Raw genomic sequence first — 125,271 nt, 5'->3', positions numbered from 1 at the left:
ATGAGGAAATACTTTTGTCTTAAGGGGTGAAGAAGATTCCCAACAGTCTCGAACCGAGCAGCCCAAGCAACCTTTTGACTTCAATTTGACGTGGGAATGTGTGAGACAGTGTGCAAGTACGGTGCCATTGTGTGTGTGTGTTGGTGGATCAGACATAAACAACTTAGATGTGAGATTTAAATAACACAAGTCCTCTATTGTCTGGCAGCAATCGCCTCCCTTGCGTCTCGCCATCACACGCTCGGACACACGTCTGATGTCTAAAGAAAAAATGATTTTCACACACTACTTTTTGTTCTGAAGGCAGACAAAGACAATAATTGGATGCCGAACTGACTCCTAAAGCCATCTGATCTGTTCTGATTCCTTGTCATGTCAAATGCTTGAGCAGCATTTTTACAAGGCAACATTGATGGAGCGCAATCATTGCAAACAACAAATGCCTGCAGAAACGAGAAAAAAAAAAGATATTCAAAAAAATATTGATTGCGCGGTTCAATAGTTCATTTTTGAAATCTGCTGGATCTGGTGGGCCACTGCACTGACTTGACATCACCACTGACACCGATAATCTCTTTATGCTACTAACCGTAGCACATATAAATGTTCAGTTGCTTTCTTATCTCTGTACGTGGTGGCCATTTCCATTTGTTGTATTTGCACACAAAATTGACAAGTAAATGCTGTTGAAGTTTGGAAGTTGTTCATGTCATAAGTCATCAACTTTTGATAATGTTCCTGCATAGAAGGTCAATTCTAACAATGTTTGCGTGTGCTGTGTCTTTCAGTGTGACAGTGTTGACAGCACATTTCAGTGTTGCACACGCCAAAGTGTCTTTCAGGAAATAACACAACCCAAAAGAGCAACATTTAAAGTTACTTGGGCGACATTTTACATCACTTAAACCACATAAGCTCCAGATTCAGACAGAACATTAGAAACTTAGTCTAGCTTTGCAGACTTACACTTTCTTCTTTTTTCCCCCATTTGTGACTCACACATCAATAATGATCAGCTCTGTCAAAAAAAAAAAAAAGTGCTACTTTTTGCCATCTTTGGACTATTCATGACAAAAATGTAGGCTTTAATTTATTGTGTCTTTCTCAGTTGTTTTGTTTGGGGGGAAATCAGCTGGATGGTTTTGATAAATAAAGCATTTGCCGCATCAGTGAGTCTTGTAGTCTTTGCTGTGTGTTTGATCATGTGTAGAGTGTAACGCATTTGTGGCAGATGGAGTGATCTTCGAGACGAGGAGGAGATGAAGGAAGGGTAAGAGAGCATAAGAAGAAGAAACCGCGGGGAGAAGGGCTCGATGATGTTGTCTTGTACATGAGTCGCCATGGAAACCACATATGCGCTTTTCAGGCCGACGTATCTGCAGTAAGGTCGGCGGAGTCAGCGCCACAGAAGTCAGATGGAAATTAATGGCTGCTTGGGCCTGAAGGGATGATTTAATTGTTGATTTTGTATTCAGTGATTGAGTGTGACAGCAGGCTGTGATTAACCATTTCCTGTCTGTGTAGAAGGTGCTTTGATAAGAGTTCATATTTGAGGTGACATGCACTCAGATGTGTATACTCACTTTGCTTACCGTGGAACCTCTGAGGTCATGCATAATCTGCCCTGGGGGACAAAAAAAAGTTTTTTTCCTATGGGAAATAATGAAGAAAGCATTAAACTAACAATCGCCATCACAAAACCTCTGTTATTGCCTTATTCGGAACCTCAAAGCAGTTTTAATCTGAAGATGGTTATAAAATGATGCGGTGTTGATTTCACAATCAAAATTATGAAATGTGTTTTATCACAGTTACCTGTGTGGTCAAATAATAAAAAAAAAGATGTGCAGAATGGTTTGATAGTTTCCAAAGCAATCCTTACAGCCATTTTGGCACACTGTGAATTGCGCAAAGATTTTTACATCCTGCAGGTTGCTGTACGAACCATTTCAGTCTTTTCGTTGCTGGAATTTGACGTAACTGAAAATCAACCAGTACGAAATGCTCTGATACCAGATCATTGAGCTCTAAAATTGATTCTCAAAGCAAAATTTTATACTTTTGTTTAGACCAATACAAGTATGAGTACTCAACTCCCGAGCAGTCACCAATACCGATATCAAGTACCGATACCACGAGTGCTTTTGGTGCATCAAATTTTCCTCAAAAAAACAATGACAGAACGGCTACAAGACAGCCAATATCTATACTGATGCTAGTATTGGTCGTCATAGCAAGTACCAATACTTAGAAATAAGGCCAGACCGATACCTGGTAACGGTACTCGCGAATCCCTACTTTTGAGACTTCCATTATGTAGATCATTAACAGGAACAAGGTGGAAATTAACAAGAATTATTGAGATCTTGTTTAAACGATATGAGATTGTTGGGAGCTACTTTTTCATCCGCCTCATTTTGTGTAATGCGCAGTGGCATGCTATGCTGCTCAATAAGTCACTTATGTAATCAAATATGTCCTAAATATTTCAATTTGAGTCACCCGCTATTATAAAGCAGCAAGTGTCAGACTGCAATGTCAGTAAGATTATTAATAATAATAAATACATCTGCATTGTATATTTATGAAGCTGTGATTTGAAACGCAATACTTTTAAGATTCACTAGCCACCTTATTTGCACAAAGTATCAGATTGGTATCGGTGATACCAATTGGAATTGTACTCACTTTTCTAAATACAGTTGGGTCAATATTTTCAAAAGGGATTTCTGGGTTGTTTTGTACAAAACACAAAACACAATTTTGACCCAACTGCTAATAGGGTGCAGTATCAGATTGGAAAGGAAATCTGTGATTAAACTGACCGTCTCATCTCGAGCACTTCCTTCTTCATCTATCGCTCCTTCCTTGTCATTCTGATTTTGCCTCCTCTTCAATCATTTCACACCTGTTGACTTCTTCCTGTCATCCTCTCGATTGCGTGATGCCTTCAATGTCTGTTTTATCAGGCCAAATCTCTCTGGTGCGGCACCGGGGGAACCAGGAAATGAAAGCCTGAAAGAATGAAGGAAGCAGCTGAATACTTTTATTCAACTTTTGTCTCAATAGCTCCTCCTTCCTCTATATTGTAAATTTTTTTACAATCCACTTTGTTGTTCTTTTCTGATGGCGTTGCTGTTGTGATGTAAAAATCGAGTTAGGCTGATACAGTATTAAACTGTACTGTGGATCAGTAATTTAAGTGAATTTGGTTTTGATAGATAGATAGATAGATAGATAGATAGATAGATAGATAGATAGATAGATAGATAGATAGATAGATAGATAGATAGATAGATAGATAGATAGATAGATAGATAGATAGATAGATAGATAGATAGATAGATAGATAGGTCTTCATCTCTCACACACATCTTTAAATGGAATAGGAGAACATTCTCACGTTACATATAATTATTTTTGGGCTGCCAATATCCACTGAAAAACATAAATCACCTTAGAGTTGGTAGTTGGCTCAAAATCCGACAGGCCTTCTATTCTCAGTGGGTGATGTGTGGAGGTGGATTTCATTTTGCAATGTCCATTTCCTTTAATCATATATGAAAATCTGAAAAGTTCATATTCCCACAGGCAGACACACACAGACACACACACACACTGCATCCTTTCTGTCCCTCCTTATCTCCAGGCCCATCCTTGCCACGTCCACAAGCACTTCCACCCACCACCTCTTTCACTCTACATTATAGAACAGCTTTCATTTAGGTATGAATATTAGATATTTCTTCTGAATTATGTAAAAAGACCATATGTGAGAAATCTGCAGACATCGGGGAAGGACAATTGTGGGTTTCCGCATTTAAAGAATCAAATAAAACTGACTTCTTCGATTCAAACTGTTCCATTAAATAAATGATTCTACTTCAAGTGTATTGGAAGCACTTATGCCTCTCTGAGCTCTCAACGGTTAGAAAGACTAATTTTATCCGTATTATGCTACTTTGAGCAAAATACAAAAAAAGAAAATCTGAGCAGAATGCAGCCGGCTGAAGATATGCTGCAAGTGTGTGAAACACTCTGAGGATGATGAAAGCTTGACATATGACTTCCAAAAGGCACACAAGAAGCAGGATTTTTCCCTTCCAAGTTCCTAAAAAGTAAAGTTTGCTCAAATTCCTTTCAGCTGTGTCATAGGCTACATTACAGGATCATTTTTGAATTAGCACTCCATTGTTAGAATGCCAGTGTTATCTACTGATTTTACTCCGACAAAATCTATCCTGGTGTGTTCATGAATTTTCAAAGGGATCTACAAATTCATACATTTTGTAGACGCAATAGTTGCACATTGACGCCATAATGGAGCCACGTCGGGGATTACAAATGAGAGTTGTGTTGAATAAACGGGGCCAGCAGGTTCACTCCAAAGGAGTACAAGTTCCTGAGTGATTTTTGTCAAAAGATAAAATAGTTACAAATGCCAAGAATTGCACCGCTGCCGCCAGCATGTAGGCCGTTTACAAACACTTTGATGGACAAAGTCTTGTACTCTTTTGAAGCAAAACAGTTTTTTTTTTTATATTCAACACAATTTATGGTAAATACTCCCTCCTGACATCCGTCGTGACTCCATCAAAGTGAGGGGGGAACGTTGTGGTTTATAGTCCAGATATTACGGTATTTTGCAAGCATTGGACCAGCTCTAGCAAAGAAAACCAGAAAAGCAGATACAATCACTAACACCTGTAAAACAACTAATTCATCCATTCATTATCTAAACCGCATCTCCTCACGAGGGTCTCAATGTCTTTATTAGCATTTTGGCTATTTTCGTTTTATGTTTTCTCCACTTTTATATGGCAGCGCAGGCCTGTCTCTCTAATGCTTCAATTCTCCAAAACTCTGGCAGATTATGCAAGTTCCTTGATATAGTCTGCTCCACGAAGAAATGATTTAATTTCAGACAAAAGAAAATCTGCTCTTGGGGTTTTTATCGAGTTTAAAGGAAGTACAGTGTCATTGGGACAGGAATTCATTAAAGACCCTGTTTTGTGAATTCAAAGATTTGTTTCTAAATAAAATTAAGAAGAAGATAATTGGGAAAACATGCAAAGACTAAAAACTCAGTTTAGTACTGAATTGTGGAGATACATTATACTTGTTAAACTGTTTTTCACCATCAGTGTTCCAGATTTTTGGGGTGTGGCTGAAATTGACAGAACATCACAGTTTTATGATTTTAATTCCCAAATATGAAAAAAATAATAAAAATATTTTCTTTCATTTTGTGATGCAAAGCATTGTTAGTATAATAACTAGCATGAATCATGCGCTCACATGTCTGTCATGTAGTGTCATGTGTTAATAAACTGTTGACTTTCCCTGCAGTGTATGTTTTATGTGGACCTACTCACCAACACAACATCTCGTGAGGTGATGCACCATATCAGACCGCGCCGTCTGCAACATCAGCTCCAACGTGCTTCCGGGAGCCTGTTAGCTTGTAAGCTACCTAGTGGCTAGCATCTCTTGTGTGGAAAGCCCCGCAACGATCCGGTGGGATATATTCCAGCCACCGGAGGCTTTAAACGGATATTTTTTTGCGGCTCAAATTGATGATTGACATCTGAGAGTTGAGTGGAGCGCAGTTTCAGTGCATTCAGTAGATACACAGTGTTCCAGAGTGGAGAGAATGGCCTGATTTTATGTACTTGGAACTACTTATTTATATTAGAAATAAGTGTGAGCTACCAAAGAATGCTGAAAAAACGTTTGATAACCTTCACTTATAAGTAATCTTGACTTGAAGACACTTTCCCAGATTTGTCTGAAAAACATGTTTGTGATTACTTTTACTGGAAACTCTTGCCCCAGGGTGTGTCTTTTTTGTCATGAACGTGTGTGTGTGTGTGTTTTTGTACAATATGAAAGGAAATCTACTCCCTGACTCTTGAGTCTGACTCTATCATCAGTCATGGAAGATACACTTTTCCGAATACACATGAAGAGAGAATGCTTCACTAATGTTTTTTGTGGTGTGGTCACACAACCCACCTACTTAAATACTGTACATGTGGTGTACACTCAATGGCCACAATATTAAGTAAACTACAAGGGCTGTATTAAAAAGCTACCCTTACAGAAAATTGCCACTGGCAGAGGAGAATTTTAGTTAACATTGTTTCTTGTTACTTCCTCTATTTCCTGTTGGGAAAACAACAACAAGCTCTCTGTTTGTAGCAGTTTGGTAGTGGGCATACAGAAGGTCTGTCAATCTGTCAATGACGGATGCCCATTTTGTTGAAGATTAACGACTGACGGGAAACCTGACGGACTAAGCATTGCCGGAAGTGCCTTTTCGTACGTCAATATAATCATCAATGACAGATTTTACGTTTCTTTGAGGCTCATTGAACATTCAAAGCAGTTTTGATCGTTGATCATCGCAGTCAGAGGCATCACTGCTGCTAGTACAGTACAAGCGTTGAGTTCTGGATGGAGTTGAGATGATTAATGAATGCAATAGTCTGTTGTGATTGAACTCCTGAGTTGTCATAATGCTCTTTTCCAAGAATTGATAGAAAGCATATAAAAAAAAGCACAATTGATCTTCCAGAAAACTTCTCAACAGCAAATTTAAATCTCAGATGAGTTTTGGATGCAGAATTGAAAAATGTTTTTTTGTTGAGTTTGTGCAATATGAATAAAAGAAAGAAAAGAAGCTATTATGTTTCAAAACAACTTACACCTTAATTCATAAATATTACTATTAGTATTAGAATAATGAGGGCCTGATGTGCTCGAGAGAAAACTACGGCCGTTTTGGAATGAGCATCAAAAGTCCAAATTTGCTTCCATCTTGCGGTAGCCAATTCCTGCCACGATTAAGATTTTAACATTTGTTGAGATTCTCCAACTGCTTCCATCTGCCCATCCTGCAAAGTGAACCCAACTTGCCCTCCAAGCAAGCTCATGACGAATATTTGGTGTCTTATAAACCTGGCTTAGTAGTAGAGTGGTCATCTAATATTCCAACCTCAGCCCTTGTGATGACCTTGAAGTGTCATTGAGCACGCCACTGAACCCCAACTCGCTCCAAGTGGACCTGGCAGCGGCCTGCACGGCAATAGCCAATCACTGGCGTATGAATATGTGTGTGAATGGGTGAATGAGGCTTTGAAAAGCGCTTTCGGCACCATATAGTGTAGATGAAGCGCTATATAAAAAGCAGTCCGTTTACCATTTGTGTCTTTGATCAGCAACTGCATTGGACTGCTGTGAGGGCAATGATGAGCCGGCCTGCCAGACTTGTCTCGGCAATCTCCAAACCTGCAAACAAACCTGTCCACCCGGGAGTGATAATCAATGCTCCATTACAAAGAGTAAGTTCGGCTTGACCCGATACAAGTGCCTGACGTAGATCACAGATCACATGACGCTCATTTTTGCTGATGCCTTGCAGATGCCGAAGGGAAGGTTAAAAAGTTGGGCTGTGAAGCCGCAACATGTCAAACGTCAGCCGTATGTTGCCCCACGGATTCATGTAACAAACCCTTGAAATGCTATCACTGCACTGGATCAACCTTTAGGAATTGTGATGGAGATTTCAAATCATGTAAGGACGAATTCTGTAATGCCGGCCAAGACCAATGTTTTGCGACAACGGGTAAGTTTAGCCTGAACAGGTACGAGTACTTGATGTAGATCATGTGATGTGCCCGCTCCTTACAGCGCTTGCTTTTGCTGATGTCTTGCAGACACCAGCAACGACAAGATTACTGCATTGGGCTTTAAAGCGCTGTCAGAATGTACAGGACAATCTGCTTCTTCCTCTGGACGTTGAACCGGTGGAGGCTGGTGTCTGTGGATCTCACTGTCCTTTGTCTGTCCTTCCTTCCTTTCCTCAGTCTCTCCTTTGGTCTCTTGAGGTCTCCCTGATTTGTTGGAATTTAGATGTCTCTGGGGTTGGTGAAGGACTCTGGTTGGTGGCCTGGTGGGTGGTGTCTGGTCGGTGCTGGATTTCACTTTCCTTTCTTTTCTTTGGTCCTTCCTCGGGTCTCATGACGGTCTTACGGCTCTGGCTGGATTCTGAAGTATTCGGTTTAGGTGAACGGTATGGGATTTTTTAATAGGTTTTAGGTGAACTGATGAATACACACACGCACACACGCACATACACATTCTCACCCACATACAAAATAAATTTAAAAAAAAAAATTTAAAAAAGGAAAAAAAAGGAGAGAGCAATGATGATGACATGATGAATGATGAATGAACAATACTGAGCTCTCCAGTAAAAAAAAAAAAAAAGAATGTACAGGATCAGAATGCTATGTCGGTGACCTGTGTAACAAACGCTTGAAATGCTACCAATGCGATGATGGCAATTTCGAAAACTGCCCAAAAAAGCTCCGATGTGGGACAGCAATTTTCCATTACAAAGGGTAAGTATAACCTCAAGTACCTGATGGCGATCACATGACGCGAAACTGCACCCAAAGTGTTCTGTGATCTTGGAAAGAAGTGTTCCATCACACAGGGTAAGTTCGGGTCGACCTGATTCAAGTGTTTGACGGAGATCACGTGAACTGGACCGTTCATTAAAGTACTAGTTCTTTCCGATGCAGTTGGCGACAAGATTTCTAGCTTGGGCTGTAGTTTGACTGCAGATTGGGCGTCCTCTGGCACAGTCTGCTGTGACACAGATTTATACAACACCGGCAGCAACAATACCGCCACCTCCACCGCCACCACCAAAAAGGCAGGCGATACCATCCCCACGGCCGCTGCCTCCTCTGCCCGTGGCGGTCTGGTGATGTTGTTGCTCCTGCTGCCATTGGCCGCCACCTGTCTGGCACCATTCACGTAAGAGGCCGTCGTAGCCGACGCGTGGTCGTCCTTCAGTTGCCGTCCTGGTCTTCTTCACATCCTTCTGTGTGCTCATGCTAACCTGGCAACTGTGTACAGCATTTTCATGTGCTGGCTGAAGGGCATACATCTGATAGTTTTCCATACCAACTTTCTTTGCTGTGCTATAAAATATTAAAAGGCTTTTGCCACCTCCGTTCAGACATCTTGGCCGTTGAGTGGCAGTCTTGCCTATGTCATTCTTGTTGGTCATAATGGACAGGAAGGAGTTAACTTCATGTTGTCTGAAACTCTGGGAAATCTTGATTAAAGATATTGTGCGATGGCAAATACAAGGAATGTCAGATACCTTTTTTTCACAAAGGATCAGACCACCTCGCTCCACACAATGAATGTTGCCTAATGCTTATACACTGAGTAGGGTCCTCGCTTTCATGTAGAAAGTATCTCAATATAAGTCATCACATGAATGTTTCAACGCTTCACAACTCAAAACACCGATTATTGCGTTGTATATGCAGTGCTAATTCCACAGCAACAATGCGTACAAAAAGTACTCACTGGCATATGTACTCTCTACTCTGTGGGAATAGAGAATATAGTAGCTGCTTATTATGGGACTTTGTGACAAAATGCATTGTCCCTCCAAAATAAAGCCAGGAATTTTACAAGGCATTGGGTGACAGCTAGTCAGAATATTGACATTGTCATCAAGACTTGTTGTCATCTGAAAGGAAGGACGGACGTCTTCGTCTTAAGACAGGTCACAGTGAACTTGACAGTAGCCCAATGTAATCCAGAATCCTCTAAACCTTCTAGGTCCTCACTTGCTTTATTTTAAGAACAGTTTATATCAAGGGATGGTTTTAAATCATACAGATGCATCCTTTGCTACAGTACTGCCTGAAAGTCAACTTTAAAATACACTAAGGCATTGAATTATTAGATGACTAATAGAATAAGATGCTATGCCTAGATGCCTAGAATATAAATCCCCTCACTGAGGTGCCATTTTAAGGCCGCTGCACCACTCCACTCAACACTCTCGAGTGGCCATGTTTTGTGGCGATTCAAAATTTGAATAGTAGTTGCACGGTGTGACAACGTCACAAATTATAGACAATCAAAATGCACGGATCCTTTCACACAGGTGAAAAATCTATTTTTGGGTTATAAGCAAGCGGGGACCTCATCTGTTAAAGGTGAGGTTCTATTCCACTTATGCAGTTCTACCACCCCCTGGTGGTTAGTTTATTAGTGTAGTTTAATTTTAATAAGGAATGTTTTGGCCACTGTGAAAGTTACCATTCTTACAAATCAGTCATACCAGACAATATTTTTCAAAATCTCCATCAAAACTTACTACTACCTTTAGCCCGGCAAACACAAGATTGTGAATTACATAGACCAAGATACTTTGCGCCGCAGGGCACATGACAATGACAATGGCTAAGCCTATTTCTTCATCACTGCTGTTATGTACAAAAACACAATATTGCGCTCAACCAATATTTAATTAAATTAAATGTATTCATGTTTTTGCAATATTGTGAGTTTTTACCCTGTTTCGTGAGCTTTTTTATATCGCCAACCTCCCCACAATACCGTGATAATTATCGTACTGTAAGGTTCATACTGTGGTATTTGTTGTATCGTTTGGATATCATTACATCCTTATTGATTAACTAAATGGTATACACAAATGTTGATATACGGTACAATACAAAATGGAAAACCACTCTTGTGTATTTAAAAATAAAGTTATATAATAGGACTATTACACACTCCACAAATGCAAAAAGCATTAAACCCTTGGATCTACGTGTTCGTATGTATTTTTGTACGATGTTGTCACGCTCTAGCGATTGTCTTTGCTGAATAAAGAGTGTGTTCTGCTTGATCTATTTTATCGTTTGATTACATCGTTCTCTTATTTCATACTTGAATGAACGTTTATCATTTCCTTTGATTTATTCAACTGCTCTATGAGCTGACACAATACCCTTCAAAGTGATTTTTAAACACTTCTAATTGGTTTTCCCCAGAGGACAACAATCGGTGCTGCAAGAACAAAACTGCTTCAGTGCTGTAGGAGTCCGAGTGTATGACGGTTAGGCTGGACAGAGTCAATAACAGCTTTGATTATAGTGATTGATTTTGTTTTCGCACCATCCAAAATATTCAAAGGGGACTACATTTTGGAGCACTCAACACATGGCGAAGAAGGCATGAGTGAGGTTTGTGTGGGCAGAGTGTTAAAAGCATTTCCTTTCTCTTCACAGCCTTTTAAAAGCAATTCAGTGCGACGCTATGTTTGTTGCAAGACAGGCTGCTTTGACTGGCAGTCTCTGGAAAGAAAAAGTAAAACCGTGTTGGATGCAGATGAGTCAACCTTGTGTTTCCCCCCCGGTGAAGTTGTCACTGTTCTGGGTCAGTCTGCTGTGGCCCTTTTTCTCCCCGCCGCCTCCCACCTCTCATCTTCCTTTGCCAAAAGCACACATGGACATCCTGCTTGTTTCTCAAGCCCCTTCAGAAAAGGAAGTTTGTATCAGAAATTGTCTCGCTTACTTTATTTCTGAGTTACATTTTCTTGTATAAGCTTTCAAAACAATACAGTCATAAGTGTATTTTTCTCATGGTGAATTCAAAGCCACCCAATTATGAAAATATTTGCTCTATAAAACAAAGTCTTGGCATCGCTGCTACTATTTGGCTATCGTCATATCCTCAGACCCTTTTCATTCTGGCAACAATATCTGATGCCTTCCTTTGAAAACATCAGCCGCAATTTATAAAATGACATCCACATTGGACAAAAAATGGCTCAATTTGCTGTATTTGTATTAACCGATCCATTCTGTTGCAAAAGTGAGGGAAATGTCTAGAGTATATTAGTTTGAAAGAAAGAAAGGGGCAGACACTATGTGGTATACCAAGAAGTGATTTTGCTTGAGTGTCGCATCTTTTTTTTTCAATGTTATGTGAAGCACTTTGTGTTGCTTTTAAAGTATGGAAGGCGCTATACAAATAAAGATTTTATTGATTTTACTGCTTAACTCATTCCACAAATGCAATATTAATCAGATTGTGGTGTATAGTGCGGCCGCATACAACATGATATTCTTTACCATATTTTCTTTTTGTATTGTTTTTTGGGATGGGGGCGGGGTCTTCTCCTTTAAGGTGAGCTATTGGAAACATACAAGAGTAAAACTCACTGTGGACAGGGACAATATTTTAGCTTGTGCAAATACTTCACATTAGTTACACTCTAAAAAGAGAATTGTTTAACCAACAAAAATAAATAAAAATAATTGTTGACCATCTTAATTGAATTACTTCAATTGGTAACACACAATTGAATTAAGTTAATCCAAAGCTAATATATTAAATATAATTAATTGTGAGTTTTATTAACTCATTCACTGCCATTGACGGCTATAGACGTCAAAAATTCATTTGAACTATTTCTATTAGGTTTTTTTTCACTTTTGTTAACAACAGTATGAAAACCTAGACGAAAATGATTGTACATTTAGAACAGATATAACATTTTTGATTAATTGTGAGTTAACTATTGAAGTCATGTGATTAATTACGATTAATTACAATTACAAATTTTAATCGCCTGACGCCCCTAATTTTTAATAATCTTTTCTTTAAAAATAAAATAAAAGATTATTTAAAAAAAAGAAATCTAGGTTTTCATACTCTTGTTAACAAAAGTGGGGGAAAAGGTTTAACTAATAGAAATAGTTCAAATGAATTTTTGACGTTTATGGCCGTCAATGGCAGTGAATGAGTTATTTGAGTTGAAATAGCCTGGTCAGAACCATCAAAAAGCCCAAAACGGGTCACATTACCACCGAGGGGTTAAGACTGCAACTGGCTTGAGTTCATCTTGACTAATGACAGATGCTAATAGAAAACAATGAGCTAATCCTGCCCAATGAACTTGCTGAAACACACACATTGGATCAAACATAACACAACTAAAAAGTATTTTTTTTTAGAAAGTGTATTGCGAGGCTCCATCTCACCTGCAACTCGAACGAGCACAAGCGGTATGGATGGCTGGATAATAATTGACTTTTCATAATGATGTCCTCCAAAGAACAACAGAAAGTTTCCTCTCGACTACAGGCCTTCTTTGAGAATGCAATTTGATATTATTTTGATTCATTTAAATTTGAAACATCTCAAAACACATGGAAATTGTTTTGTTTTTTTCTTTCCCAAGACTCAGCTTCACTCTACTGCTAAGCTGATGCAACACTGACGATACACCCGCAAGTCAAAGATTTCACACACATGCACACACAAGTGGATTATATGTTTGCTAATGAGCCTACTTGTAGAACAATTTGACTTGTATGTGGCCTCTTAAATATACTTTAACGGGAATTGAAGTGACAGCAAGGACTGTTCACCTCTTCGTGCGAACACACCTACACAGTACACACACAAACATCGGTGAGTCATAAATAACACGACGCAGTACGGGTGTGAAGAAAGCACTTTTTTCCTCACATTTTTTGCACCGACCAATGTGAAACGTCTTTCGAGTGGTGGGAGCCATCGATACGCAAGATGGGGCGTGGGTGGAATCGCCGCGGGGTTAAAAGGGCTTCCTGTCAGTAGGTGTGGAAGCCTTGTCAATTAATCCTCATCAGTCAGTCAGTGAACATTTCCCCTCCCCCTCCCCCTCCTAAAAGAAATAAATAGTGTGAATCCAGAGACAGTCCTCTTTCCTTGAAACTGATGAAATATTCTGTTGTGTGGGAGGTAGGGAGTGATAACACTTAAGGATAAACCTGTGAGAGCACCAAGTCAGTGTTCTGATCATTTTAAAAAAGAACGTAGCGTCCGTAGCATTAGAAAACTGAAGGACGGAGGCATCAAATGCCCTATACTTACTAATTATTTTTTTGTAAAAACAAAATGACTCACAGTCTAGACTCATTATGTGTCATGTTACTGCACAATGTGTGCAGAACAACACAGATGCAGGCTTGTAAAATGACCATATTGTTGTTTGGTATAAGCCAGTGTCACACATGACCTGAATCAAAATTTATTTTTGGATACTTGACAGCATCTGTGGTTCTTCTCGCGCGTCCTGCTGGTGCAGACAAGGTCACGATGAGTCAAACAAAAACCTCATCAACAGCATGATCCGATCGCAATTGCTCATAAAGTCCTGTCTTATCCCCGCAAATCAACAACTGGATTGAAACGCTACAAAAATTGGAAATAATACGAACACTTAAAAATGTGCGGTATGACTGTTTGAAATGTGATGACAAAGTCAGAAATGGTTCTTGGAGCCAGTATGGCGGCCTCGTGATTAGAGATAGACCGACAGGGTTTTTTTAGGGCCGATACCGATGTTGATTATTAGTAGTCAGTGAGGCCGATAATCGACATTTGAAGCCGATATTCATTTTCCATAAAAATGGGGGAAAAAACATTGTTGTTAAAAAAATTTAAAATATAAATACCAATCTTGTGTTGTAAATTTATAGACTTTTCTCTTTTTTTTATCCTAGACAATTTGCACCCTTTTAAAGTTCTAACAAATTAAAAAGTTAAATGCAAGCTTAAGCAACTTATCCAGTGCTGTCGCCAATCGCCGGTCAAACTACGCAAGCTAGTGGGATATTTCCAATGTTGTAAAGCGTGACCGGCGCAAGGTTAACGGCAAATCCAGCTTCCAATAGCTGAGATAGCATTTAGCGATTGGCAGGCTTGGAGAGTAACGGAATACATGTACCGCCGTTACGTAATCAGATTGCAATTTTTTTTTAACTGTATTCCATTACAGTTACAGGAAAAAACATGTAATCAGATTACAGGTACATTTATTAAAAATGGGGATTACTTCGAAGGATTACAATTTCTACGATGAGAGAGAGTGTGAAAGAGGGTAAAAGAGAGAGAGAGAGAAGGACAGAGCGAGAGAGAGCACGTGCACGCCCCTGCGCGAGTGGGACCGTTGCTACATGTCGGGGAGGTGGGAACGAACGAACTGACTAGTCGTGTCCTCAACACACGGGCAGTTTGAAAAAGCTTCACGGAGGGGAGGAGGAAATGGCGACCTCGTATTCATTGGAATTTACTCGGAGCGAAAGTTTGAGCTGAGAGTCCAGCGGCATGCTACGCGCTGTAGCTTCTTGCTAGCTAGCCTGCTAGCCTACAACCATAATGTGAGTTACACCTTCCAAACAAATCTTCCTCCCACCAATTCACTATTTAAACATCATACAAAACATATTACTAAGTGGTGCAATATATATCTATATATAGGAGTGTGTGTGTATTATTTATTTTAATTATCTCTCTCTATTCTGTTGTTTTTCTTATTGTAAACTACTGCTGCACTTCTTATTTAATTTTGATTTTATCTCTTTCTATTCTGTTGTTTTTTCCTTACTGTAAACTGCAGCTGGATGGAGTCCAGGAAAAAGTTCCCCACGGGGAAAATAAAAGTATATCGTATCGTATCGTATCGTAACATATACGGTTAAACTTGTGACGGGGATTCAAGTTAATTTTGCAGTTGATGTCACACATCCCTTTCACCCACAAATAGCAGGGGCACATTGTATAGAATATATATTGTGGTGATATTTATTTTTATTTTGTCTTCATGAGCATACTCAATATTGGAGTAATCCAAAAATAATCCAGTTACATTACTTTAATATTATGTTACTTGGATTACATTAATAACTAAATTTTTTAGCAGGTAACTTGTAACTGTAATGGATTACATTTTAAAAGTAACCTTCCCAAACCTGGTGATTGGCCCTCGCACATCCAGGTCGGCTGTCTTTTTCATTCACCATTTTTTGTATCGTTTTTAATTTTGAAAATCTGGTCACCCTAACTAAGTAGCTAAACAAACACTATGATAATTTGACTTGACAAGGACTTGGATGGAGAGACCAAACAAACGGCAACAAGGAAGTGACATGGACTTAAAAAAGGGAAGTAAATCCAATTAAATTGACACAACGAGTGCCACCTGGAGAAGACACATGTGGCTGATTGGATGACACAAGCATCGGTTGATAAGCACAGCTGGACACAATAAAACGTAACAAGAAAGACGGCAATTAAAATCTGCTCAAAACCAAAATCCATAAAACACAGAACATGAGATGAAAGGAAAGAAAATAAACAGATCAATAAAATCCAAGACCTACAGTTTTTCTTAAATGCGGTGGGAGCACCACTTCCTAATCAACAACTAAAAAGTATCAGACAGCTGTAACCGTGTGTGGCCCTTTTTATTTGAAAAGCTGTTCATACAGTATGATTCATTTCAGATGTTGGGATTGGAAGTGATACCGATACGGTTGAACCTGACACATCGGATGACTATTCATCCCACCGTGAGTTATAAAGCGCAACCACAAAAAACCTTTATGCTGCGTGAGCATGTGTATCATCCGCAGTACACGCTGCATATTGCATGTGTGTGCCAGTAGGACGCTGATCCATAGTTTGTGTAAAGGGCTGCTGGATGGGGCCACGCTCATAAATCGGGCCGGCCATAACGGCGGTGATTTGCAGCTTCAGGGGAGCCATAAACACGGGCGCTGAGCGGCCCGCCGCCCTCACTGGAGGAGGAATTAAGCGGTGAGTGCGTAGCGCCGTGCCTTGTACATTGTGTGCGCGTATGCTCAAGGACATACAGTACCTCGCTTGGGATGACAGCCAAGCTCAGCCATCGGCTGAAGGTTTGAGCCAGGGAAATTCATCGACGCTGCTCTATTGACCGTGACAGCGGCGAGGAGGGGCTAGTGCAGCTGCTCAGTTAGCTGCTGTCACCTTTCTAATCGGCAACATTCTTCAACATTAGATGGAGAGCGCAAAAAATTACGGTGGTCAAAGGGAATTCACTAATACACAATTTCTCCCATTGCTCTCTTTCACTTCCTCTAGATGTTGGATAGTCGCTTCCTTGTTTAAATGCTATTAAAAGCACCTGTTGTTTGTTATTTAATAATGCTATGTTGATGTTTTATTGTTAAACAAAATGTGTTACATCAGTTTTAGTGTTGTTAAAGTAACAGGACACCGTGAGTGAAAGTGGTAGTGCGTCAGCTGCCTGACAATAACAACAGGGAGAGAATTCCCTCCGTAAGGTATTACATTTTTGGTTATTACAGTATCAACCAGCATTTTTATTACATTGTTGGTGAAATTATTACATTATTGGGTTTTATTACAATATTGGGTTTTGTTACATTTTTGATCGAGTTAAGAGCAAATTTTATAAAATTTTCAGGAAAATCTTCCATTAAACTCCCTTATAACATGGGAATACTGATTAATAGAAAATATAGGATTGTATTCATTAGGGCTGGGTTTAAAAAAAAAAAATCGAATAATCGATATCGGATTGATTTTCCTTTTTGAGCCAGATGTCAATTAATAAAATCATGAATCGATTGTTTATTTTAATATCTCTTTTTCCCATGAATTCATAAGAAAATATAATTTTAAAGACCAATTTTTGGTATCTTTTTTTAGAGCTGTCAAAAGAAAAAAAATTTTAATCAGATTAATCACATCTTAGAATTTTGATTAATCACTTCATAAAAAAAAAGGCTTTTTTATCAAAAAAATTGTCCCCGCCAAATTTGAAGAGCACTAATTATGTGTTCATTTTTTTGACATTTAATGTTATGAAGACATCTTGTGTCCCACTGCACACGCCTCTTTTTCTAATCAATTAATTACTTGCATAATTTAAAATGGGGAAAAAAATTACCCCGATATTTTGACATGAACAAATATTCTAAATGTCATACGCAAACATTTATTCAATGTTTTACTTTAATGCGTGTAATTATGTTTATTGCTCAAACAACTTATGCTACCTTAAACGTAGCCATCCGGTCTCACGCTAAAGGATAATATATGGTCAAAATGAATGGTGCTATTAATTTTCGTTCATTCATGATTAATGCGATATTTTTTTGTGATTAATTCAATTAAAATCAGTTAATGCTTTAACTTTAACAGCACTAATCATTTTTCTTGAAATTTACTGTTTACATGAATTTAAAGTGTTTTCTTATTTTTATGAAAGACCTGACTTATTGAACTTTAAGATAATTCAGAATCATTTTAATTTATATTTACAATTATTGAATTTGAATTGTGAAACTATTTTCATCTCATCCATGCTGATGCCAACGTTTAACACGTAAGTGATGATAACACGTTACTTTTATTAATAAACTAAATCATTTAACCAGTTACTGCCTGTGCCTCAAAATTTTATTTGGAATTGAATGTTTGTGGAGTTTTTATCGTATAAGAAGAATTGATGTTCGTTAATTAATCAATATTGGATTGAAGTGAATTGAATCAAATTGGGAAAAAAATCCTAATCAAACTGAACTCTTGTGAATTGAAATCAAATCAATTGAGGAAATTAATATAATAATAATAAAAAATACGCAGCCCTGGTGTTCATCGTAATACCTATGGAAAGTATAATGTGTTGTATTTGTTGGTGATGGGCAGATGCTCGGAAACATTTGAGGGCATAAAAGTAAAGCCTGCACATACTGTATTGTATTCCAGTGTAAAATATCATTTGTGACACAGGATTGCAGTCTGATTGATTCAGACCTCATGTAAAATCAATGGAGAAAGCGACTGTCAGTTGGTGTGTGTGGCCAGTGATGTGACATTGATCCAGCATGAGAAAAGTACTTCAAATGGAATTTAGATGGAATTCTGAGCAGCAAAGGATTTCAAATTGAAGCGGGGTAGCGCCAGTAGGAAGCAGAGATTTGGTTCACTTACAATATTCCTCTCGTTGTTTTGAATATGTTGTTGCAAACGCTTTAAGCACAGGTTTCTGCGATTGGCTCACTTGAACGCGTCATTGTGACTATAACAAATCCCAACAACACCAGATCTATGTTCATCTTTTTCAAACAAAGAATTTGTAGTAAGCAGTCATTAAACGGAGCAAGATTGAATCCCGACATCCTTCTGTGTTTGTTCTCTTTAAACAAGTGAGCTACTTTAATGCTGAGCGATCCTCGCAGTGTTCTAGCCCATCTGTTGAGCATCTGGATTGTGTGCAAATGGTTTTGCAAAGAGAGTATTACCAGCGGTTGTGACGACAAAAAAAAAATAATCGCTAATGCTTGCTTTTAGAAGGATGTTGAGCAAAGTGTAGGAACCGTAAAGCAAATGATTTCAAGCTGCTGCGTGAGGCAGTGACAATGTTTTTATTCCCAAGTGGTTGCGACGGATGTGCTCTGAACGCTGTTTGGGGTTCTGAAAAACTCATGTCACATAAGTCTGTGATCCTGTCAGTTCGCGGTCATCCAGCTGTGGAACATCCCAGCCAAATGTTATACACTGATATATAAAAAGCATGCAGTTCTTTCTCTAAATCAAATAATTTGTCCTCTAGCCAAATAATCTGTCCGTGTAAGGGTGCGTTGGAGCCTGGCATTTGTGTTAGGGTTAGGTCTAATCCCTGGACATTTTTTTTCTATCCTTTTCTCGTATTTTCTTTTTTGTTTTCCTCAGAAACTCGGGGCGCTTATTAGTGAACCGTCAGGCTTCCTGTTTTGTCTCCCCCTGTTGGCTATTATTATTTTCATATTTCTCGGACCGGGTGTGACCGTGAAGACACATTTCTTAACTTAAGTAAAGAAGTTGAAACAATACTTCTACTTCTCCCGCTGCTTTTACTTTACACAGTAAATCCTGTAGAATAAATTTGACTATTTTTAGTGGGACCAAATAGACTCAGTTTTAGAGGAATGTTTACACTTGGAAGAGAGTAAAATAAAGAATTGGAGAAAAAAAGTCACTCAAGGGTTGAGGAACAAACTGACAACCTTTAGTTTGGGAGACTGCCACACTACCACCTGAGCTAAGCCGCTGCTACTGTTTGCTCATCTCCAAGAGGAGACCAAAAAAACATTGTTTTTGGTCTCTTGGAATTAGGAAGATTCCAGCTGACACGAGCGATATACAAGCACACAGCAGGAGCTGCGTGGCTCAGGGAGTAGATCGGCTGTCTCCCAAGATGAAGGTCGTGAGTTCCTTCCTCAACCCTTGAGTGACTTTAATTTTGTATTCAATACTTTATTTTACTCTTTTCCAAGTGTAAATATTACTCTAAAACTGGGTCTATTTGGTCCTACTCTAAATACAGTCAAATTTACTTTACAGAATTCATTGTGTCGTTTTTTTTTTTTTTTTTTTTTTTTTAAATACTGGAAGCAGAGTGTGAGTACTTTGATCACCTCTGCACGGTAATAAAATGTATAATGTCAGACGTTGCTAACTGGAGCAGCTGAACTCTAGACCAGTTTGAGTTTATGATTTTGTGTATTTTTGACGAGACTACAAATACAGTGCGATGGTGATTGTGAATGTGGGAGGAAGCTGGAGAGAGCCAACCGTTACACCATCCTGATGATTCGGACAATTAAGACACTTGAGGACTGTTTTTCACTGTTAATCTCCTGTTTCTGCTATTCCTGAGGAAATTATTTTAAGGTCTATGAATGATGCACTGATGCTTTAGTCTGCGGAGACATCAGACAATAGCATAGGTGTCAAACTCCGGTCCTCGAGGGTCTTAGTCCTGCAGGCTTTGGAGGTTTCCCTCTTCCAACACAAGCTGATTCCAATCAACAGGATCGTTATCAGGCTTAGGCAGAGCTTGCTGATGAGCTGATCATACATCAGCTGTGTTGGAGAACGGAAACATCCAAAACCTGCAGGACTAAGGCACTCCAGGACCGGAGTTTGACACCTATGCAGGAAAAAAGAGAGAGAGACACAACGTAAAGTGATGATTGTGGAATAGAGACGAAAGCGAGATCATGGGAGGGTAAAAGGTGCAGATGACAGATAGTAGAGCAGACGGGCTCTCAGGAAGTAGAAGTGAGGCGGATCCGCAAGAGCACCTAAAAAGCCCCTTAAGTATTGTAAGTCTCAAGAGGGGATCTCAGTACAGAGTGACGAGTGACATTGTGGTCATCTGTCAGCCCCGCTTCAGAATCACTGAGACACACGCACACACACGTGTATACACTCACAATATTAAATACAAGAGCTGTATCAAGAATTCCCCTTACTTGTGAACTAGACCCCAAGATACTTGAACTCCTCCACTTGGGACAAGATCTTATCCTCGACCTGCAGAGCGCATCAGGGGAGAGTGGGGTAATTTGTGCCAAGGGGCAAGTAGTTCCACCCCTGTTAGAAAACCAAAGAAGAAGTTGGTCATGTGACCACGTGTTTTTGAGGACATCCATTTCACTCATCGGGTAAAAAAGGGAGGTAAGCACATATCAAAAGACTTTTTTTTTTTTGCCCTCAAAATTAAAATTTCTATGTTTAAGTTTTTTTATGGCTGTGTTTGACCAATTCTAGACAACTTTGAAAACAGTTCACATGTTTTAGTAAGCTACATTTTGAGTCAATGTGGTTAGTATTATACTGGCTCAAAACAGCTGGGGGATGCTTTTTTTTCTCTCTCTCTCTCAAAATGGTGTGCTTGGGGTAATTAGTGCCAAAAGACCTGGGTTAAGTTGGTACAACTTCTTTTAAATTATTGTAACGTTTTGTAAGAACGCCACCAGTAAATGTTGATCTCAACAAAACGCCACTGTTGGCCGTTGCCGATGCCGGAAAACATACAACTGACGAGGCTAGCAGAAAAAAACAACACACGCAACTAAACCGCACGTCTCGTCCCTAACCTCCCGCGAGACCTGTGTTGCGTTCACAAACAGTCAGACATAACAGCGCTAAACAGAAACGGAAACCCTAGAACACACACAACAAACTTAGTTCGTTACATTATGATTGTTTACTCTATTACATTACTTTATTGTATTTTGTTGTTTATTGAAGCTCCAACTTCATTGCTTCCAGGGATGCACAACATGCTAAAGTATATAATAATAATAATGAACATATTTTAGTTGGAGGCATTGCTGTAATCCCCTTGCATAAAAGACACTTGAAGTAAAAATTGGCACTACTTACCCCGCTTTCACCTGCACCTTTTTTTTTCCAGCTGAGGACCACATCCTCAGATTTGGATGTGCTTCAAACTCAACTGCAAATTGCTCAACCAACAGTCGCAGCTTGATGAAACTAAATGCATGGCAAATTTGGACAAACAACTATTAGCACTCTGGACATTTACTGAGTAACCAGAGAAAACTACAAACATACAGCACCAGATCTAAATGATGCAATTCCTCCTAGTTTTTAAACATTCAATAATAAAAACGAGCAAAGCAAGCCTGCTTTCTAACTGAATTAGACGTACACAGTCCATTAAAGAATGACTAAAAATGAAGATAAACATTTTGACAAATGAACAGGGACAGATATTTTGTTGCAACAAAACAGATGACAGTGTCCTTGCGGCAAATCACAACTTTGTCAATTATGTGCCAAACGAGTGCAAAATTGCTGCACTGAAAACAGGGAATACAAAGCACATTGTAATTTAAGAGTGCCATTCCTATCATGCAGTATGAAGGAACTCACTGACTGATGTGAGCAATCGTCATATTTTAATTTCCAGGAGTCAGCGAGGCCTTTCCCGGAAATAAACACGTTCAGGGGGCTTGTAATGCAAACGTGACACATGATGTGAAATCATTTTAATGTTAGCTGAACATCATGTGGTCAATTGTTAGCGGCTGATGCAGCACTCACAGCAGCAATTAAAGTTGTTTTTTTCAGATGACATAGGTAGCCTGATTACAGCATTAAAGTGTTCAATGTCATAGACATAATATGGGATACCTCGTGATATGCAATGTGCTAAAATGGGGGTCTGGAGGAAGAACCAACATAATTACATTACAGTACAGTCTGGCCAGTGTGGGACTCATTTTCAGATATGGACTTTCTTGGCTCACATCAGCCTACTTTAATTCACATTTTATGAAGATGTACATTTTTTCACTGATTAGAGTGTCAATTTAAAATTGCTTACCATTCCCCAACATTGAAATTCACATTTGTACAAAAATTATAACTGATTGTGCTTACAAGACCCGATCAGTGTTTATTTAGAAATAAATATATATATATTTGAACACAAATAGGTAACATGTACACATAACAATGATGGACTTCCCTGAGTCTCGACCGAATCTACTAATTGGCTGTTGAAGAAAGAGAGCGAGAGACTCATAACGGCCATCACACAGCAACAGGTCTGTTAACGATAAGTCATATATAAAACAAATGTAACAAAATATTGTGTTGAAATCAGACTGCAGTATATCTAATCCAACCAATGTGAATTACAATGATACTACTTAGTGGGAAACAATGTTATGCAAATGCATGCAAATGAGTCAATTGTTAAGGAATTTAGATAATAAAGATGAACTCATTTCTCTTAATAATGAATAAATCACTTTGTGGCCTTTCTACAGGAATAGTAGTTTTTGTGTTTAGAGAATTTTTCCAGCACGCTTTGTTGAAGTAACAATTAAGACTTGACTGCGTTATTATGCTTCTTTGCTGTGTGTAATACAGTTATAGTTATGTTGTTTCTACTTGTGTATTCAATTATTGGTACTTTTGGTAAAACGACCAAAAACGTATAAATCCATTTTTTAATACTTTGTCCTTTTCTCCCCAAAAACGTATTTATATGTTTGTTTGTTTTTATGCTAGAGCAGGGGTGGTCAAGTTCGGTCCTCAAGAGCCACTATCCCGCTTGTTTTCCATGTTTCTCTCCACTAACACACCTGACTCATAATCAGGATCGTCATCAGGCTTCTGCAAAGCTTGCTGATGAGCTGATCATTAGATTCAGCTGCGCTGTAGGTGGGTGACATGGAAAACAGGCTGGATAGTGGCTCTCGAGGACCGAACTTGGCCACCTCTGTGCTATTGCATACAGAAGGCTTTGATACAGCTTATGGCGTGAAAAGGTCGCTTAAAGCAGAGGTGGGCATCGAGGGCCGCAGTCCTGCAGGTTTTGCGTGTTGCCCTTCTCCAACACAGCTGATATATGATCAGCTCATCAGCAAGCTCTGCATAAGCCTGATAACGATCTTGTTGATTGGAATCAGCTTGTGTTGGAAGTGAGAAACCTACAAAACCTGCAGGACTCCGGCCCTCGAGGACCGAGATTGCCCACCTCTGGCTTAAAGCAATGATAGTTAATACAAAAAACGGCCAGCAGGTGGCAGCAGAGTATAAGAGATCAACCAGTGCCATGTTGCAAAAAGCTCTTTCCCCCAGTGTTTTCAACAGGTTTGTGAATATTGATGAAACTTAGCTATATTCTAATACACTTTAATATGATATACTTTTATACTCCTTTTTTTTAATTTTTATTTTTTTACCAAAAACAAGCAGCAACATTTAATGCATCATTGAAAAGGAAATGAGTATAAATAAAAATGATTGACCATAGGCAAGTCTTGTAAATAAGTGCAAAGTAAATAAAAAATGAATATAACGATAAAAGGTTCTCGGACCACAGCCAGAGAAACTTTTTCATCTGTTCTTACTACTGGTTCTCTACATTAGCATGTTATATTTTCTTTTTATTAAAAAAAAATATTTTTGGGGCATTAGTTTATCAGTTAGTTGAATTCATCTTGCAGAAGTTTGGAAGGGAACTATTAAAAAGTGATTTCCCGTCATTTCTTCGGCCTCTCCAAGATGTTCAGGAACTTCCCTCTGGTCATTTCTCTGGATTCTTCTAAACCAAGTTGATAACCGAGGTTCTGACGGCCTTTGACCTTCTTCATGAGATTGGCTGTCGTCAAACTACCCAACTCTTTCAACATCTCAATGTCCTCGCTCTCAAGCTCAACCATCCACTTGGGTGGTGAATTTGTGATGGGATTTTTACAAGATGCAGCAAATTCAACAACTCCAGGCAGCTGCTCAGGCCAAAGGTCAGGCGACGCTCTGTCCAGTTTCTCATAACTGAGCAACGAGGTTTCAAAATCTTCACCTCCATTTGGAGACGCCATCTTCGAAATGAACACGTGACTACTTTTATACTCCTGATGAAAGAAGAGATAATAATCTTTATTTTGTTAGGTTCTATGTTTTTATAGCAATAAAACAGAATATTCTGTGGAGCTCACAAAATCAGTCAAAATCCAGTAAAACAGCTGGGAGCGAAGGGGGTTGCCTTAGTGACTGGGAGTGAATGAGTTTTAATAACAAATGTAGCGAGAGCCAATTGAGCTTATTTAATGTGTAAGTGTAGTTGTAAGGTGATAAAACAATTAGAGGCAGCTACTTTATTTGTTGATGCCAGCTATACGTGCAAGGCCGCAATGGCCTTAGCAGCGCCCATAAAGCAGTCCGGCCAACCGGGAATTTGCGGTGCTCCAAATTAGCCACTCGGGGGCCTGATTACAGTAATATGATGACGCAACAGCCACCTCAACACAAGCATATTTGAATATTTGCCATTGAATTTCACACTGAGATGCTAAAAGCTATCAGCATGCATTTAATAGCAATTCGATCGAAACGAAACAGTCTGTGACTTATACTTATGCTAATTTGCCATACGGATAAAATAACAAATTGTGTATTGTGTGCATTTACTGTCCTAGATTCACAAGCCAAATAGAGGTCAGTGGCGGTGCACCTCAATTAAACCTGCGGGGCAGCTGGTCGACGCAAAGTTCTGTTTTAACAGTTTGCCCTCCTGCCACCAGTGGAACCCATTATGTTCTCTTGTGTTTTATGCCCCACAGTCGAAGTTTATACTCACACCAGCCTCCCCTGAAATGACCTCTTTTGTAATCCGCAGCGGTAATTGGGAGAATGACACGTCAGCAGCAGGAACAGGCCACAAATGTCGGAACCTTAAAGATGCCCAGAATGCATACCGGAAGAAAGCTGCGGCACAAGCGTGCAGCAACGAATGAGTCACCATGACGGAAACGCAAATTTATAAGAAAATCTTGAGATTTTAAATCATGTCAATTATGAGCATGAACTGACAAGATCAGTCATTGTCAGAAAATTGTTGGTCAATTTTTGCATGAAATGATCCTGACAAGTCAAGAGAGTGGTTTAAAGTGTGACAGAATATTGCCCTGTGTTAAATATAATCTTGACGGCCACAGTTTCATGACAGTGACCATGGCAGAAGTCATTTTTAAATGATCATGCTCTCTCTCTCTCTCTCTCTCTCACACACACACACACAGATGGTACAATTACTCTCTCTCACTCTTTCTCACACATACACACACGGTACAATTTCTCTCTCTCTCTCACTCACTCACTCACTCACTCACTCACTCACTCACTCACGCACTCACACGGTACAATTTCTCTCTCTCCCTCTCTCTCACAAACACGGTACAATTTCTCTCTCTCCCTCTCTCACACGGTACAATTTCTCTCTCTCACTCACTCACTCACTCACTCACACATGGTACAATTTCTCTCTCTCTCACACACACACGGTACAATTTCTCTCTCTCTCTCACACACACGGTACAATTTCTCTCTCTCTCTCACTCACACACAGTACAATTTCTCTCTCTCTCTCTCACACACACGGTACAATTTCTCTCTCTCACTCACTCACTCCTCACACATGGTACAAATTCTCTCTCTCTCTCACACACACAGTACAATTTCTCTCTCTCTCACTCACTCGCACGCACGCACACACACACACACACACACACACACACACACACACACACGCACACACACACACACACACAGACGGTACAATTACTGCCGACAAGTGTTGCAAATCAGCGACTGAAGATTCTCAGACTAACGAACTGTGTGTTCCTGTTTAAGGAAATTACCGTACGTTGAAAGAACACTGTGTGCATCTGTGACAGGAAGTCATTACCGTTTTAATAAAGGTGTGTGTGTGTGTGGTGGGGGGAGAGTGGACTTTTTCTTTAACATTTTTTTTAGGCTGGCTGTTTGGCTTGACCAAAAAAAACTGTCAATAAGATGCCTCGTGTTTAAGGTATGCTATATTGGTAAAAATCTGCTTGGGTAATATTAATTAGTACTATATTCAAATATTCATCTAATTACAAAATATCTTTAAGAGGGGGGGCCTGGTGAGGATGGTGCGGTTCGAGGTGTGAGCTGTGGCCTACAGCAGCGAATGCTTGGAATGGAAACAGATATGGCTCGACACACCTTTTTGGTTTGGCTTTCAACTTGAGATTTCTTAATTTAATCATCTTAATGTTTTTTTTTTGTTTTTAGCTACTTATTATCCTTTAGCTTTGCATTTACCTTTTACATTTGATTGTACTATAGATGCTTTAATTACATAGCAATTTGAGTTGCATTTTCATGTGTGAAAAAACGCTTGCTTCCCTCTGCTCTCCTGCTACTTGCCATCAGAAGTTGCTTGTTTCTCACCCTGACCTTCTCTATCCATCTTGTCGCTCCTCCCATTTTCAGTTATCTCTTTCCTTCCTATTTCACTACTTCCCTGTGATTTTCCATACTTTCTGTCTCCTCACTCCGTCTGTCTCGCTGCCTCTTCCTCGCTTGCTCTGTGACCCAACGCGGGTTTTGTGCCAACATTCTCAATTCTCTCCCTTTTTCTAACCTGAGGTTCCATAACATTCCCATTTTGTTACAGTGCAGTGCACACATAATACTCACTTCTTGCTTACACTGTACCAACAATGTAAAGCAGATGATTACAGAAAAAAATATACAATTAACTCATTCACTGCCATTGACGGCTATAAACGTCAAAAATTTAAACTATTTCTATTAGTTTAATTACCCCCCCCCCCACACACACACTTTTAACAATTGTATAAAACCTATAAAAAAATATTGTACATTTAGAACAGATATGAAATTTGTGATTAATCGCGAGTTAACTAGTGAAGTCAGGCGATTAATTGCTATTAAAAACTTTAATCGCCTGACGCCCTGAATTTTTAATAATCTTTTCTTTTTCTTTTATTCATTCACTGCCATTGACGGCTATAGACGTCAAAAACTCATTTTAACTATATTAGTTTAACATTTTTTCCCACTTTTGTTAACAATAGTATGAAAACCTAGAATCGTGAGTTAACTAGTGAAGTCATGCGATTAATTACAATTAAAAATTGTAATCGCCTCTTGCCTTTCATTTCTAATAATCTTTAAAAAAATAAATTATGAATTCATGGCAGTAAATGAGTTAAGCACCTGTCAAAATGTGATGCTCATGACACTCCACTCAGCCTCAACTCACGGCCAGTTGCACATGTTTAGGAACTAGCATAGTGGCCATGCGAGTGTGTGTACATGCGTGCCACCGCGAGCGCTTCGGCCTTTACTTTGTGAACAGTGAAGCGTTTCAGGCATGGAAAGCTCGTCTCAGCACAAATGAAAGCAGTGGAATGAGCAAAGGCAAACGTGATGGGCACTGTTTAATGCTGAGCTCTGATTGGACACTTCATCAGCCGGTGCACAAACACCTTGCAACATACACTCAAACAAATGTGCACTTACTGTATATAAGTAGTGCGGTGTGATTGCGTAATAAATAACACTTTTTTTTGGGAGCGTCATAATAAGCACATATGATAATGAATTATCAATTGTCGTGTCTTAAAAATGTCTCTTCAAATGCACAAAAAGCCGCAATCAATTTAACAAGCGGCTAATAATAGCATGAAAATACACGCTACAAGATGTGTTGATGATGTCATCCATCATCGTTGTTTAAGGAAGAGGGCAGCGCCGGTCTGTATCCACTGGCTGGGGTTGCTTCTGCAGGGCACGCTGATGTGCGTGACCACCTTCACCCTCTCGGAGCTGCTGTACAGAGGCAGCCAGATGCTCTCCTCGGAAGCAGCGTGGTCAGCAGTACAATTCTGCGAGTGAGCATAAAACACAGGTGACATCATCCCATCTCGGGAAAAAAAACAAAAAACACTGAGAGCACAGACTTCCTCCAAGGTTTAAACAAATTTGTCACCTTTCAATTCAGTGAGAGAAAAGCTGAAATTCCGAACAAATTAGCAAAAGGGAGGTTAAGGTCCATCTAAATTAACTCATTCACTGCCATTGACGGCTATAGACGTCAAAAATTAATTTGAACTATTTCTATTTAACATTTTTTCCACTTTTGTTAACGAGTATGAAAACCTATTGAAAAAAATTACTGTACATTTAGAACAGATATAAAAATTTGTGATTATTCGTGAGTTAACTATTGGAGTCATGCAGTTAATTACAATAAAACATTTTAATCGCCTGACATGATTTAAAAAAAGAAAAGATTATTAAAAATTAGGGGTGTCAGGCGATTACATTTTTTAATCGTAATTAATCACACGACTTCACTAGTTAATTCATGATTAATCACTAATTTTATATCTGCTCTAAACGTACAATTAAAAAAATTCTAGGTTTTCATACTCTTGAGTGAAAACAAAAGTTAAACTAATAGAAATAGTTAAAATTAATTTTTGACGTCTACAACCGTCAATGGCAGTGAATGAGTTAAGATGTTTGGGGATCCAAGTGAAAATGCCAATGATATTTGACAACCTTAACTTTGGAAGAAAGCCTGCCCATCTTGAAAAAAAATATTCATGTTGCTACTGAATGGAATTAATGTGACAATTGTGCAGCACTTTGGAAGCCATACCTGAGGAACCCACGCCATGTAGCAGAGCGGCACTGCAGATACACTGGGGGAGTCATGCTGGTTTTCACAAAGATGGACACCGTCAAAACTACAACCCTCCAGCTGGAGACCTCCCACCTATGAAAAAATTAAAAAAAGATTGGCGGACAGAAGTGAGGTGTAAAGAAAGGAAAACAACATATACTAGAATGCGACCTCCGCCTAACAATGAATTAGTAACGCCTTCATTTTCTAGCGCCAACAATATGGGTTGATTAGCCGAATACTTCCTGGTTCGTGGAGGATGATGCATAATGTAACTAACAAGCAGGTGATACCATTTTTCATTCTGAACTGTCATTTTGTCGATGACATAATGGCTCAAAACATAATAATAAATTCTTGGACCTGCCCCTATACCCAGACCCTGACCAAATTCAGTCCGCTAACTGTTTAATGGTAGCTGGGCGACATGAATACGCAGACTGGACTAAGCAATTGTAATTCTGGGGGCAAAATCCAATAGTGACTTCAAATGGTAAAAAAAAAAAAAAGTGAAAGTATGCATACCTTGATCCATCTTCTTATCACATGATCAGTTTCAGGAAAATTCCATTCAACACTTTTTAATTCCATTTGAAATTAAATTTAAGGCCAATGTTGCCAAAGTCCCACGTTGTCCTACGTTGCTACAAGACTTAAATCTTTTCTTGGTTCTGCTATCGTTATTGAGGTTTTCTCATTTGGAACATTATTAAGAATGTGAGATTTGACTCATCATGTGTTAAGATTTTTTCAAGACTTATGAAAGATTTTTATGATATTTTTAACGCCTTTTGAGGATCAGCGGGAACTCTGTATAATGTATATATTATGGATATTCGATACCACTTTTTCAGACCGATACCAGTACAATTACGCAACTCTTGTGTAGTTGCTGATTCCACTAGTACTTTTGATACATAAATTGTCCAAATAAATTTAAAGTCCTCTATACACCAATATAGCGTCTTTCTTTAACTTGCATGAAATGAACGGCAATTTTCTTTTCTTTGCATTTCTAATTTCTAGTTTGTTACCGTAAAACAACCACAAGAGGGCAACTGATCGTCACGAGTATTGAAACCTTGAAATAAGGCCAGGTATCAGCTCGATATATATAATGTATATAAAGAACTCTATTTACATTTTCATGCAACTGTTTTTAATGCTACAAGTGAAATCAAAATAACACTTTTCACATGACAAAGAAAGGAAAAGGAAGAAAGGCGGTGATACATAAAAAACAACACATCAATGCCAAAAAGCATGATAGCGAGGACAGACGTATGCCCTGAATAATGATACAAAGAGAATGCACAGGCGAGCCAATATGATTCCCGATTGAGGAGAGAAAAAAAACCACAACCACGTGAACTTGTATGTCCTACTCGTTTGTGAGTGCTTTCACTCGGGTGACTCAGAGATTTTCCAGTGCAGCTCAGACAATAAAAGGAACTCTGGCGTCGAGCCAGACATACAAAGACAACTACTAAATCACCATAATCTGGGCAAGGAAAAAAGGGCACGGGAGACATATCCAGACAAAGCTGCACTGCGTGCGTGTGTGTGTGTTTGTCGCGAAAAGAGCACATCGCTTCACAACAATTATTCCCTCACTATCTTCAGCTGTCAGATTTTCCTTTCCGTGCAGCCGCGGCTTCTTTTTCGGAGTTTCTTTTCCCCGTTCCTCCTATCTCCTGCTATACACACTGTAAAAATTTGCTCTAATAATACGGGTAATTTCCAACAGTAATACACCGTTTTTCTATGATACAGTTGAATACTGTAAATTCTGACGTCATGGAGGAACAAATATTTACAGCAAGCTTCTGTAAAATAATACGGTACAAAGCAGTTTCTTTTCTTTTTTCTTTTTTTTTTTACAGGAAGGCACTGCAGTTGTACGGTATAGTATTTATTTTCTTTTTCATTCAACTTGGACCCTTGCAATTTGCTACTCCTCTGGGCAAAATTCAAAATGAAGTGATATTAAGGAAAGGCCTTCACATCAGTATTTCATTTAAGATTGTGGACACCATAACAAGAAAAGGAAGCATCATCCCGACTGAAGCACCAAATTGGACGGAGCACTTGACGAGGGAGCCCTCCGTCATTCTCACAACATCACAGCCAGTGCCATCCTGCCCTCGTGGCTTGTTAAGAAGGTAAATATTACCTCGCAAAAGTCAATATAACGCTTTAATGTGGTTTTGTGTTGGATTAACATTTTATTGACTGTTTTATGTAAAACATGCAAGAATCCAGCCCCTAAATACTAGATTTGGAGACCCTTGGTGTACAGCAGGGTTGATGAATTCTGGTCCTCGAGGTCCGGAGTCCTGCAGGTTTTAGATGTTTCCGCCTACCAACACACCTGATACTATAGATCAGGATCGTTATGAGGCATGCTGATGAGCTGATGATATGAATCAGGTGTGCTGGTGAAACATCTAAAACCTGCAGGACTCTGGACCTCGAGGACCGGAATTGGTAAACCCTGGTGTACAGCATTGTGCGGTTGTCGTTCATAACGCTGCTCTGACTGATAGGGTTCCATTTTAAATGCAAATTATATTTACTTACTGCTCCTAGACATTCTTTCTCTATTATTTCATTTTAGATGCCTGATCCTAAGAGGGGAAGCAAGACCAGCCAGGGGAAGGTGGTGTCAAAGAAGACAGGGAAGCAGGTCCGCAAAAAGGCAGCAACAGTGAATCCACATTGGCCACGTACTTTAAAATTCTACTGGACTTTAAGTGGGACTTTTTTTAAACCACTATCCTCCAGTTCTGTTGTCTCAGATGTCCACATTCATTTTTTTGACTCACCGCTGCTGACAACAATATGAACGCGCGTGAAACCAGCCCACCAATTAGGAGAGCGTATTCACACAGCGAAATTTGCATATACCACTTAGCTTGCCCTCCTGTGTTACAGCCCACGACGGTTCGTAGCCGTTTGGTTTTGTGTGTGTCCTGGGTGTCAGGCTGTGAGAGCTCGCCTCCGTGATTGGTGGCCTACGTCGCCGGCTTGACGGGCCAATCGGAAGAGCCCATGATTGCCACATTGGTTTCAGATGTGCGTGCCATTGCCACGTCAGTTAAAACAACTCAGTACATTCATTCGGGGTCTGGCTGTTTGTGTTTACATTTTGTTGGTTTGTTTAGTTAGCCAACCCCAGTACCTCTTGTGTGTGTTTGTTCGTTCTGCAGTCCGTTATGTGCCTCGTACCTTCGCCATAAATTCAACCGGTCATTTTTAGCTCACTACTCATTCGACGTTGCACTTTGACAGTTTGAAAGTGGCCCAACATTCGGGAGCGTGTTGAGGTATCACATCGTCGTCTGTGAGTGTGTGATTCGTTGCGTCGTACCCTGCCCCGTCTCACGTCCACCCTTTTGCTCAAGTGTACCATTTTGTATATCTTCCCGGCGAGCACTCCATGTGCGCTACCCGCTCAACTAACATCAATTACCGGCAAGTAACATCCTGGCTTGAGGAAGCAGCCAATCAGGAATGAGCGTTTATTTCATTGGCAATGGTTTTGAGATAATGTGCATGCATATTCAGCATCATTTCGGTATGATTTTCTTTTATGCCAACATATGCATTTTGTGACCACTGTTGATTTGTTGTTGTGTTTGAAGTAAAAGCAATGTAACACAAAAAAAGTTGTGAAACATGAGTAGCTCACTGTTGTGCTTTTCTAAAAATAAATTGCGGTGGAAACAAGGTTGGAGACCCCTGGGTTACAGTATATTACTGTAATCTTGACTTTTGTACAACACAGTACTGTATTATTTTTATGCTAATCCACTGTAGAATAAAAGTATGATACTGCCGATTCTAGCTGCCAGTAGTTTACCGTAAATTAACAGTAATTTCGTTAGTGTGTATAAAAAAACAGTGAATAGCAAACAAATGGTTGATAGAAAAATACTGTAATTTTAATTTTTGGAACAGCACTGTACTGTATTATTTTATACAGTAATCAACTGTTGTTTTAGATCACAGTAGTTCACTGTAAAATAACAGCATGCTTCTAGCTGCCAGTAGTTTTACTGTAAATTGACGCCAATTTTTTTTTTTTACAGTGCACTTAAAACTAGTCAGGTCATAGAAGATGCCTGAAGCAGCAAGATGATAGACCTTTTCAACAATGATCTAAGCAAATGGAATGTCTAATGTTATTTGAGGTAAGAAGGTGCCATTTAGTCACTTGACAAGTTACATTGCATTGAGCCACCATGGATGCATTATCGGAACAACTTATTAACTTGTCAGCTGACATAAATCAAGACCACTAAAATGGGCAAAGTGACTTACATCAGACTACAGGCAGAGAGTAAATGCACATTTGAATACGGCCATGATATTAGCTTCAATAGCGGGCATAGCTTTCACTCTACCTTCACTTGAAGTTTGGCTCCAACAATAGGACTCCTCCATGACGATGCAAACACCAAACTGTCCATGGAGCAACCTAAAGATCTAAAAGCCACATTTTTTATTTATTTTTATCTTGTAGTTTCTTTTGAAAAACAAGGTCAAACAAATCCTACCTGGCAGTCTCCTGCCTCAGAGCATTGAGGAAGGTGTCGGGGTGGAAGAGCTCAGACAGATCCAAGGTGTCCGAAAGAAGAGCTTGGTTGCCGGCACGACCGACCCAACTCTGTGAAAAATAGAAACAAAGACTAAGCAAACATAGGGATGCTAAAGATTAAGTGTATTTCAGGTATAAAACACTCTTTACTCAAATGTTGAGCAATAATTAATATAGTTATTTGGTAATCATTCATAAGTTTGGTAATTTGTGCATCCTAAATTAGCATACACTCACTTACTGTATCAGAATTTTGCTAATTGTTTGCTTAAAAATATGTTTGTTTATTGTTGTCCTTGTATATAGCCGTGGTGTGATCTTGTTACGTATTTAGCGAAATGAGAAATATATTCAGAATTAAAGCAAATACCCCACCCAAACCACCAAATGATATTTTCAGGAATCCCTGTTAAAGGGATACTTGACTCATTTAGCCATTTCAGCAAGGAAAAGTTAATATTTTGTCTTCAATTAATTTGATAACTTTATTATATGTCACGTTTTGCCACTTGCTGTCCACTGAAAATGATGTCACAGGTGCTCAGAGTTCAGGTACCGACTAAAGACGGCTCACCTGTTTTCTGGGTTTGGTCATGTGACGTTTGTAAACTGAGCCATGATTGGTCGTTACCTGAGCCCTGAGCACACTTGCTGTCATTCGAGTCAGTCGACAGCAAGCGTTAAAAAAATTGCTTTTGAAGGTTTTTTGAAGGAAAAAAATTCATTTTAACTATTTCTATTAGATTAACATTTTTCCCCACTTTTGTTAACAAGAGTATGAAAACCTAGATTTTTTTATTGTACATTTAGAACAGATATAAAATGTGTGATTAATCGTGAGTTAACTAGTGAAGTCATGCGATTAATTACGATAAAAAAATTTAATCGCCTGACGCCCCTACTTTTTAGTAATCTTTTCTTTTCTTTTATAAATCGCGTCAGCTGATTAATTATTTTTAATTGTAATTAATTGTATGACTTATAGTAATAGTTAACTCACGATTAGTATATTTTTTTTATATCTGTTCTTAATGTACAATACGTATTTTCTAGGTTATCATACTTTTGTTAACAGAAGTGGAGAAAAAAAAGTTAAACTAGTAGAAATAGTGCAAATGAATTTTTGACGTCTATAGTCGTCAATGGCAGTGAATGAGTGAATGGCTTGTTACTGCTGAAAATGGCTAAATGAGTCAAGTATGCCTGTAACGGCGAATGAAAAATTGCATTTAAGTATAAAGCCATCCTCCACCCATATTAGGACGTGAGCCTTTGTAATTTAGTGAATAAGCAAACATTTGATTTGAGTGCTTATTATTATGATTGTAGAAGGGTCATTTCCAGCACAGAATCAGTCAGGACTGGCTTGAAAGATGAATGAAGATGAGCACTTTTGAGTAATATACACCAATGCAAGCTCACACAGCACCCATGCCAACACAGGTGCAGATGTTTGCACTCTGACAAAATCCACCGCGAGGCAGTATCCCATTAAAGCATCGGCCAGCATGATTCACCTTTATTCGATTAGTTGAGCAGGCTGACATTAAGTAGGGTCACAAATAGATATTTAGAGACCGTTACCTCAAGACAGAGACACAAGGACAGATGGAGTGCAAGGAGGTTAGCAGATAGAAAGAAACAACGATACCACGCACGCACACACAAAATTGGGCACGCAGGCAGACGAGATAGCAGACCGACAGACGTAGACAGAAGGTTCAGCCTCACACGGATAATGAAATGCATCGGATTCTCATGGACATAAATATTTCGGAACACGCAAGGGTGTGTGTGTGTGTGTGTGTGTGTGTGTGTGTGTGTGTGTGTCTACTCTCGGCTGCCAGAACATATTGAGGTAGGCGTGTATTCTGACACAGTTGAGAGTAGACAGAGCCAAAGCCTTTACTTCCTGGCACCAACATTGTGCGGATACTTCTGAATTGCAAGCATTTAAGATATGAAAGCAACAATGGAAAATGGATGTCATTGTTTTAGTCTAAATATTAACTCCATTAACCATTACAGGGTGTCTGCAGGCATCAGAAAATCAAATTTGATGCTTTTTATTGTCATTTTTAATGCAATTTAAAACAAATCGAATGCCCTACACACCTAATCTTAATGAATCACATGATTTTCAGCGTAAACTCACGATTAATCGCAAATTAATCACACATTTTATATGTGTTGTAAATGTACAACAAAATATTTTTCAAGTTTTCCACTCTTGTTAATGAACAAAAGTGGACTCTTATGATTACCTAACACAAATCAACTCAACTATGTGGTTGTATTTTTTAGTTCATTGATGCAGTAATTTTCTAGCATGTCTTAAGTCATTTGAAGTTAAAAAGATATGCTATACTATACAGTTGAAGGAGTTTGAAACATTGAGTCATAGATTTGTGATGAGGTATTTTTTTCTGCCACTAGGTGGCATTAGAGTTTCATGTTGGATGTTGGTAACAGGAAAAGTACATTGTTCTTTTCAAATTCATTTGAACATTAAGATACTCGTGGACTCCGGCCCATTCCTGAAATAAAACACATAATATTTCACTAGCTACCTTCTGGAGTTGCTGAATAAAATATGCCCAAGTTCTAACGAGCAAGTGACTTACTTCAAGTGACAAGCCGGGAATACACTCACCTCAAAAAGAGTCTGGTAGTACTTTGAGATCTGTAGCAAACTCGCTTGGTGCTAACTGCTAACTCGCAGTCTACCAACGGTGTTTTCATTTAATTTATGCTTCTAGGCATCATATTAAATGCATTTAAATGCAATTACATTTTCAAAAAATCTATTTAATGACTTTAATGCTTTTGAATGACCTGTGAAAACCCTGCATTAAAGAATGGTTGCCTGACTTGCTGGCACATGTAACATTCAAGAGGTATAGCTAAATCTTGTGAGAACAAATGACAACCAGGTTGCCTAATATTAAGATAACATACAGCTCTTGTATGGGATTCAAACTGATTGGTATGTGGGTATATTAGCTATATTACCTGTAAGGCAAGTGCGCGCATTACAATAGCGCTCAAGTACTGCATTGGCTCCTCAGGTCCCTCCCACATATTCTGCCATGTCAAAGGACACTAAAAAGAAGACAGCAAAAATAAACAAGCAAATTATTTCAACATTGTTTTCAACAAATCAGCAGTCGGTCCGAAAGGTACTGCACATGCTTCAGCTGGTCAAATGAGTGCACATCTCTCACTCCCTTTTGTTGTCAATGCAGAAAACTACATGGCGCAGCATGAAATCAAATTCATTGAGCTGCATTAAAGCCAGCCCTCGGGGGAAAGAAGCCCATGCCTGCCTTAAAAGTTGCTTGGATTAGTCCCTTGGCTGTGTTTTACATAAAAAGTGAAACAGTTTGAAAAAGTCACTACATTGCGGTGTGTGCACTTTCCAGCATGTATAGTGTTCAATAGGAAGAGGAGAAAATTGGATAATGGAGGATTGGAAGGGTGGGTGGTCGTACTAAAGTAGCAACAAAGAATCTGACCTTTACTGGGCTTTGGAGAAAGTGTCCACATTTGATCTCTGTCAGAGTTGTCTCCCTTTATGCATTACCTCATCCGAAATAAACAAAACCTAAATTAAATCTTATCAAGCAATATGGCAATATTCGATGACAGGGATGTATTGGGATAAAGACTAAAGCTGAACTGACCCTCAGTCAAAAACAGAGCTATTTTTACACTTGAGGCAGTTAAAAAAATAAATAAATGCAGCATAGCTTAATAGTGAGTTCACTCATAAATGGGTTCCACTTACCTCTTGATTGAGCAAAGCAGTTGCCAGTTTTTGGACCTTAGGAGTTAGAAGCTCAGTCCCTCTAATCACCTTGCTCAAGGCAGCGAGTGATTGGTGGATACTCTGAGACAACAATTACAGTTAATGAATGTAACACTAGTCATTTATATTTACTGTATATGGTTGTGATATCTTGTTTTATTTGCTACATATACCATATCTATATAATGTATGAATTTCAAGATATATGTTTGAGTGCAGCATCTTTCTTAATACTGGTTGTCTTACACACCTGAACCAAGCGAATGGCGTTAAACTGCTCCAGAACAATGAATGACAGCACTGGGGACCCGTGTTGATCTGTAGGTGGTGTGACCTTTTGTTGGATCAGTGCAGAACCCTGAGCATAGATGGAAGCCAGACAAAACAATGAAATAAAATGGGAAATGGAACAGATGTGTTGTTTTCAAGCAAGATTTTATGTAAAGACAATATGCAGCAGCAAAATGAAGACTTGCTCTATACATATTCCATATTGCTTTATATTCAGGGTCACAGAGAAGCTGGAGCCTATCTTGTCAGATTTAAAGTTAAAGGCGGGTCAGACCTTGTACTAATCACCTGTCAATCACGGGGCAATTGTGGATGCAGCAGTGTGTGGGAAATGATCCCATGTTTTGTGATTTGCTGCATACTTTTCACACATTTGACAGACAGAAGAGTAGACACTCACCAATGTTAATTGAAGAGATCTGCCAGTTTTTTTAAATTAATTTTTTTACAAATACTGTTGACTTATATAATACAAACATGCTCTGTTAGGTATACCCTAGTTGTAATTGGTATGGAAAAAAAATACTGAATGGAACACATTGTAATTGGTCATTTACATAACCCCTCCCTACAACCCGCCCACCAAGACATCAACCCTTCCATCCATTTCCCAGCACTTATCAAGTTAGGTGGAATTTACTCCAGCTGACTTGGTTACACCCTGGACAGGTTGCCACTCAATCACAGGGCACATGCACAAGCATCCATGGGCAATTTAAAGTCTTTAATCAACCTAACATACATGTTTTTAGAATGTGAACCTGGAGAAAACACATACAATGCCAATCGAATGTTCCACCATGCTTGTGTTTGTCTTCAAGGACATCATTGTGGAGCATTTTCATATTTTAGATCTGTCAAATATTTGTGCCCTCATTATCATTCACTGGCATGAGGGAGCGTGTCCAACCTTTTGGAATTCTAAAAACAGTGAAAGCTATCCTAAACTGTGATTGCACTTCTCATGAAATGAACAAATAGTAAAGAAATTAACCTTGTTGAGTTTCTTCCACAAGTTGAGAATTGGTGACAGTCCATTCGACCAGAGCTCCCTGTCAAACTTTGACCCTGTTGCGACTGAGCGGCTCATGACACGAAGTTGGGAAATCACCTGTGAACCAATCACAAACATGTTATTGGTTGTTATACTTAATGTCTGTAGTTTGCTAATTTCCTCATATAAAGACTCTTATACAGCACACACCCACTATTTGAAAATGGGCAAGTTTTCACCCATTTATTTGGTTAAAACAATTACTAGAAAATACAAGGAAATAAAAAGACAGTCTTAGGTTCAGAGGAAGAAAATGGCCAAACTCCAAACACAACTCATAAGAGATCCTTCCACAGCCCATCAAACACGCTTCGCTTTAGGCCTAGAGAGGACGGTATTGTGCTTTCACATAGAATCAAGACGTGTGTTAATGCGAAGGTGTATGTGAGGAAGACAAGTGTTGGTGATGAATGGCTTCCATTAGGTCCAGGCAAACTCCTTAAACCACCTGCTTTATCTTCTTTGCTCGGGTGATTAAGTGTGTGTCTGTGTGCGTTTCATACTGATTGTGTATGCACGCATACGTGTTTGTACTGAGTCCTTCATTTGTCCCCAAAATGTTGAATCTCCTTCCTGCCACAAATCGTAAAAGCACCTCACATAATAACCCAAACACTGAAATCCCTCTCAAATGTCTAGTTCCACTATTGACAAACTAACCACGGTAACTGCCATCAAATTTGCATGCTATCTTGTCGTTCCGCCATATCCAAAACCAATAGATTAGTCCGTGACATTCTTGACAACGCTATGTTAACACTAAGACCCAGTGGCCACGGCAGTCCAATTCTAAATGGAGTGTGCCATAAGAAACGTGGACATTGGGCAGATTTGTAGTTGTAGAAGTTTGTGGCCCAGCAAAGATGAACCGAACTCTGCCTCCCTGGCCTGGCTCCATGTATATTGCCGTTGCCGCCCAATAATTGTTTTCATATCTATTTTCTGTCAACAGCTAATTCACTAATCCATCACATCGTTATTCATATTCACACTCGTGTGTAACAGATAGCACTCGCTCATTCAATTTAAGGCATCATGTCCTGTCACGTTTGCCCATCCCGCCTCCTTGTGTTATGTCACAACAACACTGTGTCGTCCATGAAGATTTAAAACGGGGCTGCCGCAAAGTGTAAACATAGCATAGCCAATTTTTAGCTTGTGTTATATTTTTTAGAAAGCAAAGATAAACACAGATTTTTCAAGCTTAAGCCTTTGATCCACGTTACTGGTGAACGTTACATTTGTCACAGTTGCATTAAAGTGACTGTGGAGACTTTTTATTATCAATCATGGTTACAGATATAAACCAACACAGTGACAACTTAACTCATTAACTGCCATTGACGGCTATAGACGTCAAAAATTCATTTGAACATTTTTCCCACTTTTGTTAACAAGAGTATGAAAACCTAGAAAAAAATGTATTGTACATTTAGAACAGATAGAAAATTTGTGATTAATCGTGAGTTAAGTATTGAAGTCATGCGATTAATTACAATTAAAAAAAATTAATCACCTGATGGCCCTAATTTTTAATAATCTTTTCTTTTTTTTTCAACACCAAAAATGATTATTAATTTTTTTTTAGGTTTTCATACTCTTGTTAACAAAAGTGGGAAAAAATGTTCAACTAATAGAAATAGTTCACATGAATTTTTGACGTCTACAGCCGTCAATGGCAGTGAATGAGTTAAGATTGACTGATGCTGACACAACACACATTTTGAAAGATTGAATTACTCCTGTAAAAGTTTTGTGCCAGTGCAAGAGGGCTTTCAGCTCCCAAAAAAGATAAATACAACAGATGGCTGTTTGATAGGATTGTTTTGAAAATGCTGAAAGCTTTGTTGCTGTTTTGCTGTATTACTGCACTGCATCACTCCAAAAGGGACTATGTGTGGCCATGTGGGTGTTTGTTATGCACCTGGGAGCTGATAATTCTCTGGGAGGTTCTTTCTATGTTAGCAGGCAGACCAAAGAATGCAGGCTTGTCATCCTCTGGGAGATTCTCCACGACCCCACGGTAGTCCTGAGAGCACAAACACACACACTCACTTGTGTGTACAAGATTACAACAATAACCGTTCATATATACACACACACAATACAATAATACAACATGTTCACATTTCGCAAACAGAATAACTTGCTCTGTTATGTGGGAGAACAAACCACTTAATTAGAATTATCCTTAATTACAAGTATTGATTTCATAACTCTATTTATACGAATAATCTTGTACAAGGTTTGCAGAGCACGAGCTGGTATAGTCACAAATTGCAAGAATGTAGCATTTTTGAGCAAGCAAGATGTGAATTCAATAGTTTGTTATGTTGTTATGTAAGAGAGCAGATAGCAAACTATCTGTTTCTAAACTGTTCTTGGCCTAACTTACCATAAAATCCACTAACAATATGTAAAAAACAAGTTTAGCTCTCACATAAGCAGCTGTTACTTTCTTTGCAAAATGAAAATTCACAGCACAGATTTCCAAATTGACTTTCTTTTCTTACCATATGCCTATCCAATTTTTAAGTGTCTAAAACAAAATGCACTTTCAAAGACACCAAGAAGTGTGAGTCAGTGATATGCTTGGGTGGCCTCTAGCAGCAATCTCAATTTTTTTCTCTTTAAATATTTCTTACTTTGCCAATGCAGCAGATTTCATTGAGGATACAGATACACTTAATTGTAGGCATTTGCTTACAGAAGCAAAGATGGAAGTGCACCTTTTTATTCATCTCTTTTGCCAGATTTAATTTTGGACTGCTTCAAGGGATGTTACATAACAGGACCTCCAACTGTAAATTCAAAATGTATTCATTTGTTGTGTAATCCCCGCTACCTACCAAAATGGAGCAAGAATTTGGGAGGCTAATCTGAGATGGAAGAAAGCGTGCTCCTTTGCTCTTTCCCTGTCCGGCTGAGAGGGAGGAGAAGAGTCGTGCAGAGAAGAACTGCTCCAGGTACGAGCGCAAGATGCGGAGGTCAGATGGGTTGTCAATGCGTCCGCCATAGATGGCACTTTCCAACAGGCCATGGACAAACTCCCACTGAAAAGGTTTACCACCTGAACGAAAACAGAACACATAGAAAAACACCTGAAGTGCAGACAGAATGAAAGAGTACAAGAATTTACAGTGACCCTCATTCGATCAGAGGTTTAAGAGGGCCTCGTACCTTCAAAAAGCCTGTCGATTATTTCAAAGCCAGCACGCAGGTCTGATAACGAAAACTCATAGAACTTAGTCCATCCCTAAAAAAATAGGAGGTTCAATATTACATACAGTTTCAAATGACATATTAATGTGTAAAATTGCTTCCTTTTGTTTATTCCAGGGCTGTTTTTCATAAAATAAAATGGTTAAATGTGAAAATCTTTATTAGCTAGGAAGAGACTTTTGTATGTCATCTGGGTGTCGCTGGGGAAGATCTTCTGGCATGTGGACATGCATGGTCGACATAGGATTACGCAATTTTTGTCTGACATGACCGAGTGCGAACACAACATGAGTTTTCCAAGCTGATCCACCACAGACAGCTCAAGACAAAGACAGTCCTTATTTTGAAATAAAATTACAACATATTGTTCTTAACTTTCTATGGGCACTTCGACTTCCTCCCTCATTCTAAAAATATGCATGCTAGGTAAACAAAGACTCTAAATTGTCCATAAGTGTGAGGGTGGATGATAGTTTCTCGATATCATATGTGTCCTGCCCTGTAGAATGACTGGCAAGATAAGCTCCAGCTGACCCATGACCCCAAACAGGATTGGTGGGAGAAAACAGATTGATTGATGGTGCTTTATAGAATTACCTTGCAAGTAAACTTAACTTAACATTAGCAGTTAAGTCACCATTTTTCCCCCACACTTAGTCAACAGTGACTCAACTCATAGAAGGTCAAGGCAATAACAAAGAATACTCAGCAAGGGAAAAGTCTCGCAGTGAGCGTCCAAATAGCTGCACATGCACCAAATACGCCAGGCAATCTAATGTAAAACAATTGTTGTAGAAATACTTGTATAAATACAACCTACATCATCCCATCGCATTTAGACGACAATATAAAGAGAGGAATTAAATCAGGAATGACCAAACATGTATCGACAGTCCCCTGCAAGATCAATAGGAAGACCTAATTACCATTTTGTGTCCAAGTAAAGAACCCAGCTTTGTTTTAACGCTACTATAATTTTGTTTTACTATGTCAGTCAATATTGTACACAGTGTGCTTGCGCACATGCGCACGTGTGTGTGTACGTGTAGGAGTGTGCGTAGGTGTATGTAAGTGTGTATGTGTGACCTGAGGTATGTAGTTACGTCTCTCTTGGCAGACAGCATGGAACCAGGCTAGACAGAAGAGGGACTGGGCCCGGGCCAGTATCCCACCTAAATAAAACAATTAACATCAGCATAAATGTCATATTAAAGTGGAAGTCAACCTAAATATTTTCTTTACAATAATATGTTCTATACATTCGTCTAAACAATGTGGAATGTGAGTTAAGCAACAAAATCCACCCGTTTTTATCCATCTCAGGAGGAGACCATTTTGCCACTTGCCTGTCGACTTAAAATGACATCACAGTTGCTAGGTCTCAGGTAACAACCAATCACGGCTCACCTTAGATGGCACCCTGAGATGGATACAAACGGTATAATTTTGCTGTTGATCTCATATTCCACGGACACAATATTAATCAAAATCCCGTGTTTAGACTTGAAGGAGAACATACAACATATTCTTGTAAAAAACATTTTTGGGTTGACTTTCCCTTTAACTCATTCACTCCCAGCCATTTTCACTGAAGCAACCTCCTTTGCTCCCTTTGATTTACTGGATATTGACTGATCCTGCAAGGTCCACAGAATAATCAGTTGCTATAAAAACACCAAACCTACTACAAGAATTTTCATCAGGAAAAAAGCATGTTAGTGTCTATTAGAATATATATATATATATATATATATATATATATATATATATATATATATATATATATATATATATATATATATATATACTGGCAAAGAGTTTGTTGCAACATGGCTGATCTCTTATACTCTGCTGCCACCCGCTGGCCGTTTTTTTAGTAATAACTAGTATTGCTTTAAGCAACCTCTTCATGTCAGAAACTGTATCAAAGTCTTCTGCATGCTCTTGCATAAAAAACAAAAAAACAAAAATATATAAACAAATTTTTGGGAGTGAAGGACAAAGTATTAAAAAAACATTTATGTTTTGGAGGTTTGAATGAGTTAATAACCTATTAATTGAGTTCATCGTAATTATAAAATACCCTAGCAGATTTAAACAAGAAATGTTATAAAAAGAGAAGAGGGAAGACCTTTACTGATCTGTTCCGGTGTCCAGGATTCATAGGTCCTCAACAAGTTCCTCTTCAACCCAGGAGGATCCTAGACACAGGTATCGGTAAGGAATTCAGACCACAAGATTGTGAGAACATGTTTACTGAGGTCAAGCAAAATTGCATGTGTTTAAAACCTGTGTGCATCTATGCAAATATGAAGGCAATACATGTTTGTTTTTTATGTATATATCAAGTCCAATTAATACAAAGAGGAATAAAAAAGAAATCAGAAATACATGGTAGTAGACTAGATTACGACGATGTATCCCACTGGCCATCTACATTTTCAAACGCCAAATACACAAAGTTAGACTGCAGTTGTGTCGGTAAGTTACACTTTCATTAATACTTTCAAACTTGTGTCATAAATGTGCCGACAACTTAAGGAGAAAGCATCTTTGGGCTATGTTGAGAAATCTAGTGCTACTTTAAATACAACATGAACAAGTTCTAAATAAAACAAAAAAATGTGAACAAAATAAAATAAAACACCCGGCAGCGCACACATTTAGCTGATCCCATTAAAGCTGAAATAAACAATTGGGTGTCTTGCTGAAGCACCAAAACAATTTATTCTCATAAAAACACACTTGCGCTTTTGAGTTGATGAGGTATTTAAAGTGTGTTTCCTCCTGTCAGTCTGTGGACTAAGCGAGAAAGAAGGAGAGGCAACAACAGAGGAATAGGTCGGTTATGCTGCATGCATGGTTGCGAAAGCAGCTTTCCCCTTGAGTAGCACTCTCATCAGAAATGCACCATGTGATAAAGTATGCCTCTGCATCTCGGGCCAACATGCTGCATATTCAGCTAACGTGCTATATGTACAGCATGACCTTTTAAAAAATATGGTTTCACAATCATCAAATTATAACCCTTGATTTACACAAGGAATCAACCAGACATTAAGTTAAACATATTCAACATCCAATTGAACCCAAAAGTAATACAGGCATTATATAGAATGTGCTTATGTGTACCTCATAAGTGATCTTGAGGCTGGATTGCAGCAGTATGGGAGGAAATCTGGGATGAACCTCTGATGTCAACCAGAGACGGAAGCCTTCTTTGGGACGAAGCACATTTAGCTCCTATGAAATGAGGGTGATACCCATTTAGAAATATCGTGCGTATGCTTGTTTTCTTTGACTATGAATTTCCTATCCAGTACGGTGGCATAACCCCTGTGTGAAGTCATATGGCACATATAAACAAACATCAGTCACACTCCCATTCACACCATATTGCACATATTCTTCGGACCTTTTTCTTTTTTGTTTGACATAATATGAAGCAACGACCACCTGCAGCCAATTATGGCAAACTGGGGCGTATCATAACGAAACATTTCAGTCGGGTATGTGTCTTGACCTCCACCAAAACCCTGAGACTGATTCACAAAACCCCTGGGGGTTCACACAAACCCAGGTATAGAACAACCGTCAATGAAAAAAAAATAAATAAATAATAGTAATGAATATTCAACATGAGTCCGGGCTTCGGCCTTCCTGGGTGGAGTTTGCATGTTCTCCCCGTGCTTGCGTGGGTTTTCACCGGGTACTCCGGTTTCCTCCCACATTCCAAAAACATGCATGGCAGGTTAATTGAACACTCCAAATTGTCCCTAGGTGTGAATGTGAGTGTGGTTGTTCGTCTCTGTGTGCCCTGCGATTGGCTGGCAACCAGTTCAGGGTGTACCCCGCCTACTGCCCGAAGCCAGCTGGGATAGGCTCCAGCACCCCCGCGACCCTAGTGAGGAAAAAGCGGCCAAGAAAATGGATGGATGGATGGATGGAATATTCAACATGTTCTCATCAATTCTCATCCAGTTATCATGGTCGATATTTCTCTTTCATGCACAGAATTCGTTTCAATCAATATGTTTCTGTCTCATTTGTAATTCCTAATTCGTTCACATTAAATCACAGCAAACAGGGGAACTGACATCCCTTTAAGAAAGTGTCTATGTATATGAGAGACAGCTACATGGATTAATAGATAGAATTAATTGGTTAGATGGAATTTCCTTTTTGTCTTTGCACCTCGCTCGCGCTTTGGAGGCTCTGTTCATCTGTGTCCATTTTCTTCCTTTCACAACCACCATTTTGTTCATTCATCATTCTTTCATCTTAACTTCCCTTTTCACACTGCCCCAGTCATTCCCTCGTCACGGCACTTTTTCATTTCAAGCTTGACTGCCAAGACCTCATCAGTTGATGGGTACGAGTGAAACAAAGAAAGAAAGCGATGAAGAGGAACAGAGGGAGGGGTTAAGGTTCACAGGCTATGTGTTACTGTTAGAAAATAGCTTCAGATGATATCCAGGATGTAAAACACAAGTGAGGGAAATACAAGAAAAAAGCCTTATTTCGTACTGTGAGCGCCACCGTCGGACTGAGGGACACACACACATACACACACACACACATTGCTGTCCCAATAGCTGTGCCTCCTAGTGAGTGTTGACCTGCCACACACATTACCAAACATAACCCAAGGAAAGGTACAATGACATAAATAAAACAAAAAACAAACCTACATACAAAAAAGTAAACAGTGGTAAATAAATGTGGTATAACAACAGGTGACTCAGAGGTTGACAAAAACAGAGTTCTTACTTTTTCTAGGAGAGGTAACCATGCTGTGACGAGATGAAGGTTTTTCAAGCAAAGCCACTCTCCGTTCCGGGAACATTCTCTGAGTGTGGCCAAGGCCACGTCAGCCTGTCCCTGACCCATCGAGATCTGGGCAGACAGAGAGCCACACTCAGGCAAGGCACCAAACAAAGGAAATGGAATGGAAAATCCAATTCTGTCTTGGCATTCGAGGTTAGTGGATACATAATGTGATTGCACCATTGAATTTTTCTCTTCAAATTGTGAAAGCATGTAATTGTGAAAGTAGATTACATTGCAAATTTCAATCCAATCAAATATGTAGATAGCTGTCATGAGTAGAAGTTCTACAAATGAACTCATTTGCATATAAAGTTGCTTGCAATTACAGTTTTGTCAAAACTCCAGCTAGGTCCCACCAGAACTCAATATTAACTTCCAGAGTAAATGCGCAATCTGAATTTTAATTTCTATTGTTTACCTCATGATACTGGTCCCGACCCACAGTGTCTGTGGCAAGTTCGACAAGCTCCTGGGAGGGGTCGGCCCCCGGCGAGGTGATGATCAGTACTGGTTCCCACTCCAATGTCTCAGCATAAAGACGTCGCAAGTTGAGAGGAGGAGGCGAAAGCTCCTTCATACCTGGAGACAAAATGAGAAACAGCAAAAAAAAAACAAGTGTGAGTTTTGTGTGGATTTTTTTTTAAGTGATACAAGGGTACTGTTGTGTTATGGGGTTCACTGAGATGCAATAAAAGAATGTACGAAAAACAAACAAAGCATAACAATTCATGATACAAACATAACTAAGGAGCAGTGCCTGCAGAATAATGTGAACTTCTGATTCAGTGGCGGTTAACTTCCCAGAAGGTGGAGGTGTGTCATCAATGAGAAGGGAAGGGAGGGTGGTCCACATTGAAATTGAAGAAGAGGTGAGAGGGGAGATCAGGGGTGACACAATGATGGAGAATGGGAAAAAAAGGTAGAAGAAAAATTGGCCGGTGAGAGATATTGAGGGAGATAAGGAGGCTGATTCATTATCCAAACCACGAGAAATGTAGCAAGTCGAGAAGCAAATCTTGTACATACTGCATAATACCTTGTCAGCCACCAGTTGTTGAGGCCCTTTTTCAGTGTCTACGTGTGTGTGTGTGGTCTTGTTTTTGTTACATAGTGCGGCCAACATTCCGGGATTTCACAGAGTTGTGGGGCCCATCCATCCATGTGGGGCCATTTTGCTTGGCCCCACAAGTTTAGAGCTCTTTTTGAGGGTCAAGACTTGGTTTTAGAGTTTAGGTTTGAATTGGGTTATGGTTGAGGTTAGGGTAAGGAATAGGGGTAGGCAATCATTTTTGATGGTTGGGGTTAGGGGAAGGGGCTAGGAAATGCATTATGTCATTGAGATGGCCCCACAAAGATAGTAAAACAAACTTGTGTGTGTGTGCATGTGAGAGTTGTTTGACACTGAGCATGAGTCTCTAATCCTGCTGTAATTTATTGAAACATCAGATATTAGCTAATAGACGCACACATGCTGTGATACTGGAACATTTTCAAAATCTCGGCCAAATACTCACACACACATACACTGCACACACACGCATGCACAGCACACATTCAATCAAACAATGGCTTTAGAAAACGCCAGCGGATACCTTTTGGTGGCTGCTGCCAAATGCGATCTGCTCCACCCTCCCAAACACACACAGACACTCAAGGTCCTGGTAGAAAACATCTAAACCCACCTTAAGCTGATTCGCCTTGGCAACTTAATGAAAAACATCATCTGACCACATGACTTGGTGGTGTGTGTATTTACAGTGCATGCGTGTGCACACACATGCATATCACCACCTATGTTACCGGCAGTTAATCTGTATTCTTGTTGCAAACAAGCATCCAGGCGATGAATTACAACATCGACCTTGATTTTGGGAACATGCAGTAAGGCCAAAGAGGAACCTAGAGAAAGACTCATTGTTTCAAATACTAAAAAAAAATATGAATATGCATGAACAACCTAACATTAGGAGCATTAGGAGTTGCTTTTCCACATATCTTGACATCAATCCATCCCTTATTTATACTGCTTATCGCCATTAGGGTAGCAGGGGAAAGGAGCCTATCCCATGACTTTTGGCAAGAGGCGGGGTACACCTTAGATTGGTCGCCAGCCAATCGCAGGGCAAACATGGGACAAACAATTCACGCCAACTAATCTAGCATGCATGTTTTTGGAATGCGGGAAGAAAGTGGAGTGGCTAGAGAAAACCCGCACAATCACTAGAAGAACATGCTAAATCCACACAAGAAAGATGGAGCAGGAATCGCCAACCTCAGATCTGTGCTAAGCACATTAAAAGTAACTGTAATAGAATAGATTATTTGTACTGTATATGATCGCTGTCTAGTCTCATGAAAATTCAGGCTCAGAAATAAGATGACTCAGAGACATTTTTTAAAAATGATTTCCATATAAGTTTAGCGAGGCATGACTGTGTGCGAGCAGTGGCCAGCCCTAGACTGAAAGGATTGGGTGAGATTAGTTGTAAGAGGATTACAGACCATGCCTCATTAGCATACTGATTTACTGCCAAAGACACAAATACGCACACTGTTTCTCTGCCCTGCTCCTGTTTTGTTATCAGTGTATTTGCCTGCAACTTTAATGGTGAACTCACTTGATGTTCAACAAGTTTGGGGACTCGTTTCTGCAGCTGCAGCATTATGTACAGTTGCACACCTAATAAGATGCAATACAAGAGCTGAAGCAAACATTCGGCCTTCCATAGATACTTTTGATTGACACTGTCAAAGAGGTACTGATGCTTTTTCTTCTTCTTTTTTTTTATTGTGGTCTTGAGGTTTGCCCCTCTTATGTAAAAAATATTTTCTTTTTTCTTCAACCACAATAACACATTTATGTTGTCACTGGGTCTGACAATAAACATAAAATACCATTTTAAATAAGAACAAAAGAGACTTTGTCACACTCTCAAAATCAATGAACGTGTCAGCAGAATACGTTGAACAAACTTTCACAAATGGCATTAAGCATATTTATTATGAGAGAACATATAGTGAGTATGGGCTGTCAAACAAAAGGATGTACAAAAACTACGGATGGGCGAACACCCTTATCAGGTATCAGTATCGGGCCAATGCCTAGCCTTATGTCAGGGTATTGGTACTCCGATTCTGACCGCCCTCTTGTGGCCATTTTACAATCAGGAACTAGTAATTAGAAATAGGGGTGTCCCGATACTTCTGCTACGATACCGATATTGCAGCCTAGAGTACTGTCCAATAACGCAGTGTTTCTCAACCCTGGTCCAACACAGGTGATTCCAATGATCAGCTCATTAGCAAGCTCTGGAGAAGCCTGATAACAATCCTCACTTGTGTTGTTAAAGGGAGACATAGAAAACAGGCTGGATAGTGTTCCCAGAGGACCAGGGTTGGGTAACACTGCGATATCGATATTTATCCAATATCAGCAGGAATGATACATGCTTTTATTTATTTTTAGCAAGAAATGTTAGAGGAGACTTGATCAAGTGATCCTAAGAACAATTGTCAGCAACAGTAGGTATGAGAAAATATGACCCATTCATAACATAATTACATAAATTCAATCTCAAGAAGAGAACCAAAATATCTAAATATCAGAGATTTTGGATGTAGACCGATATAATGCAATACTTTTTTTGGGCTGATATCAGACCAATATCTGATATCAATATTGGACCAGGACACCTTTAGAAATTAGAATAGAAAATTGCCAGTTATTTCATGAAATTTTATGGAAAAATGCTATATTGGGATACACAGGTCTTTCTTTAAAATTAGCTGTCACTGTTTTTGTTGGGAAATGTTATGTATCAAACGTACTAATGCTATCGGTACTTGGTATCGGCATATGTGACTACTCAAGAGTTGAATACAGTACTTGTACTGGCATCAGTCTGTATTGATCATCACTAACAAAAACCCAAATGATTGATACATATACCAATAAATGACCACATAGACGATGGTGAGATTGACTCATAGAAGCACACAAATACAATAAAGAGAATCTGAAGTCATCTCCATTTTTTCAGGATTTGTTTCTGCAGAAGAGGAACCCCATTTAAAGCACATCTACATGTCTATTGGAAGCAACGTAGTCCTTATAGTCTATTTTTTCTTATTCTGTCTGTCTTTGTTGTCTCTTTTTTTTCTGGCGGCAAGGGTTTCTTTTATTATAGCAATACATTAGCTATGTATTTTATCACTGCAGGGATATTGATATTAAGAATACACTTCTTGACTTCATGAATGTTAACTGACAAACTTGCTATTGTGGTTGTTTAACTCCCCTTCATTTTTGCGATAGCTGTGAGACTGGTACGAAATTGTTTGTTTTTTGTAACGTCTTATCCTAATTCCTTGGAGACTTTTCTTGTGTGACTTTGCTATATTTGTGATAATACCAACACTGGTATAACTAAGATAAAGTACAGGAACCAAAAAATAGTCTGAAATTAAAACACTTACCCAATGCCTGTGAGGCAAATGCTATCATGGCACTCTGAAGTCGATCTGGTCTGACTGCCTGAACCAATAACAGCTACAGGGAAGATGAAAGAAGGGTAAAAAGATGAGAAGATATGAAAACAGTTTGGTTGTCAGGCTGTTAAAAAGTTTTTAGTTTTTTTTTTAGTTTAAAAAAAGTCATGTTTTACCATTGATGCCTCTGAATGGTTTTATCAGAGTATGGACTTCATTTACTTAGTGCTGAACTGTATGTTTACGGTTACAGATTGGCAATAGGTGTAAAAGTGGTGGAGGTCACCCACACAATAAAGTATTTATAAGTACTTTTTTGCACTTCAGAACAGCTTTGATGGATTTCACCGTCAGAACATTGCAAAGTAAATATGACGTTTGAAGTGATAGAATTTGATGTATTAATGGAAGAGGCAAACAAACATATTACTGAAATATCGGAATACTGATTGCTCTGATAATTTTGGGAGAAACCAGCAACCATATAAAAGCCATGTTTTGTTTGATTTAACCACAGTGCACAACTCGAATGTGTGGCAATTGGATGCATCTGCCCAGCCTGTACAACATTATGTTTAAAACAGTACACCAGGAAAACTGTTCTGAAACAAGTACAGTTTGTTACAGAGCACTAAAGTTATCCAGCTAGTGTGCCATTAATACTGTCTGGTGTGCCGTGTGGGAAATGGTCCAATTCTACCTAAATGGTAACAACAAATTAATTATTATCCGCAAATAGTGTGTTGCTGTCAAGTAAAGCCTGGTTTATACTTCTGCGTTTGCTCTTGTGTTAATGACCGGTATACATCACGCGTGCGCCCTAGCTCGTGGCTGGGTACGACTCCAATTCTTGTACGCCGTAGATGGCGGGTTGTAACATCGCTCTTGATTGGTCCGGTTGATGGCGTACTTAAGCTTTTTTTCCCACTCTGCCCCGCCCCAAACCCAAAAACTGGCCATAAAATGTACAGGAATCTCCACTCTGTGGCAAATCACACTTAGGAGGCGATGGAGTCTAGGTCTGTCAGTAGCACCGAACGAATTAAGGTGAGAATTGGTGCTCAGTTTCCTGACGTAAATCAATCGTTAAACATGTCTATAGAATTATAAACTGAAGATATATCTCCATACACTCTCAATTGAAAGTGTACAAAAGTATGTTTTTTAGAGAGATCAAGTGGAAGAGGATAATTTTGAGTAGTAGTTATATAGCAATGACGTTGGCCACGATAGAATTAAGCACTGTATGTTTCTTAGCATTGGCAAGTTATTTATAAAGTTTGATTATAATGTACATAATGCACATGTAAGAATATTTGCACTTGTGATTTTAAGAAATTATTTGTGCTTTTCAAAGTTATGTGAACTTGTTGTTCAATGATATACAATAGATGAAAATTAAACGCTATAGCCATTTTAGTTTATTTTTAATTTTTTTACATTTTCTATGGATGGTGTGCCTCGAGATTTTTTCAAGGAAAAAAAGTGTGCCGTGGCTCGAAAATGTTTGAGAAACACTGGATTAGATGATACTGTAAATCGCAGGTCACGGGTGACCTGGAGCCTATCACAGCTGACTTTGGATGACAGGAAGGTACACCCTAGATTGGTTGCTAGTCAATCACACAGCATTTATGATTGACAACCATTTATAGTCAAAGTGATGGACAATTAATTTCATGCAATTTTAAGGAAAAATCCTCTATTGGAACAGAGATAAAACGGTAGAAGGCCATGCACAAAAATGTGTATAGACTTCTGGTTTCTATTGTTACATTAGTAATATGGATTTAAAACATTTTATCAGAGTGAAATTTGACCTGCTGGAAGGGAGTAATTTTCTTGGCAATGCTGGATGGAATTTCTTGTTCGCAGCGTGAGCTCCGTGCGAAGGACAGCCAAAGGTCTGAGTCACTCAAACACAAGGACTGATAGAGGGCTGTGAATGTAGCCTGAGAAGCAAGGACAGCAGATGTTAACTAAGACCAAAGAAAAATTACTGTGAAATTGAGAATTGCATTGTAGTACAATACTTGGAAGAAAGATGACAAATACAGTTTAAATTATTACAATCTTTCACATATTTGCAGATATATACTACTGTATATTACAATATTAGTGATTTGTTCCATTAATAAGAAGTATGAAAGATAGTCTTGAAGTTGTCTAGTAAATCTGTTTCAGTGTTTACCTTGTAAACTGCCACTGATCTGTGTCTCTCCTGATCGATCCAAGATGGGAACTCCTGACACAGTGGAGGGGGAGTGATGGAGGGAAGGGTGATTTTAAAGCAAAAGACTGCAGTATGTTCTACTTAAAGAGAGAAAAAAATTACCTCTTGTTTGAACATTTCCCCGACAATGGAGCCAATGAAGACGTTCCATTCCTATAAGAAAATTATTATTGCAACTGACATTTGGTAAATAAGTTGTGTTCAAATAGGCCAGAAGCTCTTATAGTGAGGGTTTCTGAAATTATATGCTTCATAAAATACACTGATAAGCATACTCACGTTTTCCTGGAATAATTCGGGGTATATGCCCTTGGTAAAGTGAATCGCAAACATTAACTGGTCAGCCTGTAGGATACAAGAGAATGCAAGGAGAATACAAAACAATAAACACAATGTGTTATATGCCATACTGGATTAAAAAACAGTTGTTTGTGAGGTAAAAACATTTTTAAATGTAAAGAAACCAGTTGCTTGGGCATTATAGTAATAACAGCCATATTTGTACAATAATGCTCATTTAGTGTTTATAGTAAATAGTATTTTAACATAATATTCAACAAACATGAGTTCTATAGTTTCGTACTATACTCAAATGCAAAAGCATACCATCTAACTATAACTGCACTATTTGATATACAGTATCTTGAAGCTCAGCGAACTGAATCATTTGCGTTCATGGTTAAGTTCAACAAAGAAGGGGAAATTAACCATCTTGAAAATAGGAAGTCTCTCTGCTGTTTTTAAACACACTGTGTTGTACCACTGTTTGGAAACATGCGAGACTTTAGTCAACAGATGTGCTCAGCAAGCAAAAGCTTGACTGTTGATATTCTATAAAGTCACATAACCGCGTAGCACTCAAACAGAAATTACATTATTCTCTATATGAGCTTTGAAATATAAAAAGCCTTAGTCAAATTTGGACATTTGACTGCTGTGTTGATTGGAAAACTTAATTAAATAACTGTACAAAAGCATGCATTTATTGGATTGTTGGATTGCTTCAGCATCTGTTTGACATGCATTATGCCTTTCCTCTATGTTTATGAATTACTCACTGCGGAGTTCAGCACTGTTCCGCCTCTCAACATTACACATTCTCAGATTTTTGTGAAAGCAGGCTGATTATATTTGTGTTGAATCAAAATAAGACATTTGCAAGTTACGGGCCAAACCGGCAATTGAATCATAATCACTTTGTTTGCATATCTCATTATCAAATTGAAATCATGTCCGTTTTTTTAATGAAGGGATGTAAATTAAGAAAGGTGATTTTTTTTTTTAAATTCATTGATTACCTTGAAAAGTGAGCGACAGACATACTCATACACCATATTCTTCAAGCTTGCTTCCAATGCAGTGATCCTGGCTTCAGTATCTGCAGCTTCCTACAGCATATAGAAATACATGTGAATATGACGACACATAAAAAGAAGACTCGGGGCTTTAAATCCGTACACAGCACTGGTGCACTCGAGCATACAAACTAGCGCATCTTGATTTTAGTGCTGGTGCAAGCCTTGTTTAGTATGTGGGAATTTGACAGATGACTCTGCGCCATGCTGGGCATTTCGTCATTCTGAGGGCGGAGATACACCCCAGGCTCATCTGACAATTTGGTGGCTGAAAGTAGACTACGCTTTACGTCTGCTGGAAAGAGGAAGGAAGTGTAACACGATTTTGGTGAATGTGATTGAGGTGCAGACAAATTCTGCAATCCGTTGACACGTGTGGTGGATGTCATTGTATTTTGTTGACAAATATGACAATGGTGTGCATCAAAACCTCTGGTTCATTCAAATTAAGTCATTGATTGCATTTTTATTATCATCATGTTTATCATGTTTTTTAAAAGAGAATTAAGGCAGTGCTGTAAAATAATGGTGGCCACACAAAAGATTGACACACATTGGGCATTTTCACTAAAGGGTGTACTCACTTTTATTGCTAGGGCTGTATTTTGAGTTATATTTTGAAGGAACAATAAATTTACACTGTTAGATAAGCTGTACGCTGACTACTTTACATTGTGTCAAAGTGTCATTTCATCAGTGTTTCCTATGAAAAGATATAATTCGACATCTGCAGAATTGTGAGGGGTGGACTCGCTTTTGTGAGATACTGTACGTGTGTGTGCGTGTATGCGTGCCTGTGTTTGAATAACCAACCACAAGTGCTTGATTTAAGAAAAAAAATGATATTTTGAAGGGAAGTGATGTGAACGACTGGGTCACCTTCTTGGCCTGAAGAGCTCTTTGGAAGAGGCGTAGAAATGCAGCAAGGCTGAAGCGGTACATGTTGTCGATCTTGGAAAGGTCTGTGATGACAAAATACATCTTGCTTGCACTCTCCGCAAGAGGCAAGTAGGCATCCCGTTCCTGAAATTCAAACAAAAATACATGTGAATGAAAAGGTGAATTTTTAAAGTAGTCAAACTGAATTTAGATGCAGAAATGGTATAGTGGCACACAGGAAGGAAAACCAGAAGCATTTCTTGTTGTGATGACTTTCTAAGTCAATTTACTAGTACGGTAAAAAAAACTATATATATTATATATATATCAATTGTGATCAGTGTTACATACATTATTTATAAAATAATTAAAAAAAAAACATTCTACATATAGTTTATACTATATCTCATGTTCTATCAAATATGCTACTATAGCACAGAGAAATTCTTATATCGACCCATTACACAATTGGATTGTGGCTACGAAACAGCATGAGCCCCAGAGACATGACATCCAACTTGAGAAAATGTGCAGGTGATGGTAGGATAGAGATGCTCCCCAAGAACAGCTAAAGATTGCTCCTCTATTCCCACCGTAGCCCAAAGGCCAGACATAATGAGCAAAGATGAATAGTGTTTAATAATCAGAGAGCACTTGCACGCATGAAAAGGAGTCCAGGGAGCAAACAATTGGCCCCATTTCTCAGAGACATTTTAGAGTAACACTTGCAACTACCAATCTTCTGCATACGTAGCTGCCTGAGGGTTGCCTGAAAATCGTCAAAGTCTACTTTTGAACAAGGTTCCAGCTAAGCACTTAGACACAGGGAGGCCTGGCCTTGATGGTGGGGGCTGATAAGAATGTTGCCCATGAGACAAATTTTTCACTACATGTGAATACCTGGTCCAGCGATGCTTGCAGACGGTGTGATTCCAGTAGTGACTCTTGGATGAGAGCACTGCTTGCTTTGGCCTGGTTCAGACTGTCTATCAGCTCCCGATTCTCCAAAATATTCCCCTGTGATGTAGCCAGGGTCTGATACGGGAGGGGTGGACAGAGCAACAAGATCTGTTATAGTAAGTGCTGACGTCTTGTAAGAGTCTCATAACAGATTTATCAAACCATTCGCAAAACATATTTTCTAAATCTGACAGAAAATAAAATGCATTCACAAAAACAGTCAGATAAAACAAATGGGAAAGCAGTGAAGCATGGAAATGTTAAACTAACCTTAATAAATCTCAAGACTGATTTCTTGTATCATTGATGGCCTGTGTGTGTTTCTCTTACACAGAAAGTATCCCAGCATCTTTGTATGCAAATGTTTTTGACTGAGAAAGTATTGACGTAAGCCTAATTTAGACAACCGCTACCTGTTTGTCATAGCATCTTTATATAATTATTACCGCATTTGCAGGGAGTCAATTAACCTTTTGTTTTTACACTAGATACTGCCAATCTGTCAAAAAAAATATTTTAAAAATTGTATATAATGAAAATATAAAGACTAGGCTATTTCCTCTGATGGCTATTGATTGATTGATTGACCTAGTTGTGGACGTCAACAGGACCAGTCAACCTATTATCATCACGGGTGATGAGAGTGACGTGCATCATTATAAGTACTTGGGAGCACACTTGAAAAGTGGACTGGATTGGTGCACAAACATGGATTGTTTACAAGAAAGGAAAGAACGGCAAAATCTTGGACAATCATTCACATAGACAGACACTCTGTAGCAAAGGAGCTCTGTCTCAAAGAGACATATTCAGCTACGCTGTCAGGAACAACACTTCAGATCCTTCTTAATACCGTTCAGTATTCACTTCAAGAGAAGACATGGAAGATGAAGAAGTAGTCGTCATAGCAACTAATGTGTGAAGCAAGTTTGCTAGCACCACTACCATGCGGCCAAAACAAAAGAATGTACTATTTACAGCAGCAAATGGCTGACCGACCAGGATTCTACCTTTTGCCACAATGTAACGCAGGATTTTTTTTAAACTAAAAAGAAAAAAAATCCGTAAACAGTGGTGGAAGTTCTGTCCATGTTCGCTGCCGTCAACACGGAATGTGTTGGGAAATTCACACTGAGAGAGTGTGCTTCTTTAGAGAGGCAGAACACGCTCTCTACCCATTAATTTCGGAACACAACCTATTTTATAAAGCGATCGTCAGCTCCTGCTTGAACTGTTTCCTGTCTTTGTACTGCCTGATGAATAAGGCTCCGGCACTCCTTTTTTGGGACACTCTGAATAACCGAACGGTACATTTGAACATTGTTCAGTCAATGTACTGTGCCAGGACTCCTGCTCGAGTTTCCCAATGGTCAGATAAAAGCAATGCATGCTCGGAGTGTATTGCCAAACACACCCACGGTTTGGGAACGGGAATTTGGAGGGTGAGTCCGAAGCTCTGCTGTTCTTAGTCTTGGTTTTTGTAAAATACATTCCTATCCCCCCCCCAAAAAAATAAAAAAATTATTATTTAGTTATTGGGTTCTTCTTACACTTTTTTTTTTTTTTTCTTATTGGTATGACTTTGCAGTCTGCAATGTGCAGTCGGAAGATATATAACGATTCCGCACTGCCTGCGAAAAAGATACTGCTGGACACTGTACAATAACACACACACTATACGACATGTGCAACAATCATTGTGTTTCTTTGTTAATGGTGTACCTCCAACAGTGAATCTTCTAAGAGTGCAAGCTGTATCTTCTTGTCTTCCTCTTGTTGAAGCAGTCTTGTTTTCTCCGTCTCTAATTCTGGCTTCTCATGTTGTATGGTCAAGGCAAGAAGCTATTCACAAACAAACAAACAAACAAACAAACATTTGTATTGTCATTAAATTGACACAAAAAATGCTTAGGTCGACAAAAGTAAAGTAGGACTTAGTGCTGGAAAGAAAGATTACCTGTCCTTGCAGGCCTGCCCGTGTGGTGGTAAAATTGACCTCCGTAACCACAGAAACGGCATCAGGGGGAATGAAGGGAGAAGGATTACGGGTCGCCAGGAAGAGTCGGAAGTCCTCATTGTAATCAATAACCTTGTCACCGATCTGTACAACGTATCTTGGGCCTGTGTGCATATGCGTGAGTAAAGAAAAAAAGGGATAATTTTTATTATTTATTACTACTATTAAGACTATGTTATTATATGGTCTTAAAAGTAACTCTCAAATACTGTAAGACCTTTATTTTTTAGCCACTGTACATAGACTTTTAATGCAACATGGCCTTTGTCTTTTCACTTCCTTCCTTCCATGGTCAACACTCTACCCCCCCACCCCCCCCCCCAGCTTCCCATTTCCAAAAATGTGGTTGAAGGAAGGTCGTTCCGAATTTTGCCCCACTGTGATAAAACTGCGTAGCTGCTTGACATAAAAACTGTCCCACACTATGTTTCAGCACCCATGACTTGTCAGCTAGGCTGAGTAGTCAAGGGGCCGGAAATGGTGGCTCTTCCATCATTTCCGGCCCCTTGAGTAAAATTCAAAGGTAAGCAAAGCTGCAATGTTATCATAAATTAGCGTTAACTAAAATTGTTATCAGCGTTAAATTATGATATCTAGCACATACTTAAATGTTGGGTAGAACTGCGGAGGCGGGGTATTTGTGCTTGGCAAAGTGTCTACTGCATGCACCACATGAACAGATTAGAATTCTAATTGACAAGTGAAGTAGATGTGAGTACTGTAAATATTCAGTTGAACAGATCCAAAAGATACACTGATCAAAATCCATAAATTTTGTATTCTGGAATTAATAAGCTTCGGCTTCATCCCGTTAGCCCTTTTTCTTTTCAGGTATAATTGTATGTAAAAAGTGACTGTTGTCTCTATGATTGTTCGAAAGGAAAAATGAACAAAAAAAACACACATTATTTATTTTCTAATGATAAAATAAGTCTGAATTTGTTTATTGATATTGGATTATTTTAAGGGCAAATGTGTTGCGTCTAAAGGAAATAATATTAAGAGAAATTATGTTACATGACAACCCAAAAATCATAATCAAATATGGTTTTGTGCATTGTGCAAGTGTACCTTGTGCGATGAGGTCTCTCCTCAACAGTGGATAGAGTACAGGTTCCACTCCATCCATTTCTTGAATGATGAGAGTTTTTCCAAATCTGACTGCCAGCTCCAGGGCTGTCATGAAGTTATTGTCCTTTGTAACAAACAAATATGTGTTATGAATATCAGAGGTGGAAAAAAAAAGTGTGAAACATCATAATAACTACTTGAGTTAAATATTTAAAGAAAAAACAGAATAGAAATCCACCATATGTATCTGTTTTGTTTTTAAAATAATAACATGCCAGGTAAACCCCGTTTTATACTACTCTAGTTATGTAGGTGAAATATAATTAATGCACATTATTAAGTGTTTGCCTACTATTTGTATGTATCATTGATAGTTCATGACCTTTAAGCCGTATTTACCTGTTGGTTGATAACCTCAAGTCGGTTTTGTTTGAGATGTGTGCAGAGCCACTCTGTTGCTCGGGAGGAAGGGTCGATGAGAAAAGGACATGCAACACTCTAAGAAAAAGAGAAAAAAGACACCAAGTGTTCAGTTATTATAGGATGTCTTGTACTCTATAGGGGTTGGATGTTCCTAAGCTTCATCAAGCATCATCATTGGCTTTTTACTTTTGATGGTTTATCTGCCTTATGACTACCAGCACGTACAAGATCATACAGATTGTGTGCATACATGTTCATAGGTTTTTATATAATATTTTCCTTGGGTCACTATTCTATGTGACTTCACATGTCTATGGCATTAGCACAAACAACACAAAGACATTGGATCTATGATAGAGCAACTCCTTACCCGCAACTTAAGTTCATTGATCTATAGGACAGAAATGGAGAAACAAAGCACAAACACAGATGTAATATGGTCATATGAATGACAACAGACTCAACGCAATTGTTTGATACTCTGAAATTCTGAATGATGATTCAAAAACAGGATGAAAAAAGGGGTAAAAATGAGTGATTGAATAAATGCAGGAAGGCAAGAAAACATAATACCATAAAACTGTACTCTGATTTAATATATACTATGAGCACATAGAGATTATCATCCAAGATAAGAATAACATTTACAATAGTTCCCAACCTGTAGTATGACAATAGCGTTTTCCATGGACAGGTCATCAGACGGCAGCCCTTGACTCTTCCAGATCAACTGTTCACTCTCCAGTGAAAGGAATGACCTGAAGTCAAACTCTATACAAACAAACATACCCATAAATCAAGATTGTGATGAGTTTTGAGCCACCAAATACTATTTTATAAACTAATAAACAAAAATTACATACAGCAAGGATTCAAAAGCACTAATGTGCTGTGAGAGATCAGCAGGTGTCCCCATTGTCCCGCAGAAAATTATCAAATTTACTATTGGTCCAAAAATTATTATTCAAGATCTTGTATGTGTCTTTCTTTAATTCTTGTTAGTATTTCAGTTTTGTAGTCAACTCAAAAGGCCTACATTTCACAATGAATAATTAAATTTGGGAGTAAATTGAGAGCAGGTCATTATTATTTTTAATATATATAGACTTTTTGTAACATTTTTGTTTATTTTGTTTTTTTTGTAAAAAATGCAAAAATGTGTGCCTTGGCAATGAAAGTTGCGAAACACTGATAAAGAATTATTGAATTTTTTTAAAAACATAATTGATCAATCAGTCATAGGTTATGAGGGCCCCTTAGTTGTCCTCAAATAACAAAGAAAGTTGAATGGAAGCCTTTAAAACTGGTCAAGACAGACCAACTGATTATTTTTGTTTTTAGGTCCTCTAGGTGTAATGACCAGGTGTTAAACTGCGTTTTCTCCATTGTTTAAATGACGCTTTAAGAAAAAGAACATATACTTTGCAGTCCAGATTGAGCCATCCAGGTTTCCAGACAATGTCGACGACGATCTTCAGGGGCTGCAGACAAATACGTGATGAAGGCTGCGGCAAGCATCGCCCTCACAGGGAGTGTATCTAACTCATTCTTTATCTCCAACATCTGATGGAGAGAAAGAGGAAAAAAAAGGAATAATTAAGAAAAAAAGTCAAGATAATGCATATACATGACTAAGGTAGATGAGGTCAAAAATAAAATAGGTCTTCTTTTCAGCAGTCTATTATCATACTATTTTAATTTCTCATGCTAATCTAATACTGTAGCCAAAGGTTGTCACCTTAAGTTTTATTAATAATGCATTATATAGACTGAGATACCAAGTTTCATATAATGTAGCAATCTAACTTTTTGCAAAATACAATGTATGCATATCGCTAAAATCTGGCTGGAAATTCCTGTCACAATCTGGTCAGTTTAATATTGTTCACAAATATACTAATGGTCTGTCCACACGTGTGGATGTTATTTTTATTGACCAATCTAAAGTTGTTGAAAACGGTTTCGGCTGGGTTTAGACTACAGGTATATCTGATTCCAATCGGATTCCTCCTCAAATCTGATTTTTAGAGCAGACTGTCCACACTGTTTTTAGCAAGTGTCCAAATCGGATCTGGCCTTATCCAGTCACTACAAAACCAACAAAGAGAGATAAACTACCGTACGGTAAAGCAAGCCTGAGCTAGCAATTCGAAATTTAGTTTGGGACTGATAAAAATTATGTGATTCTAAATACAGTTTAGTAACATAACTAGGGCTAGTTTCGACTGTTGCAGTTCGATTTGCGTAGTCAGGCTAAAGCAGAGGTGGGCATCGAGGGCCGGAGTCCTGCAGGTTTTGCATGTTGCCCTTTTCCAACACAGCTGATATATGATCAGCTCATCAGCAAGCTCTGCATAAGCCTGATAACAATCCTGTTGATTGGAATCAGCTTGTGTTGGAAGTGAGAAACCTCCAAAACCTGCAGGACTTCGGCCCTCGGGGACCGAGATTGCCCACGTCTGGGCTAAAGGCCCCTCACCCCTGTTTAATAACGAGATGAAGCGATGTACACTTTAAAAGCAAGCGCTGAATGCAAAAGAACTGAAGTGGTGTTGCAAGCAGTCAGTTGTGGAAAGAAAAAGAAAAAAGATATGGAGACATTTGCTTGCATAACGAGTGGAAAAGAGTCATCTGCTGAGGTCTGCTGTATTATTGGACCACTGCATTATGATCACAACTGTCCAAAACAAGTTGTTCATAGCTAGAAAAGCACTAAACAAGTGAAAACCCATTTACCATAGGTCACATTAAGAGTGAAAAAAACGTTTTAAATTGTATAACTTGGTTAGAAATAATCTAAGTTATTTGCTTTTTAGGGCGTAAATATACTAGTGTTACAATGAGTGCGGAAAAAACCCTGATTATCACTTCAAAATTTTGTATTATTGCTTGACGTACGACTTGGTTGAACCAAATAATGACTTGACTGGACTTGCTTGAGTTTTTTTTTTTCCGACAGTAATGTAAGTACATGTGACTTACTCCCACCTCTGCTTCCCACTCCTTTTTTTTAGCAGTACATAAATAAATTATTTTGTTGATAGCTGACATGGCTTGTGTGTGTGTAGCTTCTTGTATATAGAAGATGATTTGTTTTATTCTGTTTAAAAACAAATAATGAAATGAACCTAAAAGAAAAGTAAGTAGACAGTGAAGTGTTTCTATGGCGCAAATGTTGAGGAATGTTGAGAGTGTGAGGGAATTAATGTGCTGGTGTGTCAGGAGGAGATGGAGTGTTTTAATTAACACTAGATAGATGCTGTCGAAAGAAGTTAAACAGCCAAATAAGTGACCTGAGACAGCAGGGCCCCATCCCTTTGTCAGCATAAAACATTTTGGTGCTTCATTTTTACTACAAAATGGCCATAATAGCAACAGCAGTATCAATACTTCACCCAACCTGTGTATTCCACCGCTTGTGTTCTCCGTCCAGTTGGGAAATCAGTTGCTGGGCAGCATTGATTGTGTCCTGAGCTTTTGTCACCTCAGCCTCCAGCTTAGCTGCCTCTGCAGTGTGACACTGAAACCTGCCAGAAAGAGAGACGGACAGTAAGGCTCGCTCACTCCATCCATCCATCCATCCAATCAAAATGTATCAAAAATATTTTGAATAAAATGGAAATTTAAGAAATCAGATTGCTCTTGTATTGGATCTGAATTGATTGTGCAGATGAATGTAATATTTGGGTACATTCTCTACTTACATTTATTATTAAACCATATTTATTCTTTAGGATGAGGCAATGAAAAAATATTTTCAAAAACATATTTGTTCCACTTATAGAAAACCTCACAAAGGCAGCAAAGCTGAGAGGTGAGGTAACACGTATGACTGATATTTATTTTGTGGAAAAGCACATTGTAAGGATCCAGAAATGCCAAAAAGAGATAATAGACTCACATTGAGTATGCAGTATGTTATTGACCTTTAACCTGATTGCAATCATCATGGTCCAGTACATTTTAAGAGAGCGGGAGTAGATCTGCCCTTCAGACAGCCCTGATTGTTTATATCCTTGATGAAAATAATAGGCTGGCAGTAAACCGACAGTAACAACAAATTTGTTCAAGGATGGCAGGCTGACGTTACGAATGAACATCTTGCAACGTGATGACTAGAACCTTGAGGAAGATGCTAAACAGCCAGTTGCTCCTGATGTCGTCAAAGGCAATTTCCCAAAGGTGAGAGTGGAGTGTAATAGATTATGTGGCGTATTATCATAACCGCGGTAGCTTGGTTAGCTCCTGCAACTCCTTTGCAATGCGATGACATTTTTAAAAGTAGGTTTTATCACTTTGCACTGCAAGTGTGATTGAGTCCTTGTGCTCAAGCTTTAACTTATCTTAGCAACACTGTACTGTATTACTGTTTTACATTGGATTTTGTTTTCTGTTCAACCCGTGGGCAGAATTTTATTTTGAAATGGCTTGGTCAGAACCAACAAAAAGCCAAAAAATGGTCACAATAACGCCTAGGGGTTAATCTCATTTCTAGGTCCTTACTTGGGTTTTTATGAGGTTTAAGTGAGACATGATTTTACAAATTCAAACCATGTCTTTGTGAATTAATGTATGCTGGAAAAAACAGCTGCCTTCCTAAAATGGTTTCCTCAAAGACAGAAACATACAATCGGCATCACACACACGTTCACACGCATGCACAGACAATCAATCGGAAACCTTTGACCATGTTGCCAAGCAACGCTAAATTCAACATTCATTAACAAGTTTGAAACAACTAAGGTTGAAAATATAAAAGAAAATTAAAGGAGGTTCATACTTCTCTTTGAGTTCATTAACCTTGTCTCCAACAGAGTTGAGGAGGCTCTCAAGCTTATTCCTTCGACTTTCCGTTTTCCTCAGGTTGCTGGACAAGCACAATAAATAATGTTATCAACATGAAGCAAATCTGATGAGCAAAAAATGAAAGAATGTGTCCTGGGTTGTTTAAAAATCAGTATGCAGCAAGTTGTCTTAAGTGAAGTCATGTGACATAAAATACATTGAAAAAGCCTATTAACATTAGTAAGTGGTTTAACATTCATCCCCATTAGTTTAGTATACTAATGGCCTGATTTACATAAATTTCTAATAGTGGGTGCTAAATTGCGTGCTCACGTTTATGAATTACACATGCTGTTGGTGTCATTTACTGGGGGACCATTCATGATTTCCACATCTGCGTGTCCGCAAGGCCCCATCGCCACACACCCGCAGATGGGTCTGCACATCGTGTACAACCTATTTTTTGTGGCCATGCAGACCGAACACATAAGTGTGCTGTGCCGATCCCGTATGTGCAAAAGCAAGGAACAAGCATGAGTAGTCCTTGCGACTGCCATCAAGTCAGTCCTGACTATAGATCATTCAGAAACTCCAAAATTGTCAAAAATTAATGTTTATATTAGTGGAAACAGGCTCAAAGTGTAACGATTACTTCATATGAAATGAGCAGCTATGTCTAATATACATCCTTAACCTATGGTAGTGTAGGTAGTATGTGTGAGTGTGTGTATATGTGTGTGTGCTCACTCCATTAGTCCAGCCTGCTCTCGCTCAAGAGGCTCTATTCTCTGTAGGACATGGGAGTACTGTACATTAGCTTTGACCCAGGCAGCCAGAGGGGCAGCTGCTGCACTTGCACGTTTTGCATTCTGTCCATGACAACAGGATCACAAGTCACAAACAACACTATCTTTTAATCAGTCATGAACGTACTGTACTTGTATGTAGGGGCCAACTGACCTTGGGATCAAAGGAAGACTTATTCCTGTAAAGCAGCTCTTCCACACTCTGGCGAATCTCCGGGGTGATGTTCCTGGCCTCGAATGTAACTATGTCCTCCCTCACGCCACGCTTAGCTAGGAAGCTAAGGATTAGGATTGGAAGACATGAAAAAACTAACAGATGGAGGAAACACCACTAGAGACAAATTACAGCAATCTTGTATGTAGAAAATCAGTAAGTTTGCAATATTCAAAGGCTAAACTCATGCAACTGTTATTTTGCAAAACAATTGGTTATTTTCTTTATTTATTGAGGGAAAAACACAGTTGTTAAGGTTAGCGCTGCTCAGATGCAAAATAAATTAGCCATTGAAAATTTAAGTCGCCTGCAGCTATGGTCACATCGGACAGTGAAAAAAAAGATTTTTTTTCAATTTTTTTATCACTACAAATTAAGAACACAAAAAAAATATTAATTAACATGTTAATACACTATTGTCTGTTTTGGTTCGAAAAAACAAACACATTTTAAAACATACACTCCACCTCTGAAAGTACCTGTATTTAATTTTGCCGTGAACTGAAACCATTGGGCTTTGAAGCCAAAATATGAATATGAGAGATCAACTTTTCAGGTTTTATTTGTGTTACATCTACAACATCTCTATAATATTATTTCTTAGGACAGTTGTAGAGCAGCTAGCATGTTCACCCCTTGAGCCGCAGGCAGCTGTTTTATTATTCAAGAAGTGTAATATCTTCATTAAATTAATTAGTCCCAAAATGTTAACCTGTCATTTTATTTCTATCATTTCCTCTGTGTGCATCCTTAGAGCTGTTTCTCATGCCTCTACCTTAGCTCACCTCTTCATGCTGACCCAGGAGGTGTCGAAGGTGCCCATCAGTCTCAGGACCCCCTCCAGGATGTCCCTGATGACATCAGGTGGCATACGGAGAGAGCGGATCTCAGACAGAGCTTCAGGCCTGATGTTTCCCACTGCTTGCTTCGCCTCATCCACCAAAGGCTTTGCGAAAGAAAGAAAGAAAGAAAGAAAGAAAGAAAGAAAGAAAGAAAGAAAGAAAGGGGGAAAAAAGTATGTGAATGTGTCAAATCCATGGTGGCGGGTAGCTCTTGACAAATCAAGCAGACAGCCTACCTTTACTTCCTTTAGTTCATCATCAATTTTGCCTTTCCGCTCTTCTATCTTGGACACTTCTTGAGCCATTCTTGCTTGAATCTTTTCCATCTCTGCCTTCTGGTCACTGGCATTCTGCAGGGCCAGCAATTATGAGCTAGTTTTATTTTTGGTTGATTAAAATGGGGTCTGAAACACATTTGATTGTGACAGCCACACACTGAGATTTAAATTCTATAAAACCACCAGTTTTAAATGTAGAAAATTGTCAGAATGAGGAATGTACCGCTAATTATGTCACTGCAGTTACACCTAACCTTTGTCCAAGGCTAACCTTTTCATTGATTACATTGTCTTCCCACCCACCTGATTTGAAAGCTTTTTCCTCAAAAAAAAAAAATTTCTTTACACAGGACCATGCTCCATTTATGCTTCCATCTTGGCCAAACCTTTCTAAAAAAACTAGTTCTAATTTCTCCCCTTCCACCATCTATGGCAGAGGTGGGCATCGAGGGCCGCAGTCCTGCAGGTTTTGCGTGTTGCCCTTCTCCAACACAGCTGATATATGATCAGCTCATCAGCAAGCTCTGCATAAGCCTGATAACGATCCTGTTGATTGGAATCAGCTTGTGTTGGAAGAGAGAAACCTACAAAACCTGCAGGACTCCGGCCCTCGAGGACCGAGATTGCCCACCTCTGATCTATGGCTATTGGCTACTGGCCAGTGACCACAGGGATCAAACTACTGACGCTCGCTTGTTCTTGCTCAGCGTTCTCTTTTCTTCCTTCTTCCATCGCAATTAGTCACCAAAATATAATAATAATAATGCATCAACTTTCTAAAGCGCTTTTGTAGACACTCAAAGACGCTTTACAATGGAATGGTACATTATTCATGCACTCACACATTCACACCATGTGGCGGTAAGCTACTTAAGTAGCCACAGCTGCCCTGGGGCAGGTTGACGGAAGCGTGGCTGCCAGTGTGCGCCTACGGTCCCTCTGACCACCACCAAACACTCACACTTTCCATACACCAGTGTGAGTAGCACTGGAGGCAATGTGTGTGAAGTGCCTTGCCCAAGGACACACGACTTGAGAAGAGTGGGGATCGAACAGCCGACCTTCTGGTTACTGAACGAACATTTCTACACCCTGAGCCACGGCCGCCACATTATACAATATTCAGAATTTCTTATATCCACAGAGAGAACAGATGGAATGAAACAAACAAAAGTACATTTTTGCTCAGTGAATATGGTCTTTCACAGCTGGAAAAGGGAACACTGCTGGGAAATGCAAGAGATATGCAAAGAAGATGAGGAGAACAGGCCTTATATATGTCATAGAGGAAAATGAAAGACATATTTCACCAAGACCACCATCCTGCCTGCCACTCAGAGGACAATTTGCAAATGACAATATAAATCCAATCAAATGATATACCTGCATGGATGTGGTGATTTCCTGCAGGGCAGAATCGGCCTCCTGTTGTTTAGTCTTCAGCAGCACACTCTGCTCTGCAGCCCGCCTCTTCAACTCATCAACGAGTGCCTTGGCTTCATTAAGTTTAGACACACCAGCCTGCAAACACAAGTCAGGGTCATTTCTACTTTTCATATTACCAACCAGTCTGGTATTAATAGCAGCAGGAGAAAACAAGCAACAAGTCTCTGTGACTGTTGCTTAACAAGCAACATTGCATTCATTACCTGCAGATGCTGTTGTCTCGTTGTAAGCTGCATCTGCTTCCTGCTATAAATTGCATTGTGAAGGTGTAGAAAGGCCATATACTGGCTGGGTGTTGCACCATGTTCTCGACATGACTCATGGACCATCAGGAACAGACGGTTCACATCTTCCTGTCCAGATTCTAACCACACATCATAACACATCACAACATAACAATGGAGGAAAATACAAACTAACAACATTTAGATTTATGGACTGGTGAAATAGTAAACAGTAAATATAATAATAATAATAATAATAATAATAATAATAATAATAATAATAATAATAATAATAATAAATGTTTTTGTAGGTGGATTACTGTTTCCGAAGAAAGTTACAGTTAATAGTTGAAAGTTGATGCATAGTACTAAAGAAAATCCACCTGAATGCAACAGATGTCATTTTCACATCTATTTCTGCAGAATTTTTTTTTTTTTAAGAAAAAAATTATTGATTGCCATGTTGTCACTGGAAAGTGGTACAAATGAAAAACAATTAAATATAAGGAACTTAAATTCAAATCAAAAAACAGTATTTATGGAAATACAAAGACACAGTTGAAAACAATAGCAAATTAAACAGTAGTTTAAAAATATACCAGTAAATAATCAACATACATGATGAATGAATTACCCAATTATACCTACCCACTTAGAGATGAACACTTTCAGTCCGATCACTGACCCGTTGGGGGAGGCCACTCACAATACCCAAGCAACTGGAGTTAAATTCCCTCAATTTCACAAATTGCTGCCTTTTATTTGTGTGTACTTGTAACCTTCGAGCCAATTAAATTATATCCCTAATTCCATAGTGTTTAAATTTGCTGATCAATAAATCATAATTGATTGTATCAAATGCTTTCTGAAGATCAACAAACAGCCCTACTGCAAGTTTCTTTTTGTTTATGGAGTCAGTTATTACTCCAATGTCTCAAGATTCGATGCGATGTAAAATGGAAACAAAATGAAAATTGATCTTGAAAAGTATTCATACCTGTCTTTGCTTTGTTTTCACCTTCATTCTTCTCGCCTTCGCTGTTTGCCTTTGCGAGTAACAGTTCAGGAATCTGACAAAACACAATTTTATCTAATTATGTACACTATACATAATAATTGCTTATAAACAAATGTTCATAAAAATAGTGAAAAACATTTGACCTTCTTCATGCTGCTCTCAGACCATCCTTCCATCCACTGGACTGAACACTTGCGGTAAAAAGCTGGATTGCTCTCACAGCTGATTGTAAAGTTGGGGTTTGAACAGTCCAAGATTAGAACAATGTGAAGATTCTGCTGGATTCCTAACAGAGATGTGACACGGAAAGATAAGGAGGAAAGTATAGCATTACCATAAAAGCCTTTCCTTACCAAACTGAGACCACAAGTGACACTATAGGTAGCACGTTTGTCTCGTGATGCTCGTCATATTGACCCTATAAATATAATTATCTGGCAGACCTGAATAATGAGCTGTCAAGAGGCCTTTTAGGGGTTTGACTTTAACATTAAGCTATTGAATAAATTATCTGGCAACGGATTCAACCTTAGTTAACCCTGCAGCATTTCAATGGTACATTGCTCTGTAAGACAGATGTAAATGCAGCATACTAACTGAAAGAGAAGTAGTTGTATAGGGGTCCAATAAAACCATCCTGTGAAGCTGAGTCTTTAAGGGAAGAAAGAAGAGGCTCCAGTTCTTCTGGGGTGTATAGTCCAGGAACTTCACCTTAAAACATATTCAACACAGATTGGAAATTTAAATTCTAAATTGTGTCAATGTGTCAAACTTTCCTTGTAAAATGAAAACGCATACCAGATGAGAGCAGGCTATTGACCATCTCCAAGAAAGCAGAATGGACAAACTGATAGTCCTCCAACAAGAAGACAACCTGCTGCCCTTCTATTCCAGCCAACTGCATCACCTGTACACATATTAACGTGTAAATTAATCATAACGAGTGTACATACATTTTAAAGGCCATTCTACAATAACTAGAATGACAAAATCTTGAATGAAACTCACACATACCGTCCTGAGATCATTTTTAAAATGCTTCAACGAATAACCACGAGAGATTTTGGGCGTAAACAGAGAGTATCCATGCATGTGTGACACCAGGAATGTGGCTGTGTGCCGCCCGACCCCACTCCGACCCGCCAGGAGCAAAGAGCCACTGGGCCGGCTCAGGACGCGATCCAGCCTGGACACAAAGTCGCACACTTCCCAGAAAATGAGGAGGTCCAGCTCTCTGTTATCACGACTGTACAGTGCTAGTCCCTAGAGAGGGAACAAACATGGGGAAAAGATGCACAGGCACTATTATTTTCCAACACATAAATTGACAAACACAACAAAACTCAGATGAAGAAACTAAAAACAAAGAAATAAAGTGAAATGTTTTGAAATAGAAAAAAATTGTGAGGGTTGTAAGTTCAGCATTTTACTTTGAATTCAAAGAAAACAATCCAACATATTGCTGTGTACCTTCTGAATGACTTGCTTGAGGTCAGAAGAATCCAGACGTCCCAGTTGTTTACCATGAGGAGGCAGAGACTGGCCCGGAGTCATTACAACCCCCTCAGAGACTCCCCATGTTACATAGAAACCATCTGCACATGGGGAGAAACAACTGTCACTAGTCTAATGTGTGCACATCCATTGACAGGATGAGTCATTTTGTGAATGTGTAGGAGCGCACAAGTGTCAGAATGGTTGCATTTTTCTTCTTTTTAATCCCTTAAGTGTCAGTTCCTTAGAAAGATCTTCCTCATCTGAGAAATGTGTTTGTATAGGTAAGGAATGAGGAAGAAGCGCGACAGAAAGATATCTCCTACCAGTCATGTTTTCCAGAGCATCAGAGCTCCAGTCCTCGCGGATGATGGAGGACAGGATATTATCAAAGGCATAGAGATCTTTGGAAGAAACTAGCCGGTCTCTGAAAAGCCTTCTTGCCTCGTGTGCTACCACTACCAGCACACTGTCGGTCACATCTGATTGTGCTTGAAAATACATAAAAAAATATATATATTCATCACCAATGATCTATTTTACATTAATTCACTAAGCTACAATAGGTCTATTACCAAATGATAATGAAAAGTTGAAAAAAAAAGAGTTGCCCATGTATTAGGTTACCTGCAGTGAGGTCATATCGTAACAAGCTTAGGACCCATTCTGTCAGGATACACGGGGTAAAAAGGTAGTGACTATGGTCATCCACTGTAAACTTGGCTTTCACCTGTTAGGAATCAAACGGAGTTACAGTATAATAATAATGATAAGAACATTGTGTAGCAAGACACTAAATGATTGGTAAAATGTGTCCCCAATGTACAGTATACCACACTTCAAGTCACATTAAGCAAATGATTTCTCCTGTTTAATGTACTTTTAAGTAATGCTGTAGCCTGTATGCAATTAATGCATTTTTTATAATAATAATACTAATTACGCATCGGATATATATAGTGTTTTTCTAGACAATCAAAGATACTTTACGCTTTAGTCACCAAAATATAATAATAATAATGCATCAACTTTCTAAAGCGCTTTTGTAGACACTCAAAGACGCTTTACAATGGAATGGTACATTATTCATGCACTCACACCGTGGTGGTGGCAAGCTACTTAAATAGTCACAGCTGCCCTGGGGCAGGCTGACGGAAGCGTGGCTGCCAGTGTAAGCCTACGGCCCCTCCGACCACCATCAAACATTCGCACCTTCCATACACCAGTGTGAGTAGCACTGGAGGCAATGTGTGTGAAGTGCCTTGCCCAAGGACACAACGACACATGACTTGGGGAGAGGAGGGATCGAACAGCCAACCTTCTGGTTACTGAACGACCGTCTATACACCCTGAGCCACAGCCGCCAGAACTTTTAACTGACCTTGTCAAGAAAAGAAAAGAGAAGAAAATATATTGATCAGTAATGAGACAAATTTTGAATAATCAATGTGAATACGGCTGAACAGTAATATTACCGTTACACTTAGGGGTGTAACAAAAAAACAAACAAAAAAATATTTGAATCAAAAAATCCCATAAGTATCGAATCTATTATGCTAGAGGTAGACCAGATAAAAATCTGTCTGATGTTATTTCTTTGACTTTAATTATCTTGGATAGTTTGAGCTATGGAGAGCTTTTACATATTGTTGCATATTAATAAACATGACAAAAGCTACTGCCATACCATATCGAAACAAATCGTAATTCCACTGAATCTAAACAAACAGATGCTTGAATCACATTGTACAGTACCTCCTGTATCGAGAATTGTATTGAATACTCTTTTGTGGACACATGCACACCCCTAGTTAAATTCTATTAATACGTATGCTAAAACAACACGAGAGGTAAGTAGTCTAAGTACTATGCATTTCGAGCATTTTTCTAAGGTTACAATATGACATTCTAAATGTTCATTCCAATGTTGACTGAATAAGTCAACCAAATGCACAACACAATAATACAAAGGAAATAACAATTATTATACTGCTATAGAACATCATACAGTGATGTTTCAGTAGAATTATTAATGAACAAACGTCATTGTTTTTTCCCCCATTTTTAAAGTTGAAACCATGTACTGTAATTCAGTTTGTACTCATTAGTGATTATGCTTTCAGAAAATTGTTTGACCACAAATACAGATGTTAACATAAATGTCCAGTCCAATTCAATACCTGTTCATAAAGCCGCACCAGAGAACCAGCCAGCTGGTGTGTTTTCCCTGTGCTGGCCCAGGATGCTTGGCTGCCCAGGCTATGTTGGAGAATTGGCTGCAGGTAAGCAGAGTAGATAGTCTGCAGCTGCTCCCGGTCTGGATAGCTGCAGCACCAAAGCAGATAGAGACAGAGAATAGAAAAACAGGAATAGCACGATTTATAGTGATGAAGTTGATAGTCAATAATAATCAAGAAGGTGCATTTAGCACTGCACTTACTCTATGGTGCAGATGCGAACTATTGATGTAAAGCGGGACGTTAGCAAATGGCTCCCAACAGCTCCACCTGTTGACATTGAGGCCAACACCTGGATGTTCTCCAGGCTCACCCACTCCAGATTTTCATCATAGAACCCTTTATATGTCAACACCTGGAGAGGGAAGAGTGGGATGAAGAGTTAGGTTAATGACATTGTATTGTGCAAAACAATTGTTGCAAACTTCATATGTATGCTTGCATAGATTAACTCATTCAAACCCAAAAACATGTAAATATGTTTTTTAATACTTTGGCTTTCATTCCCAAAAATGTATTTATATGTTTTATATGTTTTTTATGCAGGAGCATACAGAAGGCTTTGATGCAGCTTCTGACATGAAGAGGTGGCTTAAAGCAATGGTAGTTATTACAAAAAACGGCCAGCAGGTGGCAGTAGAGTATAAGAGATCAGCCAGGGCCATGTTGCATCAAGATCTTTTTGCCAGTGTTTTCAACAGGAATATGAATAATGATGAAACTTAGCTATATTCTAATGCTAATTGCTGCAAAACGGAAACACAAACACCAGCCCGCCAGAGAGGTGACATTCCATGTCCCAAGAGCCAGCTTCTGTATCCGGGGATCAGTCTGTCAAGGTCCTCGCCCTTGGCTGCAGCCCAGCCCACTCTGCACCCGACCCCTTTGGCCCCTCCCACCGGTGGTGAGTCCATGGGAAGGTGTGAGCCGTGCTTGGTCTGGTCACTCCCATTTGTTATTCAATCACAGCAAATTATTATTCTTGCCTTCAGCAGTATAACTGATGATGTGTGATCAGAGCATCTGCTAAATAAGTTAGCACAATTTTAACCATCTCATTCAAACAGCCGTCACGTATTGTCTCCCTAGTACACTGAATCAAAGGGTAATACTGACAGATTACTGCTTTGAAGTGAGTGCATTTAGAATAGTTATTTGATGCTTGGTATTCAGTGGAACGCACATACTGTTCATACAAAATGTGTACCTGTTGCAGGAAGGCTGTAAGGTTGCTTGTCCCCCATTTGTCAGGTTTGGGTAGGTTGATGTCTTTTAGGTAGAGAATCAAGTTCTCACAGTCCTTGGGTCTGAAGACTCGACCGGTGTTGGAGCTGAGTAATAGGCAGGTCTGATTGAGCTTTTGGAGGACGTGGCGAGATGAGGTCTGGGCGCTACAGTGGACCACAGCCACTTGGGTGGAGCGGAGCCGGGAGAAGGCAAAATGCAGGAGCATTCTAGATGTTAAAAAAAATAAAAAAATTTAGGCCTTGTTTATTCAGTATTTTTAATGATCCAAGAAAACCATGAAACATCATTCTTTTGATATTATTTTGGCTTGTATAGGACACAAGAGGGGGGGCGTTGGTGATACAGGAGGATATAAATGGAAGGATGTAAGAGTAAAAAACTGAATAATTGGAAGTTAAACGACAGATGTCTATTCATTCTGTTTACTCACTGCATAAATAAAATGAATGAAGTCTGAAAAGACAGTGACCTCTACAGCAAAGTGAGAAAAGCACTTGGGCAATAAAAGTCACGCAAGTGAGGCACAACTGAAGTGACAAACTGAGGGAAGCTCAATCCTTTAATTCCTTTGAGTGAGGAAAGTGATTGTAATTACTTTTTCGGCAACTTCTAAAGGTATTCTTGAACCAAATAACCTTTAATAAAGACAAGAGTTGACCGCAACCATGTCTATATTTGGGCGACTTAGCCAAAAAATCCTTCCAATCTCTCTTACTGTGGCCAAAAAAAGACTAAAGCAAGCTGGCCTAAGACGGCGTCAATGATACACAGATTAAGCTTAATAAATAGTCTGTTGTGGGATTTGAACCCCACTCTCCTACGAGGCGGGGCAAACCTTACCAAACAGACAGTGAAAAGATCCAATCAACGAAGAGCAGATATCTAATATTCATATGTAAGCCCATGATTAAACGCTGGCAGTGGGCGGATACAGAGAAAATTCAACATGGCTACTCAAAGAGAGACAGTAGTAAATGACTTATGTCGTTTCAGTAAAAACTTGAGGATTCCTGTGATGATAGACTTCCGAAGAGTGACGTTACTCACGAAGAATTCATCACAGCAAATAAACAAAGTTGATTTGCCCGTTTCGAGCCGAGCCGAGTCGTGGACAATGGCAACCTTTCCAGACCAACTTTCTGTCTTTCTAGAAAGTGGGTTTGGCTTGCCAGGCTACTCGTACCTGCTCTAACCACTGACCTATAGCTGACTTTTTGCTAACCTTGACACACTGTGTAATTGTATTGAATAATTGAGAGTACAGTAATACTGAACATTGTCATTAAAGTGAATGTTGTAATAAAAAATATGGAATGATTTTTTTTTTTATTATTATAATGTGAAATCACTTTGAATATAATGGATGTTAAATAATTGGAAAATGATTATTATTTGAAAATTTGCTCCAACCGGGCTACGAACATTGGTCCCCCACACACTAGTCACTTGCTCTAATCACTCAGCTATTCAAGATTCTTTGACAATTTTGTAGAGTAATACTGTAAGCCGCCATTAAAGATGAATGGAGATTTATGGGTTAAATCCAATTATGTGATTAAATAATGCATGCAATTTTGTGATATTTAGTATGGATACATATCACTTTGTGTTTTGTGTAAATTGACACATTTACAATGGACAGTCAGAGTTGAGATTGGAACCACTGACCTCTTGGTCACAGGACAACCCACTCTACCACCTGATCCACCGCGGCAGGTAATCAAGGGAGTGTAAAGATGACTTAGAAAGTTGAACATCTGTCCCATTGAAAATGGATTTTTGATATAAGCTGTTAAATTGTGCAAAAACTGGTTGGTGTGAATTTTTGAAGCATGTTGAAGTGCAAATCAGGTATATGACTTTATATGCTACAACATGAATAGCTATGCTAACATGTGCCTTTACAAAGATAAATATATATATATATATATATATATATATATATATAGTTTTAACTTTTGATTGACAATGTCAATAGATGCACAATAACAAGTGTCAAAATTACTGTAGCAATGATTAGATAGTGCCGTTCAAAATTCAACAAACTTTTAAGGCAGAATAGAGCAAATACAGCTCTAATTTTGCATCCCAGTAGATTGAGCAAGTCTATCCAATCAACAGTTTGTTGAGTGGATGTATCTTCCACATCTGTGTGTAGTTACCCCTTTCCGCAGCCTTCTGGTCCCACTACCATGAAGGGTTGCCTGTGTTGAGCAGTGAGCCAGGGGGAGAAGCAGTGAAGTGCCCTCTGCATATCTGGAGTCTCAATTACCGGTAGTGAATTTGAATGAGAGAGCTGCTCCAGCCTGAGACTGTCAGGCCGCTGCAATGTATAAGCTGCAAGATGGCCGCTGTCAGAGTCATAGTAGGTATCAAGCGGCTTTCTGGTGCTTGGTGGGGTTTCACTGGCCCAGCTCAGCAACTAAACAAAGGAGAAATGTTTATGCATTGTCAACTCTACACTCACAGGCGACAACAAATCAACAAAACAATTAGATGGATTGTGAATGAAAATACCATACCAAAATACAATTACATGATGTGCGCCTAAAAACAAACAAACAAAACAAAAAGTTCTCACCTCCTTGGCAAACTCTTGTCTTGTTTTGAGGTTGAGGTTTCCTCCTAAGCCTCTGAGAAGACCAATAATGAACTGACCACGCACTGTCACAGCACTGAGGTGTGACAGACCGTTGAGTACTGTTCCCACCAGACTGGTCTCCACCACAAAGTCATTCTCAAGAAGGAAATACAGAAAAGAACAGTTTTCTTCATTTGTCTGCACATTTGCTAATAGTATGTTACAAGAATCATACAAGCACCATATATAGTCTCCATACCCAAAACTCAAAATAAGTATTTATGCTATCACCATAATTTAAAAAGTTTAATTATTAATTCAATTAATCAATTAATGTTATATAAACAGGTTTGTGTGTGTATTTTATTTTAGCCCATCTAACAAGTTAAATGATCAGTCAATACACTAATTATTTCAAGAGATATTTTCTTATTGCCATCACATTTGAACATATTCAAAATTTCCCTGTGACAAGAAAAACGGTTTGAGAGTGTAATGAGGCTTTGTCAGTGTCTGGCGAGTGTCTTTGCAACGTTTTGCAAGAGTGAACGAAGCCTGCCGAAAATAGTAACCCTCGCTACGTGCGCGCACCCTCGCAAGCCTGTGCCGAGGAGTTGTAATGCCCGCTGGCGCTTACATGTTTTTGTAATAGAAAATTTGTTACGTCAGATATCATATTACTTTTTCTACACATTAGCGTCTGTGATGTTACTCGCTGTAGATCGGTAATGTTTATTTCTTTATGCGTGTGAATGAGCAGTTCAGGTGATGGATGTATGTTTTATTTTAATTAATCTGTCAATATGGTCAATTGAGTGACTGAGAAGTGCATAGTTGTAATATACTCTTTAGTTGGTGTTTTCTTTCTGATTTACAGTATAGAATAGTATGTTTGCAACACCCTTGTGTGGCAGAATTACTATATAGTGGTGAAGGTTTACAAGACTGCACGTCAATGTATTTAATACGTAACCATAATTGTAGTCAATAAAATGACTTTTGTTAATTAATGCTTCATTTGCCTTTATCTTAGTATCATATAATGTGTAATAGTAATAATATTGTTTGTTGTAATAAAGTTTGTTTCTTGAAAAACACCTTTAAAATAAGACCATGAAAAAAAATCAGCGCAAATGAAATTGCAACTATGTTATTTTCCAAAATCTTTCACCCCAAGTAGTTTATAATGGTGTGGAACAATAGTGCATAATATTGACGATTCACAAGGGCCTTGGAAGTCATTAGATTGTGCAGATCTACCCAATGAAATGTCGACTAAACATTTCTTGCAGAATCAGGGCAAAAGTTACCTGTTTGAGGACCCAGTCGAGAGCTCGTTGGAAGTAATCTCCTAGCCAGTTTTCCAAACTCGAGCGACACTGTTCGGGTTGATTCCACAACCACGATTTCACCAAGGCACCCACATCAATGTCCTCATCACTGAAAAAATAAAATGATTTTTGGAACAGGGAAAATAATGGAAAAATAAACTTGCATTGTTCAACAACACTGACCTGAGAAAGATCATCCCCATGCGAGATATTGTAGCTGGGGAGGCACAGCTCAGGTCGTGAGTCTCAAACAGGAAGTTGACATTGGGTCCAAACTGGATACGTTCTCCACTTGGCATTGTTAAAAGGCGATTATCATCGAGCACAGAATTCAGACTCTCAATCCACTCTGGATCAATATCACCATCGCACACAATCCAAGAGCTTACATCTGGGGGGTAAAATAAATAATATGAATGAACATAACATAAAACAAATACCGTCCACAACCAACCAATCTTCTCACCCTGGGATTCTTTAACCACATTTCTGGCGCTATGCGTCAGGACGCCATCAGCCCACTCTCTTGTGTCCATGTCAATATGTCCCAGAAGTTGCTGTTTAGGCATTGCTTTAGGGTTCACTGTGTACAGCTTTACCTACAACATAAGAAAGCAACATATTGAAACGGAAATATGTCAATTTTGCATCCATAACAAAATAAATCAATAATTAGCTGTAACCAACCGGAACTGGTGGGTTTAAAGGTGGGGGAAAAGAATATTAATCACTTACTACTCTGCCTGTCTTATTAAGAGCAGCCCGAAGCATCCTCCACAGGGTAGACTTGCCCGCTCCACTTGGCCCTACAATTACGACACCCATGCGTTGCCTTAGCTGCTCATTCAGCTCCAACGCCTTTTTGAGCTGCGCACACAAAATTGTTTAAAGGTATAACTGTCTTGTATGTTTATGGCAAATCTGAAAACTGCGCGAGCAAAAGTGATCAGAAGCACAGACACACACACACCTGAGTGGGTATAGGCTCAAGTCGATTCTCTTTGTAGACCTGTTCCAGGGCCTCAGTGAGGATCAGGTCCTCAACATCAGTGAAACTGACCCCGGAGAAGACGTCTCTGAGCAAGGCATCAAACCGCGAGCTATCAGCAAACGTCAGCTTGGACATGGTGTTAAGTCGCAATGCTTGGACAACAAGATTGATCTCTTGAACTGCATACACATAACAAAAGGAAAACAAACAAAAAATGTAATTTAATTTAATTTAAGTATGACAACAACAAAAATCCGAGGAGAAAAAAAAACATGACTAAATTAGAAGAGTAATTTAAACATGCTATTTGTTGTTTAAGAGTGTGGCATGCTTTCAGAGATTGCAAGGACTGCCCAAGTGTAGTTTATTCAGAGCACAGTAGAATACTTGACTGGACTGACTGCACACTGAGTCAAACACCAGAGAGGCTTGGGAACCATTGCCACGTGAAGGATGGGCATGAGGAGTGTGTGTCTGTGTGTGTGCACGTGTGAACATGAGTGTGTTGAGCAGATAACGGGTGGGTGGTAGACCTCAAGGAATTGGGATTTAAGAGGGAGAGAGAGAAAAAGAAAGAATGGAAGTGGCACAAAGAAAAAGTTAGAAACAGTATACAGTACAGTAGCAAAGCAAAGACAAATTACAGCCTGAGGTTATCGAAAAGTTGAGTAGCCTTAAATGTGCTTCATAAAAGCAATATACTGTGTTGCTTTTCAAAGAAGTAAATTAGGCTCCTCTGTCACTATCGTACAACTACACATTAATCAGATGTTTTCTGGGGCCCGACCAATTAATCAGCCTGGCCAATTATATTTCCAAAATAACAATAATCGGCCAGAGTTTTGCCAATACTGTAAAATATTTCATTTTTCATGAAACAGTAAACACTGTTTAGTAGTATGGGCAAGAAGTAAAGGACATGCATGGCTGACAGAACATTATTCTCCATCCTCTCATATGCCCATTAAGACACAATATTTGTCAGTGGACAGTATCTATATTCATGCTTTATTTATCATACATTATTAGCAAGTGGTACGGCATTACAGATAATGGATGGATGGAAGGTTTATAGTCATGCTCAGTGTGAGTCATTAGTGTTAAAATTGGCTCCCATTTCAGTTCAACTCTGTACTTCATACTATATTTCAAATGCAATGTCAAAGATTACATGTTTTGATACAGTATGTAAGAAATGCATAATTGTTTTTTTATTTTGAGCTCATCACTGCACGGAAAAGAAAATAATGGAGTACAAAAAATGTGATTTAATGTTAAAGGGCATTCCTCTCTGTTGTAAAGTTAAACAAATACTAAAAACACAAACAAATACAGTATTGTAAAATAATCAAATGTTCTGCCTGTAATTCATGTTACAAAAATTACCCACAGTTTGGACAGCCACATTGCCTACACCAAGATGACTCCCGTCAATTTCAAAGCAGACGAACCACCTGGGAGCCCTCTGGCTGCTTTGCAAAGGCCCTGTTACTTCTCAGGAAAGCACAGACTTGTGGAAAGGAGGCTTACAATGTCACACTGGAACACTCTATGGACAATTTGATGTGTATTCAAACCCTTCCACTCAGGAATTTTGCTTCAATTCATTTAGCTTAAATTGTAGTATAGAATCATAAACCTTTGTTGTCCCTTATAAGTTGTCGTAGTAGTAGAAAGCAGATATTAAACATCCATATAAAAAAGTTGATTATGCCTGTGTGTGCTTGATAAACGTTTTAAACTCCATTCTGGTGATATAGAACTCAAAGTTATATAAGTGTAGAAACCTTCACATTAAAGACTGGTTTTAAAGAGGTTTCTGATGTATCATTTTCTGTAACTAAAAACAGACGTGGTGGCGCTTGAGGGCAGTTCAGGCATTACATTTGAGTTGCTATAATATAATGCTATTCAATTCAATAGGCAGGCTAGGCAATTCAATTTGCGCGACATTCATATGTTTGTCTTTTGTACTCATTAAGTTATCCTAATCATTATATATACAGTGCTGCTCAAAGGTTTGTGAACCCTGCAGGCATGGTCAGATTTTTTGTATAAAATATTAAAATAACCTAGTAATAATGTTTAGTCATACCCAAATCTACACACTGACATTGAAAATAATGGACTTGAACAAAAAAAATGATAATATTGTCATTCATTCTTGAACAAAAGTTGTTGATTTGAGAAAAACTCAGATTTCATGGGTGTAAAAGTATGTGAACCTCTCACTTAATCGGACATTGCGCCTTCTTTTTCAATGAGAACTTCATCCAAACACTTTCCTTAGTGATTTATCAGTCTATCAGATCTACTTGGGGGGAATTTTTTGCCAATCTTCCTTGCAAAATGCAGCCAGTTGAGAGAGGTTGGATGGGCGTCTAACATAAACTGCCCGCTTCAGGTCCCGCCACAGTATTTTAAAAGAATTTAAGTCAGGATTTTGACTGGGCACATCTAGAGCATGAATCTTGTTCTTCAGCCATTCATTGGTTGTATTGCTGCAATGCTTTGGATTATTGTCATGCTGGATGATCCATCTTCTACAAAGCTGTAACTTCACAAAGGACGGCTTCAGGTTATGATCCAGCATTTCACAATATTCTTCAGAATTCATGATTCCCTGGATTATGTTGAGTTGTCCAGGTCCTGAGGATGAAAAGTCAGCCCAGAATTTAACATTCTCACTCCCATGCTTCACTGTAGGGAGAAGGTTCTTTTGCTGGTATGCAGTGTTGACTTTTCACCAAACATGACTGTTTTAGTTGTGACCAAACAGTTCACAATTTTGGACTCATCTGTCCACAGAAGGGACTTCCAAAAAGCTTCAGGTTTGTCCAGGTACTCTTTGGCAAAGTTGTGATGGGCAGCTTTGATCTTTTTTTTGTGATTATAGGCTTCTACCTAGCAAGCCTTCCATGAAAGCCTTGTCGATTGACTTTTGTTCTGATTGTTGAAGCATGCACATGTGGCCCAGATGCAGCAAAAAAGGTCTGCAAATCCCTCCATGTGATGTTCGAGTTTTTTACATGAATGATAATTTTTCTTGTGGGTCTTGCTGATATTTTAGAAGGTCATACACTTCTAGGCAGGATTGTAGTAATTTCCAGTGTTCTTTAGTTGCAGATGATCTGCTACACAGTGGAATGATGAAGCTCAATTTTTTTTTTAGATGACTTTATAGCTTTCCCCTGAGAGATGTGCTGCTACTACCCACTCCCTGAGGTCTCTTCCTCTCAGCATGACTGACCTGTATGGGTTCACCTGGGTAAGACTAAAGTGACGTGGTTTTGTCTGTTTCAGTCAGTGATGCACAATTTATTTGCTAAACCTCTCATTTTATTGGTCCATTTCAGTGGTTAGTTTACCTACCAATTTGTCCTACCTGATCCTACTTGACTGTTTGTTTTAAGCAATGCAGCTCAGGGTTCACTTACTTTAGCACCGACATGAATTGACCAAAAACTCTTTTTAATTAAGTTTTGACTACACAAAAAAAAAAGAACAATGCATTGAATTAATAAACCTACACCTATTATTTCATATAAAATGTAATGGTTCAGTTGTTTGCCCTGCTAGGAAAACTTTCAAATATTGAAAATATTCATAGAGGGTCTCACTTTTGTCCTTGTCATGACTCTTCCTCTGTTGTTGCAGCAAACTACCACAGGCCTTCAGCACTGTCTTCAAAGCACGCAAACCCCAGTCGTAGTGCTGTTGTGGGGTCAATAGCTCCCTAGACACAAAAAGAAAAGAAGCTTGCTTAACCACTCTCAATTGACTGTAGGGCTGGTCCAAGTACGAACATAACTTTTTCAAAGAATCAATAGACTGCGATAGAAGTCATTGCCGTTACAGGGCTTTTACTGTAAAACACAATCCACACCTACAGCACAACTCAATACAAGTTATACCTGGCTAGGTTAAAGATTGCAACCAGTTTGCGACCCAGTATTTCTCCGTTTTTGAAGCCCTCAGAATACAAAATGACTTCAGCGATAAGCTCATTGTCAGGCCGGCTCATGGCCACCGGCCTGAACAGCTGCTTTAGGTTGTCTGGAAGTTTCTGTCGGCCTCCGTAACCTTTTCCTGCTGGGTTCATGGTGATGAACACTCCAGAATTTGGGTCTAATTCAACCTGCAAGGGAGATAGATAAGATAAATTTAAATAAATAAATAAATAAATATGTATTCATTGGTAGTCTAATTTACTTTGTAGAATATTAATAAATGTTGAAAGTTCTGAATAAATAGGCTGAAAATAATGCACCCCAACAGTACAGTATTTGCTAAAGTACAGTATTCTTTAGTACAGGTAGACTATGAAAAGCCACTGAACTAAGCAAGAGAATCATCTAAGAACATAGGCATTGAGACACTAAATTAGCTTGATATCCGTACTTGCAAAACTAAATGGTATTGCATCAGTTCGTATTCACTGACCTCCCTTCCCATCAGTTCGCATGTGAGCTTGTGATGTTTAAGGGAGTCTTGAATGGCTTGAATCTGCATAGAAACTGCAGATAGCACTGCCTCCTCCAAACGATTGAACTCGTCAAAGCAGCCCCATGCGCCACACTTCACCAAGCCCACAAAAATGCGTCCCATTGATTTCACATCAATGCCCTGGGTAAGAAGACAAAACAGGAAAATAGACTTTCATTTTCATCTTCCTTTTGAAGTCAGATCTGTAATTATTCAAAACACGAGCTGGCAAACAAAGATTAAAGAATATAATCTTTTTGTCTATACACAATGTACCAAACTCTAAAGATAAACAACGTGATAATAATGTGATAATGAAGGATTTTGAGTATGGTTTTTACCTCATCACAATTGAACACCAACACCTGGCGTCCAAACAGCCCACCCAGGGCTTTGACAGACTCAGTCTTGCCAGTTCCAGCTGGCCCGTAGGGGTTCCCCCCAAGCCCCATCTTCATGGCCTGAGTCAGAGTCAGGTAGCATTTATCAGTCAGTGGAGTGTGCACCAGCTTCGCCGCATTCCCCTGCAAAGACAGAGAGAGAGAAAATGGAGAGGGAATTGAGAGTAAAAGAGGAGATCAAGAGGACGACAGTAGGATGATACAATGAGAATAGAGAGAAAGCAGGTGGATGATTAAGATACAGAATCTGAAAACAATTTGGTGACCAGAAAACATAATGACAAATGCTTTTAGTGTCTCATTGTGCATTTACTTTTACCCATTCTTTAATAAACAGCTCCCCCAAATGGTAGTTATTCCTGGTACATTAAGAAATCTGCAGCTGGAAAGTTCCCCGAATGATGGTGTCTACATACCAAAGACACTTTACTGGTTGCTGTAAACTGGAATGAGTATGGATGAACATGTCCATACCAGTGTCCAATTGAAAACTGTATTTCCAAATGTATTTTTTTATGTAGCTTTGGAAAAACAAAAAAACTAACTAAGACTTGGAAAATTTGAAGTTTCACACACTTTTCATTTGACAGAAACCAAGAGTTCCAGAGACAACGGTGTGGTAAGGGATAATTCTGCTCTGTTATACAATGCTTTGAGTGTTACTAGTATTACTATCTCACTAGGGCTTGCCATAGTGTGTAAAAGAGTATACATAAAGTTTTAACTCAAATTATAACATATTCACTGCTATCATTGCCGTTTGATTTGTTATTACAATTTTTCAATGTCACTGATATTTAGTGGTGGAAGGCAAAGTAGTAAAAGTACAGATTACATCTGGGTCCAAATTAGGCATTTATTTATATTTTTCTGGTCTTTTATCATTTCGGAAACTTGTAATTCAGGCATATACAGGATGTGGGTATGGAGCCAGGTGTACATTTTGGTCTTGATCCAAATGAGGACTGGAGGTGAGAGGACTACCGGTACACACTCCTGAGTGGCATGAGATGAGTCATTTATCTGGCTAAAATACTCTATATACACAAATTTGATGTCTGACAAATGACTTCCATTTGAGTAGATACTCCCCCACACAGGCTATTGTGAACTAAATGTTAAGCACCAACTTTATCTTCCCATTTAGATTCTGACTTACAATGATGATTTTGCTATTTTTAAACAAGTCCAATTTTCATATCTTTCAGGGACAATGATTAATGGTGACACATATAATTGGAATCGAGTGTGTGCCAACATTATGGAAAGGATGTCCTCTTCAATAAATCACAAGGTCATGCTCAAGGAGAAGCCTCCCTCTGAATGTGTGCAGGAGGTGGACTGTTCCAAGAAAAACAAAAGAGACATAACCAGTTGCAGTTACCCACCTGGTACTCGTAGGTGTAGCTGAACAGTGCATCCACCATATTAATGTGACAGCATTTATCAGGTCCCATGTAGAAGCGAAGTTGCTTCTGCCAGGCCCAGGCCTCAAAGCTGCTGACTCCTTCTTGTTGTAGCTGCTTCACCACACTGATGTTGTGGATTATGTCCAGGATCAAGGCCTTCAACTTCAGCTGCAGAATACCAGTGTCTGTACAGGGCCATTATTATATCAACAAGTACATGGGTGAAATATGATAATACATGAAATGTAAAGTACATTCAACAATAATCGTCTTATACCTAATTGTCACCTTCTCACTTGCAATCCAACAAAAATAGTATCAATGAACTACGCATTTAAATTAGTTAATTCCTTTTAAGGATGATGCATTGCAAATAAATTAAATTGTATTGGTTTACAATGTTGTTTACTATCAAAATTACCAATTGAAGGAATTGTGAGAAGAACAAATAGATTAAAGAGAATAGTTAATTTCTTCAAGCATTCAAATTACTCACACAAATCAGTTAGCAAGAATCATTTCATTAGCTGCATAATTACTACTTACTCACAGAGAAACGCTGAATATTAATTCCACTGATACACAAGCATGCTCTGAAAAGGACTACAGTGTCGCCTCACTTTTTGCTGGTGATACGCTCCAAGCCCCCCGCAATAAGTGAATTTCCGCGAAGTAGAGGTTAAACTTTATTTTAATTTATTTATTTATTATTATTTTAAATTTTTAATTATTATTATTTTGTGTGTGTGTCGGGGGGGGCGGTCACAAATTGGTCACAAATGAAAATCTGCCATAATTGAACCACAAAGTAGCAAGGGCACACTGTACACAGACATATACTGTAGAGACTAGAGATAATTTTGAAATACATCTCTGATGTCAGGCTAGCAACCACACAAAATGCATTCTTGAATACACACCACCACTTCATCTAAATTATTGATACATCAGAGACTGGGCTGTGTCCCTTAGATCGCCGTTCATCTCTTCATCTTACATTTTGGCGTATCCATTCAATTACTTTTTATTCGTTCTATTGTTCTATCATCTTTGTGTTTTTGTCATTTGGGTTCAGAAAAATACAATATAATGACAAAGAGACTGAATGTCCTGACGTACACAACTGGTAAACAAAAATATTAGACTACAAAATGCTTATTTATGATGATTAAGGATTGTTGTTGCTTTATTGTCTTGTTTAATGTCTTGTCTTGACACTGTTGACTCTAATAGACTGGTAAGTAAGAGTAAATATCATTAGTACTGTATTATCTATAATAGCTAGGAAGGGACAGACTAATGAAGTAGAGGTCTAATCATCTATGAATAATCGTATTCCTCACATTATCTAATATTAAACACTCAATAAACACCTTTAAAACAGGCAGTGCTGATTTCATTACAATAATCTGCTCCTTTCATAAGCCATTAGCCTACACTGCACATAAACACCATTACTAAACCCAAGTGGTTAAGTTGCGTGTTTGTAGGAAATCAAAATGGATGTCACTACACAAAAATGCTAGTGGCAAGAGAAGGTGCTGTGGAATACAAAACGCTGCTCTATAATATGTTAACAACGTTCCATCACAATAGCTCCATAATTCCTAACAGCAGGGAAGGTGAGCCAACATCTTGGAACTGAAGCGGCAGTATTACAATCTGTGCACCTAAAAGCAACTTAACTAACTGTCTGGCACATATTGCACATGACATCAAATGTTTCACTCTTGTCAGTTAACAACTTGCATTTCAATTGCACTTGCTTATTTATTTATTTATTTTTCATGTTTAGGTATTAGTTACAGTACATGCCTTTTAACTATTGCCTCTGACCTCTGATTACTCGTTAATAACTACAATATTTTGTTTGTTTGTAAGCGGTTCAGAAAAACGAATGAATGAATGACTATATATAATGGATTTAAAGGGATACTTCACTTATGGACTCTATTTGTAGCAAAAAAATATTAATATTTTGTCTATAGTTAATTTGATAACGTCATTATTTTTCATGGGTATTAAGTCATTATTATTATTATTTTTTTTTTTTAAATAATAAAAACTGGCCGACGTTTATTGAACACGTGACTAGATTGTGTGCAAATATTGAACTAGATTGCAATTACACAGCACTCAAGCGTTGTTCTTGAAAAAATGAGGCCATTGTTTCGAGGCAACACGATGAAGTAAGCCTACCAAGTGAAATTTTTTGCAATGCATTATGGTATTGATTTTCTTTTTGTCCTCCTTGTAGTCAAATGTCTATCTATTGTTCGGCAAGTGAGTATACACCATATTAGTGTTGTTGGATGTAACATGGACATAGGCGTGTGTTGAAAATGTACACTAAGCTAAACTAATTAGTTACAACAAATCAAGCCTTCCATTAAAGGTAATTTAAAAGGAAAGTCAACCCAAAAAGTTCTTAACAATAATATGTTCTATGTGCCCCCACTAGTCTATAGCTGTTGACTCAAAATGACATCACAGTTGCTCAGGTAATTATATATCACTAATCATGCTCACCTGTTTTGTGATTTTAGTCAAGTGACGGTTACTTATTATTGTAAAGCAATGTTTTGTGTTGCCTTCTCATTTAAAGTGAACGTCCACTAATGCATGCACAAACACATACAAAACAACAGTAGGCTTGCCTGTATTTGTCTGGTCATCAGAGCTGGTGTCCACTGTGGTGTAGTGTTCCAGCTTGGCAGTGAGTTCAAACTCCAGCTGCTGAAGACTGTGTTCCTTGAGTGCTCGCTCCACATCTTCAGTGAATTGGATTTGCTCTGCAAGACACAAAATCTGTACCCAAAAAATAAATGTTTTACTTTCCAGGCATTTTTGTTTAAAGGAAATGATGGGTAAAAAATAAAAATAAAAAAAGACATTGCAACAAATATAAATAAATGAGAAGCAGACTTAAGTTTAAAAAAAAGGGGGGGAGAAACGTACGAAAAATTATGCATACGTACTTGTGACGGATAACGTGTGGGATCGACTTCGCCTTTTTTCCCTGCAGTGACACATTCATACAGCATTTCCCTCAAAGTCCCCTTCATTTCCTTAGACAGTTCATTTAACCACACCTATGAAGCAGACATAAATTAGAAACACTGGGCAACAGACTACGTCTGTATTGAAATTAGGCTTTACACAATCAGGATTTTTCGGCTGATCACGAATCAGCGACCAATCACTGATTCGATCATAATATGGAGCAATATATCGAAGTGAAACAACTTTTATATTTACAGTACAGTGGACTGCCGCCATTCGTGGGAATAGGGACTGGCCAACAAATAGCTAAAACACAAGTAATTTACGCCATCTGAAATGCATGGGGAGAAAATAACAAAAAGCTATTTAAAAAACACTGACTATAACATGTAATGTCTTATTTCACGGAGCCGATCAATGACGTCATTACACTGATTTTGCATAAAATGCCGATACAGTCGATCAGATTGGTGTAAAGTCTAATTGAAATGATGTGGGGTGTTTTTTTTGTTTACCTCCACAAGGCTGGATATATGAACAGTATTTCTGAGAGGTACCATCTCTCCGTCCAAGGAACACATGGCCACAATGTGCTGGCACTGCTCATCAAACACAACACTATGGATGCCTGCGCAGGTAGTACATTGATTAGGTTCCCTGTTCAAGGTACAAACCTTCAAGATTTAAATGGTGTCCACCAATAATCCAGACAAAAAAACATGTAAAGGCGAGTAAAGGCTCATGACCTGCAAACAGTTTCTTGAGGTGCGACTGGATAACCGTTGGGTTGGTGGCTTGACCGAGAATCTCTAAAAGATCATCATCTCCTATAAAATAAAACCTTGGGAAGGCAGAGCGCTTCTCCTAAAAGAGTCACACAGGTATCACACATTCGTATGAAGCAGTCATACATTAAGGGATGGATGTCATGTGTTTGGTGGTTTTGGTATGTATGTATAGTACCTCCAGGAACTCATTGAGTGACTTCTGGCAGCGCTGCAGCTGGTCCATTATGGTCACCAGGGAGTTTCTGATGCCAGCCCTTGAGCTCAGAGAAATTACTCTGTTGTCCCTCTGGATATCTGACATGATAGACCTGTGGCACATGGGATTTTACTGTTAATTAATGTTTAGAGTACATATCATGTCATAGTTGCGACAAAAATTGAGAGAACTGGCCATCATACCCACAGAAGGTGAAAATGATAAAATATACAGTAAGAGATTGCAAATGTGTTTGATGGGGTTGAGGTCAGGGTTCTTTGTCAATTACTGGGGCCTTGTCTAAGGTGTTTCCAGAAATTTAGAAACATAGAATCATAGATCAGGTTACATGGGGACAAAACGGAGCCACGCCTCACAAAGTGCACCTGAGCTGAAGTAAAAAAAAAAAAATCAATCTTTGACGGGGGATGGTGGTGGGGGTGGCTATTCATGATTTTAAAATTGCATTATTTACATTGAATATACAGCATTATCCATGGAAATGATACAACTGGCACTAATGAGACCTAAAAAAAAATACTTTTTTATTTATTTATTCATGGTTGAGCTCATTGGCAGCACTTCATCATCAAACTAGCCAATTGCATCTCAATAAATGCCTCCCACTGAAATTTAGATTATAAAACTCTTTAGAGCTGAACAATAACAAACCAACAGAGATAAGTGGGTTCATTTTTGTTGGTTTAAAAAAAAAAAATAGGAGGATGCCCCGATTGACAAAAGGCCAGCCCAGGCTGTACCACCCACTAATTCAAAGTCAGCTGGGATAGGCTCCAGCTCCCCCATAACCTGAAAGTATCTTTGTGCATTTTTACTCGCGACTGCCATCTCTGGCCCAAAGCGTAACTGCAGCATCTGTGTCAGGCTTGTTCAATGCACAATGCACCTTCAATGAGGACAACAGGTAAAAGAAAAAGGAATGAAAAATTACCGTTGATAGTGTGCATAAAAGTATCCTGAATTACTTGAAGTATTACAATTAAGGGGGACTGACCATTTGTTTTAGTTTTTTCCCACAACCTTCTCACAAAAAGATCTATACCTGAAGTCTTCATCAACTCGTTTGAAGCGGGCCTCCTCTCGGGGCAATGCTCCCCGTCCAAAGATAGGCTCCAGATAAACCCATCTTCTCTGGATGGCATTAAGACTTAGTAGGTATTCATCCAAGTCTGACAGGCGTACCTCCCACAAGCTGACCTGGATTTAAATGGAAGTAAACAAACATACATTTGTTATTTTAATCTTGTTTTATTTTTGTTTATTCAAAGAACCCCAATCCTCGCCTGACCTTATCCTGGAAGTTGTGGTAGTAGGGGGAATCTTTCAGAGACTGCAGCAGACAGCGGTTATCTCCCACCTGGATGGACACAAAGTGGCAATAAAGCCAACATTGGCTTCTCAAAGATTACATCAAATAGTGTCTGCTGATGTAACTGGCAATAGCTACATCTTTGAAGCAATTGAAATTTTTCTAACCCTTTAAATGAGCTGCCTGAACTATTACAAAATAAATACGTTTTGCTAAATTAAACAGTATTCATATATTTGCCTGCTTTACCAGCACTTGGCAAAAGGTCCAAACAGTGGAAAATGAGTAGGAAACGCAATACTGTCCTAAATAGTTGCTAACAGTTCCCAAATAACCTTTGCAAACACCTGGGAGCGGCTTGGCTCAGTGGTAGATTATTCGTCTCCCAACCTCAAAGTTGTGGATTTGATCCCTCGGCCCTTGTGACCATGTCAAAGTGTCCTTGAGCAAGATACTGAATCCCAATTGCTGAAGGTGAATGGGAAGGCAGTGTGGGGTGGCGTGGCTCAGAAGTAGAGTGGTCGTCTCGCAACCCAGAGTTTGTGGGCTTGATCCCATGCCATCGTGACCACGTCAAATTATCTTTGAGCAAGATACTAAACCCCCAGTTGCTCCTGATGCTGTGTCATATGTAGGTGAATGAGTAGTCAAATGTAAAGCGCTTTGAGGGCCTTGTAAGGTGGAAAAGCGCTAAATCAATCAATCAATACATCAACTTTACGCCTGTTTTTGCAGGGGCAAATGTTTAGTAAATCAGGCCCATAGTGCATTAAGCATATGACAAAATGGAATTCATCACGCTTTGTAAGGGGACATATAGTTTGTATGAACTATAAATCAGGAGGTAAAAAACTTTGCCAGTCTAAACAAAACTCAAGCTCAGGATTTATGTGTCTGCTTTCAGGCCGTTAGTCACTGCTCAATACATATAACACTCCAAAATCCATTGTCCCTTAAATGATATCTGGAAATGGTGTATAAATCTCGATGACTGCAGTCTCACAAAATGATTCCTCAACTAGGGGTACAGCAAATTTAAAATGAAGTGGAACAATACAGACTCTCACAGGATGATAATAATAAAGACATTCAGTAATATACTGTAAATCAAACTTATTATCGCCAAGATGTCCCCAAGGATTTTTTTCTGAAATCATTTCAAGGGTGCTTCAACATAGCCACGGTGCCTGTCCAATATTCTGGATAAATGGGATTTTACAATGCATTACATTCAAAGAGTCAGAGAGCTGAAATCATAGACTTGCAATGCATACTTGTAGGGCATGCAGTGATGATACTCAACTGGTGAGTGGACCTAAAAGTGGGTCATTGACCCATTATGACTTAAGAAAGCCTTGCAATGTACTAGTTGGCACAGGGATTTATGCATATGTGTCACGCGGCAAGACACGGCTTACTAATGTGACTTTTGCTCATATGTTGTGATGGAAATAAAAGGTTAAAGTAACTGCATAATACACCTGGAAATGCCTTCAGATTCTTTCTTTTTTTTGTGAGTTTGCGAAGCTTACAGTAATTAAAACGTTTTGAAAATACATAAGTTATATATTCCTCACTTCTAATTGTACAGTATACCATGCTGGAGGCTACAATACTAAATCATTCCTCAACCTGCCTAAATTTTTTATTTTTTTTTTAAAGTACAGATTCACATTGTCCGTCCGGATCATTATCCTTAATGTGAGTGTGAGGAAGAAAAAAACACTACTAAACACTACCAAGTAGCACATACTGCACGTGAGAGCACATTTGGTTGTGTGTGTATGCTTGTACCTGGCTGACGATATCTTTCCAGTCTTTGATGATGTTTATGGTACAGCCACTACTGCCAGTGTACTCTGTGAGGTTAAAGGTAGCTGCTGCTCCCCACAAATCCAACTCTCTCAGTGCTTCTCTGATTGTCACCTCTGCCTGGGCACGGCTGTTCAGATCCTATACATACATAAAACTTTCAATTAGCCAGGTATGAAGATGAGTTTGATTTGAGTTTGAAAACCACAGATGCAGAATTCATCATGTGGGGTTGTCTTTTAAACAAAATGTAAACATTTCTTTCCTCGCATTAGTGACACTAATATGTAGACACGGCAGCAAGAAAGAACAATTACAGTATGTCAGCAAGAAATCATTCAAAACCATCCTAACACTTCAATATTTTTTTGCATTCAACCAGTCCAATGATTGTGTTTTCTTTTACCAGAATCAGTTGAAGCAACTTGAAGGTATGTAATTGTTTCATTACTTTTTAAAAATTACAATTAGTCAAACACTTGTGACTAAGAAGCAGTGTCCTGTAACGCTACAGCACTACAATAACCCAAATATTTCCTGCATTGGCCATCAAAAATGCATGATTATTTTGGAAAGGTAGATTTTCTTGATGTAGCTGTTGTATTGGATCCTAGTGCAAATTCTCCTACGTTTAAAAAGATATACATACCAAACTGTTAATTACAAATTGTATATACAGTACCTAATAATCTATAAATTAGAAAGTAAATGAGAGTAAAATAAAGCAATTGAGAATTTTTTCCCACTACATTAACTGGGTAATAAATTTAAAAAATCGATTTTTTTTCTATTTTTAAATGTAACTGTGCTGAATCAGACCAATCAAAAAAATGTTGCATTCTGCTCTCCGGTTTCTTTTGACTTACTGACTTACTTAATGATGGTGATCAAATTACTTACTTTGGTAGACAAATAACTGCCTCAGCAAAAGCCAACTAGAAAAGCTGGAATTTATTTGGGGTTAATCAAGGGTACTTTAAATGGTGGTATGTGTGTGCCGACTCCCATTGAACATGAGCTTGAATGTGATTGGTTAATTCTGATCTGTTGAGTTGAACAAATTATAGGTGACATTAATGGCAAAAATAAACGTATTGAAATTAACTCTGATTCATTTCTTTATGTCACAAACACCTGCCATTTGAACAGTGTAGATATTTTTATATCCACTGTACCTTAAGCTCCATGGCCTTTGCAATAATGTTATCTGCCACTCCAAGAAGGTCATTAAAGGTGAGTCTTTCTAGAGTCATCCCCCTTGGAAGACCAAGTAAACGGAACATGTCCAACCAATGGTCTTGAGACAGATGTTCCCCACGCACATACTTCAGCACTGGGACAATGTTCTGAACACACAGATGGAACCAAAACAACTAATGGTGCATGAACTCAATCCCCTAACCTTCAGAAAAAAAGTGTAGTTAACTAAAAACATTCCCATTGATGACTTTCATTTACAAACTATATACTGTATAACATTTTTTAACTGGATTTCGTACCTTATATTTATCCACTTCTTCTTGCAGTTTAACAGAAATGGCCGTGGGATGTTCCAGCTTCCTAAGTTTGTCCTGCCATGTAAACAGAAATTCCTCAAACAGATAGGTCTTACTCCTGTAAAATGGGGAAAAAAATGTTCAAACAAATAAATATAAAGAAAGAAATAAAAAATAAAAATGGCATCCGTAGTATGTTTATGATCATCTGTTTGTTACTTTACCTGAATGAGATCCAGTCCTCCTGAGCCTTCTCTGTAAACCTTTGATGCCACTCCTCATACAGACCCCACATCTGGCTATACACCTCCATATCTTGTTTTGTTTCTTCAGCCAGAGGGAAAGTTGAAACCTCCAGGTCGAAGTAGACACAGTCCTCACTAAGGCGAAGAGAAGTACGGTAAAGAAAAAAAGGGTGGCAAGATCAGAAACCATGCATGATCTCAACAGTGCGAGAAGTGGAAGTTTAATTGTATCCTTAATATAAACTATAGACTACTTACATTAGTTTACTACGCACTAATTCTAACTCCTGGAACTCTTGCTGCTTATCTCTGATGGTTTGAAGACTGGCAAGTAGGGTATCATGATCACCAGACTCAAGAAGCTCCTCATTGGGCTTCAGCTGGTCCCAGCGGGCCTTGAACCGCTCCAGATCTGCCCTGTAGGCATTGATCCGATCTGTGGTGTGACTTCGCATCACCTCCACCTAGGAAAAGGAGAAGAATGAACAATATCGAAAAGAGTCAGCCACCGGCAGATCCAGGGATGAAAAGGATTTATGTAAAGGTTCTTTGGAGATATGAATTAAGCACCAGCCGGTGAAATGTGTCCCATCAAGACCATGATGCTCTGTTGGTATACCTGATCTTTGATCATGAGCTGATGGCTCTCCATGACAAGCTCTAGTTTGTCCCATTTGGCCCTCAGGGAGGAGAGGGAGTCCAGCCCCGCCCCAGATACTGCTCGCAGCAAACGGTTCTTCTCCTCTGCCGACTTGAACTGAGGCAGGATCTAGTCAGATGCACACAGTTAACCCTAAGATGCATGACCTACCAATAGTGACCCCACTCCATGAGTGCGGTCATCTTTTACACCTACTAGAAGAAAAAAATGTTTTATGCAGAAATACACTCCTGAAGTCAAACTTATCAGGCATGCCAGCACACAAGTGATGCAGCAGCAAAAAGGTATTGGTCATGGCAAAGAAGAAAACGGTGATGATGACCATTAACACCAAGACTGTGTCACAGGTGGCTAGGTTTAGCAATTAGCAATAAAAGAAGAAAAAAAAACTGTTAAGTGTTTCAAAGGCTTCACACAGTGTTTAACCCCACCCCCGCAATAATATTTTGTTCTGGAGTTTCATCACATTGTCACAAGTCCTCATCTGCCACACTTGATAAGAGCTAAAGGGCAGAATTAATTGCACACACTGTTTTGAACTTTTATTGTAAAGCAGTTCACTTTTTACAATTGTGTAACAGTTCACGATTAACTGGGGACAAACCCCATGCTGGAATGGATGGCGTTCAACCCCCAATGATTCAATTAAATGCAATGATATTTTAAACAATACTATGTTCTAAATTCCTGAGTATGGGTTATTTGTGTCTTACCTCAGGTTTGTGGGCCACAATCTGAGTATATTTGCAACTGGCAGCACTAATCGCTTCAATATTTTCGGGTCGTGTGGACAAGGTCTCCATTGACTCTGACACAAAACTTTCTATGGCCTGTGTGTGACCTGAAGTAGAGCCATTGGAAGAAGAAAAACAAAAATTGGAATCAAACAACAAGAATCATGCATAGAATTAGTATATAACAACAGACAAAAAAAGGAAAAGAGACACACTGAAAATGTTGTCTTCTGTTTTGTAAAAAATAATATATATATTCATTGTGCACTCCACCTTGTATGGACTTCCGAAGAGACATAAGCAACAGGTCGAAAAGTCTCTGGATCAGCCCATCGATGGCAGTTTTTAGGGGTTCACAGTTGACTGTAACACAGTCAACCTTCTCCTGGCTGACAAAATGAATGTACAGTATATGCATTAAGGAAAGGCACCAGTTTCAGTAGTGCTAAAAGTCAAATATGTTTCCATTGTTGCCTGATAGGGCCCTCTGTCTATATCCGTTGTTTTAATACCCAATTACCCACACAAAGTTTTAAACATAAACATAAAAATGTGTAAAAAATAAAATAAAATAAAAAATACTATAGGAAGTATTTTCTTTGCTATGTTGCAAATAGCATGGTGGACAAGTTAACACAAGTGTCACCGCGCATGTCGGCTCGGGCCTTCCTATGTGGAGTTCACATGTCCTCTTCCTGCTTGTGTGAGGCATTTTTTTCCCCAGGGAAAAGAGTTTTCTCACTAGTCCCTCTTAATCAAAATGTTGCGTTAACTGAAAATTATAAGTGTCCATAGGAATGTGAGAGTAAATGGTGGTTTGTTTACACAGTATGTGCCCTGTGATTTGCTGGTAACCAGTCCAGAATGTACAGCGCCTGTGACCCAATGTCAGCTGGGATAGGCTCCAACCCCACTCACAATCCTAAAGCTGTTACGTCTGTTATCTGGTGTTCTTTGTCTCCCCCTATGGATGGATTTATCCATGCCTCCATTTTCTTAACCGCTTATTCCTCACAAGGGCAGCGGGGGTGCTAGATCCTATCCCAGCCGGCTTCGGGCAGTGGGCGGGGTACACCCTGAACTGGTGGAGGGATTTATTAAAAACAAAATGTTTCCCTTCTCTTTATATTGTGAATAGTTTGCTTTTATCAGTTGTATAAGCACCCATAGTGTTTAGACTCTATACTTGTTCTTTTGTGTAATATGTACCTGGGCAGACGTTCTGATTCCTTTCCTCTGGCTTTCAAAGCCTTGAAATTTCTCTCCCAATCCTGCACAGAGGTCAGATGCTTCTCCACTAACTTCTCCAAATCTACCTGGCCTAGCACCACCCACTCCTAAAACAACAACACAAAACACATGAGACATGCATACTTCCTCATTTCAAATGCAACTGTGTGAGAAATGACTTAAAATGACATTTAACAAATAATAATGATGACTATAAAGGTTGGGTTTTCCCTTTCAAACGTAGCCTGCATTTCACTTCATTTGACTCATTTTATTAGTGAAGTACTTTTAAAAACAAAATAATTCCCAAAGGAGTTAAAAGAGGACAAAAAATAAATGTTAAGAAAAAAAAAAAGTCAAAGCATGATAAAGTTACTGTACATCTAGCACTTTTTCTGTAATCCTCAAAAGCAACACAACCAAAATCATAACATATTCCGGTAATATATACACAGTGTTTAACAGACTGTTGACTAATACATATAATTACCAATGTAAGGGGAGCCCTCATATATATTAACACATATATTTAAGTAAAATTATATTTATTTGGTTATTTATGACTTTTATGTTTATATGCATCACTTTATTACCGTTGCACTTGTTGTGAAAGTGGTAAAGATAAAATAAACTTAAGTTGAGTTTGAGTTGAGTTGATAATACTAATCACTGTCACCATCATCATCAATATTGTTCAGGCACCTTGTATTTGTGTTGAATAGCCTGTAAGCGGCTGAAGAGGTCCTCTGCCTTGTTGAATATGGTGAGGAACCCAAAAGCATTCCTGTCAATCATCGCTCCAAAGATAAACGGATCGCCCGGTGCACTGACACCTTTGAACTGGTTCGGGATTGAGATGAACCTCTTCATCTCCCTGTAATAGCGTGCTCGTACCTCCTCAAAAGGCGGTTGGAACTGCAACCGGCCCTGTCTGCTCAGAGCAAGGACACTGGGATTGTATTTTGTGAAACTGGAAACGAGGGATGGTGGACAACAATGAAGATCTGGCACTCACTTGAAAGTAAGGTCGATGTGTATTTCGGGTAGGTTCTTGTTCAGTGCTTCCAATCCCGTTTGGTACTGGTGTTCAAGGGCCTTGTATAGCTGATGATTCCAGTGCTGCCGCCATGCTTGCATGTCATCAGACCTAAAGCCCTAAATGTCAAGATACAAAGGTTGTATATGTTGAATGAAAAACTAATGGATTTTCACTAAATCATTTGCCATTTCATGGTAACACACACACACATACACAAAATCATTACCTGAGCCTCCAGAGTGGCAAAGCCAGTGCGGAGCTCCTGGAGGCCTTCTTTCCACCGCTGTTGATGCCTCAGCAAGTCAACATTCATCAATGTCACCACCTTGGGAACCACACACAAAAATGAACATCATGCCAAATGTGGGACAATGCCCACAAATACATTCATACGATGAGCTCCAACCTTGTCTGTGAAATCCGTGTGCCATTTGCGCAGCTTCCTGTTCTCAGTGGAGAGTTTCTCAGTAGCAGACTGAAGTTTGGAGATGTAAACTTCCAGCTCTTTAGGATTGTTCCAAGTGATGTGCAGTTTGCCGCCTGATTCCTTTGACTGAGAGCGAGGATTCTGTCCAAGAAAAGAGATTCACAAAAGAGAACACATTATCATATACTGTAATAATCATCATAACCATGATACCGTTAAACAATTCCTGTATGCAGTGATTTGACCTTAACAAAAATCATTCAAAAAAAAATCAACTGGCTTGTAAGAACAGTAGCGTTGATGTCATTGCCATGACAAGCGTCAACATGTTGCATACAGTAAGTTCCAGCTATCCACAAATGTACAATGATACAAACTATACGTAGTTTTACTTAGTAAGTGGCTTAATGAGTGCATTATGCTACTGGAAAAACACAAAAATAGTTATTGCTGCTTGAACATGCTGGGAGTACCTTGATAACTTGCTCAAAAGCCAAAGCAAGTGTGAGCATCATTGGTCTCTGAGAAGGGATCATTTGCTGGTCAATGGTATTGTAAAAGTTTGCCACCTATATAACATAACAAAGCTTCGTTATAATGTGAGCCCAATCAAGATGAAATAAGATCTAATAAAAAGACAATAATATGCAAATTAGAAAATGTCACCTGTTTGAGGACAATGGCCTGTCTATGGAACTTGTCTGCAGTATTAGCGACCAGCTGGATCTTAGCAGGAATAGCAAAGCCCAGAGCAGAAAGCTGCCTGACCTCCCTGAGCAGACTGACCAATCTGTCTGAGTAATGGATCTTCAACCTGCCATCTGCGTGGTCCAGTTCCATCACTCGGTCACTCGCCTGGAGACTAAAGTGACAAAGACTGTGCATTATATTGGAGTTCAGTAAATTTTGTTAAAATTCTGTGCACAAATTCTATAAAGTGCACTGAGTATCACCTCAGTCCTGACTTGGGATCAGCCAGACTAGACAATAAATCTCTGGACCAGTCCTCAAACTGTTCCTGTTCATATGCCCTCAAAACCTCCAGCATGTCATCACAGAAATGCATGAACCCTTTGAACCCTGATAGATCTGACAGCAGAGCCTCAGTGATGCGGACACAGTCCTCCACCTACAGTAGGGATGAAAGCACAAGAAACACAAATCAACCACAAGTTTTAGCATATTAACCAAAATGTATACAGCTTCAGTAACAGTCCTCTAGCACTTTTGTTTTAATGACCTTTTTCGCAGCCACATTTTAGCTTAGTCGCACCTTAAAAGAGATCTAACATTGACTTCAATTTGAATCGCATTACATTTAGGTTTCAAAGCAGTGGTGCCCAAGTCCGGTCCTCGAGAGCCCCCATCCAGCCTGTTTTCCATGTCTCCCTCCTTCAGCGCAGCTGAATCTAATGATCAGCTAATCAGCAAGCTTTGCAGAAGCCTGATAACGATCCTGATCATGAATCAGGTGTATTAGTGGAGAGAAACATAGAAAATCGGCTGGATAGGGGCTCTCGGGGACCAAACTTGGGCACCCCTGTTTTAGAGGCATGCAGCTTTACATTGCTTTGCACGTGTTTATTTCCTGAACTTTAGTTTTGCTCTAAATTATTTGTATCTTTTTAGATGAGAGTGAACTCCTGTGAAGAGAGGTCACGTCAGGTTACAGATTCAGGGACAGCTTCTACAACAGGACAATTACAATGATAAATAAAATATGTCAAACCATACAAATATAACTGTGATTGGCTGGCAACCAGTTCAGGGTGTACCCCACCTACTGCCCGAAGCCAGCTGGGATAGGCTCCAGCGCCCCCCGCGACTCTTGTGAGGACAAGCGGTTAAGAAAATGGATGGATGGATAAAAATATAAAACATATACATAAAAATATAAAACATATACAGTGGAGCCCTGCATACAGTACAGTATTTGTGATTCACCTATTTGCAGATATTATATATTTTTCCAAAATCTACACCCATTATTGACATTATTTGGGCTATTTGTGGTAAACCCTATCGCCCACAAGTAGAAGAGTCCACTGTATTTGTAGTACATATAATATTTGTATATTTTTTATGATTTACTCTTCATTCCTATTTTAAGATGTATGTTTGTTTGTATATCTGTTTGTATTTTTTATGTATTAAAAGATGTAGAGGTTTAATAATTATATAAAATTACTATAGCTTTGCTAAACCAGCAAATCTAATAATGTCTGAAAACCTTGCAAAGACCTATACAGTTATGTGTATTTGTTCCTAAAAATACCTTGTGGATGATGTGCTGGACCCAGATAATTTTATTGACCACATCAGAGAGGTTTCTCCCCAGAAGTGGGCCGGACTTCTCTCCTGGACTTCCATGGCAGCGACTCTCAAAGTCTGTCTTCAACCCTATAAAAAGTGATAAAAGACAAGAAACACAATGTCATGACTCATAAAAAAAACTATTTCAGATTTCAAAAAATCTAGATCTTGTGGTTAAAAATATATAGATAGATAGATAGATAGATAGATAGATAGATAGATAGATATATAGATAGATATATCGAACAAATGTGCCGGCGACAATCAAATTCACCCTTGTTGTAGTCAAGTAGTCTGGCCAATAGAGTGTCTCTCTCAGACTGCAGCTCTTTTCTGATGGTAGGCCGCCTGATTAAGTCCTTGTGCTTTTGGAACACCTGCAACAGCTACATAGAAAGTATAAACTTGTAGTGAGCATAAATTAAAGTTAAACCAAGAGGAGAGTGCACATTTTAATCGGAGCTGTTACACAACCTGTTGTGGGTTGTCTTGTACATCAGCGATGTAGCTCTTTAGTCTGCCAGCCACCTCCCGCTCTGATGGAGCCATCATGCGCTCAAACTGAGCCACTGCTGCCCTCCAAAGGGGCTACAGAAACATACAACAAAAATTGTATTCACACTGTGGATGTGAAGCAGGTTCACATGCGCAAATCCAGTCCTCTCAACTAACCTCGGTGTAGGGGTTGTACTGGAGAGGGTTAAGGCCAGAGAACGGTTCAAAAACACATTCTGAAGTCAGAGCCTGCTGCTTTCCTCCTGGTAGCAAACGCAACATCTTCTCATGAAAAACCCGCAGGGACACCACCTGACAAACAGAGAAAGTGCATTTCACACTCTAATCTAAACTCATCGACAGGGGCTCTAAATAATGCATAAAACAATGTGAGAAACAGTCAAGACTTAACGGCCCAATATTATAATTATCTATAGTTTCAATAAAACTAAAACATAGATGGGCAATAGATATGTAGGTAGCCAGATAGGTAGATCGATTGCTAGATTAGATGGACTGGATTAACACAGTATACCTCATCCAGTCGTTTTCCAAGACAATGTAGGTTTTGAGGGCAGTGTTTGTTCCCTTTCCAAGGATGAGGGGCATGTCTCTTCCAGACCTGGCAGTATAAATAAAATAAGGATTTTTTTTTTTAATAGCTGACATATTGAGAATAGTCATTTGTTTTGACAATAATTGTCAGTCAATCCAGTCAATTTTATTCACTATCTAGATCATTCTCGCACCTGTCCAGTCAAATGCTCACAAGCTGCAACCCAATGCTCACAGATAGCGACGCCGATTTTCCAGCTCTCCCTCACAGATACAAATGGCTGCTCAAAAATCTTGAGATCACTGAGCTTCTTCTGGACATAACGTCCAAGGGCTCCACCTTTCAGATTTAAAAGAAATGAACAAATTCCTTGAATAGAAAAGACTCATTAAAATGCACATTCCCACAGTAAGAAACTCTTGCACTGCATTCAAACACTTAATTCAAACTAAGAATGAATGTTTGTGACATGACACACAAATACTTAACTTTGATTTTTACTTAATAGAAATTAAGTAGTAATCTAAAATGTTACTTTCTGAAAGCCACTTATTCTGCCAGTTGTGTTAGAAAATAAACATTCTTCCGTGCCTATTCCACCGAGTACTCGTCCTGCACGCACTTCGTGCATGTGGAGCAGACGCTCCGAACGAAATGTAGCTTAATTTTGTTCAAATAAATGACAAGTTGCCTCAATAAAACACTTGCAATAAGATTATATGGAGCATTGCTAACATGTTTAAACACTTCCGGATGGATAAATTGCATAAAAGTAAAGAAGTTCCCTGTCTAGCTCCAACATTAGTGTACTGGAACCTTCAACCTGTGCATTTGCATTGAAGTCACAATCAGGTAAGTAAAACAATAAAATGTCTTACGCCAATTAAGAGCCTGTTATAAAGTTAAATGAAACCTAAAACGGTGAATTATTTGAAATTTCAGCTGAGTTTTTTGTTTTGTTTTTAAGACACTGCATTTACATTACCGTATTTTCCGGACTATAAGTCGCTCCAGAGTCGCACTGGGCCAAAAAATTTGGTAGAAAAAAACATACATACGTCACATTACAGTATAAGTCTAGAGTGCCCTCTTGTGGCTGTCTGTGAAACTATATACCCACTCAATTTTCTTTTTTCATGTTTAAGTTGCTTTAGAGTATAAGTCACTGGAACAGCCAACCTATGAAAAAAGTGTGACTTATAGTCCGAAAAATATGGTAAATGAACAATGAATGAAGGTTAATGTAACTACATCAAAGCGGCTGCGACTTATCCACAAATATCTATTTAGAGCACTGCTCAGGCAGCAAGGATGTAAACAACATTACACGATATTACAATGTAAACAACAACAGTGTACATTTCTTGTTTAAAATTTGTTTTACTACCAGATATTTTGAATGGTATTTTTACTCTGGATAGCTCTGTTGTATTGTATTTTACCTCTAATTCATTTAATATTTTTTTAGTATTTTAATTAGGTAAAATAATAATAATAATAATAATAATGATAATAATAATGATAATAATAATAACTATTTACATTGTAATACATTTTTCAGCAATATCAACCAGCACAATTGGACAGTGAAGTCACAAACTGCCACCATCAAGCATTTAAGACCATTTTAGCCTTTGGGCTTTATGATAGCATTAATTTGAACAGCTGCATGGGAAGAAAAAAAAACATGGAGGTTGTTAGGCTATTCAATAAATACTGAACTGTGTGCATCGGTATTGTGACATTGTTTAAATTCATGTTAGTTTAAAAATATTGGAGGAAATACTACACGGCCTGCAAAAAATGATAAACTCGGGTTCGGATCGGAAACAGAACAAAATGTCTTCTTGTGGGTTATTCTCACCAATAACGTCCATAAGTCGGACCATGCGTGTTTCTGGGTATGGTTCATAATCAAGCTGCCGCCAGACACCATCGAGGGTGTCTCTACTCTGCTCCACCAGATCCAGAACATCAGACAAAGACAGGCCATCAAGACCACAATATTCCTAGTGGAGACACATAAATAAGTGTAGCTTGCATGATTTTGTCTTTGATTAGAAGAATATCTGCAATGTTAAAGAAAATCACATTTGTATTGATTTTACCCATAAAATCTAAGTGGATTGCTAAAAATATATCATTGTTATCCTAGTTAGAAAACCCCAATATTTTGCACAGGTAGTGGTCAAATTAACTTCAACTAGTTTTACATTTAATGTTTTGTATGCATACCTTCTCTACAAGATTAAATTGTTCTGTGAAATATGTAGCCCTTTCTTTCACATTGGTCTTCTTTGCAGACTCAGATACGTCCGCCCAGTACAGAAACTCATCACTGGGTGTAAGAATACCTGCAGAGATCAGACAAAAACACAATTAATTGTTGGGTACAATTGTGCAAGATGGCCTTTTTGAACGGTGTGAAGGATATAGTGGCATCTACGGGTAATAATGTGGCTAATTTTGTGCTAATTCACACTTTCTTTCATAGTTTGCCTGGTCCTGCGGCACATACTCAGGTGCTACTTGTATACCGGTATATGAAAATCAGAGCTCGGACTTGCACCCAAAATCTCAGTTTCCTAATTATATTTATAGCAGCGAATAATTTCGGGCTGAATTCGAAACTTTAGCTTAGATCTACGGAAAATGTATAAATATTTTTTAGCTACAAATGGCTCACCTGGACAGTTATTATTCCTTTTTGTGCTGTAAATAGTAAATCCTTGTTGTAGCAAATGCCATATGGTAAGCTAGCGATACGTCACACATTAGTTTCTGTGACTATAGTATTCTTCTTCTTCTATTTCTTCATGCTTCAATACTTTTGGTCCTTTTTTCATAAACATATGCAGTGATATAAAAAGTCTACATACACCTGTTCAAATACCAGTTTTTTGTGATGTAAAAAAAATAAAATCGAGAGGTGTTATTAAAAATCTACATCCAAAATGACCTGTACAACACAATTGATTTATTTTTAACCCTTTTGAGAGGGAATTAAAAATTAAGTAACTAAGATTATGTGGTTGCGCAAGTGGGTCATCCTCCTATAACTGGCATGTGGCAGGTTAATTATATTCAAACTCATAAAAGTCAGAAGAAAACCGCTACCAATACTTAAGTGCCTCTGATTATCCCCAAATAAATTTCAGATGTCTTAGTAGGCTTTTTCTGCTGTTCTAGTAGATCTCTTCTAATATTTTGTTTTGCTTACTATCTCAGGTCTAAAGATTTTGTACTAACACCTTCTATTTCTAACTGTTGATAATTTCTTACATCTTCTAACGTCCCAGTTCGAGCTGAAGAAAAACAACCCTAAAGCACGATGCTGACACCACCATGCTTCACTGTATTTTTTGGGTGATGAACCGTGCTGTGTTTGCACCAAACGTACCTTTTGGAACCATAGCCAAAAAGTTCAACCTTGGGTTAATTGAACCAAAACTAAATCTCCCAAACACAATAAGTTATTCGTCTGTGTGCACATACCCAAAACATCGTCTTCTGAGTGTCCTCTCTTCAAGTCAGAAGGTTGTGATCCAGACTGGCGGACCACTGAGCCCAGTCCTAGCTCCAACTCACTCAGCAGACTCGCGAGCTTCGGATCAAATGCTGAACGCCAGCGTTCATCCTTGAGCAGCACAGGCGCAAAGACCTGTCTCACAGCCTGGTATAGAGTGTTGATAGGGGAGTCCAGCATGGATGACACAAGGATGCTCTGGTGGAGGTTCTCCTCTGTGATCACTGTGGGGTAGAGCTTGAAGAACACCAACACTTTCTCTCGGCCGGCTTCCAATGATTCGATCTGATGAAGGAGGAAGTACTCATTTAAATTTAAAGGGGAAATATGGAGAATTGACTTTTTTACTGCTTGTATACAAACAGTTCTGTCTCAAAAGTGCCTCTCCAGACATAAAGCGCAACCTTAAACAACCAAGTAAATATTTGGTTATCTGCCTATTTCTGATAAACATAAAGAGTTTTGCTGGATGTTAATTAGCTAAGTGTTAGCTTCTGATAAACGGCACTTACTTGGTTGCTTGTTGAAGGTGTCAGTGTAAAGGGTAGGTGTCAGTGTGAGGGAGGATATTTTAATTTAATTATGTGTTTATAAGCAACATCCACAGAGTGTATCTGCTGCCTCCACTGTCGTATTGAGAACCCTAGAAAGGAGCTGAGTCTCCATGTACAGTATATCAGTATGTCTGTCTTATACTGTACTGCCCCCATTTGGCCAAGCTGCACACAGCAGAATGAGCAGCACAGTGTGCATTATAGGAGAAAGTGTAACAAAATGTGTTTATTTTTTTTATTATAATTCTAATGTATAACATAACAGATATAACATAGTGCTATTTTTCCGCAGGAAACTAGAATTGAATAATGGCATTTCCATTCATTTCAATGGTTTTCAAGATTAGTGTTTTGCGTTAAGAGCGTGGACATTGCTTCGGTCATCCTATGCCAGTATTCACTGTATTTTCTTAAACTTTTATGCTGTTAGTTCTTTATGTTTTGTTTGTCTTAAATGTTCTTCACTGCTTGCTGCAACAATAATTGCCCTACGGGGACACAAATAAATTTAAACTTGAAGGAACGAATTAAGTTCATATCTCAAGGCGCACATGAGGACGCTGTTGGATGCACTGCACACTCGTCAATGAGATGACAAGAGCCAGTTTGCTGAGTGACACGGAAGAGGACACAGCCAAACACCTGGCAGAAATTGCACACTCACTGGTGAGATAAGGACTGTTGTTACCCATACTAGCTGATGAGATGATGAGAGCCAGAAATCTAAGCCTCTGTAGCAGTATAGCTCAGACTCCGCCCTTGTCTGACTCAACATTGGCCAAGAAGGACAGGGGGTGGGATGAGGATTGACTCACTTGTATAAAACAGGGCCAACCTTTAAAATCAGGCTGATTTCAGCAAGAAATGCAATAGTGTGTGTTGAGTGTGCTGTAGTTATTAATCCCTCGGGTATTTTGATGAACGCATGTCATAGGCATAATACAGCTGAAAACCTATGTAAATTGTTGGAAAATATGTCAAATGAACTTTTAAGTAAAAGTTGCTGGTATAGGTTGGATCATTGGAAGCACTAACAAATCTGTATGATAGTTGTAGTTTATACTACCTTATTTGAAAGGCGAAGATTACTTTCATGTCTGCTGATGGACAAGACAAATTGGTTTCCATCATCCAAGAAGTTGTTGAGCTCTTGGCTGTCATTTAGAAGGGATGGCGTCCTTAGCTCATAGAAGTTTCCCGTAGTGGTAAGAATAAACTTCTTACGCGCATCGATTGTGTCATGAGCCATCTCCTATATGAAACACGTGTCCAGAAACAGAAGAAGCAGGAGTATATTGGATTACACTAAACACAAATGGTTTGGATTAACATATTTCGCGACGCATAAAATAATAACATCTAATACAAGAATGCCTTTACAACAGTATTGTCAGCATTACGTTTTAATGATGGGCTAATTTTGACCGTTTTGCAGATGTACAGTAACAAATGGCACTGTGTTTGTCCGTTTTTGTTCACTCATTGTAAAAGTGCAAACAACTCACACAACAAATATGTCTGGTGAAAATATACTTAAGTGCACTTAACATTCAAGCATACGAGTAGACGTGTAGACGTATTAATCTGTTTCTTACACTCCTATTAGATGTGCAAACAGAATATGAGCGGTGTTTTAGCGAAGCATTGCAGTAACTTAAGAAGCTAGCTATGGTTAGCACGCTACCCCGGTAAAAGGACGCTACTCACGTCGGCAGATTAGTTTTCGATGACGTTGTTTCATGGAGAACAACAAAACTTTAGTGTTCAACCAGCCACATACTCCTCCTCTCCCCCACAAATAAATATCGATCCGTGGAGTGAAGCATAGCAAACTGTTGCAGTTCATCCCCCTGCATCGCCAAGATTACGCTTGCGTGGTTGCTACGTAACAACACTGAAAATGGAAGTCACGTGACCACATTGTCCTGGAATCCTACGCATTTTACGTAAATCTACGCGCTATATTTAGGCTATAATACCTTTCTCAATGCATTAAAAGATCCACTAATCAAACAAAACAACAAAGCATTTGACGTAAAATTAAATAAATAAATAAAAATAGCAAATAAAAACATAATAAATAAATATCATCATACTGGGATTGCTTGACCACGGTTAAATCCAGAATTCTATTTATAAATTACCAAAAATTCTATTTATAAATTAGTTTCTCAGCCCCACCAATGTTAAGCCCCCCTTTAGCCCTGGGAGAGAAAAAATCCTGGAGCCATTCCTGTCCAAAGGGCTTGTATGAAAATTATCATTCTAGGACAAGCACTAGCACAAGAATAGAAAACTGTCAAAAACTAATTTTGCACTCTTTACACAATTTCTCTCTCTTTGCACAATTTCTCTCTCTTTGCACAATTTCTCTCTCTCTCTCTCTCTCTCTCTCTCTCTCTCTCTCCTCTCACACACACACAAACACACACACACGCACACACGCATAAATCAACTCACTAAAAATCTTAACATTACTGAAGTATTATGTTTGTGTTTTTCCTGCAAACCCGCACAAAAATTATTTGTTCACCTCATGTAGTATAGAGCAGTAAGAAACAGTGTTAACTCAACTAAGATATGTCTGCCATCTAGTGGTTAATGGTGATATTACAACTTAAAATTACACTTGATGCATATTTGCAAGCGCAAATATAGATTTTTTTCGTTAATTGCATTCAGTATTTTTTATTATATTTTTTCCCCCGATTTCCCAGGACCTTTCTGCCCTTTTACTCCATCTTTGTCATGAAAACCTATTGATAATTATCAGCATTTTATAAAGAAACCACCCCTTATGATTACATCGAAACTTCATAACCGCGCACAACAGGTGGGGCTCCTTCACTGCCAGAGAGGTGACATTCCACATCCCAAGAACCATCTTCTGCAGCCGGGCATCAGACTTGCCGCCATCGGCCGCAACACAGCACGTCTTGCACTTTTGACCCCTCCTACAGATGGTGAGCTCATGGAAAGGGGGATCCACGTTGCCTCTTCTGACTGTGCATGGCTGGGACCCATAAGAGCAGGAAATCGCCATCGAGCACCGTTTCCAGCCCTGCTTCAGGGACTCTTGTGACCCACGTGGGCAGGGGGAAACGGCATCCAATAATATTACTCGTCATGTCATTTGAGCCATCTTTTGTCTGGTTCATTACTTACGACAGGGTCACCCTGTATGCCATCCAGGAGCATACATTCCCACACAACTGAGATCATTGGGACACAAAAATCCCTCTACCACAATAGGTAGGGTAATGGCTCAGGGAGGATTTAATTATTCATATTTTGATTTAATTGTTTATTTTCAAGGGAAGTAATGTGGCCACTTTGCTTAGTGGGGCAGCAACCTAGCACCCTCTACTGTATTGGCCAGCCTCCACTATGTAACTAGTAGGTTGCAAATGAGTAACAATGGGTCATTTCTACAGCAGCATGAAAGTAAAATTATTAATTTTGAGGAACTTAAATAGAGTCATTTCACTCTTTAAGCTTGTAGTATAACAAGAAAATCACATTGTTTATAGTAATGTAACCAAGACGGCGTATCATTTTTTTTTTGTACAATTAAATGAGTCATATTTAAGTTCCGTACTATAGAGGAAGCTGTCACCTCTCTAACACTTCTTAGTAGCGTTTATTTGCATTCAGTTGGGCAGCACGATGGTAAGCCCTTATTTTACTTCTTTGTTTTGTCTTATCTCATTTTTGTTTATTTAGTGTACACTGCATTATATCATAATCATTGTAACAACTAAAGCCATGAATTATTAATACATCTGCATGTATGGAATTATGATAGAAATCATTTGATTGGTCTCAGCTGACTGGCTTGCTGTGATGTAGTGGTTAATAACAACGGACAGTAAACCTACTTCTTTTTTTTTTCATTATTACATATATGACCTTGAATCATACAATAGACAATGACCCAACACATTCTCTTTTCTGGATCGTTTAACTTTCAATAAATAATAATTCAGGACACAATAGTGATGATTTCTTTGATTGAGATTGTCTAGAAATGACTTGGCACAGGCAGGGGTGTAAGTGTGTGTGTGTGCGTGTGTGTGTGTAACTTTACTTTAAGAATCTGTACCATATATACCCCCACATTCTTATAATTTTTAAAACATTTCAAATCCCTTTTTAACATGTCATAACGAGATTCGTCACAGCGAAGACCATCAATCACACACAAGCATATGAGACAGACATGCTATGCTGCAAGAGGCAAACAAACAAAATCATTGCACAGCTTTTTTTTTTCAAACAAACAATGTAAATTGAGTAATACTCTTCCATGTGGATAATGGATTCAGTTTAGGAAAAATTAAGAGGCAATGTAAAAAATTAAGTTCAAACTGTGTGAATTGGACCAATTATTTTTTATGCTTATGTGGACATGTTCATATACACTTTATGTTTAGGAAAACTATAGGATTTATTTACACTACGCCTATGTGTTGATGTTTTTGCAGAGTTCAGAGGATTTCAAATTGGGACCCAGTACTCTTTTGAAGTTTATAGAATGATTGACTCAGAGTTTGATTCAAATCAAAAAGGAAAAGGGACAAATTATGTACATTTGTTGTTGTTGTTGTGTTCCAACCCAACGTCCATAATGTCTTATTTTCCTCAAAACACTGACTGCTTTCATGGAAGACTAAGTAATATTTAGAGGAACAAATCAAAGAATGTTTACTTTAAAAAAAAAATAAATTTTTAAATGGCTCAAACCGTTTTGTTTTTTTCTATTTTGTATCTAATAAGTTATTGCCATTTAATTATGTGGCTACTTATGCTTTATTTTCATTGTGTTTTATGCCAACCAGAATTTGACAGTCGTGTTATTTAGTTTTTCAGCCACTAGCAGCAGTAAATGCAAAAGGATGATCATTTGCTCATAAAAGTTGGCTTATTTCGGAAATTTTGGGAGAAATGACCCCAACGTCCCTGTATAGCAGGCACAGGCATTCAGGAATCCCCTTTGAGTCTGTGCTCTGCAAGAGGACGACTAGTAAATCATTGCATAATACTAATACTTGCTTTGATTGAAAATGAGTCCAACAAAGCAAATTATTAATGTATTCATTTACATGGCCTGATGTGATTTGAAAAACAAATTTATGAAAACTTACATACTTAAAGTTTTGCTCATAAGTTTAGCCTAGCCTTAGCCTAGACTCTAGGCCCTAGAGTATGTATAATTATATGAGCACAACTGTATACTAGAGTAAGTTGGATTGTTCAGTGCTCATTCAAAATACTGTGGAAATCTAATTTATTATTGAAATGTCTTATTTTGAACAGATATCGATATGGGTTGCAACACAATTCATGTAAGTAATAATTCCACAATTGTCTTGCTTGTAACGTCTATGTGAGTCAGTAGTGCCTACTCAGTATTTTGAGTATATTTGCAATGTGAAAAAGTTGCGGATGTCGTAGTCAAGGACTCCAGAAGATGATAATATACATGTTCTCATGTACACATCCTTGTTTCTTCATGATAACTTGTGTGATGATAAATTTTAAGTGAACTTTCATTGTCTCTTGTTAGAAAAACAAGTGCTCCCCGGAGACTTTTGACTTTAATTTTCACTGTAAGTTTACCTTTGGCCCACCAAGGTGAGTGCTGACTTCTGTTAACACCAATTGATACTTTCCCAGTGATTTTACTCACCGTAATGTTGCAGGTCGAATAGAGAACATTCCATTCTCACCTGCCACACTGCACTGTTCACACATGGGTAAAGCAATGCATCATAATTGCTTTATTATTATTATTATTATTATATGAATAATATGTTTTTAAAACAATTTGCTCTAAATAATGTAAAAATACTACAAAATAATCCATCCATCCTTTTCGCAAACTGAACTGATGTTATAGTTTACATCCAAGTCAGTCACAGGTCGCAAAGACAAACAAACATTCCCACCTGCGGACAATTTAAATTCAAGAATAAATAAATTAGATAATAATAATAAATAAAGAATACATTTTTCTTTCCATTCTATATCAAGTGTTAAAATAGATGAGATTATATTGGAGATAATTTAGAAAGACTAAAGTGAGGGGATAATAGATTACCTCTCAAGAGGAAGATGGAAGTGAAACCAAGTCAAAAGGAAGGTGACTATTAATATGGAAGTGGAACTTTGCAAAACCACAAATTGTCTGAAGGGGAAATGTTATTTCTGCATCACAAAGAGGAGTTCTGAAAGAGCATAAAAACCCATGACCTTCACACCCACTCGTATTCCAAAGGGAAAACTAAATAGTCATGACTAATGGTTTGTTTTGATTTTAAATAAAATGAAAAAGATATTTATGCTGTCATTTCTAGTAACTATCTGCTTTCTAATGTTGTAATATTGATCTTGTTCAGGGTTGAATAAATGATAATAATAATAATAATAATAATAATAATAATAATAATAATAATAATAATAATAATAATAATAATAATAATAAATAGCAATTTGTAAGCTTGAAAGTAGTTGTAATTTTACACAGTTATTCAGTTTATTTGAAGAATGTTATCCATTATCCAACCTGGATCATCGATATTAATATTTATATTTGGTGAACCAACCCTCTCATTCTCTGTACAATGCTTGTGTTCGGAGTTGTATAGTATGTGTGCAATGTCAACTGTAGGGTATGAAGTCATAAGTGTTACCCTAAAAACTAAATTAAAAAAGCAAATTTAGAACTTAATGTTTGTAGATGGGCGATGGTCCATTGTGACTCAAGCAACAAATAGTAAACTGAAACTTAAGAGTTTTATATCCGTCTGTCCATTTTCCTTGATCATGTTGAAAATAAGAAATTAATGATAGGACTTCATCACCATTTGGAGTTACTATTGTAGCACAAGAGTGGTCGTCTTCACACTTTCATGCTTGGTAATGGCGTTCAACAACTGGTCGTTGGTGCTACTTTGTGAAAGCTTACCGTTGTTTGGTTCCAAGTATTGGTGTGAAAATGATGCTTCATGAACCACTTGCGATATTTTTTAACACCTCTAAATGGTTTAAAGATAAAGGCGATGCAAGTGTTTCAAAAAGCTTAATTTTCCCATCACTAGCTCCACTTAACAACTGCTTTGCTTCTCTTGCAGAAAGTGTTGCTCACATTCAAATTACAGGGAAAGTTGGTGAGAATGTGACTTTTCGCTGCCCTGTGGACCAGCACAAGACGATCACATTCTTCTACTTTCAAAGAGGCGCAGAATTTATAAATGGCTTCCATACATTGAAAAGGATAACACAGGAGAAACGGGAAAACACCAGAGTGGAAAACAATAATGCAACAGTCCAAATGATCAAACTGAAGGGGTCACATAGTGGAGACTATCAGTGCATCATTCAGTATAAGGAAAGGTCAGAAATTTCTGTCACAGACATACACCTCATTGTCACAGGTACATGTTCATGCATGTTTTATTGTTTGTGTTTAACTCATTTGACACATTAAGTTTGCTGCATGGCTACTCTCTTTTTTTGTTGTCTGGTAGCCAACTACAGCAAACCTGAAGTCACAATGTCTTGTCATGCAAATCGCTGCCGGTGTACCTCAAGTGGAGGCTACCCACACACCAAGTTGAAGTGGAATATTTTTGGGAATAGCAGCGGCCTGACGTTGAAGGTTCTGAATGCGAGCGAATGGAACGACCCAAACACAATGTTGTGCAACACTTCCAGTACCGTGTCCTTCAACTGCTCCTATGGAGAAGAAAGCGTAATTAGTTGTTCCGTGGGTGGTGCCACATCTGAGTCGCTGTCTATCTGTGAGTACTACTTCAACAGATTCCTTAATACAAAGTTATGACTCATGAGAGTTTGGAGGTTTGGGAAGTGTATACAGACCCTCTCTGTTTGTGCCATTCCTCAATTGTTATTGAGCCAAGTGTTACAGGCCAAGCATGGCCCTTTAAAGAGTAGTATTATGGGGGATAGAGTGTTGCAGTTCCGCAATTTGGCACAGGGGGGCGGTGTTGGTCCAGGGAGTGAATGAGAGCGATTGATCTTGCTCTGAGCGCACTGTACGTTGATGGAAAAAGCTAAAATAACGTTTGTGCGAAAGCAACGAAAAGAGAACATGCCTGTTCAGTCTCTGTACCACGTTTAAGAGTTCACTGGACAGGGGAAGAGAATTTAACACAAGGGACATATTTTGCATTTGAAAAATCTCATGGCACTTCATCAAGCTAAAATTTCGCTAAAGTAAATACGGTACTAGTGAAATAATTATGATGTAACGCAGTGTGAAATCTGGGCCTGTTTTGTTGACCATAAAGCTATTTTTCTGTTGTACCAATGGAAGCACTGGATACAAAGGCGATTCCTGGGTGTGTTGGGCCACAAGCAGGAATTAACTGCCCCCCCCCATAATAAATCAACAAAAATTGTGAACAATGAGCAATTCTATTTCACATCAATATATGCTACCGCATTATTTTTGCACGATTTGCAGATTAAAAAATGGAATGCACTTTTAAAACTCGATCGCCACTATACTAGTGAGCCACTAGATCGCGCCCAAGCCCCAAACAGCTGCCTGGCTTGCCACTGATTGGGCATTGCTTGTAATAAACTAATTAACGAAGGTGACCTCTCACTCACAGTGGTTGAGAATCACTTTTAGAGTGTTTTTATGTACAGTATACCATTTGTTCTTACCCACAGGTGTTCCAAAGTATCGCAGTCCTATTGTGAAAGCAACAATCTGTCCAGTAGTGTTGTTGTTCATCACAATAATTCTCTCGGTGCTGGTATGGAAATGCATACAACAGCAAAAAAAAAGTAAGTAAAGTATTAGTAATATATTTTTCACATGACTGTGAAGATAGACTAACTGTACTTTAATTTTTGATATGTTTGTGTTTTTTGTTTGTTTGTTTTACAGAATGCAAAAATACAGCTGTAGATCCAAAGTAAGTTTATTACAATTAACTTTTTTTAAGAAACCAGTGATTTGCATAAATAATGTACACACATTTTATAAAAAAAAAAAAATAAAATAAAAACTATTCAGCCAAAAATAAAATAAAATAAAAATCTGCAAACACTGTAAAAGTCACCAATAGTGCTAGACACTAATTCTCCATTTAATGCTAAGAGCAGGTTCCAAAATATTGAGTTGTGGTCATGTTTATCATATTTGCTTGTACAGTACAGTAGCCTATATTTGTTTTTATTGTACGACTCCAGAATGCAATGTCATTTGAATCTATGATCATTCTTATTTGACAGACTGACTCAGGGGTTTAAAATTAGCATTATACTATCAGATTCTATGTTTCAGTATATTGCAAATACATACTGATAGCTATTGCCACCTCTGATTATTACCTATTTCCTCTTACATTTCATTCCAGAGAAATAAGGTCCCTCAAATACAGCCAAGGAGAGAAGAATCTGCAGTTATGAAATGCTGAAGGATAATCTACTACCCTCAAATACTTTCTGAATTGTGGGTGTTAAAAAATTGTTAAAAAAAGAAAGAAAGAACAAATAACAAACAGAAAATAGAAGTGATAGAAATTAATTATGTAGACAAGGGAGTCTGTGTTTAACTTAATAGAGTAATAACATAGAACAACACCTTAATTTAATTTTAGGTGTGTAGTAATGTGTAATGTGTAATGCAGAGGTGGGCATCGAGGGCCGGAGTCCTGCAGGTTTTGCATGTTGCCCTTTTCCAACACAGCTGATATATGATCAGCTCATCAGCAAGCTCTGCTTAAGCCTGATAACAATCCTGTTGATTGGAATCAGCTTGTGTTGGAAGTGAGAAACCTCCAAAACCTGCAGGACTTCGGCCCTCGAGGACCGAGATTGCCCACGTCTGGTGTAATGTGTAGGTCAGTGAGGAGATAGAATGTTTGATAATACAAGACTAATTATTTCAGTAAGCTTGAATTTCTTGGGGGGAGTTCAAGAAATGTTGATTTGAAAAACAAAAACAAAAAACAAAAGAATCTGTAAATGCTTTAGTTTTATGAAGCATTCTGTCTTGCTACTGTTGGTTATTTATCCAACCTGGTGCAATACACCCACTACACACACACACACACACACACACACACACACACACACACACACACACACACACACACACACACACACACACACACACACACACACACACACACCACCTGTTTATGGCGACGGGTCCGGGGCAGGGTCTTTTTTCATTTCTTATTTCATATCATGACAGGAAGGCCCATTTTGTAAGAAGCTCTATTGAGTGGGATTTTATGCTGGTATGTGACTTTTTTCACAATTTTATTTCGTATTCTCAGACATGGTTGATTTTCAAATATTGAAATACTGCATATCAATTGAATACAAGAAGTATTAGAAAAGTAGTAATTTGCTTTGTGTGTACATAATTAATCAAACCAGTGAAGTTGTATTCCCCAGCAAAAATGTTTTACAATAATAAACCTTTGTTAAATGCGTCTACTAATTACATTTTCAGATATTACTCTTGATGCAGCTTCTATATTGCAACTCATTCATTGAAAAAGCTGCAACACCTTCTGTGGCCACTAGATGTAGCAATGGCACCAATAAGTGAACGTTGCTCCGGCACAACTGCAGCCACATGCTGCTAAACACAGTTAACATGAGCAACCCAGCAAAAGCAAGAAGCAATGCAACGAGAAAGGTTTTACAAATTGTAGTACCCAGCAGGCAAATGCAAGATGCCCTCTTATTTTGGTGGGAAAGAATAATGGAACGGGTTGGCACTATGAGTAGAAGGTAACGATTGGATGGTGAAGTCAACAGTTCATACTGTCGTAATATCCAAAACTCTTATATCTTAGCTCATTAAATCTTTTTGGAAGCTCCTCCCACTCAGAAATTCATATTTCTCTAATTCTGTGACAGACTGTCAGTCCTCTCCATTCTGTGTTTACATTGGGGAAAGGAGCAGCACCCAGGTTGGTTGCACTTCAGGAATGTAACCCTGAGATCCCAACCCACCCATCCTTTCACTTTTCCCCTCATCTGTTCTCCTCTTTCGTCTACCCCCCCTTTTCATGGACTAATCTTCCTTTTCTGCTCACTTCCACTTTTACGTCATTTTTGGTGCTCTCCTCTTTCTGTCTCTAATGAACTGGTCCTCAGTTCCATCAACACCACCTCCACACCCCAAAAATCTCTCCTCTCTCACCTTTTCGGGCTCCCTTAATTCATCATTGTACACCCCCACTTCTCTGTCATCACCACACTCTCCCCCCTAAATTTCTCTGTCTTCCTCCCCTCATTCCTCTGTTGTCTAACCCAAACAAACCAGTTGGACCTTCCTCTGCGGTGGCTGTAAGAGAAACACACAGCATGTCAGGCTGGGTTGAAACATAAACATCGGTCTGTTGAAGAGGATATGAGGTGTTTAGGCTCGACATGGAATAGAGCTACTATTTGGACCCTGGGACAACTAAATGTAGCACGCACTGCATAAAAAGTCTTGCGAAAACTATGAGTGCATATCAGACTCAAAACGTCAGCATTGTTCCTTACTTGAATAACGCATTTAAGACGACAGCATTTTGTTTAGGCGCTCTAGTAATTGTGAGAAATATAATTTTCCAGGGACACAGCAGCCTGTGTACTTAATCTCCTTTAGAAGCGTTTTCCAGCCAGCAGTGTGTGACCTCTGCCACACTATTCTGATAGGGTCCATACCAGAGGATTTATAAACAGATTATATATTTTTTTGTGCAAGGAACCAGTGCACAAGGCATTGATTCAAAACAATTAAAGTGGAGTTGAACACAATGATGTGGATTAGGTTGTTGGGCGTTCTGAGAATAATCCGAAACAACAGGATATTACAGTTGTGATTAGAGTACTTTATGGCTGCAGATACTGGTGTGAGTGAGTGAGACATTGAGTCAAGCAAAGAGAAATCTTATCTATAATGTCCTTTAGTTATAAAAAAATAATAATAAAAAAAATCGAAATACGTACACAGTACATATAACACCAGTGCTTTGATTATATAATTACTTTCTTCCAGGCAGTGCTTAATATTTGCTCCATCACACATTCCAACTGCCTAATTAAGACTCTAAAGTGTGAATGTTTGTTTGTCTAAGTGTGTTCTGCAATTGGCTGGAACCAGTCCAGGGTGAACTCAGCCACTTGGCCAAAATCATCTGGGATAAACTCCAGCTCATCCATGACTCTAATGAGGACAAGTGTTGTTGAGAAAGGATGGATGGATTTCATTGCATTGAGTATGTTGGTGTAATTGTTTTGAAACATTTCAAATGCTCCTGGGCTGAGGTCATAACATTGAAAGGTAATCAAAAGCCATACATCCATTTTCTATAGCAGTGATTCTTAACCATTGGGCCGCAAGCGCCATCTAGAGGGCCGCAAAGTAATTTCAGCATTGTAACTGTGGGCCCCAAAGGTAACTTTCAATTGAGGCTTTGTACACATGTAACAGGGTATTTTAAAATAGAATATCCCCCCGTGTAGAAAAAAAAATCTGTCCACACTGCTTCGAACCTTGCCAGCAAGCTGAAATTTTGCGGCATTTGTTCACAAATACTATGAGAATCCATCTTGTACTTATCCCGCTGATCCATTCGCAACTGACCTCTTTTAGGTCGAGCCAATCAGACGTTGTTCACGGCGGGTTATGCAGCTATGACAAAACCAGGAAACAAACAAACCTAACAAACGAATGGACGCTGCAATTAGTTCTCTTCTTGCAGAATTACTCACCGTTTCCTTGTTGAATGTTGAACCAGCAAGAAGCACTTCGTGCATTTCTATCTGGTAAAGATGTTCGTGCTTTTTTTCCTATGAGACCGAAGCCGACATTTTCATCCGTTGCCGTGATTGGTCAAAGCAATCGATAACAATCGAGAGGAACAATATGTTTGCAGTATATACTTTAAAAAAAATATATAGGCCAACAAACATTGGGTTAAGCAAATGCAGGTTTTTGAGCTGGTTTGGTAACCCAAGAACCATCGGTCACTCGAAGTATTAATTAATTTATTGTGTGTATGCAACCAACCCAATGTGTTGTAACTTGACAAGTTACTGTTACCGTTGGCAAATCAGCAACACAACCACATTTCCTAAACTTGCCTAGTTGTATATCTGCTTATTTATTAATTTGACGAGGTGACTTAACAAAGTAGTAAATGACTGTAAATAACCATTTTAAAATCAGAGTGCTCTCATCTTGATTAATTCAGCGCACCGTAGTTCAGAAATAACACATCAGCTAAAATGAAAAACACAGTAATTCCATTCATAGTAGTCATTTGGTTTAACAGACTCCCAGTAGGGTACTATGCATTCCATTGGCTTATGTCATTCATGAGGCCTGTTTAGTGTGACTATTCTTGCCACTTCGTCTCTAAGTTGAGGTGATTTTAGCCTTTTAACATGCTACAGTGCATGTATGTTACATACATGCATGGAAGTACAGGGGGACCTCTTGAACGTTTCCTTTTGTTAGTGTTCCTGACTGAAAAAGCTTTTGTTTAATTGCTCAGTGGGAGCATTTGAACACTTTTGGAGCGAGATTTGACAGATTTACGAAGAAAGAGGGTTTAAGAGGCTGCAGGAATTCAGTGTGGGCTGTGTACGCACAAGTAACATTAATTCTCTGGCGTCTCCTTAACAGCCGTTTTAGGTCAGGAATGTTACACGGCCGTTGCACCTCGCAGCTCCAAGTAAACTTTTCTGTGATGATAAGCAGCGATAGAGGAACTAACAGTCATCTACTTGTATAAACAAACACGGTTGCAAGATGGTAGACTTTAAGGCCATGTACACACACTTTAACACATTTTTGTAAAATCGACAGTAAAAAATTACAGCCTTTTCTTGTTTTTAAATGTTTATAGTATTTAACTGTATGCAGCAATGCATTGTGGGTAAAACAACATGTATTATTATGGGCAAAGTACAGTAATTTGCTGTTTAATTAGTAGTGATGCACCGAATATTCAGCCATCGGAAATTTTCGGCCGAAAATGGCTATTTTTGCCATTTTCGGCATTCGGCCAAAAAATAAAATTAGAGCCGAAAGAATATCCGAAATAGGTTGTGGTGACGCACGCAAAAAACGCTGCAAGCAAGTGTCGCGGGGGTGAGTGTCCGCCTCTCTTCTCGCTGGCTTTTCACCGTGTGAGTGAGAGGGGCGTCGCTTGGTGTACAACATTTAAGCGGGGTGAAAAAAGACAGAACCGCCGTGTACTGAAGTACAGGTGAGCCATTCTTTTTCCTGCAGCGCTTTCCCTTGCTTTTTTTTATAAGAGCCCCTCAAACGGTTCCACTTTTTCACTTGCATCCCGGTGGTCATGCTAAATACTTTAGCTAATGCTAGCACTATTGCTATTAACAGTTTTAAACACGGAAACACTTACCGCTATCTCCGGGTGGCGGCACACCTGTACAGGACGCTGTGTGTGACTTTGCGGTTCGTTACCGAAGCCGATTAGCTGGCGCGAACAAATGTATTTTTTTTTTTAAACGTTGGTGAATATGTGAATGTGCTGATTTTAAGTGCGCCGCACCAAATTTTCCGCCACACGCATCCGTACCCACCTGTGCGAACCACATTGACTATAAAGTGCAATCGCACCGCCAGAAAATACTCAACCCTCATTTGGTGTTTAACGTAACATTAGCCAACATGTCTGCGGTGTGGGCACTTTTCCATTTATATTGTGCTTTGGTAAAATGCCAGTGCTAAATAAATATTTTATAATAATATTTTAATTGTAGTTTATTATAATAATTGCAATGATAGTAAAAATGGGCATAATTTTTTTTCGCCGTTTCGAGTTGTTCCCCACAATGGTGGTTAAACCTGGGAAAACACGCGTGTATGGGCCCCACAATGTAGCAAATACAAAAAAGCACACATAAAAAAGGGGAAGCGAATCCACGCTGCTTGCTTTTTCTTCTTTTTTAACAACTTGCGGTGTGTTTGAGTGACATGTGTAAAAAGACGACATAAAACTACTTTTATGACGGACACGCGTAGGGGTGTGCTGAAAAAAATCGATAGGGCAATATATCGTTGCGGGCCTCATTACAATACAGTATCGATATGCAGGCGTCAGAATCGACATTGCTTGTTAACTTTAAATAGGCAATTAACGATGCGTTGCTTGCTCAGGGCTGGACAACCTCTTTGAAGTTGCGCAGGAGAAGTGGGAGCAGAGGAGACACAGGTGCTTTTGCAGCTTGCATTCTACCTAAAAAAACAACAACAACAAAACAGCAGGGTCTGTGAAGTTAATTACCTTCAATTAGTGCACGTGCGGGATGAGCGTTAGGGAGTCGCTGAGCGAGGAAAGAGACACGAGTGCCTTTGTTTGCATTGTACTTATTTAAGAAAAAGAAAAGTGTACGTGTGAAGTCTGTTTTAAAAATAGCTCACCAGTGATGCACTGTGTCTTGCTAAGAAAAATTAAAATAGAGGAATATCAACGTTTATTAAACTCATGAACTTAACATGGTACATGTTTCTTAATGTACCAATTTTCCTATATTTAGTTTCAAAACTAAATAGAATGTGTTACATGAAAAAAATGCAGTTTTTAATTTCCCAAATACTTCAAATAAGCACATTTTATAGCTGTAATTTTAATACTTTGATATTTTTGCTCAAATCGGCACATGCCAATTTATAAAGTTTCCCGGCGTGTCTGTGAAAGCTACTCCTTGCTCTGCAGTGTGTCTCCAGACATCCCACTTGGTGGTGAGCCAGAAGAGCTGCTAACAAAAACATTTTTGCCATCCAGCATAATAAACATATCATTTAGGTATACATATGACTGTTACATTATAGTTTTTGGAAATTTCCATTTTAGTTAGTTTTTATATTGTTTTGAGTTTTGTTTTTTAAATTTAGTTAGTTTTAATTAGTTTTCAGGATGGTTCTGTTAGTTTTTATTAGTTTTAGTTATTTCATAAATGCTTAGTTTTAGTTTAGTTTTAGTTAGTTTCTGTATTAGTTTTAGTTTTTTTTTAAAGTGTGTGTTACTTTGTGCTCAGTATTTTAAAAAAAACAGCATGGGAGCAACGTCATCTGAAGGTGCTTTTCTATTGGTTGCTGCTAGATGACGTCGCTTTTGTGTGACAGACTTTCAAATATCCTTATTCCGGTTAATATCAAAATAAATCATCCCCAAAAGCTCATGCATTAAATTGAAAGACTAAAACGAAGGACATTTTTGCTATAATTATAGTTAGTTTTGTAAACATAAAATGTAGTTTCAGTTAGTTTTCATTTTTTAAAAAGCCTTTTCGTTTTTATTTTATTTCGTTAACGAAATTGTTTTTCGAATTTTTGTTTTAGTTTTCCCGTTATTTTAAGTTAACTAAAATAACCTTGGACTGTTATAGTAAAAATGCAAATAAATTAATGTAAAATATCGGGATACGTGTCGCCTTGAAGATCATGTATTAGGATACATATGTATTGCGATATGTATCGTATTGTGATCCCTGTATCGTGATACGTATCGTATCGTGAGGTTGCTGGCAATACCCAGCCCTAGACATGCGAACGTGGATCCGGAGAAATCCGCAAATCTTCACTTAGTTTTTAATGGGAGAAAAATCCCCGCGGACATGTTGATGAAAAATATCTCCCGTTTTCAAAAAACCCGGTTATGTGTAAACAGGGCCTAACTTTTAGGGGAAAGTTGTCCAAATACTTTGTAAAAGAGCTGCTTGTTTATGTGTCATTTGATCATCCTGATTGGCCTGACACCCAATGGTGTTATTCACACCTTTATGTAATGGCGATACACCAAATGAGTTTATGGCCAAGGTATTTTAACTAGGCTAGGACCCAATATCTTAAGTGTATGAGTGAGCGAAACATGAGCAGACCTTGCCAATATTTATAGAACTGCTTAAAATTTGACCTTTGCTACCCCATAGACAAAACACACTCACATACTGTATGTACATTGCGTTGACACATCCATCCGTTCATCAGTCCATCACCACAAACATTAAGACAGGTGATGAGACTGGAACAGACTGTCTTCTGGGAGGGTCATGTGAGGGAAGCCCACGGGAGGAAACACTAGGAGGGGAGGGGACAACGAGATGTCCACTTGGCTGCAGTTTGTTGGCAGCTTCATGTTTCTGCAGAGGATCAACATCAAAGGCCATCTCAATTTGAAATGCATGTCGTGAGAGAGGCAGACTGAAGCCTGTGTTAGCTCTACCATACTGTTCCCCTGTGCAGTGACCTTTTCTATGTTTCAACAATGACCTAGTAAAATAGGTTCATGTAAATCAAATGAAAACATTGTCAAGGAATCCCTGTGCTCTTGCACCTACAGAAATGACCTAAAATTCTGTAATGTTCATGTCAAGCCAATAGTTGACCTTGTCACTTAGAAACTCTACACACATAAACAAAACACAAATTGCCTGTGCTAAAATGATGTCAAACGTGATGGTGGTTGGGATGTTTTCATCTTTGCTCAGCGAAGTCACAGCCTTTCTTTTTTCTAGAGAGAGGTTGGAAGTGGGGCCTACTTTTTGACTGATAGCACCCATTGGACACAAATTGGCCGTTATCTCAACCATACAACACACAGCTGAAATGTTCCAAAAAGCCAAACAGGCCAAAGAAAAAAAGAGCACAGGCACCTGAGAGAGGCCCTCAAAACCTGTGGTTACTCCAGATGGTCATCTGTAAAGAATGCAATTAGTTCCAGAAGGGACACGAAATAGTCACCAAAGGAACAACATTGTCAGTGTGTATGTATCAGGTCTATCTGACAGATTTTAACACAACAAAGGTTGGTACACCGGTAAAAACTCAGAAAAACAATCTGAACCCAAATTCCAGTGAAGGAGGGATGTTGTGTAAAACATACATAAAAAAAACAAAATATGATGATTTGCAAATCCATTGCAACCTCTATTCAATTGAATCCACTAGAGACAAGATAGTTAATGTTCAAACTAATAAACTTCTTTTTTTTTCAAAAAATTACTCATTTTGAATTTGACAGGAGCATATTAACCATCACCGTTCTTTTTAACACCACTCATTACGTGTTTGTGGAACTGAGGACGCTAATAGTTGAAGCTTTGTAGAATTCTTTCCCATTCTTGCTTGCTTCTCAGTTGCTCAACAGTCCAACGTCGCCATTGTCGTCTTTTGCGACATAATGAGCCACACATTTTCAGTGGGAGACAGGTCTGGACTGCTGGCAGGCCCTCTAGTACTCACATTCCTTTACTACGAAGCCGCACTGGTGTAACACAGCAGAATGTGGCTTGGTGAAATAAGCGAGA

General features: G+C 38.7%; 2 protein-coding genes, 1 long non-coding RNA gene and 1 pseudogene across 8 annotated transcripts; 2 read left to right on the top strand and 2 right to left on the bottom strand.

Annotated features, from left to right (window-relative positions):
- Positions 1–24,219: 24,219 nt before the first annotated feature.
- Positions 24,220–24,893, bottom strand: LOC144051895 (protein lin-52 homolog pseudogene; annotated as a pseudogene).
- A 3,359-nt stretch (positions 24,894–28,252) lies between these two features.
- Positions 28,253–108,817, bottom strand: dync2h1 (dynein cytoplasmic 2 heavy chain 1). Of its 3 annotated transcripts, none has more exons than XM_077565479.1 (96): positions 108,649–108,817; positions 108,008–108,193; positions 106,357–106,672; positions 105,097–105,215; positions 104,726–104,870; positions 103,055–103,200; positions 102,841–102,927; positions 102,483–102,617; positions 102,285–102,398; positions 102,085–102,196; positions 101,773–101,897; positions 100,451–100,626; positions 100,164–100,359; positions 99,971–100,066; positions 99,477–99,638; positions 99,297–99,395; positions 99,047–99,186; positions 98,734–98,962; positions 98,011–98,138; positions 97,075–97,190; positions 96,781–96,908; positions 96,026–96,175; positions 95,665–95,870; positions 95,386–95,541; positions 95,165–95,279; positions 94,841–95,011; positions 93,648–93,806; positions 91,833–91,901; positions 91,587–91,741; positions 90,503–90,635; positions 90,286–90,403; positions 90,055–90,167; positions 89,515–89,628; positions 89,194–89,344; positions 86,516–86,721; positions 85,068–85,250; positions 84,685–84,867; positions 84,156–84,379; positions 83,862–83,977; positions 80,221–80,420; positions 79,986–80,117; positions 79,717–79,849; positions 79,434–79,641; positions 79,230–79,359; positions 77,920–78,075; positions 77,501–77,760; positions 75,298–75,544; positions 74,294–74,445; positions 74,034–74,178; positions 72,481–72,583; positions 72,180–72,344; positions 71,830–71,954; positions 71,374–71,622; positions 71,158–71,266; positions 70,957–71,070; positions 70,503–70,645; positions 70,339–70,411; positions 69,321–69,481; positions 69,055–69,192; positions 67,630–67,743; positions 67,337–67,497; positions 66,492–66,615; positions 66,279–66,400; positions 65,527–65,613; positions 64,147–64,273; positions 62,168–62,309; positions 61,408–61,517; positions 61,117–61,137; positions 60,723–60,821; positions 60,324–60,447; positions 59,193–59,356; positions 58,958–59,077; positions 57,176–57,310; positions 56,276–56,419; positions 55,340–55,429; positions 54,321–54,386; positions 54,144–54,194; positions 54,000–54,053; positions 53,629–53,760; positions 51,797–51,869; positions 47,739–47,899; positions 47,261–47,386; positions 45,623–45,733; positions 44,622–44,691; positions 43,577–43,662; positions 42,449–42,524; positions 42,118–42,338; positions 41,193–41,297; positions 39,209–39,325; positions 38,174–38,281; positions 37,903–38,004; positions 37,128–37,217; positions 34,075–34,184; positions 33,922–34,003; positions 29,492–29,608; positions 28,253–28,712 (listed from the first exon to the last, which is right to left on the bottom strand). In XM_077565479.1, exons 2-96 carry the CDS (start codon positions 108,188–108,190, stop codon positions 28,551–28,553), a joined length of 12,921 nt encoding a protein of 4,306 aa, XP_077421605.1. In that variant the 5' UTR covers positions 108,191–108,193; positions 108,649–108,817; the 3' UTR covers positions 28,253–28,550. The 3 variants fall into 3 exon arrangements, with proteins under 3 accessions (XP_077421605.1, XP_077421606.1, XP_077421607.1); XM_077565480.1 differs by having other exon boundaries at positions 70,360–70,411; XM_077565481.1 differs by lacking the exon at positions 61,117–61,137.
- LOC144051896 (uncharacterized) lies at positions 64,690–70,331 on the top strand. 4 transcript variants are annotated; one of them, XR_013294066.1, is made up of 3 exons: positions 64,690–64,928; positions 66,480–66,692; positions 67,332–70,331. It is a non-coding gene; the product is annotated as an uncharacterized LOC144051896 (long non-coding RNA). The 4 variants fall into 4 exon arrangements; XR_013294065.1 differs by having other exon boundaries at positions 67,306–70,331; XR_013294067.1 differs by having other exon boundaries at positions 66,480–66,707.
- A 5,421-nt stretch (positions 108,818–114,238) lies between the features above and the next one.
- On the top strand, positions 114,239–116,583 carry LOC144051893 (T-lymphocyte activation antigen CD80-like). Its single transcript, XM_077565482.1, has 5 exons — positions 114,239–114,377; positions 114,471–114,743; positions 115,642–115,758; positions 115,862–115,889; positions 116,334–116,583. Exons 1-5 carry the CDS (start codon positions 114,275–114,277, stop codon positions 116,383–116,385), a joined length of 573 nt encoding a protein of 190 aa, XP_077421608.1. The 5' UTR covers positions 114,239–114,274; the 3' UTR covers positions 116,386–116,583.
- The last annotated feature ends 8,688 nt before the right edge of the window (positions 116,584–125,271 follow it).

Source organism: Vanacampus margaritifer, chromosome 5 (genome assembly GCF_051991255.1).
Source record: "Vanacampus margaritifer isolate UIUO_Vmar chromosome 5, RoL_Vmar_1.0, whole genome shotgun sequence".
Classification (NCBI taxonomy): Eukaryota; Metazoa; Chordata; class Actinopteri; order Syngnathiformes; family Syngnathidae; genus Vanacampus; species Vanacampus margaritifer.
This window is presented reverse-complemented; position numbering and strand designations above follow the sequence as displayed.

What these genes read in the sequence shown, in the direction of transcription:
- LOC144051893 (XM_077565482.1), top strand. Translation starts at nt 114,275, where the DNA reads ATGATCAAACTGAAGGGGTCACATAGTGGAGACTATCAGTGCATCATT. An exon ending in ATCTGAGTCGCTGTCTATCT is followed by an intron (nt 114,744 to 115,641) that starts GTGAGTACTACT and finishes TCTTACCCACAG; the next exon opens with GTGTTCCAAAGTATCGCAGT. An exon ending in AATACAGCTGTAGATCCAAA is followed by an intron (nt 115,890 to 116,333) that starts GTAAGTTTATTA and finishes ATTTCATTCCAG; the next exon opens with AGAAATAAGGTCCCTCAAAT.
- dync2h1 (XM_077565479.1), bottom strand. Translation starts at nt 108,190, where the DNA reads ATGGCTCATGACACAATCGATGCGCGTAAGAAGTTTATTCTTACCACT. An exon ending in TTAGTGCGTAGTAAACTAAT is followed by an intron (nt 95,542 to 95,664) that starts GTAAGTAGTCTA and finishes TCTTCGCCTTAG; the next exon opens with TGAGGACTGTGTCTACTTCG. An exon ending in GAGCCAAACTTCAAGTGAAG is followed by an intron (nt 29,609 to 33,921) that starts GTAGAGTGAAAG and finishes ATTTTTTCATAG; the next exon opens with GTGGGAGGTCTCCAGCTGGA.